We start from the raw sequence: 135,203 nt of genomic DNA on the forward strand, positions 1-135,203 counted from the left end.
AGATGCTGGGCCTGCTGGGCTCTTCGGGATGGGGCTTGGATAGGGAGGGGGGGCTTGATGCCAAAACATCTGGCCACCTTCTTACCTTCCTTATGGCCGTTTCTCAGTTTCTGTGTCCTCATTTGTAAAATGGGCACTATTTTATTCCTACCTGATAGGGTTGTTGTGAGACTCAAGTGAGGTCAGGAAGGCATTTTTCTAAGTGCTATTTCTGCTCATTATATACTATTTATAACTATTCCCACAGTCTCCCCTATTGGGGAGGCTTCCCAGCTCACCACCCGGAAGCACCTGGGTTCTTGCTCCCTGTGGGCTAGGGTGATACTCTAGGCTCATTGGCCTAGCTCAGAAGGGCCTGGGGACCTGTCCTAGATCCAGCAACCAGGACCGAGGACACTACTGGCTCTAGGTGCTGCTGGCCTTGGGGACCTGGTCCTAGGGAAGTAGACGACACCACTGTAGGTCAAATCCAGGTGTCCCCATTGCCCCCTCCCCTGCCCTGGACCTCACCATGCCAGCTGCTTGGGCAGGGCTCTGTGAATGGGAGGGGTGACCTGCCTCAGACTGGGACCCCCTCAGTTCCCCTGGCTCAGATGTTGAGCAGCCAGGCTAGGGGAGAAGAGGCAAGAGGAAGTGAGGACAGAGACAGGACACAAGGCAGATGTGGGGTTTGGATCCCAGCTTTCTGGCAATTTGCTGTGTAACTGCAGGCAGGTTACTTCATGTCTCTGAATCTTAAGTTTCTTGCTGTCAACCTCCCCACTTCCCCACCACCTGGGTGTTGTGAGGCACCGAGATACAGTATATATAAAAATGCCTGGCACATAGTCAGTGCCTGATAAGCACTGAGCTCCCAGAGGCAGGGTAGCCTCCTGTAAACCCCCAGGCACCAGGACAGTGTGTGTGTGTGTGTGTGTGTGTGTGTATCTGGGGTTATCTGGCCTGGCTGGGATAAGGTTGGCCAGGGAGACGGCTGCTGACCAGTCACTGTGGCCTGTCCTTAGCCTCACTGTCACCGTGGAAGCTTGGAGCATGGCAGGTACAGAGGAAGAGCCAGGAAGGAAATTGGTGGTAGGGGGGATGTCATCCCCAGACCACCACAGTACTATAGAGTGAATGGGCCAGAGAGCCCAGGTTTGGTTCTGTCTCTGCCACTCTGGGGATCTATTGCTGGACAAGACCAAATGGCCATCAGCCTGTGTGATGACATGTACACAAGGTAAACGACAGTATCCACCTCGAAAGAGCTGGAATAATAAATGAAGGGTGAGTGTGGAGTGCCTCCTGCACGGTGGGCACAAGAAGGCCCCTGGCCTGCTTCCCTTGGGGGCTCTGGTCAGCAGGAAAGGAGACAGCCCACTTTACTCCTAAGGGAGGAAGGAAGAACGAATGAAAACAAGAGCTATGAAGCAATCCAACAGCTGAGACACCATCTGTGTTTTCCTTTTTTTTCTTTCTCTTCGTTTTTAAAACAATATAGTGCAGACTGCACTTCTCACAGTAGAATATAATGGTCAATTTTAGTATAAAAAAAACATTCTCAGAGATTTGTAAATGCACTTAGTGCTTGAACAGGCCTTGGAGAGATACAGTACCGCTTCTGGAGCGCCAGAGGGGCCAGGACTTGGGGCTTCATGGAGGAGTGGCTCCAGCCTACCTTCCCCTCCTCAAAGGTGTGGGACAGGCCTTGGAGGGGGATCTGCAGGAAAGCAGTTAGACTGGGTCTTCCATTTAAAACTGGTAGGTTGCCTCCTCACTGGCTCTCAGTAGACCCCCCAAGGAAGGCAAGGTAGGGTCTCTCTGAATGGCATCTAAGATTGTAAGCCCATTGTTAGCCCCTATGGCGCCTTTGTGCGAATAGGAAAATGGTGCTCCTTCCTCAAAATGTGGAAAACTGTAATAAATATACAAGTTTAGGATGCAAGTGGCGTCTCCTTGAATGAAGTGCCCTTGTGCAGTGCACACCCTGCACAACTGTGCCCAGAAGCCCTGTAAAATCTATTGGAGGGAAGAGGCAAGATGATAGCCCAGGGTTGGAGAACAGGGATGGCTGCATGACTCAGTATTAGGAAGAAATGGTGGGGGTAGGAGGTGGGAAGAAAGTCTGAGGGAGTGGTTTTCACCTGGATTGTTTCATGGGTAGACACTCTGGGCCCAACGACTTCCTACAGGCCCCCTTTCTTTGCTCCTTTTCCAGGAGACTGGGGAGGTTGTTTGGGGGAAACACAGCTGCCTGACCCCTGGGGTCTGCTCTAACCCTCACCCTGACTCTGGAGTGTCTCACTTCCTCCTGCATCCTGCCTTGGCCTGAACCTCTCTCCCAGGAGACCTGGAATGAACTATTTGTTTTTGAGTGGTTTCTCTCTCCCTGTCTCTGCCAGCTTTGATGGAGGAAGGCGTGGACATCAGTGGCTGCCCCTGGGCGCTCCCCATTTCCTGGGGCAGCCAATGGTGGGGCAGGACCTCGGTGCTTGAGGTCACCCCGCCAACCCCCACCAATCTGGGGTGTTGAGGCAGCAGCCATCCTGGCTTCCCTGTGGGGATCAGCAGGCACAGGGCAGGGCTGGTTGGATACTCCTGAGAGCCACCCACCCCGTTCTGCAGCTTGACTCCCCCTGCAGTGCCCTGCCCATCTGTCCACATGTCCGCTGGGTAGGTCTTATCTGTAGACAGGCAGGCGGATGTGGGCGTGCTGGTGGTCAAGCAGCCGGGGCACAGCCACTGTCTCGTAGCCCTTGCCCAGCATCTGCTCCTTGATGCAGGGCGGCCGGATGTCATTGATGAGATACTCGAGGGACTGCAGGCTACTGCTCAGCACCGACGTGTTGCACACGCTCTTGCTGGGCAGGCCTGACAGGGCATCTGCAGGAGGCCCAGTCAGCTCCCGGGATGCCCCAGGCCCCAGATCAGTGACTGCCACTGCCGCTGCCGCTGGGTTGTAGCAGTCGCTGGTTGGGGTCACCAGCACGCTGTTCCAGGGCGCTGTGAAGTACTGGCCCACTGTGAAGCTGGCAGGCAGCCCCACACCACAGTTGAGGGGTGATCCACTGGCCCACTCGTATGCCCGGCCTCCGCAAGCCTCGGGGGACTTGCTGGCCACAGTGCTACTGCTGTAGGCACGCAGTGGCTGGGGCGGTGGTGGAGGTGGCTTCTGTGGCCACAGCAGGTAATCCAGGCTGCAGTCTGTGTACCCTGCAGGCTTGGTGGCCCCAGCGAGTGTCAAGGCTGGGGTGGCTCCCTGGCCAAGCTCAGTGCCTTTTCGGCAGTCGGGCAGGCCAGCAGCAGCCGAATAGGCCACGCTGGGGAAGCTGGGCATGGGGCCGTGCTTGGCTGGGCTGGGGTGGGGAATGGCCACACCTTGGCAGGCAGTGGGTGCGGTGCCCGGGGCCTGGCACTGCTGGTTGAGCTGGTAGAGGATGCTGTGGATGGAGGGCAGGTTGGAAGGCGGCAGGGGCAGGCCTCGGCCTGGCAGGGGGATGATGGAGGCAGCAGTGGCAGCTGCGGGCAGGCTGGGTGGGGGGGCAGGTGCCTCGGGTGGCTTAGGGTAGGCCAGGGGGCCTAGAGTGCTGGGCGCTGGGTAGGGTGCAATGCCCACCTGCACGGCAGCAGGCGACAGCTTGGTCCGCTTGCCCTCCACACTCTTGAGCACGCTTTTGGAGGGCCCAGTGGTTGTGGCCACACTGGAGGAGGATACAGCGGCCTTGACGATGGCTAACAGGCCCTGGTAACCAGCAGTGTGCTGCGGGTAGGGGCTATAGCGCTGGCCACTGGTGTCATAGCCGTTGACAGTGCGGCTGAGGTGCTTATGCTGGGGCACACGGATGTTGGTGGGGAAGATCTTGATGGACAGTGGGCTGTTGGCCACCTTCTCGGCGTAGGCATCCAACTCAGCCGGGCTTGGGTAGCGGGAGGAATGCATGGAGCTGGCCACTGCCTCACCTGCACAAGGACAAGAACACAGGTGAGAACTGACCAGAGGCCCCGAGGACACCCCTGCTGCTTCCCGCAGGGCCCACACTCTTCCTCCTTCCTGCATGTCTAATACATTTTTAAACCTTGGATTTATGGATAAAGCACAAAAAGGAAACTGCACACATCATAAGCTTAAGAAACTTTCACAGAAGGAATACACCTGTAAGGATAACATCCACGCCGAGAGACAGGATGTTACTGCAGGCTCCCCTGTACCCGCAGCCAGTCCCTAACCATGCCCTTGTTTACCATTATCCTGACTTTTGCCCATGTGGACTTGTTGTGCCTGATTTTTGTATGTGGTAGGATGGACTTCTACAACACATACCCACTGCATCTGGCCTCTGTCCTTAATGCTATGTGAGCTTCAGCCGGGTAGCTGTGTGTGGCAGAAGTCTGGTCTTTGTCATTACTGTGTGGTATCATTGTGTGATTGCACCTGGTTTATTCATTTTTCTACTCTTCATGGCATTTGGGTTGTTTGCAGCCAACACAAATGGCACATGCAGTTGAGTTCTGTTGAAGATACACTCTGGAGTGGAACTGCTGGGTCACAGGGGAGGCCTCTGCCTAGCTTTAGGAGAAAATGCCTAACAGTCTGCCCAAGAGGCCGTGACAGGCTATACTCTCACTTGCCGAGCACAGGTATTCTGGTGGCTCCACACCCTCAAAGATGCTCGGTGTTGTCTGTTGCTTGTTCACGGCTCTGGTGGGTGTTAGCTCCTTCTATCCCTTTCCTTATCCTTTGGTGCCTCCTTTCCTCACCTGTAAAATGGGGTGATGCCTGCCTGCTAATCTCCCCACCCCAGTCTGGCCAAGCCCAGCCCTGTGCCCAGCTTCCCCAGCATGGCCTACTCGACTGCTGCTGGTGAAGCATACTCCATGTGAACAGAGTGCGGCATGGGGCCTGGGGCCAGGGGAGGCCATGCTGCCGGGAGCTGCTGCTATTGGTTATCACCTCAGTCGGGAAGTACGTGAGGATAGGTTTACACTCCCTGCCCCTGCTTGCTCCAACGGCTCCTCCATGAGTCTATTGGGTACCTATAAGGCCACTGTCTTTTTAGTGAGCTGTCAGCATGGGGCTAAAGGGTGTGCACTGGATGACAGGCTGGCTCTCCCTACTGTTAGTGGGTAGAACTGGCCCTGCCAGGGGACGTGGGCCACTGGTGGGCAGACCCGCTGCTGTCATGCAAAGTCCCTCCCTGGTCCTAAAACATTCCCAGGTGTACCACGTGGGCTTCCCTGAGGCCATGGAGAGAGGAAGGTGGTGGGCGGCTCCATGAGCAGATGGAATGGCCCTGGGTAGGCTGTTCACCCAGCTGAGCCTATTTTCCCACCTGTGGAATGGGGGTGGTGATCGTGCCAGGTCTGTAGGGTGGTGTCAAGGAATGACAGTGCCAAGGGGCCCAGCAGTAGGTGCTGGGTGATTGTGACTCACAGGGGGACTTGGGAGGAGCTTCATCACTTCACCACTCTGAGCCTCCGTTTCCTCTTCTGTAAAATGGGGCTGCTGCTACCATCCCCTCCTACAGTCCTAGGAGGGTCTCATTAGTCATGTGTGGTGGATGGAGGTATCAGAAGCTGGTGCTCTGTGCATGGGGGTGGTGACACCCTCCCCATCTACCCAGGGCAAGGGCCCTCCTTGGAGGGAAGCCTGACCAGCACAGGTGGGTCTGGCATCGTGTCTGGGGGTGGAGTGCAGACCCTGATCCCTTCCCTAGGCCTCCCTGCTAATCACAAGGTCACACCACATGTCCCAGAGCCTCATCCTCAATCCCTTGAATGCTAAATTGACTAAAATACGTGTTGTGGGTGGGGTGGGGCACAGGCAGTGTGAGGACATAGGGAGACCCAGCCAGGGCTTCACAGACAGCTTTCTGGAAGGAAGAACATCCCAGTTAAGTCCTAAGGCATCAGTGAGAGGTAATGAGGAGGGAAACAGATTTTAGGGAGAGGGAACAGCCCAGGTAAAGGTGTGGAGGTGAGAAGTATGTCTGTGTGGGAACTGTAAATGTTTCAAGATTGAGTGAGCAGGAGCCCAGGACAGGCTTACCAAGGACAGGAGATTGAAACAGGTGGCCTGGGAGGTCCTTGGGCCAGAGCAAGGAAATCCTCTTCACTGCAGGACAGAGGTTCTCCCACAGTCACATTGGCTACATTTGGACCCGTGTTTGGCTGCCACCACTAGTGGTACTGGTGCTCCTGGCACCTACAGGGTAGGAGCCTAAGATGTGCCTGAACCTTCCACAATGCACAGGACAGTCCCCACCACAAAGGACTGTCTAGCCCAGATGTCAACAGGACTTGGGTAGAGGAGCCTTGCCTGCCCTTGGGCACTGGGCAGCCTTTGAAGGTTTTAAGCAGGGTGGGGTAGGCCAGGCCTGTGATTTAGAAAGCCCATTCCCCTCTGAAGGTTCACTCTGAGGTGGGCAGGAAGAAGTAGGTGGCACCAAGCACCCCAAGGAGGCTGGGACACTCAGGCCTGACCTAGGCTGGGCAGATGGAGCTGGCCACAACCCATCTTGAGTCTGCCTGGGGCAGCCCCCTTTTAAGTAGCCTAAAATAAACTCGGTGTAGAGAATGGAAATGTCACTTTGGCCAACGGGGGAATCTTTCTCTGAGATTGGATTTAAACTACATTATACAAGCAATTTCATGGGCACTTAGCGCCACTCGGAGAGTCCCGCAAAAAAGGGACCAGCTCTTCATTTACCAGCCATAAATCAGCAGTTGCTATAATGAGCACAAAAATGTCACTTTTATGCAATTTTACAGATGAACAAAACTGGTGAAATTAACTGTGGTAACCTACTAGAGTCAGCAAAAGCAGCTGCCGGGGAAAAAAATTATATCTGTATGTATTTTTGTTCCTCTTAAACTCTCTTTCCAAGAAAGTTTCTGCCATTGTGGTGTGAAAACTCATTTGTCCTCACCATTATACTTTCATTTGGAGTTTATCTTGAGTATCCAATGAGCCACCAACTGTGAAAATGATTAAATCTACAAAATCTATCTAATAGATGGAATAAATTAGGTGTTTAAAACCTTAAGAAGAAAAGAAAAAGGCATGCCTGTTCATAGTCCCAATTCACTGAAAGAAGGGGTGCTCGCTCCCATCTGGTCAACAGGGCTTATGGTGGGTGACGTGGTCCCTTCAGCTTCTGTTGGATCTGGCAGTATTGCTGTAACACAGAGGCTCATTTGGTGAGCTCAGTATAGCTTATATATAGCTTAGTATATGGTAGGCTCCATGCCCATGGCTTTTCTTGGTGATTCTTGTTTGGAGGACCCAGCAACCATGAGAGGTGGGATCCCTATTTTACAGATGAGGAAATAGACAAGTTTGACAGCCAGCCTCCAGTCATCCCCCAATGATTCTTACATCTCTTGGTGTTCACACCCTTGTACGGTCCCTGGGACCCATATCAAACAGGACTGACCTGTGTCACCAGCAAGATATAGTGGAAGTGAAAGAGTATGGCTTCCGGGGCTCAGGCATAAAAGACACTGCAGCTTCCTCCTCATGTTCTCTCCTGGACCACTTGCCCTGTGGGAGCCAATGCCATGTGGAGACACTAGAGCAGCCCGTGCAGGAGAACGCCCACGTGGAGATGAACTGCAGCTTCCAGCCCACAGTGGTGTAAGCCTTCTTGGAAGCTGATCTTCCAGCCTCAGCCAGGCCTTCAGATAAGACTGCAGCCCTAGCTGATATCCTTACTGCAACCTCCTGAGGGACCTGAGCAGAACCATCCAGCTAAGCTGCTCCTAAATGCTTATGGCACAGAAATCATAAGAGACACTCTAAATCAGTTGTTCTCAACCTTCCTAATGCCGCAACCCTTTAATACAGGTCTTCATGTTGTGGTGACCCCCAACCATAAAATTATTCTTGTTGCTACTTCATGAAGATGAGCAACTTCATGAAGTAGTGACAAAAAGAATTCTATGGCTGGGGGTCACCACAACATGAAGACCTGTATTAGGATTGTGCCTGTGGCTCAAAGGGGTAGGGCGCCAGTCCCATATGCTGGAGTTGGCGGGTTCAAACCCAGCCCCGGCCAAAAACTGCAAAAAAAAAAAAAAAAAAAGAACTGTAATAAAGTGTCACAGCATTAGGAAGGTTGAGAACCACTGCTCTAAATGATTACTGCAGTCTCAAGCCACTGGGTTTTGGAGTTTTGCTTGTTACAGAGCAGTAGCTAACTCAGGCTCTTGTTTCACAGATGAAATGGAAGCTCAGTTTCCTAAGAGCACACAACCAGCAGAAGGTGGAGCTGGGATTTGGACCCAGTCTGCCTTCTAGGTCTTTTTCACCCCACCCCAAGGTTCTCCCTCTTCTGTAGAATGAGGATGGTGCTGAGAAGAAACCATAGTCAGCCTCGAGCTGACTCATCAAAGGCACCCAGCTGGGCACTTCTCTCTCCTGCCCTTGGCTTCTCCCTTGCTCCTGGCAACTGCCAGATGGCAGCCGTGAGCCCAGCCTCTCCTAGAGACCTGTGTGGGTTCAGTGTTCTTCAGTGCCTTCAGGTGGATCATGGACCTCCAGGTTTCCAGAGGCCCTGATCTCAAGCCTTTGGTCATGGTGCCCTGGTGGCCCGTGGAAGCCTTTGGGTTTGCAGTACCCGCCTTACACCTTGTTCTGTGAAGGACTTTTCTCCTGAGCCCAGCTCTGGGTGCCTTAAATCTGACCTATTTTGCCAGAGTACAGTGGAGGTGGCTTGGGGTGCCACCTAGGCTCCTGACCCCAGCCTGGTAAAGGCTCCAGGATCTCCCTTGAAGTGGGCCCACCACAAGTATTGAGTATGATCGCACAGTCAGTCCTATTTTGGTAAATACAGTGACAGAGGAATAGGCCCCATGGGGGGATACTGGGTGAGCCAGCGGTCTGGGGCAGGGTGCTTAGCAGTGGTGAGGATGGGGTTAACGTGGAGCAAGGGAGGGGGCCTGTGGTTAGTGACTTGATTCTGTTGAATAAGATGTGGTGGAAGTGGTACTGTGACTCTCGCAGCTAGGTTGTCAAAGGCAAAGTGGCTTCCACCTGCAGTGTGCTCAGGTGAAAGTACAATGTGGACTCTGAGACCTAGTTCAAATCCCAGCTCTGGAACCGAGGAAGCTGGGGCCAGCATCAAGTGCCGGATGTGTGCGTGAGCACCCCCACACCCATGGAGCAGAGATGCACCATCCCCACTGTGCTCTGTCCCTCAGCATGATAAATGGCTCTTTGACACTGCAAAGTTTTGGGGTAGTTTGTTACAAACCTATAGGCAGTGAGCACCACAGCAGAGCATGGGGGGCTGTGAGGACGGGGTTCAGGGGTCAGTGGTGAAGTCTTCTCTGATAGACGGTTTCTGAGTACAGCTGGGAAGGAGGTGAGGGAACGAGGTTTGTGGATGCCTGATGAAAGAGGGCCTTGGTAGCAGGGACAGCAAAGACGCAGGGTCTGGCATACCTGGGGGTGGCAGGAGACAGGTGGGAGAGATGGGCACACCGTGCGGACCCATGCGTCTCGGGCCACTATTGGGACCTGGGTGTCTGCTCCACATTGGAGGGTTCAGAGCCAAGGGGAGACCCTTGGGCTGCTGGGTGGGAGGAAGCCCTGAGAGTACCCCAGAGGGCCTCAGTAGCAGCAGGACTTGCCAGATATTAAAGGTGAGGCTCGGGGAAACTCTGATGACATGTAGGACAAATATGGGACAGGCATATGGGAAGAGGGGCTCTGAAGCAGGCTGTCCAAGATTAGCCCTCTCAGGCCCTCTGCCTCCCTCTCCAAGGGAGTAGGGCCAAGACTTCGAGAAACAAGCCCTAAATGCTAACACTGGGCTGCCATAGGAAGATGGTGGTAGATTATGGAATGGTGAGGCTATTTTATTTCTTCTCTGTGCTTTTTTGTAATCGCTGGCCCTGACTGTGTATTGATTTAGGATGAGGAAGGGGTACACAGCTCCCTCCCCTCCCTGGTCCTGCCTCCAGCCTGGGACAGTGCCCTTAACATCTGCATCAAAGCATCCTCTTACTCCCTTGGCCTTGATCAGACTGCTGGCTCCTCAATCAACCTTGTGTGGCAGTGTCTGCTCCCAGGCAGAGCAGAAAGGCCAAGGTGGGCAGCCTTAGGGCCCCTGGGGAAGGGGTGGTGGAGGTGGAATGTGGGCTCTGAGACCTAGTTCAAATCCCAGTTCTGGCACACATTGGCTATGTGGTCTCAGGTTTGCAGCTGTCCCTCACTGAGCTTCAGTTTTCTCTTGTGTAAAATGGGTTAATGCTGCTGCTGACCTCGGAAGGTTTCTGTGAGGAGTGTGAAGGGCTGGCCTGAGTTGGTGCCTCCTCACTGTGGCTGCCATGTTGTTATGGGCGATTACGTTGATGCCCCTCTACTACCTCCAAGTTCCCAGCTGCCCCTCTCTGTAAAATTCTCCGCTGAGCTCCTACCTATGTGAAGTCTGAGCTGTTCAAGGGGGCATTTGAATCCCTGGCCACCTGCAGCCATCTGACCTCTCTCCGCAACCCTCCCTTTCCCCATGCCCCCTAGATGTACTCACAGGGTCCCTGGGGCCTCCTCTCACATGTCACTCTATTGAGTGTTCCCTCTGGGCCAGGCACTGGGCCAAATCTTCAGGGTCTGCAAATGCAAATCCCTACAGAGGACAGGTGGGCAGGGAGGGCAGTACTACTGAGAATATTCTTTTTTTTTTTTTTTTTTTTGAGACAGTTTTACTTTGTTGCTCCTGGTAGAGTGCCATGGCGTCATAGCTCACAGCAACCTCAAACTCTTGGGCTTAAGCCATTCTCTTGCCTCAGCCTCTCAAGTAGCTGGGACTACAGATGCCCACAATGCCTGGCTATTTTTAGAGACGAGGTCTCACTCTGGCTCAGGCTGGTTTTGAACTCCTGAGCCCAGACGATCCACCTGCCCTTGCCTGCTAGGATTATAGGTGTGAGCCTGGCCCAGAATGTTCATACTTAAAATAATGCTGGAACACTGAGCAGGCAAATCACACTGGATGGGCAGGATGTGGCCCAAACAGTCCACCAGTTTGAGACATTTGGTGGCAGAGAAGGGATCTGTGAGCCAGGATTGAAGTCCCGGTAATCCGCCTTCCCTGAGGTCCTGCCCTTAGTCACCATGCATTGTAGTAGACGCTGTTATTCATGCCTGCTCTGGCATGCAGACACGCCTTCTTCCCTTGATAAGCAAAATCTCACTGGTCCTTTAGAGGCCTAAGCACTGCATCCTGCTCACCTGGTCTACATCCATCTGTCTCCCTGATCCACGCCCCCATGGGAAGTGCCTCATCTTCCAGTCCTAGAACCCGATCCAAAGTGGCGAATCTGGGGATAGGGTGGGATCACCCATGAAGCAGGGGCAGCATGTTTGGCTTACCACAGGCCTGTGGACAGTAGGGGCGTGCACCAGGTGAAGGCAATGAGATGTGTTGTCACACACCCCTACCTACCTCTGTTCCTCCACATCTCAGCTGAGGGCCCTTCAGGACCCTTGTGCTGTAGCTGTCTGTGAACTTGTCTCCTGGGCTAGATGTGGAGACCTCTGAGAGCCAACACTGTTCTTTCTTACCACCCTGATATAAGTGTGCTCAGGGAAGTGAGTGGCAGTTCAAGGTCAGGGAAACCTGTTCAGAGGCCTTTGAGAGGCTGCAGGGCCGCTGGACAGTCCTGAGAATCTGGACTTAGGTGTGCAGAAACCACAGTGCCCTCCTCACTCTGTAGACTGGGCCGCCCTTTCCCCTGCTCTGCCCCTGCTGCCGTGGCCTCCATTAAAGGCTTGTCGGGAAATTTAAAAGCCTGGCTAGAAGTGCTGGGTGAGCTGTCGCTGCCATTAAGTTAATGTTATGGGCTTTTTACAGGTGTGTTAAATAGACGTGGTTATTAACGAGTATATTAAGCCAATTAAAACCAACCCTTTGAGTGGATTTAATGTTGCTACAGGGAGATTCCAGAGCGGGCCTCCGCTGCTCCACTGCCTTCCAGAAGCTGTGAGGAGGGGGTGATATGGGTGGGGCACCACAGGGACCAGTGAGAAGCTCAGCCTCAGGATGGAGTCAGGTCACAGGGGCTTGGAGCCCAGCTTTGCCACTTGCTGCAGGTGACCTTGGGTGGGCCATTGAACCTCAGTGCCCCATCTGTGTGGGAAGGAAGGGGTGGGCATGTCCTGGGGCTATTCAAGTCACTGCCGTACTCTCTGCACTATAAAACATGTGATGTACGTCATCAAAGGGGAGGCAGAGATGGAGCGGCAGCCCAGAAGTCCTGGTCCCATGCTGTCCTGGATTCTTGATTGAACCCCAGGCACCTACTGTAGTTATGAGCCAGCCCCTCTGGGAACTGCCCAGCAGGAACAGGCTGCATCCCGGAAGAGGCTCACTTTCTCTAGCCCTTACCACCCTGTAAGGAGCATTCTGGGGTTGTTGCCAGTAGTCAGATGAGCAGACTGAGGCTTAGAGAGAGAGTGGGCTACCTGTCCAAGGTCCCAGGCCCAGGAGTGATGAACAGCAGGCTTAGAACTGGGTTCTGCCAACACCAGAGGTACATTCTGCATTGCCCTTTGGTCCCACAACCCTGTTGACTCCCTGGACAGGCCCCTAAGTGGCAGCCCCCTTGGGGGACCTCAGTTTTTTGGACAGTTGAACGGAGCTATTATAACTGTTCTTCCCACAGAAGGGGGGGAGAAGGGGGGTGTTCAATCAACGTCATCTTTTTCATGCTGTGACAGACTCTGTCTACACAGGTTATTATCTGTGTTGAAATGGGGGGAGCAAGAGGTGCCCAAGGCCTCCCCAGGACAGAAGGGGTCCCCAGGGACAGGGTCTGGCCCCAGCCTGCAGGGAGGAGTTGTTCCCCATTTGCATTCCCCTTCTCTGTGACATTCTGCCCTTGGAGGTGGCAGCCTCCTGAATGCTCAATTAACATGACACTAATTAGCTGGTGGCACGGGCAGAATCCCTAATGAGGTCGACCAGGAGTGGGGGCAGGGAAGGTGGTTGGGCTGGGACAGATGTGGCTGTCCTCTGGCCTCCACTGGCAGAGATGTGGGGGGGGCAGGTGGAGGTGGCTGCTTAGTACCTTCCTGGCTATTTCTGAGCCCCAGTCTGGCCCACTGGCCAGGGGTGGCTTGGGGGTCAGACCTGGGGTGTATCCATGTACCCTAGATGTCAGCTGGGGGACTTTAGGGAAGTGCCTACAGTTCTTTGGCCTCTGTTTCTGGGGGGCAAGCAGGAGAGGGTAAGGATGATTAAATAAGAGAATGCATGTCAGATGGCTTGGGACACAGAAGGTGCTCAGGAAAAGCCAGCTGCCATCCTAGCCTTCTTGGATGGAACAGGCAGGGAGGGTAGGGGTTATTGTTGGGCATTGCACAAAGGGTCCTGCCTCTCTTGCTTTTTAACCCTGTGCGGGCATACATATGCTCAGACATCCAGGGACATCTCACACAAAGACAGGCTGGTGCTTCCAAGCACAGCTGAGCCCTGGCCCTAGAGTGGCTGAAGTGTACCTGTAGGTAACTTCCCATAGTGTACTTGTGGAGGGTAGTAATCCCTTCCCAACCTGGTTTCCCTTTCCCTCACTGGTGCCTCAGTTTCCCTTGCCTGCTCCCTATCTTTAGGAGACCACACCTCACTCTTTCCTTGCACCCTGGCTTGTTGTGGGTGCCTTGGTATTGCTTCCCGGCCTCATCCCTGCCTCCTTCTGGTCACATACCTACTCCTGTCTGTCTCCATCCACACCTGTGTGGGTCTGACACCTCTGCTGTCCCAGCCTGTCCCTCTCCATTTGTCCCTGAGTCTTGCCCCTCCTGCCCATCCCTCCTGTTTCTGTCTTTCTACATCCATATCCGAGGCTCTTTATTCTGGGTGTGGGTCCCTCATAAGAGCTGCAGAAACCCCCTCTCAATTTGTGGCTTGTCTTGACTTTTTTTTTTAATTAATGGTAAACCAATTTTAGTGTGATCCAACTTGTCTTTTCTCTCATTTTGTAGATGGTGTGAGGAAGGGCTCCAGTGTCTCAGTGCTACACGTGGATCCGCAGGGATCTGCAAGCCCCACTTTCTCCTACATTGAGCCCTAGGTGTGTGTGGATCCATTTTTAGGTTCTGCTTTGTCTCTTAGCTCCCTCTGTCAGCCCTCTTCTCACCTTTATGTTTCTTTGTCAAAGTGCCTTGGCCATTCTTGTCCTCTTTGTACTTATCAATTCAAAGTCAGCTTTTCAAGTTATACACACACAGTTGTGATGTAGAGACCAGAATGAATTATTTTCATTTGAACCTCTGTCTATACATCTGACATATTTCTAAGTTTATTCAGGTCTTTAAAAAATATCATTGAATAATCTTATATTTTTCACCATAAAAGCCATTTAGCTTTTTTGTCAATTTATTTTAGTCTCCTTAGTAAATTGTAATAGCATTATAACTTAGGTGAAATAGAAACAGAAAATCTGAATAGACCTATAACAAAGAGATTGAATCAGCAATCAAAACACTACTGTAGAGCCTAGACCTAAATGGCCTCACCAATGAATTCTACCAAGCATCTTTTTTAGCAACAGAGTCTCACTCTGTTGCCCAGGTTAGTGTGCATGGCATTGTCATAACTGCAACCTCAAAATCGTGGGCTCAAGCAATCTTCCTGCCTCAGCCTCCTAAGTAGCTGGGACTATAGGCACATACCCTGGCTCCTGGCTAATTTTTCTATTGTTAGTAGAGGCAGGGCCTCATTCTTGCTCAGGCTGGTCTCAAACTCCTGGCCTCAAGCAAACCTCCTGCCTCAGCCTCCCAGAGTCCTAGAATTACAGGTATTAGACATGGTCCCAGCCTCTACCAAGCATTTAAGTAAGAATTAATGCCAATTCTTCACAACTATACAAAAAAATAGGAGGAAATACTTGCAAGATAATTCTGTAAGGTCAGTATTACCCTGATACCAAAAACAGACAAAGATATCTATCACACACAGGCAAAACTACAGACCGTATGAATATAGATAAAAAAAAAAAAAAAAAATCAACAAAATACTAGTGAACCAAACCCAGCAACACAGAAAAACGATTACATACCATGACCAAGTGGGACTTATTCCAGGAATTGCAAAGCTGGTTCCCCAAATCAATTAATGTAATTAGTGATAGAATAAAGGACAACTATCACATCATCCCAACAGGCACTGAAAAAATACTGGCCAAATCAATATCCCTCATGATAAAAATTCTCAAAAAACAATGAAAAATCCACAGCTAACATCACATTTAGTGCTAAATGACAGGATGTTTTCCCTCTAAATTCAGGACTAAGACAAAGATGTCTGCTCTTGACACTTCTACCTACAGTGATTAGACAAGAAAAAGAAATAAAAAGAGTTTATTTTAGAAAGGAAGAAGTAAAACCATCTCCATTCACAGATGCCATGACCTTTTCTGTTTCTATTTTACCTAACTTATAATTTTTACATAGAAAATCCTAAGAAATTCACTAAAAAACTGTTAGAATGAGTAAATTCGGCAAGGTTGTCAGATACAAGATTAATATACAAAAATTAGGGCACTGCCTGTGGCTCAAGGAGTAGGGCGCCAGCCCCATACACCAGGGGTAGCAGGTTCAAGCCCGGCCCCAGCCAAAATTGCATATGTGTGTGTGTGTGTGTATTTATATATATAAATTGCATGTGTGTGTGTGTGTTAATTTATATATATATAAATTAACTATATTTCTATAGACTCACAAAGAATAATCCAAAATTAAATTAGGAAATTCCATCTACACAGCATCAAAAGAATAAAATACTTAGCAATAAATTTAACAAAGTAGAGCAAAACTTATGATCTGAAAATTGTAAAACATTGTTGAAAATTTATTTAAATAAATAGGATTAGAAGACTAAATATTACAATGGCAATACTCCCTAACTTGGTCTGCAGACACACTGCAAATCTTTATCAAAATTTCAGCTGGCTTGAGAGCCTGAGCCTACAAAAAATAAAATAAATAAGCCAGGTCTGGTGGCACATATCCATAGCCCCAGATACTGTAGAGGTTGAGGTGGGATAATCACTTGAGCCCAAGAGTTTGAGGCTTCAGTGAGCTATGATGATACTATCATACTCTAGCCTGGGTAACAGAGCAAGACCCTGTCTGCACCCCCCTCAAAAAAAAAAAAAAATCTCAGCTAGATGTTTTGCAGAAATTGGTAAGCTGATCCTGAAATTCCCAGAACCCAGAATAGCCAAAATAATCTTGAAAAAGAAGGATAAAGTTGGTGACTCATACTTTGATTTCAAAACATATTATAAGGCTACAATAATCATGACAGTGTGGCATAAGGCTAGACACACAGATGAGGATTAATAACACACCCAGAAATAAATCCTAAATTGATCTTCACTAAGGATTCCAAAATAACTCAATAGGGGAAAGATTAGCCTCAACAAATGGTGTTGGGGCAAATAGACCTCCACATGCAAAAGAATGAAGTTGAATCCTTTCTTCATACCACATATGAAAGTTAACTCAAAATGTCTAGACCTAAGTGGATGAACTAATACTATAAAGCTCTTAGAGCAAAAAACCCAACAGGAGTACATCTTCATAACCTAGGGCCATGCAAACCCTTCTTTTTAAAGCTCACCTATGTTGTAATATGTATTAGCATTTCATTTTTATTGCCAGATAAATAAAGCATGATATATCCTTATAATGGAATAATATCTGGCAATAAAAAATGAAATGCTAATACATATTACAACATAGGTGAGCTTTAAAAATGTTAAGTGAAAGAAGCCAGTTATAAGTGGCCATACATTCATGAGTACATTTGCATGAGATGTCCAAAATAGGCAACCCCAGAGGGTCTCTTGGGGCGGAGGGGACTGGGCAGAAATGAGAAGTGATTACCAATGGGTTTGTGGTTTCTTTTTTGGGGTTATGGAAATGTTTTTGAATTTCAGAGTGGTGATGGTTGCATGACTCCAAATATACTAAAAACTACTACATGGGTGAATGGTATGGTATATGAATTGTATCTCAATAAAACTGTTATAAAACATTGTGACAGTATCTGTGTAAAAATGTATTTTCAAACTCTGTGTTGTTAGTGGAGAGCAGCAGCCAGCAAACCACTGGCCTGCTGCTTGCTTTTGTAAATGGCTGTATTTGTGCAAAAGTGGGAGTGCTGGTAAGTTACAATGGAGACCATCACACAAGGCTGAAAGTATCTGCTGTTTACAGAAAAAGGGTGTCAACCTCTGTTGTAGAAGAACACAATTCAATTTTTGTACACTGATCTCATGTATATCCACTATCTTGCTAAAGTCTTATTCTTGCTCTAACTCAGGCTGGTCTCAAACTCCCGAGCTCAAGTGATCTTCCTGCCTCTGCCTCCGACAGTGCGAGGATTACAGGCATGAGCCACCATGCCCCATCAACTCTCAGGCTGTTGATAGCAGATCCAGGTTGGATGCTCTGTGATAGGTGAAGGAAGCAGCCAGCCTTCCTAGTTGGCTCAGAGCTTATTTTCATTTACCAAATCATACATGGGGGTTAAATCCATCTTACTCTCTTCTGGCCCTTCATCTCTGGGCCTCTGTCTTATCCTGGGCTCAGTTCCCACAGCAGGGGTAGCACCAGACCTTCCTTCCATCCCTCAGGCTGCACTCAGTAACAGCTTCATAATTGAATCTGCTGTGTGGCCCACAATTTGTTTTTAATTTCATTGGAATTTTAAATTGCTTTGTCTCTTCCGTATTTTATCCATGTTGGAGGAAGCAGTGGTACCTGCAGGAATGCTGGCAGGGCCATGGTTCAGTCAGGCAGTACCTCCAGCCTGTCAGGGTTGTGGGAGGCTGTAGGGAGGGACAGGATGGGAATTGGGGAAAAGCCACTATCTGATCTTGAGGGGTTACAAGCCCTCCAAAGCTGCTCACCAGTGAAGATGAGCCATCCGGATCAAGGAACTTCTTGTTTCCTTGTTGGTAAGGATGTTGGTGGGAAGGGGCTCCCACCCCCTGGGAATGGTCAGGCTATATGTTTAAATTGGCTGCCAAGCCCTGGGGGCTCTCTCCTTCTCTTATTCCTGTGTCATAGCAATGAAAACTGAGTTGCAGTCACTTACCTGCCTGAGACCATGCACACGCCCCATTTATGTCACAGCTAGAATTTGATCTGGACCCATCTCAACTCCTTACGAGGTCACAGGGAGAAGGGCCAGTGGGGCATGCTGTTCTCAGCCGCAGAGGTGCAATCTGAGGCAGGGAGATGCCACCTCACTTACCCAAGGTCCAGCAGAAGAGGGTGGGAGTTCACGTCTGCCTCCTGGATTAGCTGCCTCAACTCCACCCACTTTAGTCCCTTGGATACAGATAAGACTCAGTCCCTTACAACCCCACTGGGTCTGGTGGCTCTCTGGGGCTTCTGCACAGCCTATATTTGTCAAAAGTTTATATATTAACACCATGATTAGAAAGTCAAATATTTATTAGCAGGGAAGGTCCTGAGCAGGTGAGATAAACAGGCTTCAGTCCCAGGGGCTGCCAGGTCCTATATGGGACACCGGGACTCTGGCCAGCTGAGAGCAGCCTAAGGTCTGGTCTTACTTTCACCTGAGATAGGGGAGGAGGAATGGACTTTCCCTCTCCCCTCAGTTTTTCCCCTTTCTTTTTCTGCCATCACTTTCTCCAGTCACCTTTAGAGGCCACAACAGCTCACCTGAACACACACCCCTGGCTCTTCTGTCCAGCCTAACCTTGGATTCCAGAGAGGTGAACTGCAGCCATTTCTGGTTCACTGGTCACATTCTAGGCCACATGTGGTGACCAGATCCCATTACAGCCCTGTGCAGTCAGGCTACTCTGATCCCCACTTTATAGGAAAAAGAGGAGGGAGGTCCAGATTGGGCCACCTCTTCCCCCTCAAAACTGAGCTTTCGACATTATCATCATAGATGGTCAGAACTGGATGGCTTTCTAAGTTCACTTCATCTGACCCCCTGCTTTACAATGGGGGGAACACAAGCCCTGGGAGTGTGATCAACAGGTCCAAGGTCACGTTGCCCATGGCCTAACGCAGCACGTTTGTCTAAAAGATGCATTTAGTAATTAAAAAACAGAACGAAACAAAATGCAGCACAGTCCAAAGTCAGATCACAGAGCTCTGGGTCAGCCTTTTCTATCTCAGTTATGCCCAGGGGCAACAAAAGCAACAGGAGGGGACTAGGCTCTGATCTCACAAGAGTTGTGCCCACGAGGAAAGGGCAGGAACCTCCTTGGCCAATTGTCCAGGCACTGACTGGCAGCAGGGCCCCCAATTCGATTTGCTTATCTCCCTTCCTGCCTTCCTCTTTCCTGTGCTCTTCAATTACAGACAGCATCAGTGTCTTTTCCAATAAGCACACAGATGTCAAAGGATCTGAGTAGGCAGGGGAAGCAGGACATCCTTGGTTGTTCTCCATTCTCTCTCGTTCTAGCCTTAGAGCAGGAAGGAAGGACCAGCTCAGGTCAGCAGGCCTGGCTCCTGCCTCTGGCCAGTTGGCAGCAAAGGGCCAGGCAGAGAGCTGGATAGCAGCAATCAAAGGTTAAAATGAACTGACCTTTTTAACCAGGAGTCCAGCCTGGAAGAATTTTGATACAAATATGTTCATCACAGGAGTGCTTAAAATAATGAGAGACTAGAAACAACCTAAATGTTCATAAGCAAAAGGATGGTTAAATGTTGTCATTCTTTATCCACAAAATGAAATACAATGCCGCTGCAAAACCCCTCAACAAAAAAGTGGACTGCCAGTAGCTGCAGAGATCAGGTGGGGCTGAGGGAAGCAGAAAATAGGTGCCACAGCTGCAGCTTTCAGAAAGAGAAAGAGCCAGCAGAGTAGACCTCCCAAAAGTGAGGCACACCCTGAGGTACAAAATCTAGCCCCTTTATTTAAGGTGGTGAAAGCACAGGTATGTCACTGGTGACAGGACCTTTTCTTCTTAGACCAGTGACTTTCAACCAGTGTGCTGTAAGAGGATCTTAGATGTGCCGCAAAAATTTTTAAAGATCATTAATTAAATTATTTCTGAAAGAAGTTTAAAGCACAGTAAATATATCACTTTTTAACTCTTTTTAAAAATCAATATAATTTAAGTGTGCCACATAAGTTTAACTATAGATTCAAGTGTGCTGTGAGATAAAAAAGGTTGAAAAACACTTGGTTGAGAAGAGAAAGAAGGCGAGGCTACATAAGAAGTCACACGGACAAGCCATATTTGCAAGAACCTGCATGTTTCTGAGGCAACCAAGAGAATTAAAGGATAAATGAATTCACATATGAAACTCAGGGTCATGAGGAAAATTTGTTAGCCCAGGATGTGGCCCTGGCTATTCCCCAATCTGAGCCTCCTACAAATAGCTAGGCTGGGAAAAGTTCACTTCCTTGAACCAGCTTCAGACCTAATCAAAATACACTAAAAAATGAGGGCAAGGCAAAGCATTAGTAAAGTCATGGTGTTTTTGACCAAGTAGCCATAGAAGAGATGAAGATTTATAGCCAAGGATTTCATCAGGAAGGAAAAAACTTAGTAAGCAATTGTTTTTACAAAGCAAAACACAAAGAAGATATACAAGCATAGAAGGGCGGGGGGGGGGGGGAACATGTCCCCGAAAAGGGGGAAATAAAGTGAGCAGAAGGAGAAAAAAAAGGTGCTAAAAACACAGGAAGAAAGTGAGCAATATGAAAGGGACATAAGGTGTTAGAAAGGCTTAGTCAGAAATGGGTACACAGGGAAGACAGGTGAAAGACAGCCAACATATCCTCAACTGCAGTCCCCAAGGAAGGAGGCTTAAATAATACAAGCCTCGGATCTGATGCCGAAAGGGCACAGCACCATGTTCCAGGGAAAACCAACTGTTTTTTTTTTTTTTTTTTTTTTAAGACAGAACCTCACTATGTCACCCTGCCATGGCATCACAGCTCACAGCAACCTCAAATTCTTAGGCACAAGTGATCCTCTTGCCTTAGAAAACCAACTCTGAATAGTCAACTGCAAGACACATCCTACAAAGTAACGACATTAAAGATGGGAAGATAAAGCATAAGTGGGGGAAATTGCTCCATGGTAACACGCAACATTAGAAGACAGCAGAACAAATCCTAAAAAATCCTCAAGGAAACAAAATGACCCAGGAATTGTTTTTTCTTTTTTTTTTTTTTTTAAGACAGAGTTTTATTATGTCGCCCTCGGTAGAGTGCCGTGGTGTCATACCTCACAGCAACCTCAAACTCTTGGGCTTAAGCAATTCTCTTACCTCAGCCTCCCAAGTAGCTGGGACTATACGTGCCCGCCACAACGGGCAGGCATTGTTGCATTTGTCATTGTTGTTTAGTTGGCCCGGGTTGGGTTTGAACCCACCACCCTTGGTGCATGTGGCCAGCGCCGTAACCACTGTGCTATGGGTGCTGAGCCGGAATTTTTTTTTTTTTACTTAACCTATTCAAGTAAAAATGCAACAGATAGACCTTCTGAGTGTGAACTCCAGGAATACTGTTAACATGAGGCCTTCTTAAGCAACATATTGGAGGGATAACTTTGGATGATGGGAAAGTAAGGCAAAAGAATTGGTAGTGAGCACTGATCTGATTTACCGAAACAAATGTGGTAATCGTGGTGATGTAGCTAGATGCTAACATGACAAGTCCTAAGAATACAGGTATAGATACAGGTATGGAAAAAAGGGAAGAGTAGTATAAGTGGACTGATATCCTTGTCTTTGATAGCTGGAATCAAAAGATAATCATTTAAAGCTGATAGCAGGTCATAGAGGTTTAGTAAGAATTCCATGAAAAAGCTGGAACATATTCTTCTTAGTAAAGTATCTCAAGAATGGAAGAAAAAGTACCCAATGTACTCAGCCCTACTATGAAACTAATTTAGGGTTTTCACATGAAAGCTATAACCCAGTTACAACCTAAGAATAGGGGGCAGGGGGAGAGGGAGGGGAGGAGGGGGGGAAGTGGGTAGAAGGAAGGGGACTAGTGGGATTACACCAGCGGTGCATCTTACAAGGGTATATGTGAAACTTGGTAAATGGTCTGTGAAGCTAGTGAATGATGCCCCATGATTATATCAATGTACACAGCTATGATTTAATAAAAAAAAAAGAATTCCATGAAAAATGTTTCAGAGACAAAAAGGAAATGCACTAATTTCATCATTTTATTTCTCTTAGGGAAAGTAACATATTATTGTAAAGACACAGAGGATTAAGGAATTATTTACAGTTGTACCACTAGAACATCACCACCAACCTTCCTTATGATTAGTAGATACACAGACCACAAAAAGATTTTTTAAAGCAATTAAAGCACAAAAGATTGAACTAAGACTAGATATCTGTCATATCAATAAATGTAAATGGGCTAAACTCTATTAAAGGAGAAAAAAAGCATTCTGACTGGATCGCAAAGCTTAATCCAACTCTATAGTACAAGTCACATCTAAATAAAGTAATTCAGAAAGTCTGAATTAAAAGGATTGGCAAAGGTTTCAAGAAAAATGTGAATTAAAAAAACGCAGAGATTACCATCTTAATAGGTAAAGTTGAATACTGGCCTTTTTGGCCTGAATTCAATTTTATCTATTAGGATGTAATTTACTAAGAAGATTTAAGGTATAATCTTAGGTAATATCTGTGCACTAAATAACACTGCATCACCATTCATAAGGTCAAAGCTACAGGTGCTACAAGAATAGGAACATGTTAGCAATAAGTGTCTAATTCCTTTCTCTATCTCAGACAGGTAAGGTAAAGAAAATCTAACAACGTAATTAATGTGGTGGATATAATTGTTGGTATTCACTAAACTCTGAATCTTGAAAATAGAATCACTATCTTCAAGTCTCCATAAAAAAATCCACACAATTCTCACAATTATATCACTTAGAAAATTTTAATAAATTCCAAGAAAGTAGAAATAATAGATGAGTCCTGATCATAATGCAAACAAACAAACAAACAAACAAAAAACCTCTAAAAGTAATGAAACACAGAAGCACTTACTACTTGAGTTGATAGGTGGAATTCAAATGAGTATTAGGATAAAGAAGAAATCAAAACCAGATTATCGTATATCTAGGGAATGATAATGAAAATACTACATATTAGAAAATATAGCTCAGCAGTGCTCAGAAACTTCAAGGCCTTGATTTTTCCTTTTTCTTTTTTATTGGTATAAATATTTAAGTCTCTAACTCAAGAAATTAAAACCTAAGGAAAATAGAAAGAAGCCTTTAATAAAGATAAAGACATAACTTAATGAATTAGAAACCAGAAAATCCTAAAGATGGATCTTTGAGGAAGGGGGACAGATAATGTCATTAGCTAACTAACCCAATGAAGAAAAACAAAGAAAAGAGCACAAAATGTATAATGTAAGAAACAAGGCTGATTCACCACTTAAAAGAATTCTAAGCTCAGTGCCTGTAGCTCAAGCAGCTTGGGTACTAGCCACATACACCAGAGCTGGTGGGTTCGAATCCAGCCTGGGCCTGCCAAACAACAGTGACAACTCCAACCAAAAAATAGCCGGGCATTTTGGCAGGCGCCTGTAGTCCCGGCTACTTGGGAGGCTGAGGCAGGAGAACAGCTTAAGCCCAGGAGTTGGAGGTTGCTGTGAGCTGTGATGCTACGGCACTCTACCAAGGGTGACATGGTGAGACTCTGCCTCAAAAAAAAAAAAAAAAAAAAAAAAAAAAGAACTGTAAAAAATTATTTTGTTCAATATCCAAAATGGATAGTTTTCTAGAGAAACATAATTTACCAAACTCAATCAAGAAGTAGTAGAACAATTAAAGCAGACCAATTATTACACAAGAAATAGAGAACATTTCCAAAGAGCCACCCACCTTCCAAATAAATGTGTCCTGGTGGATCAATAAAACTTTAAAGAACAGATAACTCCATGTCTATTTAAATTGTTCTGAACCACACTGAAAGAAGCTCCATTTTATGAGCTGTAATATAGCAAAACCCAACCAAAACAGCCTCCCAAATTAGGAAACTAAAAATTAGAAAATAACCTCACAAATGAAATTGAGGGAAAAATCCTAAATATTATAAAACAAATCCAATCCAGCGGTATATTATAAAGAAATATTCACCATCACCAAGTGGGGTAGGGTTTAATCTAAAATGCAAGGATAGTTCAATATTAAGAAATCTCTTAATATCATTATTCATATTAATGAACTGAAGGAAAGAAAACATATGATCATCTGCATAAACACTGAAAAGTTATTTGGCAAAATTCAACTTCCATTCTTGATTTTAAAAATACTTAATGAAACAGGAATAGATGGACACTTATTTAAGCTGATAAAATATCTGCCCCTAAACCAGCATTAATTAGGAAATCTAAAAGCCATAAAGCAAGAATCTTATCACCACTATTATTTTTCCAGTTTCAGGGAAAGTAGCCAACTGTATTTAATAAGACAAAGAAATTAAAGTATAAAACAAAGTAGGAGGTAAAATTATCATTTGTAAATGATATGATAGTATAAATGGAGAACCCAAGAGCCTAAATTGAAAAACCATTATAAACAATAAAAGAATTCAGTGAGGTGGCTGAAGTTAATAGCCTTCATGTAAACAACCTCCATCTGTGGAAAAAAAAGACAAGCCAAAAAAGCTAAACTATCCAGAAGTAAACTTAATCAACAACGCACAAGATCTAAATGAAGCAAATGTTAAACCATTCCTGAGGGACACAAAAGAAAGGCTATCATGTTCTTAGAGGAAAGGGCAGCATCATAAAAAGGCCATTTCTTCATAAATCTAGAAATGTAACACAGCTGGGTGTGATGGTGTGCACCTGCAGTTCCAGCCACTTGGGAGGCTGAGACGGGAGGATCATTTTAGCCCAGGAGTTTGAGGCTGGAGACTGCCATGCTGGTGCCTGTGAATAGCCAGTGCACTCCAGCCTAGGCAACAGCATGAGGTCCTGTCTCAGGAAAAAAACAAAAAAGTAATGCAATCTCAGTAACAATAAGAACAGGGTTTTTGTTTTCACCTTAGGTAGGGATTCTATAGGTTAGACAGGAAAATAAATAAAACAGCCAAGGAAATTCAGGTGGAGGCTGATAACAAGGAGCAAAACAAGCTCTCTCAAATGTTAAGATGTAGTACAGGTGAGTATCCCAGTTCCAAAATGCTCCAAAAGCTAAAACTCTTTGAGCCCTGACATGTCACTCAAAGGAAATGCTTCTTGGAGCATTTTGGTTTTTCAGATTTGAGATGTTCAACTGGTAAGTATAATGCAAATATTCCAAAATCTGAAACACTTCTGGTTCCAAGCATTTTTAAATAAGGGACACTCAACTTGTGCATACATGCTATGATGTGTAATGGCCTCGCAAACATATGCTAAGTGGAAGTCAGTCACAAAAGACAACATATGGTATGATTCCATTCCTGTGGAATTCCAGAATAGGGAAATCTACAGAGAAAGAAGGGCGGCTGGAGACTAAGGAGGTGACTGTCCAACACAGAGGTTTCTTCTTCAGGTGATGAAAATATTCTAGAATTGATGGTGGTAATGGTTATACAATTCCGTGAACATACCAGAAATATCTGAATTGTGCACCTCAAAGGGGTGAATGGTATATGAATTATATCTCAAAGCCATAAAATTTTTTTTTTTTTTTTTTTTGTAGAGACAGAGTCTCACTTTACCACCCTTGGTAGAGTGATGTCACAGGACTCACAGCAACCTCCAACTCCTGGGCTTAGGCAATTCTCCTGCCTCAGCCTCCTGAGTAGCTGGGACTACAGGCGCCCGCCACAATGCCCGGCTATTTTTTTGTTGCAGTTTGGCCGGGGCTGGGTTTGTAACTGCCACCCTCGGTATATGGGGCCAGCGCCCTACTCACTGAGCCACAGGCACTGCCCAATAAAGCCATAAAAATTTAAAATATAATAATCAAAGCAGTATTGTACTGATACTTTAATACACTTGGATCCATATATCACACTTTATACCAGATAAATTACAAAACAATCAGTGGTCTATGAAACCAGGGTATGGTGCCCCATGATCACATTAATGTACACAGCTATGATTTAATAAAAAAAAAAAAAAAAGAAATCTATCATAAATGAACTAGAAGCAACCTTTTAAAACATATAGATCTGGCTCGGTGCCTGTAGCTCAAGTGGCTAAGGCGCCAGCCACATACACTAGAGCTGGAGGGTTGGAATCCAGCCCGACAGACAAATAATGGCCTGCCAAACAACAATGACAACTACAACCAAAAAATAGCCAGGCGTTGTGGCGGGTGCCTGTAGTCCCAGCTACTTGGGAAGCTGAGGCAAGAGAATCGCTTAAGCCCAGAATTGGAGTTTGCTTTGAGCTGTAATGCCACAGCACTCTACCCAGGGCCACAGCTTAAGGCTCCGTCTCCAAAAAACCAAAAAAAAAAAAAAAAAAACCCCAAAAAACCATATAGATCATACATACCTGTAGTTTTTTTGAAACTCTCTCACTCCACTGCCCAGACTAGAGTGCTGTGGCCTTAGCTTGGCTCACCGCAACCTCAAATGTCTGGGCTCAAATGATCTGCTGTCTTGGCCTCCAAGTAGCTGGGAGTACAGGCATGTCCCACAATGCCCAGTTAATTCTTGTAATTTTTTTTTTTTTTTTGCAGTTTTGGCCAGGGCCAGGTTTGAACCTGCCACCCCTGGTATATGGGGCTGGCACCCTACTCCTTGAGCCACAGGTGCTGCCCTAATTCTTCTATTTTTATTTATTTTTTTGGGACAGAGTCTCACTATGTCACCCTCGGTAGAGTGCCGTGGCATCACAGCTCACAGCAACCTCAAACTCTTGAGCTTAAGTGATTCTCTTGCCTCAGCCTCCCAAGTAGCTGGAACTATAGGCACCTTGCCATAATGCCAGTCTATTTTTTGGTTACAGTTGTCATTGTTGTTTAGCAGGCCCCGGGCCAGGTTCAAACCTGCCACCCTCCGTGCATGTGGCTGGTGCCGTAACCACTGTGCTACGGGCGCCAAGCCAGTTTTTCTATTTTTAGTAGAGATGGAGTCCCACCCTCGCTCAGGCTGGTCTCAAACTCCTGAGTTTGAGCTATCCTCCTGCCTTGGCCTCCTACAGTGCTAGGATTACAGGTGTGAGCCGCTGCGCCCAGCCTGCATATGTAGTATTTTTAAAATCATAATAGAAGAAACCTGGAGAAACTTAAAATAATAATTTCAGCCCATGGAAGAACTTTCTAAGTATGACACAAAATCCAAAGGCCATAAAAGGAAATACAAATTTCACTTCCCAAAGAAAATTCCTCCATGGCAGCACTGAAGATATATAAAGATTTCCTATAAACCAGGAAGGACAAAAACCACAACCCAATCAAACAAAAGGGCTCAGGAGATAAGTGGATTACGCAAAGGAAAAACAAACAGCTCAAACATGAAAGATGTTCAACATCGCTTATATTAAACGAAATTAAAACTACATCATGACTTATTTTCACCACTCAGGTGGGCAAAGCCTGAAAGTACCATGCATGTGAGGATGAGGGCAAACAGACCCTCTCACACAAGAGTGAAGACTCCATCTGGTCATCTTTGGTGCTGTGGGGTGTTAACACGTGCGCAATCTACAGACATCTGTCAGACGGCATCTATCAAAATTACAGACGCACATACCTTTGACTCAGTCAAGGTCAAAGCCCAATTGCTTCTTCCAGACATACACTCTGTAGGTTTATCCACACCCTAGTGACACAGAGTTTGTTGCTGCAGCATTGCTTGTCACAGCAACAGGTTGGGTATAAATAGGGGACTGGCTAAATACATTATGGTTCCTTCTTACTAGGGAGAGCTGTGTGGCAAAAGAATGAGGGAGTTCTTTATAAGCTAACATACAGGAGATGCTGCAAAGTGAAAAGGTGAGGTACAGAACAGTGTGTAAAACAGCTATGTACACATGTTATCTACTGATACATACACAAAACATCTCCTGGAAGGACCCACAGGAAACTAACATCTGCCTCTGGGGAGGAGAGTAGGTGAAGGCTTCAGACTATATACCCCTTCTTTATTGACACATTTTTTTGAGACAGAGTTTTACTCTGTCTCTCTGGGTAGAGTGCAGTGGTGTCATCTTAGCACACTGCAACCTCAAACTCCTGTGCTCAAGTGATACTCCTGCCTCAGCCTTCCCAGTAGCTGGGACTACCAGCACACACACTGCCACACCCAGCTAATTTTTCTATTTTTAGTAGAGATGGGGGTCTGTCTCACTATTGCTCAGCCTAGTCTTGAACTCCAGACCTTAGGTAATCCACCCCAATTGGCCTCCCAGAATGCCAGGGTTACAAGTGTGAGCCACTGCACCAGGACTCAAAATTTTGAGTTTTGGATCACACAAATGTGTTATCTTGTCACAAGATAAATATTTGGAAGATACTACACTACAGTGTAAGCATAAGGATGACAACTGATTTTGGGCTTCAGGACAGAGGCAATAGGGAGGGGTGGGGACTTTGGTAAATGGGAAAGGATATCCCCTTTATAGAGGCAACAGTTCAGCCCTAACCAATAGCTGTAGTATAGGAACAAAGGCCTGTGTCACCGGATCCTCTGATTTTTTTCCAAGAGATACTAGAAATCCAGATTTTTATGCAGATTTCCCTATTTTTAACTGTTTCTAGGCACTTCATTTTTTAAAAAAAACCTTGCAGTAACTAAAAATAATCAGATCAGAGGGTCTGGAACTCTGACCCTAGATGGTCAGGGAGGACAAACTCTAGGAAGTCACCAAGTCCAGCTCCCTAATTTGACATGGTAAAAAAACAAGGCCAGAGAGGGGAAGGATGTGCCCCAAATCACATAGCAAATGGGGCCTAGAGCTGGGATCCCATTCAGGACTATGATGGTGAGTTGGATAGTGTATTGTGCCACAGCATTTGGTGGGGTTGCAAAGGAGTGTGGTGCTGATGCGAGAAGGAGGTCATGCCAGACAAAGGGGTGGGTGTTGTTTTGGGGAATAAAGTCCAGGGAGGTGGCACAGCATGGGCAGAGGCCTAGAGGGTCAGTAGGGTTGCAGTGAGGGTACATGGTCAGAGGTGAGTGGCATTTCCTGCCCACAACCTGCTCTGCAAAGGCCCAAGGTGGTGTAAGCTTAGAGTGTCTAGCACAGAAAGCAAGCCCCAGAGGATTCAGAGTGGGCAAGGGAGAGGAAAGGTGGCCTGGGCAGGGGGAGGGTGTCCCACTCACACTTGCGCAGCTCCAGGCTCTTGCTCGGGCAGGCCAGGTGCTGGCCTGGAGGGTTCTGGGTCCTTTGCAGACAGGCCAGCATGGCGGAGCTGGAGGCCCCCGGGGGGGCACACTCTCCAACAGGGTCCCTGTGAGGAGGGAGAGGAGATGACTGTCACTTGGGAGTGTTCTGTGCCCACCTCCTGCCACCCTCCCCAGCACCCCACAGAACATGAGAAACTTTCTGAACAGACACCCCTTTCTCCTTATTTGACAGATGAGGGGACCAAGGCCCAGAGACATCAAGAGGCTCATCTGTGGCCTCATAGGAAGGGACAGAATCCAGGGCTCTGGAGTGGTGGACTTCCACCATGACAGGGCCGGAACCAACGAGTCAGACGTGGCCCGGGCCCCGCCTAGTGTGTGGTCACCTGCTGCAGGGGGCTGCCCTGATGTCTCCAGGCTGGGTCAGACCTCACCCTCTGTGTCCCACAGCAGGCTGTCCTTTAGGCTAGTGGCAGGCCTCTGTGAGCAGGCCAGCCTTGAGCTGGACAAAGGTGAAGATCCTACTTGGTCATCTTGGCTACCTGGAAGGGTACCCAGGAAATGCTAATGGGCACACAGATGTCCCCATCAACTGAAGTACTGGTCTGCTTGGTGTATTCACAAGGGGAGATACGAGGATGGCTCATCCCTGGAAGAACAAGTGGCCGCCAATCCTGACCCACGCTAGGCCCAACCCACGTGGGCCACCAAGGCTCTCCTGAGCCAGGATTCTCACTCCAAATAGGGACAGGCCCAGGTGTGAACTCAACCCTGGACACCCTTTGATATCCACCCACCCAGGCACCTCAGCCCCACCACTTCCTGTCCTTCTCCCCAAGTCCTGAGCAGCCAAGCTGGGTCACCTCAACCCTCCTGTTGGTTCATAAAAAGGAGAAGAAAAAAGAGGGGGGTGTGTGTTGAAGGGGAAGAAAGGGAAGTTATTTAATACTAAACAGGTGTCTGGAGCCCTAAATTCTGCTGCTTTCTTCTAATAATGAAGTATTCATGAGGAAAAGCCTTTTTTCACTACTTTCTTAAGATACTAATTTCACAACAAGCTCCTTGTTACCGCGCAATTATTCCAATCTTGTATTTCTCCGAGACGGTTGCAGCCTCCCGTCTGTCCTGGCCTCTTGGTAAATGAAAGACAATCACGTAACCACCTTTCATTATGCTCTATTTTACTTTCAGCAAAGGTACCCTGAAAGAAATGATTTCCTCTGAAAGGGACTTTTATTCAGTTTCAAAACCAATTTTCTCCTATTACTGTCTCAGAAAAAAAAAAAAAAGAGAAAGAGAGAGAGAGAGGAAGTGGGGGATGGATGGATATGAAGGGAGGGGAGGTGATTCTCACCACCTCCCAATCGCCAGCCTTAACACAGCAACGCAATAAAAGCTGTGGTATCCACTTCCCGGCTTTGATTTCTGGTAATTTTAAAATAGGCCATTACAATCAGGCAGAAATTATACAGTTTAAAAAGGGAATGAAGTGGGGCTTATTGCAAGGATGGAAGTCCTTGACTGCAGGAACGCAGTCCTGCTCTCTCCTCAGGGACTTGGGACGTGAGCAAATGGCAGGCATAGGCCTGGCCAGGGCCATAACCGCCACAGCCTTGGACAGCCCTGGAGGACATGCCATGCACACAGGCAGGCTGTGTCCTGGAGGATACACCGTGCTGGGCACCCACACACACTCACACTGGTGCACGCTCATGTACACACATATATGTATAGCGTGTGACATGCCCCTCTCATGCCTAATGGCACTCTCTGGCACCCTCTCATACACAGGCAGTCTAAGGGGACACACCATCATGTGCCAGGGCCACCTTGCAGGTAGTGGCTGGAAGCCCTGCAACCTCCCCCACTCTCAGCACATGCTGTGAGATCCCAGGTGGGCTACTGACCCTCTCTGGTCTGTTAATGTGGCTCCATGGTCCCTGTGGTCCCTCTCGTGTCATTTTCTTCCAGAGCCTTGGCCATACCCAGCCCTACCTCTAGTCTTTTACCAGGTGCCAGGGGTCTAGAAGCCCAGCCCTTGACAATTCCCCATGAGCCATACATCCCAGAATGCTTTAAAGGCAAAAATGGGCAGGCTGGTGGGAGGAAGGGGGTATCGCAGTTGAGGGGGTACCAGCAGGTCGCCTATTCTGGAGCCTCTCCTGACCTCATCAGCTGCCCTCCCAGAGGGGCTTTTGTTTTCAGAGTACTCTGATGGTGGGTGCCCAGGCAGTTAAAGGAGCCAAGAGGGGCCATCCAACTGAGCTCAGGGGGCCACAGAGGATTTGCAGGGAAAAAAGTATCCAAGTAAAGGCCTTGACTCAGCTTCTCCTCAGTGACTGCCTGGATCATTCTGTTCCTCACTTCTGGAGGGCCAGGAGGTGAGACCCTGCAGCCTACAAGGGGTTCTCAGTACTCCTAATTTTCCCAATGCACTGCCCATTCTCTCAGGATCCCTATGCCCTGATGGCATGGGCAGGTGGGAAGATCTAAGAGACGGCAGGGGCCAGCCAAACACGACAAGGATAAGTGGGCTTGGGGATGACTTCCCCTGTCATCCCCAGCAACTGTAACCAAGACCCACCCTCCAACCTGGCTGCCTCACACCTCTCTAACCTCTTGCCCCTGCCGGTCCCTCTGCCTACAGCATGGCCAGCCTGATCTGTTTTAGCTCAGGTTTGTCTTATAGACTCTGCCTCAGCTGTCCCCTCCTCTCGATAGCCCTTAATCACACAGAGTTGTAACTGGACTACTGAATTTTTGTAGGAACAAAGACTGTGTCTTATTTGCTTCTCTCTCTCCAGTACCTGGCAAAGAGTCATCATTTAATAGATGTTGAATGAATGACCAAATCAATGAATAGGTTATTGTCAGATGAAGTGACCAAGGCCCAGAGAAACCGAGTGTTGTACACAAGGTCACACAGCAAGGCAGGGACATGATCTTCCTGTGACGCTACCCTGCCTCCACCTTGCAGAAGATCCAGCTCTCAGAACCCCCATACTGGACTCATCACTCCCCTGGCCAAGGACCATCCAGAGAATGCTGCTCATTTTGAAGCCCTATCAGCAAATCAGACTGTTTATAAGCTCAAGGTCTTTTGTGACTTTAATAATAAAAAAAAAGAGGTGGCAGGGAGGGAGGGGGAAAATGTCGAAAGCCTCAATGATTAGAATGCTTTGGCACCTTCCCTGACATGGCGGATGATAAGACGCCTTATCTCAGAGACACCCGTGGAAAAGGTCCGTCCACCAGATAACACCCCCACCCCTCAGCTGTCGATATGCCCTTTCATAGCAGAGGATTTAGATAAAGGAAATGTGACAGGGGAGGGGAAAGAAAGGAAGGAACTTTCCAAGTCTGAGGAGGAATTGAGTCTGTGTGGCTGGCCTTGGCAGAACAATGAATCAGAGGGGGATGGCTAACAGCTGTCTTTATTTTTATTAAAGGAACAGGGAATTGGGGCCTTTGGCCCTGGCCTGCCTTTTGTCATATGGCCCTTGCCTGTCTGGCTGCAGGGGGCATCAGGGAGCCCACAGGCCAGTGTGAGGGGGGAGCTCAGAAACGGAGACGAGGACTTCATACTAATAACAGCTGTGAGCATTTATTGACTGTTCCTGCGCTGAGCCCATGTGCATCTGTCTGTTCTACCTCCTTGCCTCCTCCCTGCAGCCTTTGTGGTCCCATTTCCCAGATTAGGAAACAGGCACAGAGAAGGGAAGCAATCAAACCAAGGTCCCACAGCATTTAGGTGGCAGAACCTAAAGATGTCAACTCTGACCAGACTTGGAAACTTCCGCCCCACACTGTAGGGCAACTCCATTGTCGCTGGGTGGGAGGGTCAGCCCCCAGCTCCCAGTCAGCTTGGCAGAGAGGAACAGAAGTCATGGCCTGCTTTTCCTCAGCACCCAAATCCACTTCTAGAAATTCCCAGAGGGGCTAGAATCCAGAGAGATAGGAAGGGAGGGGAGTGGAGGGGAGCAGAGGGGAAGGGAGAAAGGAAAGGGAGAGGGGGGAGGGGAGGAGAGGAAGGGGCTCCCGGAGGGCCACATACTCAAACATTCACAGAGCCCGAATCCTGAGGCCTGAGGTGGGCAGAACAATACTGCAATGAGTAAAGCCCAGGCCGTGCCTCTTGCCCACCCATTCATTCACTCACTCACCTATTCATCCGGGCAGTGAATGCCTCCCCAGCATTCTGGGAGGCCAGCCATGCACCACGTGCTGGGAACAGTTCTAGAAGTATGGCAATTGGCAAGAACGTCCTGCCAGAAAGGACCATGAGCCAGAAATGACCTCCCACTGACTTTCCACTTCCAAATCCAGTAAGTTATAAACGAACTTTCCTGGCCTCTGCTTCCTACCTCCTACATTTCCCTGAAGTGGCAGGTGAATGGAACTTTCCTTCACGCATCTGGAGGTCAGTAGTCTGCCCCTGCTTGGCTAGGCTGGTCCTGGGGCAAGGGAGAACATGAAGACATACTTGGGCTCCACAGCACAGCCCAGAGGTTGTGACCCTGTGAGGGCCACAGGCTCCTGACCTCTACCCCAAGCCCTGCCCCTACTGCCTACTCTGGCCTCTGTGGCTCCATTCAAGGCTAATGACTGGTTGTGATAGGGAGGGAAAGGTCATGCCAGGAATTTCCTAGTGTGTAATGGCCTCAGGGTGGCACCTGCCAGGTAAAGGCCAGGCACTGGGGTTCTGATAGGCAGAGTGACCTTGAGGCAGTCACAGCACCTTGCTGAATGTCAGTTTCCCAAGTGAACTGTGACAGAAGCCAGGCTAGCCAGGTTGCATGAGGGCCATAAGAGGTGTCACAGTTTGGTTCTCAAACATATGCCAGCACAGGGCTAGGTCCTTGGCCTACTGGCACACGAAGGGGGCTCTGGACACAGTCCTTGTCCTTAAGGGATTTAGAATCTCAAATGCAGACAAGATGGGAAGCTGGAAAAAACCCAGCAGTTTATGCAAAGAGCTAAGTATGTAGTTCCACTTACTATTCCCTCTTAGGAGCAGAAGGCAATCCCTACCTCTCCTCAGGGATGTAGAGCAGTGGGAGCCTCACCATGGTCACACCTTCACCCTCCTGGCTGCTATTGAAGTCTCTTCATGCTGCCTGGCCACATGAAGAGACATCAGCAGTGCTGGTGTGACTTGAAGAATCCCCGGCTCAAGAGATCAGGAGAGGGGTTAAAGAAAATTACCAATGCAGGGAGGAGTCTGGAGTCATGGTAGGAGGCCCAGGGACTGGGGAGAATGAACCCTGGATTGGGGACACTGGGGTCAGACCCCGGATGTGTGGCCCTGAGTGGGTCACTTCTCCATGGTGGTTCCCCCCTCCCAGCACCACAAGCTGAGCCAACACAAAGCCCAGAAAGCTTAATACTCTCTTAACAGCAAGGGCAGGAACCACCGGCTCTGGTCTTGGCCAGGACAGAAAGGTAGAGGGCCCCTTGTCCAGGAGTGTCCTAGGGACCCCCCACCCTTACGGCTCCAGCAGGAGGATACACTGTCTATACTTCTGTCTCCACACTTATCCTTAACTCCATCTGCCTCTCTGTCCTGGTATCTGCCTTTTTTTCATTCCCTGCCCATTTCTCCTTTCCTGACCCTCTCCCCTACCCACTCCTCTCCCTGTCACTCCCCCAACCTCTGTCTCTGCTAGGCAGCCAGAGCAGAAGCCCACCCCCACCTCCCTCCTGCTACTCCCTCCCCTATCCCTGAGCCTGAGGCCTTCCAAGGGACCCTGTTAATAATTAAATGTTAATCTAAAAAGCAATTTGAGCTGTGGCTAGGCAGATCTGGTTAGAGATTACATTAGCATGGAGGAGGCGAGGGTAATTTTCTTTAACCCCTCTCCTGATCTCTCAAGCCGGGGATTCTTCAAGTCACACCAGCACTGCTGATTCAACTGGCACAGGACTTGGCTGTGGATAAGGGGCCTGTGAAAAGTGATTATTTCCCACTGCCATTTGGACTGAAGCACCAGAAGGGGATTTTCACTCTTTTTTTAAGGTTGGGGGTTGGGCAGGGCACTGTCCCTTTTAACAGGAGGCCTCATCTTCTGTCAGGATTACTGCTACACTCTTCTCTACGCCCACAGGCTCAGGGTCTCTAAAAAACAAATCAGAGAGCATACCAGGCTCCCTCGGTTCCCAGGACTGAGATGCCAGCCCTCTGCCTGGCCCCAACCCCTCTGTTCAGTCATCACTTGCTGTTTCTAGCACATCTGTGCCTGGTTCTGGGCTAGGCGCTGGAGGCAGAGATGCTGGTAGATCTAGGCAAAAGGGGAGACCAAAAAGTAAAGTGAAAACTATCAATTTTGGGTGGCACCAGAGTTCTGAGGTGGGCATCCCTCAGCATGCAGACCTGTGCCCATTCAGTCTCTTCTGTTCACAGGCCCTGCCTGGGTCTCTACTCCTTAAAATTCTACTTGACCCTCAACTAAAGCCCAGGTTCCTGAGAGCTTCTCCAAGGTACACAAGGAGCATGGTAAATGTTTGATGACAGAATGACTGGATCCCCCTGAGGTAGCTCTCCCTGAGCCCTCCTCTGTAGGTTCACAGGGTCGTTACCATGCCTGGGTTCAGGAGGCCCTCAGGAGAATGTCTCCTGAAGGAATGATGGGCAAGAGGATGGCCTGGGGAGTCAGGGTTCAGCAGTGTCCCGCTGGGACACAGGGGTGAGCATCTATCCACTGGACCACTGGGGTCTGGGGGTGAGCATCTATCCCTGGACCCTTCAGCACCACGGCCAGCTCCCAGAACATATGCCCTGGAGAACGGGGTGGGGCCAAGCCTGGGAGCCTAGAAATGACACTGGCCATGTGAACTGCCAACTACAATGCTACCTGATGGGGACAGCAGGGCAAATTAAGAGCCTACTGTGTGCCAGTTACTGTGCTAGAGGCTGGGGCAATGACAGATCCTGAAGGGTTAGGAGACATCAGAGGGGAATTACAAGGCAGGGAGATCAGTGGTAGTCATAATGGGGCCACTTTACTTGGCCTGAGGGTGTCCAGATAGGACACCCCAGCTGCTTCATAAAGAGAGTGACAGTATTGTGTCCTGGGCTTCAAAGTCAGATGCCTGAGCTTTATCCCTTAACTCTCTAGCCTTGGGCAAATCTCTCCATCTGAGTCTCTGTATCTTCATCTGGAGAAAGGGTTAATTCCTTACCATGAACTTGCACAAATAAAGTACCAGGGTCATTGTGATAGCAGCCTAAGTGGCAGGCATGATTAGTATTGTTTATGACCATAATCAACAAATAAGCAGGAAAGAGTTAAGTTGAAGGAGGCAGGAGAATGAGGTCCCAAGTGAGGGACTGCACAGGCAAGACGGGGGAACTTGACAGAAAGGAGCAAGTGTGGAGAACCACAGTAGCTTCAGGTTGCTGGAGAACCAACCCTCTTGGCTAGTAATGGAGGGTACCCTAAGGTGGGTAGATTCTCTTCCTGTGGACAACAAGGAAAGACTCAGAGAAGGTGCTGTGTGTGTGTGTGGGGTCCTCCTATGAAGGCTCAAAAAGGCACCCTCTCCTGATGATGAGTGACGTACAGACCTGGCTGGCCCTCTACCAGGGCCAGGGGCCCATGAGGAACAGTTCCTGAGAAGTGGATGTGTGGATCTCATTTTCCTGCCCATGAGCCTTTGGGAGGCTCTGGCTAGAGGTTCAGGACCCCAGACTTTCCTACCCAGCTCCTAACTCCTAAAGAGCCAGATCCCAAGGAGAAGAGTTTAAGGAGTGGCTGAGCCTCCCCTCTCCTAGTTCCAGCCTTGGCTCTTTCATGAAAAGTGGCAGTCAAGTCTCCTTCATCACCTCCCAGCAAAGGGGCCTTGGGGAGACCTGGGAATCGATACTGAACAGCATCGGTACTATAATGCTATAATGGGTACTGGGGAGCTCAGTAGAGGCTCCCAACTAAGGTTTTTTTGGAGGTGGTCACAGAATCTTTCTAGAGGAGCAACACATAAGTGCAGACCAAAGTGGGGGTGTCACAAGATGACACTGGAGATCCTAGAATAGGGAACACTGTGTGCAAAAGGCAAAGGTAAATCTCACAGGGAGCTGTGAGGGGCTCAGTATTCCCAGCCATCCTCCCACCTATTCCCCTACTCCCTATACCCACAGTTCAGGGTTAAACAAGGCAACAGGGAAGAAGAAAAAAATCTAATAGTAAGAGCAATAATAAGAGCTAGTTTTACTTTTAGTGTTCCCCATGGGCTCAGCACTTTACAGACATCACCTCATGTAACCTGCACTGCAACTGGGAAAGACACCACTGCTGTTGTACCTCTGAGGACAGAGGAGGGAAAGGCCATCCAAGCCCAGTGGGCTGATGGAGCAAGGCAGAAAAGCTCTGTGGAAGAGGTGAGCCTGGGCCAGATGGGTCTTGAGGATCCGGACCCAAAGGGGAGATGAGAAGATGACTGGGTCCTTGGGCAAGAATGGTCCTGGAGCATTCGGAAGATGGAAAGGCCCAGGTGGGAGGGGAGTGGGTTAAAGTGGCTGGTGAGGGCTACTCTTGACTTTTCGCCTGATGCCAAGAATGACAGATGCTTCTGGAGGTCAGATTGGGGCAGAAATGAATGGTACCTTCAGGGCAGGAGCTAGGAAACAGAACAGAACACTCCGACCCACTACAGCACCAACATCTGGCCCAGCAATTCCATATCCTTAAGTTCACGAGCTCTCACGACTTTTGTTTTTGGGGTTTTTAACCTTTGAGAGCCAAACACCACTCATCACTCATGTGTGGGCCAGTCTCTAGCTTTCCTCCTTTGTTGTGAGCTGGGGTGCAGGCTGTGGTGTCTCTGTCCACCCTTATGGTTGAGGAGTGCTCTCCATGTCATCCGGCTCCAGGGCACTATGATTTGGGTTCAGAACGACTGGGTTTAAATCGGGGCTCTGCTCACCACCTAGCCCATGACTGTGTTTAACTCTGGGCAGTTGTATTTTTCTTGTGATTTTCTGTATTTCTAATTTTTCTACAATGAACATTCATCATACTTCTGGCCTTTTTCTTTGAGACAGAGCCTCAAGCTGTCGCCCTGGGCAGAGTGCTGTGGCGTCACAGCTCACAGCAACCTCCAACTCTTGGGCTTAAGCCATTCTCTTGCCTCAGCCTCCCAAGTAGCTGGGACTACAGGCGCATGCCACAACACCCAGCTATTTTTTGGTTTTAGTTGTCATTGTTTGGCAGGCCTGGGCTGGATTCAAGCCTGCCAGCTCTGTGGTGTATGTGGCTGGCGCCTTAGCCGCCTGAGCTACAGGCACCGAGCCTGGCCTTTTGAAAAGGGAAAAGAACTTTTCAAAAGAGATTTCGCCCTCTTCTGACCACCTGCATACAGGAGGTTGCTGCTCATTGTAAATTCACTGACATGACAGGGAACAGGTGCTGGAGAGGAGGCGGGGCAGAGATAGGAAACCCCAGAGGCTTTGAAATCCAGGAGGATAGGAAGCAGTGTGCCAAGTCTAGCCGAAGTCTTGGCAATGAATCTTCGACAGCAGAGCCCTGCTCTGTCCGTGCATGTATTGCTTCCATGCCCCCATGCCATCCTCTAGTCCATGCTTCTCTCCCCACTCAAAAACCCTCTCCTGGCTTCGAGATATTTCTAACAGCATCCTAGGAAGCCCTGCATGAACCCTGTCCTCATTCCCTACTTGCACTGTCCCTGATCCCTGCTAACCCTAGTCAGCCACACTGGCTTTCTTTTTGTTCCTCTAATTGGCCAACAACAACCCTCATCCTACCCCACGGCCTTTTCACTTACATTTGTGTCTCTACCTAAATATTCTATACTAGTCCTGTCCAATAGAAATATGTAATAATATGAGACCCATATGTAATTGAAAATTTCCAGCAGCCATGGAGGAAATTAAGCCTTTTTTTTTTTCTTTAGACAGAGCTTCTCACTTAGTTGCACCTAGCAGAGTGCCATGGCATCACAGCTCACAGCAACCTCAAACTTTTGGGCTTGAGCGATTCTCTTGTCTCAGCCTCCCAAGTAGCTGGGACTACAGGCACCTGCCACAATGCCCGGCTATTTGTAGGGACGAAGTCTCGCTCTGGCTCAGGTTGGTCTCGAACTTATTAGCTCAAACAATCCACTTGCCTCAGCCTCCTAGAGTGCTAGGATTACAAATGTGAGCCACCGCATCCAGGCCAGAAATTTTAAGTCTTAATCATTTATTTTATTTCATCCAACAGATCCAAAATATTATCATTATCCCTTCAATATGTAATCAATATTCAGAAACTACTAATGAGAAATTTTATGTTCTCATTTTCATACTGAGTCTCTGAAACCCATAATGGATTGTGCACCTATTAGGAGATTTCAGTTTAGATTTGCCTCACTGTGAGTGTTCAATGCCACCTGTGGGCAGGGCACTGCTACACTGTCTCCAACACTCCCCCCCACAGGGGCATTCTCAATGTCCCTCTACCTCCTCCAAGAGGCCTTGACTGCCTGGCTGAGTTGTCCCGTCATCTCTGATCTGCCTTTGCTGTCATTACTGCTCTGAAATCACGTCGTTGATGAATGGTTTAGTGCCTGTGTTCTCCACCAGGCCGCAGACTCTGCTGTTTGTACGCTGGGGCACAAAGTAGGCACTCAGGGTGGACAGGTGTTAGGGGATGGGGATGTTGGGTCTGGGGCTCTTGTCTATCTACCTCATTCCAAATTCTACTTGTGGTGATGAGAGGCAGTGGTGGAATGCGGGTAAGCACACGTGTGGGGGACATGTATGCATGCACACACACACAGATCTCCCCTAGCCCCTTCCCCCACTTCTGAAAAGCAGGCCCAGAAGATGGGCCTCCTTTCAAAATCAGCCCGGCGCAGAAAAACGGCTGTGACAGCACAAAGCCGAGATTGAATCAGCGGCGGGCCCGATTGCCTGGTGACGGTTACAAATGATCTGATGTGGAAAAGACGGGATCAGATGTGTGCAGAACGACGGCTGCTCTGCGCCCCACATGCCAGACAATGGGCTGCTGGGCAGGCAGGCAGGCAGGCGGGTGTGCAGGTGGCTCCCAGGAGCACAGGCTCAGCACAGAGTGGGTCCTTCCTGGGGACTGGACTCTAGGCTTGACTATCCCCATGCACCCACTCATTGAGCTCTGCTCTGGCAAGGAGGTCATTTATGAAAGGCAAAACCAAATGCTGCCCAAATGCCCAACACCTGGGCAGAATGTCCCCAATAAGAGACAAAAGCTGCCCAGTCAGCTCTGGGCAGTCAGAAGGTGGTTGAACTTGATTTTCTTCATTGGATTTGTTATTTCCAAATATTAAAAGATGTGTATTTTGTTCTCAAGTGAAAACCTCCCTACTTCTTGCCCCTTAACCAGCCCCCAGTCTCTGTGCTCAGAACCTCACAAGGGCAGATAGGAGGGGGTTGTACACAACTTCATGATGGTCAAGGGGTGGGGTGATTCTAGACCTGGGCTCCTAACCACCAAGTAATAAATGCAGTTTTACTGTGACCTACTCCACAGCCCTGTAGGGGAAGTCTGGGTCCAGAGGGATTGTGTGGGTTGTCCAGGGTGCAGAGCAGTGACATAGTCAAGCCACACACCCCTCTCTTGTCTCTTCCTACCCCAAGGCCAGATACATAACAGATGCTTAATAAATCCCACAGTTGCACAGAGGGATGGATTGGAGCCTTTATTGCCCACTGCTTCCTAACCTAAATGGCCCAGGGCTCACATATTCCTCTGGTCATTTGCCCTGGCCCTTGGGGTCTCTCCCCACTTTGTTTCACTGCAACATATCACCTCAACCTGAGAAACCCCTCTGCAGATCTCAGACATCCGTGCCTTAGAGACCAGGGTGCTCCTCAACGTGCATAGGCAATGCATGCCCCCCTCCTAGCCTGCAGGGTGGAGGCTCAAGGCCTGGGAAGCTTCTGGAGGAGGTCTGGGCAGGGGGTCAAAGGAACAGCAGCTCTGTGCTGGGTGTCACACCACAGCTCACATGGAGCCTTAAGTCTGCCCTGAGGTGTGGCTATCCTCACTCCTCCCATTCTCCCAGGGCAGCCAAGGCTCAGAGAGGAAAAGGACTTGTCTAAGGCCACCAAGTCTACCAGACTCTAGAGGCCATGGCATGGCCATGCTGAGCAAGTACTGGGGTTTCCAAGTGTCTCACAGGACTGGCTGTTTTTGGGATGGGAATAGGGTCATCTTCCTGGCCACGGTCCTGAGAGGTTGGCATGACTATAGACCAAGGGGGCCACCCTGTGGTCAGGCAAGTTACTCTTTGTGTCACCGCCACCACCACCGCCACGATGGCATTCTGCCAGTCCTCAATCTCCAGACCCACTTTGGCCCCAACAGGGCAAAACAACACCCTGACTAAAGCACAAACCCAGAACTCAGTTGGCACCCCAGCTCAGCCACTCACTAGCAAGACCATCTTGAGTAAGTCCCTTGAAGCCTCAGTTTCTCTATCTGAAAAATGGAATTAGAAATCATGCCTTCCTTGTCAGCCTGAGAACTAAGCTGGATGAGGCATCTATTGCATATACCATCTTTGAACTGCCCACCCTCAGCTCTCACCATTATGACACAACAGCATGGGGCTTAGAGAGGTGAAAGGATTTGTCCTTCATCACACAGCAGTCAAGGGGAAGAGGCTGGTGCCCCTGAGCTCCAGGATCTAACCAACTCCTTCCAGCAGTTTATCCTCTAACTCTCAGGGACAAAGCCCTGGACTCACCTGGGTTACAGTTGAGTGGAGGTGGCTGCAACGAGTGCACTCACCAAACCCTGCTTGAGCACCTGCGGAGTACAGGGCCGCAGGGACCCAGAGGAGCGGCAGGCACAGCAGAAGTGACTAAGACACGTGCCTGGCAACCGCAACCCCAACCCCAGATGGGGTTTCAGGGAGAACAGAGTGGAGGGGTCCTTCACAGGCCAGCAGGCAGCTTTCTGGAAAAGGAAACATCTGAGTGCCCCAAAGGCAAGGGTACCACCAGGGCTTCAGTGAGCCTGACAAGCCAGGCCTCCTGGAGCTAGATGATCTGGTGTGGGGGTGGAGGAATACCCCATGGGCAGATGCCACAGATAGTACTTTTTGGTCAGTCACTTGCCCACTGAATCATCCTAACCTTCTTGGGGTAGGGACTATTATCTCAATCTTGCAAGAGGACAAACTGAGGTGCAGGGAGGGGAAGCCCCTTGCCTAAAGCCATCTGGTAAGGGACTGGTGGAGCAGGCATTTGAGCTACATCTAGCTCCCTGATTGTTAACTAAGTACCCACAGCCACTGGGAGGAGAGTTGGGCAGGGGCAGGCCGGCTGCATGGTGTAGGTGAGGGAGGGGTCAGGAGAGGCCTCAAAAGCCCGGATGAGGCCTTGGCACATCATCCAGACAAGAGGGAGCCAAGGAAAAGGTGTGGTGGTTACAGCACAGACAGCCCGTCTGGGTTCAAGCCCCAGCCAGCTCCTCTGTGTGCCACCTGTGCAGCCTTGGACAAGTCACCTAATCTCTTCATGCTTCAGCTTCCCCATCTATAGAAAGCAGCTGATAATATACCTACCCCACAGACCAGTGAGGTGGATTTTTATGTATTTATTACATTAAAACAACAAAAAAATTAAAAACTGAAAGCTGGTAGACTGAGGTAGTACCCAGTCATGTTTGGGGACAATCATGACCACTGGGCCTGCTCCCACCTTTTGGCCCAGGTGGGTGCCAGGCCGGGGGTGGGGGGTAGCAGCGGTGTCTCCTAGGCTTGCCAGGGCACGTGCCAGCATGTGCATGCGTGTGCGCGTCTGTGTGTGTTGCTGCAGCAGCTTCTATGCAAACATGTTAATTTGTTTTCATTTTGTGTTTTTTTTCCCTCGCAGGATAATTGGGTGAGTTTGAAGTCTTGGCGAGGCTGCTGATTATAGCTATTTGGGTGGTGCCCTCGTGGGGCCTGGGCCTGCCTCCTGCCTCTGGAAGTGAAGGCAGTGGCTGTAAGTGTCTTGAGGGTTTCAAGAGAAGCCACTGGGTTCTAAGGGCTCTTGCTGGCTGGAGATGGTTGAGGCGTGCTGGGCCCCCAACATTTCCCTCACCCAGATGGCACTACATGACTGCAGGGTGCAAATCCTGCCCACAAACAGCTTTTCTTTGCCCTGTTTTCTGTGTTAAAAAAATCTGTGACATGGTTGCCAATGTTCAAAAGGAAAAAAAAAAACATACTAGATAGAATTCCACCTAAAATTCTTATTGTCTGCTTTCTCTTGAGGTAAAAAATAAAAAAAAAAAGCCCAAACCTGACAGCTCTCTGGAACCACTGAGCCCATCCCCAAGGCCAGCTGGCAGCTGCTCTGCTCCTCAAGTTACCTGCCTGACTTCCACAGGCACCTGAGTTTTCTACCTGGAGAAGGGTGTGGGCTCTGGAGTTAGGCAGTTCAAAGTGTCCTTGGCAGCCATTTGACCTTGGCCAATATGAGGCTCTGTAACCCACTGCCTGGCCTTTGGAGGATTCAAAGGAGATGGAGTTTTCAGGAGAACAGTAGGGGCTTGGTAAGTGTTTGAGTTGCAACAGGAGCTCTCTGCTCTGCAGCATCTGGATGTGACTTCATCCTTGCACATGCAGCCTTGTCATTGACCTGTTTGTGCCTATTTCACCCTGGGAACTGGGTCTTTGAGGGCTGAGCCTGTGACTCTGGTTCAGACATCACTAAACACCTACCATGCACCACACCATACTCCAAGAGGTGGGAGAGAGGTAGAAAGGGCTTGGGGGGAGCTCTGGAGATGAGCAGGGTATAAGACTCTTAGCCCTGCAGAGAAGGCACCTGTGTGCATGAAAAGGGGATGGTTAAAGCACACCTGGTAGAAGCCACAGCCTAAACAAAGGCACAGAGGAAGGAATGGCCTGGCAGATGGAAGCTCACCCCAGGTTGCTGGATTATGCTGTGGGAAGCCAAGTGGCCTTTGGGGGATTCCTGTGTGTGGTTTTGGGTCTCCCACAGGGCCAGGCTCACAAAGGGGACTTAGTGTCTATAGTGGACAGCTGCCTGTCCCTGGAAATCACCCTCCCTGTGTTCCTGGTCTTCTTGGGACCCTGGGACTCTTGATAAATCACTTTAGCTATCTAATCCTTGGACTGCTTGCCTGTGAAATGGGGCTGTAGCAGGGATCTAATGAGACAATCTCTGAACATATTTATGTTTCTGAGAATCCCTGCCACCCCCTACTGCCTCAGCTTGTCCTTTTACCTCTCCCAGAAGGCAGAAGGAATGCTGGGAAACCCAGCACTTTTGCGTGCTCTGTGTTTGTGCAGACACTGAGCTCAGCACTACTGAGTCCCAGCACGACAGCACTCCCCAATGCCTCTGGAGGTGGGTTCTAGTTCATTCCCATTTTCAACTATGCAGACTGAGGCTCAGAGATGGTTTAATGAGAAGAGCAGCCCTCAACCGGGTCCTGTGCTTGACTTCCACCAAGGTTGCAGCCTCTAGCTTGGAGGTTGGCCAGATGGAAGGATGGGATGGGATGGATGCTCAGTGCCCACTCAGGGATAGAGACCACCAGCTGCCTTCCTGATGGCCTTCCTCTACCTAGGGCTTTAGTGACAGAGCAGACCTGGAAGCCTGGCCCCTAGCACCTCTCTGTGCTCTCCCTCCAGTCCATCCCAGGGAACAGGCACCTTGAATCGCAATCCTGGGCCCCAAGGGTGTAGTGCAAAGAGCAACTCCATGGAGAGAAAAGGCTTCGAGGTTGGAAAAATTCCTGCCCCATTACTGGCTGCATGGTCATGGAGAGTCACTTGTCCTTTCTCAGCCTCAGTGTCTTCATTGGTAATAAGGGACTACTTCCTGCAGGGTGAGTGCAGGGTCTGCCACATATTAGGCCCACAGCAAACCAGGTTAATGGTTGCCCATGGTTCCTCTAACAGCTAGAGGCCACCAGGAAACAAGAGGAGGAGGCAGGGGAAATGATGACAGGTTCCCTGGCCTGTTCCCTGGGGTTATCGGGCAACCCTCACTGGAGGGCTTGGGCCTCCCTGGTCACACGGGGTGGCAGCTGGCAGAACCTCCTCCCCCACTGACAGTCATACAAAGGGGCCTCTATTCCAGCTTTAAGCATTTGTCCCCGGCCAGCCAGGCCACACCTCCCTCTCCCCACTCTTCTGGCTGCCCGGCCTGGCCCAAGCCTACACAAAGCCCAGCGTGTCTGTGCCAAGTCAGCCTGCCCTCAGAAGACCCTGCCAACAGAGAGCTCAGGAACTCAAAAGGGTCCTGGGAGGGGTGTGTGATATGTGGCAGGGCCTCATTCATGCCCAGGTCACTATGAGAGGCGCTAGGAAGATTTCGGAGTGATGAACCTGGGTACCAATCTGCTTCCAGCTTCCCTACTCCTAGCTGTGTAACCTCAGGTTAGTTCCAACCTCCGTTTCCTCATTTGTCAAGGGGAACCATATTGTCAAGAGGGACTATGACAATAACATGCCCACCTTCCAGGAATGTCAGAAGGTTCAGGGAGGTGACTTGGAGCCTGGTACATAGTCAGCACCCATCACCTCAGAGCCAGATAAGAAGCTGTGAAGGGTGGGCAGGCAGGAACAGGACCAAGCATGTTCAGCATTCCTCTCCTCAGTCCTGCCTTGGAAGCCTGCTAGGACCAGGCCCCTGATGGGGTGGCACTCCCCTCTAGACCACGCCATGCCTACTCTCTACCCAGTAAGGTTTCCAGTCTGTGGATGCTGATCCCCCAGGCTAGGTCTCAGCCCATAATGCCCTTGGCCCATCTCTAGGAGCAGGGAAAACAGCAGTTACTGTTTGTTAAACATCTACGGTATTTGAGGACTTGCAGGTACACCATCTCCTTTCAACCCTGCAGTTATCCTGAGGGAGTGCAGCAGGATGGCACAATGGTTACAGGCTGTGCAGCCCCAGCAACCTGGGTCTATTTCCCATCCCCACCCTTTTAGACTCACTTAGGACTCAAGCCTCATACTCTCCCTGTTGATAAGAGAAGAGAGGCAATTCACCCTCAAAGGCTGTGTGCAAAAAAACAAATGAGATAAAAACAGCATGATGTCCCCAGAACCCAGCAAGCTTGAAATCCTGACCACTGGGCTATTACCCCCACTCAAAGGAGGAGGAAACTGAGGCCCAGTGCTTGGCTTGCAGGAGGCGGGCAGTAAACCCTGAGAATCATTTTAGGAGATGCAATAGGGATTCAAAACCAAGTCTGGTGGATGCTGAACCCCTCTTTTCTACTTGAAGATTTTGTGAACAGTTTTTAGCATTTTTTCCCCCCTCTTTCTCAAAGGTCTTCAGCTCTGTGGGCTGTATATCTTATGAACGACAGGGCAGGAGGCCCGGGCCAGCAGCCCGACCCCCAGGAACGCTTGCCCTGCCACACAAAGTCCCCCTTTCTCCCTCCCACCCGCTCAGGGCAGCCAAGTGAACAGCAGAATACTAAGTAATTAAGCTGGTGCACACCATCCGGGTGCCCGGGAACACTGTGGAGTTTCCCTTTTATGTTTATAGCAATTGTATGAAAATGTGCAACATGGAGCGGCACCAGCTGACAAATGAGACGAAACAGACAGGATTCCGGGCCGGCTTTTTTCTGGGCCTGATTGGCATTAATTGTGAGCGTTTACAAAGCACAACTCCTCGCCTGACATTTGCTTCAAGCGAACGTTTCCTTCTAATAGTTTTAATGATTACAAAGGGAGCTGGTGATCACTACCCGGTGGGGAATAGGCTGTCTAGTGCCTGGGCTGGGATCACCTGTGTCCCGGGGATGGTCCCAAGTCCCATACTCTCCTGCTATGGCAGGGCTGCGCCAAGGGCCAGGCCTCAGGCACCAGAACCTCCATTTGAGGCCTGGCTGCTGGCACATCCCAACTGCCAATTTGTAAAGCTGATGAGGAAACCCACAGGCACAGACCCAGGAGTGAGAGAGAGGAGCAGAAGAGCAGGACTGGGCTATCCTGGCTCTGAGGCTAGGAAGCCTCAGTTTCCTCATCTGGCCATGGGGGTAGGAAGATGTCCACAAATGCTGGCTGCTCTTTTCTTGCTGTGTGTCCTTGGTCAAGTTCCTTCCCAGCTCTGGGCCTCACCCTCCTCACTTAGAACATGAAGGGCAGGGACTTGTTCAGCTGGAGCCACTCAGACCAGGGTTCCAGGACCGGCTCTGGCCTCTTTTCAGCTGCACAACCTGGGGAGAGCCCCTTAATCTGTCTGAGCCTCAGTTTCTCTCACCTGCAGAATGGAGTTCAATGGAGTTCACAGGCACCCTAGATTGCAGGGTGGTTTCTAGACTTCAATGAGAAAGAATAAAAACCCTAAATTCTTGGCAAGCCAAGTCTGTGTCCCATTCCCTCCCTGGAGAATCTTACAAATACCTCCCTCATGTATTCATTCATTCAGTAGACATTAAATATCCCGGTTAGGATCTTGGGAAGATATCAATGAACAAAGCAAAGACACTCAAGCAAAGATGCTCTCTTAGGAGGCTCCCAACCTCACAGCAGGAGAAAGAGGACAGACACACAGACACACTTCACATGCAGTATCCCACTGACTTTTCATCCCCATTTAAAAGAGGAAGAAACTGAGGCACACAGAAGGAGAAATGACAGTCTGAAGATACCCAGCTGGGATGAGGCAGCATGGGACTCAAACCCTAGCAGGTTGCCACAGGTAAGTAACTCAGAAGCCCCCAACAAGACCAGCCTACTCTGGCCCTGGGAAGAAGGCCCTCTGAGGACTGGAGAGCTGACCACTGGCCTCAGTGGCCTTTCCAATCTTGGGTGGGGCTCATCTGCAGAGCCAGGCTGGGCACCAGGGCAAGAAAGGCATCATCTGTGAGCCTTGGGCAGCCCTATCCTCCTGGGGTTCCATTTCTTGGGTAGAAATGAGTTAGGACATGCCTTGTCCTTGGTGCCCCACAACCCTGCTCACTCACATACTCCCATGAACATACTGTGCAGTGCCTAGTCCATGCCAAGGCCTGATTCAGAGGCCATGCAAACAGCATCAGCCAGGTGGCTGGGAAAAGCAGAGGCAAGGTACTTTAACCATGGTGCAGTGCACGCAAGGGCCTATAGGTGCAAGAGAATCCAATGGGTTCAGGAACTGCCAGCACTTTGTTGAGGCTGTAGCATCCTCCAGCAACCAGGCCCAACTTCTAGGTGGGCCCCATGAGGTCCTCTCACCCTCACTCTACCTGGCCTCTGGCTTTGGCAGGCCCACCCTGCAGGAAGCCCCCAGAATGCGTCCCAACTCTGTGCTTGGCTCCTGCCAGAAAAGCCTTGGCAATTATTTCTTTTAGAATTCGGTTGGGGCGGGGGGCGAGGGGGTGGAGAGAAAAACAAAAAAAAGGGGGGGGAAGATTTTTTTCCCTTTTGCATATGGTGGCACAGATGGTCCCATGATCCATAAAAACTGTTTGCAATTAAACTCCCACTTTGCATGGCTGGATTTGTCAGTTGTCTAAACCACAAGTGTGGGGCTCCACACTGACAGGGAGACAGGATGTGGGACAGGGTAGGGCGGGGCGGGATTTGGCAGGATGGGTGGAGGCCCTGAAGTTTGTGCTGGGCTTAGGGCCTGAGCTGATGGGGTGTTGCAGCCGCCATGCCAGCTCCCTCTCTAGGCGTCCCCCAACCTTCGCCAGGAGTCGGAGCAAAGCCAGGCAGCTGGGGTGGGGTTTGGCAGGGTTTCCCTGCTCAGCAGAGACTTGGCCAGTGCTGGGTGTCCCGGCTGTGGGGGTAATGAGGGTAGAAAGAATGGAGCTAATCACCACTTGGTCCCTGCCAGAGAGGACCCAGGATAGGCAGGAGGGTGGTTAGGTAGTAAGAGTCGTAACGGGGGTCCAATATGCAGGTTCAAGATAGAACCTCTGGCCTACTTGGCAGAAGGGATCTACAGTGATGCCAGGAAGGGATGCCAAGGGCCAAAACTGGCTTCTTTCTCATCCCCAGACAAAGTGGCCCAGCCTCCTTATATTCCTTTGGAAGCGGGTAGGGAAATCAAGGTAGGCACTAAGAATATCTCAAGGGCCTGAGCTCCCCCTGCCAAACCAATGGGCTCTCTGCATTTAGGAGTCTTTTCAGAGGGCTTCCAGAATGGAGGGCCACCCCCCCACCCCCACTACCCCTGGGCTCAAAAGTGCTAGCTTGCCACCGCAGCTGCTGCCCCAGGACACTTGCTTGTTTGGGTTAACAAATGCATCATTTGGCTTTGGGAAATCCTGATATTGCTAATAATTGTTCCCTGATGAAAAGAAATAAGGCCTTGATACCCCCTTACCCCCACCCCCTCCAAGCTGGGAAAGAAAAGTCATAAAAATAGCTTGTTATCTCACCTATTGAGGCTCCGACTGGATGTTACTGCTAATTGGGTATAACATCCTTGTCTTGTTCTCTCAGAAGCTAAATCAAGAAAGCGCCACTGCTGCGAACTAATTATATCTCCGGCCTGCAGCCTGCAGCTTGTCTCTCCCTTTATTGAGTTAAAAAATGGTCACGAACCTTCATCTTTCATCCCCCCAAGCACTGGGCCAACACTGCCCGCCAGGCATGGCTGGCAAGGCACAGACAGCCCAGCAGGAAGGTATAGGAGGACTCCTGGGGACAGGCAACAGGATGAGGAAGTGCTGGGAGGGAAGCTCTTACCCCAGGTAACTGCCTGGCCCCCTCCCCTGCCCCTCACTGCCAGGTCTGGAGTTCAACTTTCTCTGGGGAGAGGGACTCTGGCCTCTCTCCTCCATGTAGCTGGGTCCCTGGGGAGGTCAGCAGGGTTTAAGTCCCAGGAGGATTCACTCATTTATTCATTCAACAAACATTTCTTGGATGCCTACTCTTGTGCACTAGTCTGTTCTAAGCTAAAGCTTCCAGTAGACCAGAGGTAGCCCCAAGCACCCTCAGCCTGGGTTCATAAAGGTGTTTTTTTTTTCTTCTTATTTTTTTTTTTATTGTTGGGGATTCATTGAGGGTACAATAAGCCAGGTTACACTGATTGCAATTGTTAGGTAAAGTCCCTCTTGCAATCATGTCTTGCCCCCATAAAGTGTGACACACACCAAGGCCCCACCCACCTCCCTCCGTCCCTCTTTCTGCTTATAAAGGTGTTTAATATGTACTTATCTGCTATAAGTTTCATTGTGGGAAGATAAAGTCCAAATGCTAAGGCCAGCCCTGGTCCTTCTACAGTCCCCTCTCTCTCTCCACATGCTGATGCCTCAATCTAAACACTCCAGCCTGCCTGCCTCTGGGCTACCTCTCATACTATACCCTTTGCCCAGAAAGTCATTCTCAGATCTGCTTGTCAGAAGTTCACCAGCCTTTAAGGCCTCAGAATAAATGGCACCTTTTCCAGAAAGGCTGTCCTGCCTGCCTGCCACCCCCAGCCCTACCCCAGGCTATGAATTTTCAGACTTGGGTTTGCATGCCAGTTCAGCAGCCACTCAGCAAGTGCATAATCCTACTCTGCTTGCCCAGGCTGAGCCTCAGTTTCCTTATCTCTAAAATGGGCCAAGAATTCCTCCTTGAGGTGCTGAGAAGCATGCTCCAAGTGCTCTGCAGAATGCTGAATGAGAGCAGGCCCGCGAAGGACTTAGCTCTCAGGAAGAGCTCAATAAATGCTAACTCTTATTATCATCCAGACTGTAATTTGGAATCTGCAGGATGAACATGAGTCTCTGTGTGAGTTGGAGGAAGGTAACATACTTCCACACCTAAAAGGCTCTTGTGGCTGAAGAACCACCCAGATTCTCCCAAATCTCTTGTTCTGGCACCCTGGTCCTTTGAACCATACAGAGCCACGCCAGAGGCACCCCTGAGCTCATCAAGGCAGGCAACCAGTTTCAGCTCCTAGGCCCTGCTGATTGATTGGCACTGCCTGCCCAGAACCCTGGAAAGAACCCAAGGTCAAAAGAAAAGCTCAGCAGGGGAAGAGGGCAGCAATTGATTGGCAATGTCTGCCAAGGACACAGCGGTATAAGGCAACGAGGCCTGCCACAGATTTGCCATCCTTGACATTTATGAAGGACGTGGCTGAGTCTGGGTTAGGAGGGGTCGGAGTTGTGGGGGGTGACCTGCTCAAAGTCATGCAGCTCAGAAAACAGCTGGCCCAGAACAGGTTCCTTTTAGGCCCCTGCCTAAGTATCCTCCCACACCCAGTACCGGCACAGGTAGAGGAAGAGGCCAAAGCTTGTGCAGATAATGAAGGATATTCTCGTGACCTGCCACATGGCCCTGGGCTATTGCTTCACCTTGCTGAGCCTCATTCCTTGATTGACACAACAGAGATTAAAAACACTCTTCATAGAGTGATTAAATGCAAGAATTAAATACTGAAGTAGGAAGCTAAGTCTGGCACACAGCAGATACCAACAGTACCCTGTGATTCTCGTAAAAGGCAAAAGTGTTTAAAAGAAGTCTTAAAAAAAGAACCCAGCAATTACAAGTGCCGCTTCCTCCAGGGAGCCCTCCCCAGATACCCTAACCATAACTAAGAATTTCTAGCTCTAGTTTCCTCTAAAAGACAAGAGGCAGAGAAGGGTAGGGCCCACCCAGCTTGTTCACTGCTGTGTCCCCCTGCTCATGGCATAGCACCTGCACATTGTGAATTTCTCTATGGTAGTGATTAACCCACTGCACTGTGATGGTATGTCTGTGGCCTCTCCCTTGGTATACATCACCCTTAAGACACATCTTTGTGTCCCCAGCAGCTGGCAGGGAGCCTGGCACAGAGCAGTGAATTTCTCTGAATGAATAGATGAATAAAGAGCAAAAATAGCAGTTCCTGTTTACTGCCTGTTTGCTATCGCTAACTGCCAAGCCTTGCAGCTGCCCTCTAAGGTGGTCCCTTGGCCCATCACAGATGAGGAGACTGAGGTCATGCAGACGCTAAGGAGCAGAGCCAAACCTCAAATTCAGGCCTGGGGATTGCATACAAGCCGAGGCCCTGCCACCTCACCTTTGCCTACCCGCCCCTCATGCCAAGCTCAGACCTGAACTCTGCGCCACCCTTGCTCTAGCAGTGAGTCCTGGAGCAGAGTGCTTGTAGCTGGATCTCCCTCCTCCTCCTCCTCTAAGGAGGCCCCCTCCCCACAGACTCCGGGTCATTAAGTTCTGCATCATTAAGTCCCTGTCCCCTGAAGCCTGTTCACAGCCAGTCTCACCCTCACCCCCTGACCTCCCAGGCCTTTGTCCCCGGTGCCCTCTGCACAATAGCAGGGGCTTCCAGGGCCCCAAACAGCTGCTATAGCTGGGACACTGACTTGCTGTGGGGCCAGGGGGGCTGGCTGGGGACTGTGCCTGACCCCAAATCACTCAGCTCTGAGGGGCTCAGCCAAGACTATCCTCAGAGCTCCCCCAAGCACCCTGCACACTCAAGCTCATTCCACTCAAGCCCCTGAATAAACAGCAATTACTCTCTTGACCAAATAAAGAAACCGATGCCCAGAGAGATAAAGCAACTTGTTTGAGGACACACAGCCTGTAAGAGTACAGAAGCTGAAGTTCTACCCCAGTTTGTGACTCCCAAGCTCCCTGCTAGCCTCTAAGGTTCCCAAATCACATCTTTTCCCATCCCAAGACACCTTCATCAGCTTCACGCTTCCTCTGGACCCCATCAGGGCCTTAGCTTGGCACTCAAAGCCCCTGCCAACACCATCCTAGTTGATCTCCCTTTTACCTCTGCCCTTTTATAAGCTCCCCCTGTCCTTCCTGGTCATACCCTTTGGGTTCTCAAATTCCTTTTGACAATGACCCCCTCATTCACTTCACGCTGGACAGATCCACTCAGTCTTCAGGGCCCAGAGCAAAACTTCCTCTCTATCTGGATGCCCTCCACAACCAACTGTGATTTTTCCCCTTCTCTGTCTCTTCTCTCCCCTGCTCCAGCTCTGTACAGAATTCAAGTTAGTTGCAGACTCATCTTACCCCCTAGCAAGGCTGTGGGCTGTCTGCTTCCTTTGCCACCAGGACAGTGACTGGTAGGTTGCCCTCCTCCAGTCTGATGCCTCATGTTACCCAATGGAACCTTCTTACCTCTGACCAACAAATCTCATACTTCGACACTCCCTGGCTTTGTGACCTTGGGCAGCCAGGTACCTCCTGTTTCCTCTCCAACAAAATGAAGGTAATTATCAGCACCTGCATTTCTTAGGGTTATGACATAAACTCTAGAAGGTTCCAGGCTGGTGACCTCTAACCAGGTATGATTACCATTACAGCACATGAGTTTGGCTATGTGGCTCTCCTTCTCAGGGCCTCCATTTCCCCATCTGTGCAGTGGTACTAACCCCACCCACAGGAATGCAAGCTCCCCATCACAGGGACCCTGTCTTTTGTTTGAAGCACCCAGTAGGCACTCAGATATTTCTCAATTAAGGGATGGGTGGTCCAGGTGGAAGGAATCTCTCTCCCTTCCCAGCCTCCACCTCCTCCCCAGAATCTCCCTCCCCACCCCCAGCCCATGCAGACTAAAATAGTCATTAGGCAGATTTCAAAAGATGTCAGTAGCTTATAATTATAGTAGACATCCTTCTGAGATAAAAGTGATTACCTTGGATGCAAATCACTTAGCAACCAATCAGGGCAGCAGGCGGTGCCCGTGGAGGTGACCGGCCGGCAGCACAGCCCTCCTCCTGTGGCCCGCACCGCACAGGCAGAGAAAGCGCACAATAGCTCTTGACACGCAAATGGGTTAACACAATAAAGGCGGCTCCAACCGCTGCTGGGGGAGAGCTGCAATTCCTGGCCCGCAGGAGGTAATAAAGCGGCCCTTTTGTGAGCGCCTCCTCGTTCTCACCCCCGCCCCAAGCCCAGAGGAATCGCCGCCTGATTGAATTACGGTTCATGAATATGAGCTGCTTCGCTGGCTTCCTCCGGTTTGTGAGGAATGGGAAAGGCAGAGGGGGCAGCAGGAAGATCAGGAAGGGGCCCCCTGGCCGAATCCCAGCTCCACCGCTGGAGCTCAGATGGGAGCCACATGTGCTTGTCATGCAGGTGGGGTGGGGGGAGGGCGCCAGTGGACAGAGATGTCCCTGGCAGGGGCAGCGGAAAGATCCAGGCACCTGCCCTGCAACTAACTAGGTTCCTTCCATCCTTGGCTCCAAGAGACTGGAAAAGCTCTTCAAGGCTCTGTTCTGAGTATGAAGCTAATAGTAGCCATGAGAATGTGCATTTACTGAGTGCTTACTATATGCCAATGGCTGTGCTAGGCCCTCACTGAATTCTCACCAGACCCTAGGACTGAGTGCTTACTATACGCCAATGGCTGTGCTAGGCCCTCACTGAATTCTCACCAGACCCTAGGAAGTCAGTGCTATTATCAGATGAAAAATAGAGACTTAGAGATGGTAACGTACTCACTCAAGGTCACATAACTTGCAAGCAGTAAGGTTGGGAGTAGGACCCAGGGCCAACCCACTCCAGATCCTGGCTCTTAACCTCAAGCCACTGTCATCCCTGGGGAGCCTCAAGTTTCTCACCAGGGTGTTAAGCAGCCAGCTCTGCCTCTAACCAGGCTCTAACCAGCTCTAACCGGGTCTGGTCCAGGCTCAGAAGGGATAGGGGATGGATGAGCTTACATGGAATTAGACAAGTGAGAAGGATTACTGGGGTTAGAGGGTAGGAGGGGCGCCAACCTTGAGAGAGGAGACTGCCTTGAGACCTGAGAAGGCTTCCCACATGGCATAGGAAGGGATGTCCAGATGTCCAGGGAACCCTCACTGAAGCCTCTCCCCTGTTTAAACCCTCCCCATCCACCTGAGGCTCTAGGAAATGGCTGTCTCTTCCCCCATTAAACATATCCTGGCACAAGGGCCCACAGACATCACTGGCCAGCTCCAGGGCCAGTGGCACCAGCCAGAACGCCCCTTATTCCTCTGCCTTTTCATGATGATTCACATGGCACCCCTCCTCAGGGCCCTTCCCAACCCTTTGGCTGGGTCAGGAGCACATCTAGCAAAGTTGCCCCTGCCACCTACATCTTAGGAAGGTCCCTAGGCTGCCAGGAAGGTGGGGGGAGATGGCCTCACCACCCTCTGCCATCTAAGCAAGCCCAGAGGGGCAGATGACAAAGAGGCTGGGTGGCCCTTCCTGGCAGGTGGGTTTCATGCCACATCTTCCCTGCCTCAGTGCTAGAGAAGGGGGTCCTGGGGATTGAGGGGAACAGGCTGACCACAAGGTCAGGGCAGAAGTTGCTACTCTGTTCTTTTGGCAATGAGAAACAAGGATTCTCATTTTGGTCTGGGCAAAGAATCTGTTGGGCCACACTCCATAGCTGACAGCCCAACCCTGACTAACAAGTAGGGATGTCTCCCCTCTACCCATGGGAAGGGGTGGTGAGGCCCAGGGATTCTGGAGCCCATTACTTCCTCTGTGTGAGTCTTAATCTCTTGACCTATAACATGGGCTATGGCACATGTGCCTCTCCAGGGAGTAAGAGAGTATGTGAAGTGCCTGGCACATAGGGAGACGCCAGGAAAGCTGGCACTCCCTCCTGCTCATCGTCTGGCATGCTGAGTGCCAAGCCCAGGGAGCTGAGAGAAAGGAACAGAAGGAATTGCCCAATTCTGACAGCCTTTCCCTCTGCCTTGGCTGAGGAAGTGTAAATACTCCACGGAGGGCCTCCAACTGCCTATGTTTGTGAATCTCTGGCGCGCACTCTTGAGTTTGTTTCTAAACTGGGAAGCTTCGAGAGGCAGAGCAAACAGCCCTTCTGCCCACCTCTCCCAGATCTTCCCCAATCTGCTGTTGCTCCTCTGTCCTCAGAAGCCTGTGTATTTAACGACACCATTTCAGCTGGAAATATCATCTCCCTGCCAAGCCCCCAAAACCAGCTCTGCTGACATTTACTGACCAGTTAATCTAGCTAGAAAGCATGGCAGGAGAACAAAAAATGCTACATTCACTGAGGCCTGATGTCTCCTAATGACCCAACACACACTCCCCTGCTCTCATTCAATGATACTGAAGCAATGACACAGATTCGAACCTTTTCTCTAGAAATGTGATCACAGCAGTTTCACCCATATCCGACACTGGTAGTAATTGTTGGAAGGGACTTAGAAGAAGAATCACAGAGCTAGCAGCACAATGCTGGCTGGCGGGGGGTTCTCTCGGCCTTTGCAGGGAATAGGGCCAGTGCTGGGGGGTGTGGGAGAGGGAGGCCTAGTGGCTGATGCCCATCAAAGCTGGCCCCTGGCAGAAACACACTTTATTCAGACCTTGGCACTGACGGACCTGTCTTGCCCAATGTGCATCACCCTGTGCTTGTCAAAGTCATCTTAAACATCAAAAAAAGAAGGGGGCAGTCAGGAGTTTCGCTTGGCCAAGGCCCCTCACCTTGGGGTTGACCAGCAGGGGATCCCCTGGAGTCTGCACTTTCCCTGGCTAAGGGTAGGGCACATTTTCCTGAGCAGAAGTAGCCTGTTTGAAGGCTGGAAGTGCACATCTCTCTATGCACCCTTGGAACTTCAGGCTGACTGCTGGCTGAGTATATGGTGGGGTTCAAGAAGTTCTCCTTTTTAGCATCCCTTTGGAAGCAGAAACTCTTTCTGGGAGGCCTGAGCCCCCAGGCACTGCCAGGATACGTGGGCAAAGCTCTGAACACCTGTCCCGGGGGGAGGGGCACCAGCAGGGACAGCTGGCACTGCCTCCCTCCCCCGTTTCATGAGGCACCGAGGATTTAGGTCAAAGGGCTACAGCGGGGGTGGGGGGAGTCAGCTTTCACTCTTCCACTACCTAAAGGCATCCAGCCCTGCCCCTGCTCACTGTGATCCCGCCCCCTCTGGTCTTGGGTCAAGACAAGTCACGTCGCCAAGGCAACCCCGGTGACATCAGAGGCTGGGCAGTGACGTCACACCACGACCCCCACTGGGGATGCCACCATCTCTTGGAGTTATTTGTGGGAACACGGTTGGGATGAGGGACCCTGAAGGAGGGCCAATCTTGAAACGCGTGGCCAGGACCTCACATCCCCCTCTCAATCCTTTAAGATCTCTGGGGCTGCTGGGGAGACCCTCAACGCTGTGGCCCCAGAGATCCTGAGTGCCCTCACCCCCTGGCAGACGCTAGAGTTCCCCAGCAATTTTCGGATGATGGAGCTTCTACCTTTGTCTATTAGCTTTACGGTGCAGTGACCTTTACTCTCTGGCATCCGCCCCGCCCAAGGCCCCGCGGAATCCCCAGAACGGGCCCCCAACCTCCACCCAGGCCAGCTGGCCAGTACGAAGTTGTTTGTGGGAGGGAAAGGGGCAGACAAGGGTACCGCTGCTTTAGGACCTCCAACAGCCTAGACCCCCTTTATATCCAACCTGGACTGCTCGGACGCCAGGGAATGCCCCCATTTACAGCCTAAACCCTCCGCCCCGTGCAACTCACGGGATCAGACAAGCAGTCCAAGGGCACCAGGTCTCAGCGTCCACGACGCTCCACTCGGTGGGTCGCAGCCATGCAAAAATGGCAGAGGCTGCCTTAGGAAGCCCCCCCAGGGGGCCAAGGCCTCTCTCTGAGTGGGAAGAAGCAACGTCGGTCAGAGGTATCCGGATGGCAGCCAGCGCCGTCAGAAGTCGGGGTGGGGATTCCTCTGCTTAGCGGGGGTTGCGCCCGTCCAGAACTGAGGCCATACCGGCGCTCAGGCGACTCATCCTCTCCAGGGTCTGTGCTTGCCGCGTCCGGCGGGCGGCGCTGCGCCTTCCCTCGGGGCCTGGATCACGGCTGCAGCTCAGCCGGCGCCGCTCCCTGGGCGCCCTCTCCGCTTGTTCTGGGAGCCCAGCGGCCGTGGCCCCTCTCGCCAGCCCCAGCTGCAGCTTGTCTTTGTTGCTTCCTCTCGTTCACTCGCCCGCCTGCGGCTTCAGCCCCCGGGTTCACCCGGAGGTGGGGGGGGGATCGTCTCCGCTGGGGGTTGCACACACCTGCAGCCGCCCCAGCTCCTCTCCGGGCATGCACTGTCCCCCGCAGGTTGCAAAGAGCAGTGGTGAGAATGCACCGGCCCCTCCTCCAGCTCCAAGCCACGGGTGTGGGGGGAGGGGAAACCGGCGAGCGGCTGTGGCGGCGGCGGCGGTGGGCGGCGGAACCTCGGTTGCAGTCTCGGGGGCCTCAGCGCCGAGAAATAGCAGGTCTCAGTGGCGCAGGGCGAAGGCGGGGACGGCTCGGGGGACAGTGTAGAGGGCGTGCGAGCTCCCGAGCTGCAGCAGGGGCCGCGCGCGCTGGGCTCTCACGCGCCCATAGCCCCGAGCGACGCGAGGTGGCTCCAGGGGCCGCAGCCTTGTGCCGCCTGACGCGCGCCGACGCCTAACCTAACCTCAGGCCCGGGTGTCGCGCGCCGCGCCCCTCAGGCGGCGGGCCCGGCTGTCCGCCTCCCCCGGCCGGCGTGCGCAACCTCTCGGCAAAGTCACCAGCCCAGTCGTCCTGTCCGCTGCTCTGCTCCGACTCGACTGACAAGCGTTAGCGCCCGCAGCAGCAGCTGCGTCTCATCCCCCGCCCGCCCCCTGCCGCCCAGCCCAATCAGCGGCGGCCGAGAGGAGGTTACCAGGGTGACGCGGCGTCGCGTCCTGCGGGGGGCGGGGCCGGGGGCTGCCACGCGCGGTTTTCGCGGCAAAATTCAAAGGACGGTAGGGCGGCTCTCCAAACCTCCTCCCCCCAAGCTGGGACTAGGCAGGACCTGCGTCGTGAGGACTGCAGCTCCCGGCATGCTGCGCCCCGACACCGGGCGGAGGGGCCCTGACTGGGAGCGCAGAGCCTGCTGGTACTTGTAGTCCTTTTGTTGAGGAACCAGATGTGGAAAAACTAGTCTCACTTACTGAGCGGGCATATATTTGGGGCAAGGCACTGTACTTAGTGCATTATCTGCATTGTTTAATTTTATCTTTGGAACAACCCTATGAGTAACTTGTTAATAGTAATAACAAAAATAATATCAGTAGCTGACACCCAGCATAATACTTTACCTAATTTTCACAGCAACAGTGTGAGATAGGTATTATTACCACGCCTCTTTTACAGATGAAAAACTGATAAGTATGGTAGATACTAATATTATACTCCCAACTTACAGGAGAAACTGAGGTTAAGAGATCTGTCCTGAATATTTTGTCCCAAGGCATATTTTGGATAATGATAGGTGTTCAGCATCACAGCTGAGATCCATGGGGCACTAACTATATACCCGACACTTTGCAAGCTACGTCTCATGGATGTACACTACATCCAGGAGAGGCAGGCACCATCATTCTCCCCCTACTTAATAGATGAGAAAACTGAGGCACACTATCATATCAATCTGGGGGCCAAATATGCATCTATCAAACTGTACTGAAGCTTGCCTTTTACTTACTAAGAAGTACTTACTTGTCTCTTATTTTCTAAGAAATTTCATAGATTCATAGCCTATGGGTGGCCCAGTTAACAGTCCCATTTACAAATAGGGAAATTTAGTCCCAAGCGGGACAGTTTCCTTGGTTGCTATGTGTCTATCACACAGCAAGTTGGAAAGCCAGTTTCCAATATAAACTTCAATATCCCTACAGAAATACAAAGCAGTAGCCAGATCCCCGACACCTCTAAGGTTGTTCCGTGTGTGCTACCTGGAGTCCCAGAAACCAGAATAGTATTCCAGTCCAGCCCTTGCTGGCTGTTCATCTTGGCCATTTACTTTTTTTTTTTTTTTTTGTAGAGACAGAGTCTCACTTTATCGCCCTCGGTAGAGTGCCATGGCATCACACAGCTCACAGCAACCTCCAACTCCTGGGCTGAAGCGATTCTCTTGCCTCAGCCTCCCGAGTAGCTGGGACTACACACGCCTGCCACAACGCCCAGCTATTTTTTGGTTTGCAGTTCAGCCGGGGCTGGGTTTGAACCCGCCACCCTCGGTATATGGGGCCGGCGCCTTACCGAGTGAGCCACAGGCGCCGCCCATTGGCCATTTACTTTTGTGGCTCTATGCCTCAGTTTCTTGTCTGTGAAAGGGAGGGTATCATAATTCTTATCTTCCAGGGTTGTTGTGAGGGTGAAATGAATCATTGTGTGAAAAGGAGTCAACACACAGTAAGTGCTCACCAAATGCCAGCTGTAATCATCCAGATTTCAGGCCTTTGGAGACCCTAGGGTATCCAGGTGGATGGGCTGATTATAGTCCAGCCCTAGCCTACTTTCAGGAGCTAACCCACCGGCTGGGAGAGGTTCCTGCAGGGCACCTCCAGGGCCAGCCCAAGTAGGCCACCCGCTGCCTTGTCTAGGGCAGGAGCTGGCCCTGTTTTAGGCCTCTGAGCAGCTGCAGCACAAGTGGTTCCCAGCAGCTCGAGGCCTCTGTGCTCTGCTCTATTTCTCTGCAGTGGCCCCCACCCCCATCCCTGTTCTCCCTCCTTCCCTTCCCAGCTTGAAGGTGAGGGTGGGGATTTACCTGGAAACATGATCCAGCTGCCAGGTGCTTCCAACTCTGGGCCAGCCCCCAGAACGTTGACATCAAGGATTGTTGCCAGGGCAACTCACTATATGGATTGAGGGTGTGGACCAGCGGGGAAACTGGAACTTAAGCCAAGGACAGGGCCAGAGACACCAACAGCCAAACTCTGTGAAGAAAGGGAGAGAATGGGGAAGAGGGAAGAAGGCAGTGGGCCACCACAGCTTTTGCAAAGTTTGGGAGTTTTCCACTGTGGGTCACCAAGACTTGACACCTACTCTGTGCTGAGCACATGCTCAGTGCTGTTTATATCACCTATTTCTGTCTCCTTTTACCCCCACCGAAATCCTGTAAGGTATATACAATAATTGTCCACATCTTGCAGCAGGGGAAGGCCATGTGATTTGCCCAAAGTCACACCATGACAGAACTGGGTCCCAAAGGCCAGAACCCCTGACCTCGATTTATTGTACCCTGTACCAGCCTGTGTTTATATGTTCAGTTATGTATTTTAAGATCACACACACTAATTAAATGTGTGTGATCTTTAGGGAAAGTTTCTTCTCCTCTCTGGACCTCAGTTTCCTTTGCTATCGGGTAGAGAGCAGGGCCCAAAGCCCAGCCCTACCGATCATACTCTTCCAGGTGGGCTGGCATTTTTCAAAGACCCCACATAATTCCCGTGTACAACTAGGGCTGACAATGCAGAGTCTAGATCTTGAAAGGTCCCAGAATCTCTGAAATTCTGTGCCAATATTGGGATTTCAGGCAGCAACACACTTGCACACAGCTGACTCTGTAGGCAGAGAGGTTAGAGTCTTTCAGGTGCCTCTCATGTCCCTCCAGGCTAGTAAGCGCCCCATAAGATGTTCTGCCTGGGCTGTCACTTATGCCTCCTCCCCCATAGACCCGCCTCCCTGAGGTCAGACCCTTGTGCCTTTGCTCTTAGTCGAGTCCAATAGCTCTGCATTATGTGATTGGAGACAATGTCAAGATGAATTTGCCATGGTCGACAGAAGCACCAGGCAGGCCAGCCCCTGAACACTGGATCCAGCCAGGGGTCCAAGATGCCCTGAGGGGATGGGGGCAGAGGGCACCTCTTTCCTGACTGTTCCTGTTTGCCCCTCTCCACACCAACCTTGCTGAAATACCTGCACATCCTTCCACATGCCTCTCTCATCTGCAGGCCTTCCCATGGGCTGTCTCCTCCAGCTGGAATGCCCTTCCTCCACGTTGTTGGTTCTTGCTCTTCTTTTGGATTTCAGCCAGGGTGCTACCTCCTCTGAGGCGCCTTCCCTGACTACCTCCTTCCAAGCTGGACCATTTCTCCCTTTGTAGTTTGTGCCCAGTGTGTGTTATAATGGCCCACTTATTTGTCAGGGTTCCCACCAGTCCGAAGGCTCTTCGAGGGCACTGCTTTATCCCTAGCATGGGCCTGGAATAAAAGTTTGTTGAATTAATTCTCTGAATCAATGAATGTGGCCCAGGTTTGTTTTTTTTTCTTGTAGAGAGGGAGCTTGAAGAAGAGGAGGAAGTGCCTCTCTATGCCTCAGTTTCTCTCATCTGTGAAATGGGGTAATTGCCACATAGACACCAGTAGAGGTGGGGCTGGAGCCTAGAACTTTTGTTGCCACCCTCCCACGTGAGTAAGGTTATTCCTGCCCTTCTCTGGTCTCACTCATTCCTCCTTTAATTCTGCTAACTCCTTTATCCATTCATTCAACATTTCCTAAGTTCCTGGGCTTGGCCTGACACTAGGGATTCAGAGTTACCTAGACTGAAACATAGGTCTTGTGGAACTCAGGTTTCCTATGAGGCACAGACAAGGCAACCAACAGGTATCATCCATGGAAAGGGGACAGTCCTGAGCAGACACCTAACCTAGTAGAGGGCCAGTGATGGTGAAAAGGCTGAGCAGCTGCCTTGTCAAAAGGAGACAGGAGGTAGCTGAGGGGAGAGGTGCGGGAAGAGTGCTACTGCCAGATGGAACTGCCAGTGCAAAGGCCTAGAGTTCAGAGTGAGGGAGGTATGAATGTCCCAAGAACAGAGGTGGATCAGAGACTGAGCTGGAGCTGGGGAGGGGCGAGGACACACAGAACAGACATTTATCCTGGCATGGGGGTCAGGGGAACAGCCTGCCCCAGGCTCCTGCCCCACCTCCAATTGCCTCACCTGCCCTCATTGCTGTAATCTAGGCCAGGGCCTGGAGGGAGCCGAGCCCCCATTGGCGCACACCATGTAGGTTTTTCAGAGATAATTTAATCAGAGCTATTAATAAGCAGAAAAGAAAGAGCTCTTTATGCTCCTTCTGGAGAAAAGGGAAAAGAAGCACGTGTAACCTTGTTCTTCACCCAGCCCCGCCTCTCAGTACCTGCAGTCTCTCTCCGGGGTGGGCCTAGCGGGACAGGGCAAGAGGGCCAGGAAAGGGGCCCCTGCCAAGCTCCCCACCATATGCCATGCATATGTCCTTCTAGCCACTTTGGCCTCCTCTTGGTTGCTAGAAGCTGCCAAACTCTTTGCTACTTCAATGCCTTGACACAAGCTGTTCTTTTTGCCCAGAACATTCTTCCTTTTGATTTTTGCACAGCTGGTTTGTTCTTATACTTCAGGTCTCAGCTTGAATGTTACCTCCTCAGGAAAGCCCTCTCTGAACACCCTGTCTGCACTTATTTTCCCCAGAACACCTCCCTTTTGTTTTGCTTTTCCTTCCACCTCTATCCCTACCCGTGCTCCCAGCACTTACTGCTGTTGGCAAGTTCCTGAGTGTTTATAAGTTCAGTTACTTATTTTCTGTCTGCCTGTCTAGACTGTCAGGCAGGACTCGTCATTTCTTCACCTCTGTGTTCCCAGCACGTCCCACAGTCACTGGCATATGGTGGGATCTAGATCAGTATTTGTCAATGGAGTTGGAGAAGGTTCAGGAGGCTTGGTGGGGGGAGTTGGGACAGGAACCAAGAGATGGTAGGGGTCTCTGAAAGAATCAGGGACCATTAAATGCCCTGATTCTCACCATTGAGAATCAGGACCCCAGAGAGGGGAAGACTCTTGCCCAAGGTCATGCAGTAAGTTTGGGCTAGAGTTGGAACTTGAACCCAGAGCCCTTTTGGGACATATGGTTCCACATGAGCCTCATCTCAAATACCTGCTCCAGGTTGAGGAGGATTCTGAGACCTCAGCCAGACTCAGAAGGAAAAGAGTGCTAGGCTGCCATGTCAGTGATATCTGCCATAAGTCCAGGCTTGGATGTTAAGCTATTCCTAATAGTACTGGGCTAGGACCCAGGAGGCTTGATTTCTTTTGTCAGCACCACCATCTTATCACAGGACTCCTGGACAGGACAGTCAACTCTCTTGGGGCTCAGTTTCCTCATCTCAAGGGCCATAAATGAGAAAATGGGTCTAACATTTTCCCAAGCCTAATGGATTCTACAAATTTAACCAATGATGATTATTATAGAGATTATCATTAACAATAACAACATCCATCTAGTGACACCTCACTGTGGACTAGGCACCATGCCAGGCATTTCACATACATGATCTGTAAACCTCGCCACACACTTGTGGAAGGGAATTGCCGGCTTGTGTTGCAGGTATGGACTCTGAGGCTGCTGAAGGTCACACAGAGCTCCTGAGTGGGTAAAGCCAAGATTTGCCATGGAGGGTTTCTGGCTGAGCTGGAGGACTTGACAAACAGGCAACAGTGACTGAAGGTGGGGGTAGCACCTCCAATCCCCAAGGTCCTCTCTGTCTCTGTCCTCTGGCCAGCTGGGTCTGGTTTTCCCAGGCTCTGAGTGGCAGAAAGATTTCCATGAGATTAAACCCAGTCGGCCCCACCTCCCCCTCTGACCTGGAAAGGCCAGAAAGCCTCCCAGGTCCTCATAAGCCCTCCTGGCAGATCTCCTTTTGTACAAAAAGTTATTGACTTATCAAGGTTAAAATACATTCAGTGCAGGCCAATAAAACAGGGATACGGCCGCATCCTGGCTGTCATGTGCAGGCTGGTTTTCATGGCAACAGGCCCTCTTCTGCACATTAAACGGTTCAGTTGTGCAAAGTTCAGGCGTTACATAAACAGGGAGTTAACAACAGCAGTAGAAATCAATGTCTGGCCAGGCATGGCCTGGGGAGATAGCATTGATTGGGACCTTCCTCATAGACAGGCCGTGTCCCTGCTTCCTGCCCAGCTGCTCTGGACTCCCTAACACAGCCTGGGCTCAGACCCAGAGGGCTCCTGGAGCCCTGTCCCAGAGTCCCTTTCTGGCTGGGAGCCAGCAGTGGGGGATCTGCTAAACTGTCTGGTGTCATTTTATAAACCATTATGTCTTAGAGATGCCATGCCGTTACTATAAAATATGTTCACACCATTGTTAAAGGAGAAAGTATCCCATCGCCTTTTAAACTATCCTGTGACAAGGAACAATCCTACTGCCTTTTTGTTTATCCATAAAAATCACTGATACATCAAAATGTGCTCCAAAGAAGTCAGATAGATGAGGATATGAAATCAAATTGGCTGTGTAGCCTTGGGTGAGTTGCTTCACCTCTCTGAGCCTTGCCTCCTGTTCTCTAAAATGGCAAGAATAACAGTATCAACGTCATGGGGCTGTAAGGGAGGAGAAAATGAGAGGACATGTGTGGAGTCCCTAGCTTAGGGCCTGACAAAGAATGGTTTGTTTCAGGAAGCTCATCCTTTGTGAGCTTCATGCTGGTTCCAGCATGGAGGAACAGAAAAGAGCAGAGAACCAGGAAGTGATACTTGGGTTCAAATCCTAGCTCTACCACTAGCTATGTGACCTTGGGCAAGTCATATCACCACTTTGAAGAATCTTGGCATCCATTTCCTCATGTAAAATGGGGGAAACACTCTTGCAAAGGTGAAAGAAAAATTGAATGAGCTAATTCAATTTTTGAATGTCTAGGCACACAGAAGGTGCATAATAAAGATTTATCAAATCAGATCCTTCGTCCAACATCAGACCTGCCCACCCTTGCAAAATGGAAAGTCTCCTGGTTTTTTTCCCTCAGGAAAAGGAGGGTTAAGAGCAAAGATTTGTCTGTTCCATTCATTGGAAGACTCTTAGGGTCAGGGGCTCAGTCTTGTTCATCTGTGTGGTCAAGGGTTAGCGCCAAGCCCAGGTATACAGTAAGAGCTTGATATTTGTTTATCAAACAAAGTTAAACTCCTCTAAAGAGATGTCTAGGCCCCTTCTTATCTAGTATGGGATAGTATGAAGACAGGATACCTGGGGTAATCCAGGATGGTTGAGGGGGCTTCGAGACACACTAGGATGCTGTGAAAGCCATGCCACCTTACATGGGATAAAATGGATGCTGGGAAGCAGTGCCCACTGGGACTATATTTCCAGGTGTGGCTCTGTGAACTGCTCTTGCTAATGAAATGTGAGCAAGTGGGGCATAAGAAGGGGTTGTGCTTCTTATCTACCACCTTTCTCTTCTGCCCCAAGGCAGAGGATCAACCCTTCTAGTACAGGGCAGGCTGAAAGATAGATGGAACCTGGATCTCTGAATCACTTGTGGAAGAAAGCTGCCCACAAGTTAACTAATGGCTTTGAAACCGTTGCATGAGATAAAATGCTGTTGAGTTAAACCACTAAATGTCAGGGTCTCTTTGTTATAACAGCTGATGTTGCCATCACGGATTCATAGCATTTATCCAAAAGGGCTCAGAACCTGTAGCACAGCCCTCTCTGAGTCATGAAATTTTGCAGAGCTGAGAATAAAGCGGATATAGTAAAGTATTAATGGTAGACTCCACGTGGTAAGTATTTAAGTGTTCGTTATAAATGTCTTCCAACTTTGCCATATGTTTGAACTTTTTCATAATAAAAAGCTTGACAAAAATCTATTCTTGCATTTTCAAAATCTTTCTAGGAAACTTAGGGTTTTAGGAAGATGACTCAGGGACCTCTAGTTAGTGGCAGAGATGGGCAGAAGGTGTTGGAAAAGATAGAGCTCTGGGGTCCTCACTTCACCCCTTGCCCTCCTTTCTTTTTTTCCTTTTTCTTTTGTTTTTAGAGACAAGATCGTGCTGTCACCCAGACTGGAGTGCAGTAGCTTAATCACAGCTCACTGTAGCCTCAAACTCCATGGCTCAAGCAATTCTTCTGCCTCAGCCTCCTGAGTAGCTGGAACTTAAGGCATGCATAACCATGCTCAGCATTTTTTTTTTTTTTTAGAGATGAAATCTCACTTTTTGCCCAGGCTGGTCTTGAATTACTGGCCCCAAGTGATCCTCCTGCCTTGCCCTCCCAAAGTGCTGGGATTATAGGCATGAACCACTGTGCCCTGCTGTGTGATTTTGTTTGAACAACAACAAAAAAAAGGTTTCTACTATTCTGACAATAAAGGTTTGAAAACTATTGGGTTTAACTCTGTCATGTTGTCAGTGGGGAACCTGAGGCCCTGAGGGGGAGAGACCTGCTCCAGGTCACATAATGAGGCTGGTCAGGAATTCAGGCTTTTTGGAGGTTCTCTGGGAGACCACTCTGGGGGCTGCCAACAGGGAAGGAGGGTGGGTCAGGCACCAGTTTGAATTTCCCCAAACCCATACCTGCCAGCCAGGGCCTCCTGCTTTTGGCTATCTTATATGTTGGGTACTGTGATTTTTGACCAAAGGGTCCTACCCATGGGGAATGGCTCTTTAGGAGGTGACAAGAAGGACTCCATAGGCTGAGTCTTCTGGAGCGGGACTCTCCCCCTCCATCCCAGTACCATCCACTTCTCTGTGGCTACAGTGGGACAGAGCACTGTGGCTGGGAGAGACCACTTTGGAATGATGGATTTGGACCCTGATTGGAAGCCCATAGAGTCATCTGGGACCATGAGCAGAGGTGAGAGGTCACCCAGCCAGGAGAGGTGGGTCAGCAAGGGACAGGAATGAGGAGTCAGCTCAGGGGTCTGAGGGCTGGCAATGAAAGGGGTGATGTGTACCCTAAGCCCAGAGCTCTTCCATGACAACTCTGATGTGTCAGGCTCTGGATGGGAGATGCCAGGATAAATGGACACTGTTCCTGCCTTGAGGGGCTCCCCGAGCAGGCAGGGAGAGGGCAGATGGAAAATGAAGAAAGAGTACCATCCCCTCACCCCTAGTAAACAACCACACAACCTTGGGCAGGTCTCATCACCCCTCTGAGCCTCAGTTTTCCCATCTAGAAAATGAGGGTAAGTACAGTTCCAAACTGACAATGTGTCAGTTGAATTTGGCACAGAGCTTGGCTTGGAGAAAGGATAGTTCTCTTGCCCAGACTTCCAACTACAAGAAAGGAAAATGGTTTTCTTACCCCATCAGGACTGTTTGAGGTAAGACATGGATTTGAATCCTGGTTCCATCACTTATCAACTGTGCGATCTTGGGCCAATCACTTCCCTTTTCTGGACCTAGGTTTCCTCCTATAAAATAAAATTAAAAAAATAATAATAGAAAGTGTCTTGTCTGATGGTTGTGATGTTGCAGTGAATTTCACCTAAATATGAAAGCATTTAGAATACTGCCTGACCACCAGCTAGCTCTCAGTGATTGCTAACCTTTGCTGTTAGTGCTATGATGGATTATTGATTCTGCAAGACCAGTAATTATAACACTAACGAATATTGGCCTACTGCTAGACAAGGACTTGGAGACATCTAAAGCTAGTCTGGTGCCTGGGTGTCAAGTCTGACCCATCAGGAGAAACAGCCTGGAGCATTGGCTTGGATTGGTTTGGCTATCCCATCTGGGTTTAGTAGGAACTGTGCTGCATCTGATTAGCAATGCCTGTCATGGCAAAGGAGGGGAGAGCAATAGAAGGTATGCCATTGATTTGCCATTCCTGTTGCTGGTCCAAGCTCTTTTGTTGTGCAGATGGAAAAACTAAGGCTCAGAGAAGAACTAAGACTTGCCCAAGGCCACACAGGCAGTCAGAGACAAAGCTCCCAAGGCAGTCAGAGACAAGGCTCCCTGCCTCCCTTGTTCCTCAATGGTGTCCTGGTCTATGTCATTTAGTCCTGTGGAGAAAAGTGATTATTTCTCCATTACATTTGCCAGCCTGTTTTCTGGAAGGGAGTTAATTGATTTAAACTTTTCCAGGATGATTCTCCCTGCTCTTGCCCTCCCTGGGGCCCCCGATTCTATTATCGCTCTGCCTCGCGGAAATGAGTAGGTAGCATCTGTGAAAGTGAGCACAGAGGTCTCTAGGCAGGGCCTCTGAGTGGGTGTGGAGAGTGTAGCCCTTGCCTGAGGCCGGGTCTCCTGAGGACCTCCACATCTAATGAAGATAACTGCCAGGACTCGAGTGTGTGGTGTTGCTTACCACCAACAGTGGGTACTACCTAGCTCAGAGGGTTCATTGGCTTTCCACATCACCCACTTTATAGAAGGGGAAATTGAGGCATAGAGAGGGATCCAGAGCTGGGATTCAAACCCAAGACTGACTGGCTCATGATCACTGCCTTCTCCACTTTATCAAAATCCTATCACCCCAAATGCCCTTTCCAGATTCTCACCTCAGACCTGTGAGTTTGGATGAAGGGTGGTCATTTATATCAAGAAACTGAGGCCCAGAAAGGGGGAGTGACTGATCCTGCGCCACACAGCAAGTTACCCCAAAGCCCTGTCCTTTGCTCCTATAAGGAAGAAAAAGAGCAACAGTAGATCAGAGCAGGGCTGGCCACAGCGGCCCTCATGGCCTATTCATCTTCTGAGATGAAATATTTATTTACGCACCCCATTTAATCAGGATATGCCGTAATTAGCAGCAGATTTGTGCCTCCTGCCCATAGTGTTATTTATTTTGGGTTCCAGGCAGCCACTTCCTTTGCCAAGTGCATGCTGGGCCTGGATTTCAATCAGACAGGGCCATAGCAGAGCTGTCCCCAGGGACCTCATGGAGGCGATAGCCCCCCTTGAATGATAAATGAACCCACAGACAGCAGAAATGCTGCCCAGCTGCTCTGGGGGGCTGGCGTGCATGGGGCGGGGAAGGGGACGTTTTTGCCAATCCTGGGACCTTGTCACTGAGGAACTCCCCCTACCCCAGTGCCAGACAATAGCACGGCATCCCCCAACCCCAGGATGAAACATGTAAGAGAAATGGCATCATGCCAGCCATACTGCAATTCTGCTTCCAAAACCCTAAGGCTGGAAGGAACTTGGGTAGGACTCCTTATTTCTATTTCTGTCTTGGGATAGGTTAATATTTCACCATCTCCTGGCCTAGACCATGGAGGATACACTTCTCCTCACAATCTTCATGGCTAGGAAGTTCCTTTTGTGTCTAATATTAAGTTAAAAAGCTTTGCTACTGCATCCTCCAGGTGATCCCCCAGATGACACCCTCTGTTGTTTTCCAGAAGGAGGCAGGGTTTGCTGGAAGGGCAGACAGTGTGGGTAAGGGGTTGTATTTGAGTATTGGAACAAATGAAGCAGAAATCAAAGCTAACCTTTTATGGAGGCCTCCTTTATATGTATTTGGGTTTCTCAGCCTGTTGATGTCTCCGCTCAAATATAAAATGGGGATAACAACAGGAGCTACCTCCTGAGATTGCCATAGGGAATGGATGAGAAGAGTGAATACACACAGAGCCCCTGAAAAGTAATTGACACATAGTAAGTGATCAATAATTGCGCACTATTATTATTCGGTGATAAATTTTTATGCTAAGCTACCAAGTCAGAACCACACACCATTTTACAGATGAGGAAATGAGGCTCAAAGAGGGCCAGTCCTTGTCTATGAGGTGGGTCTCATAATCCTCATTTTCCAGTAAGGGAAGTAAAGCCTGGGGGCATCAGAGAGACCCTCAAGGGCTGCCTCTAGCATGCGGAGGGCTCTTCAGGTAGCCCTCCCTCCTCCCCAGAAAGATAGCTCTGCGAAGTGGGCACGTAGGTCCTGACCTCACAAGGTACCTTGTGAAACAAGACAGAGCATCTCTGAGCAGCACCCAGTGTGCACCTGGCAGGAAGAGGTGCTTGGTCAGGTGTCTGAAACCTTTCCTCTGGCCACAGAGGAGCTGGGTCTGGGGGTTGCCTGGGAGGAGCTCCCAATGTGTGTTTCCTGAGTCGTGAAATGATCCTAACAAAGCAGCAACAGCTCCCTGGGGTCTTCTGCCAATTAGGGCAGACACCCACAGGGGGATCTCATTGTTCCTGCCCTAGTTGGGACAAGGTTTGAGGCTGTGCCTCCCCTAGGGACCACCTGCCCTAATAAGGTCAGTGGGAGATGTGGCTGTAACAGACGGGGGAGGGGAGATTGTCTAGGGATGAGTCAGCCACCTGGGTCTCATTTTGCAAATGAGGAAACTGAGGTTCAGTGAGGAGAGGTGATTTGCCAATGGTACAGATAGTAAGCCCTGGAAGCTCTAAGAGGACCCCAGATAATCAGCTCCCGACATCCACATCCATCAGGCCCCGATCCTGTGTGTCCTTGAGCCACTTATTCAACCTCTCTGAGCCTCCTTTGCCTCAGGTGCCATAATGGGAATAATAATATCTAGGTGGGCATGGAGGGTCAGGGATCACAGAATACCAGACACACCAGTCACTCGGAGGAGTCTTGAAACAGGACAAAGGAGTGTTGGGGAAAGGGCCCTTCTGTGTCTACATTCCATGCCTTCTCAGCTTTGCCCAGGCTGTTCCCTCAGCCTGAAATGCACTTTCCTGGTCCTCTTTCCCCGGCTACCTTCTACTTACTGTTTGGTCCCAGCTCAACTGTCACCTCCACCAGGAAGCTCTCACTGATGCTCCCACACAATGCGCTGACTTCTGCCTCCTTGCTTCCCAGCCTCACCCTGTGAATCTGCATCCTATCACCTGTTTACCCTCCATGGGCTCTGGGGCTCACATAGCACCATGCTCAGCTGGTGTGCACCACTGCCCTAGAGTCCACCACAGGCCTGGCACGTGGTAGGTACAAATAATGATTAACTCCCTCACTGAGTGAGTGAATGGCTGCACCAAAGAATGGAATTCACTGACGTTCTCACCTCTCTTGACCCTCATCCCTCATTGCAGAGAACCAGGATGCTAGCGACTTGCAGGATGCAGCTGAATTTGAATCCCCTGATATAGGACCTTCCTAGATGTAAAGGCAGCTCTCAATGCTAATTTGCTTTCTTTGGAATGGCCTGGTCAGATAGATGCTGCCAGGGAGATGCTGACACTGGGCTACCCACCTTTGGGGCTACAGGAACGCAGAAAAGGCTGATCTGTAATCAGCCAGGCCTGGATTTGAATCCGAATCCAAATGCCTTCACTGTCTTGAGCCATGGTTTTTCTCATCTGTGAAATGGGCTTGCTGGTATGTGGAATTAGGGAAGGTCTTTTGATGAGGGGGCAACACACAGGCACAGTCTGTTCCACCTCCTGGCCTCCTCATACAAGTTTGGCCCAAGTCCCAGCTCCCCATGTGACAGGCTTGAGAGACCCTCCTTATTGCTAATTCCCTCCACACTGATGCTAAGTGGTCTCTTGGGAAATTTCCATTTACTGAGGGCCTACTATGTGCCAAGCACTGGCTATTCCTGCCCTCACCGTATTCTCTCCATTATTCACATTTAGCAGATGAGGAAACTGAGGCTCAGAAAGAGAAAACAGGGTCCAAGGGTATACAGGTGGGAAGTGCTGGACATGAGACATGAATGTATGTCTCCCATGCCCAGCTCTGAAACAGCCTCTTCTTGGATTACAGGTCCCTGTGATTCACAGAAAACACAAACCAAAACCCACCTCCCAGTTTGGGACCCACAGATGGGAGAAGTTATTTTGAGGGCAGTGGGAGCGAGGCAAAGAAACCCCCTGTAGATACCACCATTGACTACCACTTGTCGGGTGATCACTACCAGTAATAGTAATCCACATCTTGAGCCTTTACCACATGCCCTGCCTATTGAGGCCCCTTCTTAGGACAGATTCAAAATGTATCTCCATATTAAAGATTAGGAAACTGGGCTCCCTGTCTGTGGCTCAAGCGGCTAATGCGCCAGCCACATACACCTGAGCTGGCGGGTTCTAATCCAGCCCGGGCCCGCCAAACAACAATGACGGCTGCAACCAAAAATAGCCAAGCGTTGTGGTGGGTGCCTGTAGTCCCAGCTACTTGGGAGGCGGAGGCAGGAGAATCGCTTGAGCCCAGGAGTTGGAGGTTACTATGAGCTGTGATGCTACAGCACTCTACCCAGGGTGACAGCTTGAGCCTCTGTCTCAAAAAAAAAAAAAAAGAAGAAGAAGAAGAGGAAACTGAGGCTCAGAGAGATGAGGTGATTTGCTGGAAGTCACTCAGCTGGGGAAAGACAGTGCAGTGATTTGAACCCTGGTAACACCAAAGCTCATGCTCCCTGGCCAAGGGCTTTGCTCAAGAATAGCACCAGGATATGTTTGTTGATTGACTGACTGAAAGAATGAATGAGTGAAGGGATAATTTCATGAAGGAATGGCCAGCCCTAGGATGCCTATGGGGGGGTGGTGAAAAGCCTCCAAGAACAAATCCCCCCCCATCTGCCTCCTGGCCTCCTCCCATGGGGAATTCTATCTCTTGGCTCATGCAGTTGTGTGGGTGAGCAGATATCCGGTGGAGGCAGAGCAGGGATAGGGGCTGGACTCCCTGGTCTCTCTCCTGCCCTCAAATGCTCACACTCTTCGTGACTTATTGTTTAACTTTACAAGCCCTTTGGCTTTTATGAGGGTTATTTATAAACCTCTAGGCTTTGATCCGCAGCATAAAAAAAGCAAACTCCTGTGTCTGAAAATGTCACGGGGATTAGGGGAGCCTTTGAAGTCCCCTCTTGGCAGGCGGCGCCCGCCCAGCTTCCCCTGCAAAGGGCCTCCAAGCTCCAAGCGGTAGAAGTGGCCCCCTTCCCAGTGAGTGACAGATGGGGGCCTCCCCCTGGAATACTCCGCCCAGCCAGGCACTCTTCCCCCAGCCCCAGACACAAACTAGGCCTCCTTGGTCTCCAGATGTTGACAACATCTGTCTCTAGTGTTTATGGACAGCCAGAGGCTGCTATCTCGTGTCCCTGAGCCCTTCAGTAGGGACTGCGGGGGTTCTAAAAAATGGATTATAATTGCTGTTTTATTGGTTGGGAGGGAGACAGGGAATGTACATAGGAAAATATAAAGAATAGTTTTTAGAGAGCTAAGTGGCTGGATCTGAGCTGGTCTCCTCCAGTCCTCCAAGCTCTAGGGTTTAACCTCCCACCCCGCTGGTAAGGAGGGACCCCTCCTTTGTTTCTTCCCCTGTTGTCAGTGGGGCACAGCTGGAGGGGTTTGGGCTAGCTCACAGAGGCAGTGGAGAGATAGTCCCAAGTAGACAGTCCAGAGAAGCAGCAGCGTCTCCCTGCAGTAATGCCCCAGTGGCATGAGGCCAGAGGGGCAGATGCAGTGACCTTGCTCAACTCCCTCAGTACAACAGTGCCCTCAGTGCTTCTGGGTTGTTTCCTTCTTTGTTTCCTCTGGATCTTGAAGGACCTCCAAGCATCACAGTAGCTGAACACAGGGGAGGAGAAGTCCCAGCTAGCCCTCTCTGTGCTCTGTGATCTTGGGCAAGCCCCTCCCTCTCTGAGCTGCCTTTCCGCTATTTCCAAAATGCAGAGCCTCCTAACCTGTAAGGTTGTGTGAGGATTAAATGAGGTCATTCCAGGGAGCATGGGGGCTGCTTGGTAGCCCTAGAAGAAGCCAGAGGTCCCTTCTCCCTTCTCCCTAAGCCCAGCTTCCTGTCTCAGAAGCCGGTGCCCCAGGGAAAAGGAAATTTTTTGTGGATGTATGGGGGAAGGGGAGTCGGGAATATTCTGTACGTTATAACTTGATTGTGTTGTTGTTGATCTGACTATAAACATTTGTGAAAGCTTATCCAAATACACACTTAAAATTAGTGAATCTGTTATATATAAATTTACTTCATAAAACTAAATATGAAAAACCACATGCATATAGAAAATAATCTCAGGGAAGCATATAAGATTAAAAACTAAACAAATAAAACTCTCTACAGGCTTCATTTCTGCTTGTCAAAGGTAAGGAGGCATTCACTGACTCAGTCAGTCACTCACTCAACTAACACTTACTGACTCTTCACAATGTGCCATACTCCATGTAGCTACTTTTTTTTTTTTTTTTTTTTGAGACAGAGTCTCACTATGTTGCCCTGGGTAGAGTGATGTGGCCACAGCTCACAGCAACCTCAAACTCTTGGGCTTAAGTGATTCTCTTGCCTCAACCTCCCAAGTAGCTGGGACTACAGGCGCCCGCCACAACGCCCAGCTATTTTTTTGTTGTTGTTACAGTTGTCGTTGTTTTTAGCAGGCCCAGACCGGGATCGAACTCGACAGCCCTGGTGTATGTGGCTGGCGCCCTAAGCTCTGTGCTACGGGCACCGAGCCCCATGTAGCTACTTTTAACAATTGTGTGTAGGGGTGAATATATAAGGGCATCTCTATAAACATTTTCTGAATATACCTTCAAGAGTCTAATTTGCACTGGCAACTCAGCTTAGAAACAGTTATGTGTGAGCACGTTCACAAGTCTCTCATACTTTTTTCTTTTTTGAGACAGAGTCTCACTTTGTTGCCCTCTGTAGAATGCCATGGTGTCATAGCTCACAGCAATCTCAAACTCTTGGACTCAAGTGATCCTCTTGCCTCACCTCCCAAGAAGTTGAGATTATAGGCATGGGCCAATGCCAGACTGTTTTTAGAAACCCGGTCTCGCTCTTGCTCAGGCTGATCTCAAACTCATGAGCTCAAGCCATCCACCCGCCTCAGCTTCCCTGAGTGCTACTACAGGCATGAGTCATCACACCCAGCCATACTTTTTTTTTTTTTTTTTTGGCATTTTGGCCAGGGCTGGGTTTGAACCCACCACCTCCAGTGTATGGGGCCAGCGCCCTACTCCTTTGAGCCACAGGCACCGCCCACCCAGCCATACTTTTTATTTTTATTTATTTTTTATTAAATCATAGTTATGTATGATTTAATAAAATCTCTAGAATGGGGATGATAACAGCCCTTCCATCCCAGGAGCCATCCCCTTAATATAGTCATGGGGTACGATGTGCTGGTTTTATATACAATTTGAAATATTTTCTTCAAAACATCCAGCCACACTTTTTAAAGACTGTAGAGTTCAAAAAATGGATAACCAAATTTATTAAATCTGATTAAACCTGTCTTTTCTTTTCTTTTCTTTTTTGAGACAGGGCCTCACTCTATTGCCCAGAGTGGTGGTAGTGCAATCATATCTCACTGCAACTGTGAACTCCTGGGCTCAACTCTTCCTCTTACCTCAGCCTCCCGAGTAGCTCGGACTACAGGTTTGTGCCACTATGCTGGATTAATTTTTCTTTTCTTTCTTTCTTCTTTTTTTTTTTTTTTTTTTTTAGAGGTGGAGTCTTTCTGTGTTGCCCAGGCTGGTCTTAAACACCTGGGTTCAAATGATCTTCCCACTTCAGTCCCCTCAAAGGGCTGGGAATACAGGCATCAGCCACTGTGCCCAGCCTTACTTTTTAAAATTAAATTATATTAATAAGGTTTATAATAAACTTATGTACACATGCATACATATAACACATACATTTTCCTCCAAAGAGCTGAGACCAAGCCACTGCAATTGGGCGATATGGATGGAGCAGGAGGAATAGGTACCTGAGGAACTGAAGCTGGAAATGAGACTCAGAGGTGGAATGCCAGGCTCAGAGAGGGAGACAAGTTGCTCTAAGACACACAGCCAGGAAGTGACAGAATTGAAGTAATTCAAGGGTTGCTGATTCTGTCCCGTGTCCTCTGCTTCCCTCTCTCTACCAGGGCTCCAGTCCACTTGTCTTAGGGGCAAAGCTGGGGTTATTTGGGTCTAGGAAGTTAACCCAGCCCAGCCCTAGAATCCCAGAAACAGAGCCATTTGTCAGGCCTCCAAGTGCCAATTAGTAGGGCACGAGCCTGATTAGTCATTGTGGCATGGCAGATTTGGGAGAATTAATCAGGCCAGAGGCGGTAGAAGGAAGGAGAAAGAAGAGAGGGGGAGGAGAAAGGAGAGTGTGAGTGCTGGGGGGAGGAGGATGTGGGTGGCCAATCCTCATAAGTAGGTGACCGTGCCTCCTGCCTGGGGAGATGTCCTTGGGAGATGCCAGTGGTGGGGGGATCCTCTGGGGGCCAGGAGGGCCTGCCCACTCTTCCCTGGAAACACAGCACCAGTTTGTAGATCACTTTAGCTGGGAAAATAAACACAGGCTTGAGGGCTCCATGAATGGGGCCCTGACTCTCATGCTTGGTAGTCAGAGGTTAGAAGGAGGTGGGAGTTGGGGCCCAGGCGAGGGAGGAAGGGGCACTCCAGGGACAGTAAGCAGAATCAAAAATGTCAGGAACTGTCTCCCACCTGCTGAGGTTGGGCTGGCTCTTCCAGGCAGGTAGGTCCCACAGGACCCCACCTTGAAGATGGCCATCTTAAAAGCTGGGCAGAGTTTTTCGGCTCATGCCAACATGCTCACCTTTTAAAATATGTTGCCACCAGGATTTCAGGGAGCCTTTCCAGGGTCATTGTTGGAATTAAAAAAAGGCACCCTCTCTCTGGGCAGACCATGTAGGAAAAAGTACCCCTGTGGGTGCAATAATTATCAAGAGGCAACACTTTCTCCAGGCCATTAAAGGCTCTTAGTACAAGTCTCAGTTAGTGGATCTGGAACTAAATTTTAGGTGCATTTTACTCTGAGCCCCACTGTCTCAACCAGGTGCCCCTGGGGAGGGCACAATGTGAACAACTGGACCCTTCAGGCCTGTTCCCATCTTCAGACCCCAAGACCTTCCTGGGTCTCATGTGACACCATGGGAAGAGCAGAGGCTCTGGAATCAGCTAGCACTGGATCTAAATCCCAGCACTGCTTCCAGCACTGAAGGTACCTTATCACTCCCTTTGCTGGGCCTCATTTTTCTCATCTCTAGAATGGGGAATAACAGCCCTTCCATCCCAGGGCTAATGGCTAATAAAAGAAGACCACACGTACAGGTATGTGTAGTGTGTTACACACTCCTAGGCACATTTTTATGCCTTCTTTTCCTGGTACCAGCACAGATCCAAGGCTGAGCCCTCCTAAGAACCACGTGTGCTCATGTCCCTGGAGCCCAAGGATGAGTGAGGCTGGCGAGTGACTGAGGACTGAGCCTGGAGTCTGGGGTTAGGGAGGCCAGATCTAGACCTCAGAGCAGTGGCTGTTGGCTTACTGGGGTCAGGGACCCCTTTGGGCATTTGACAGAAGCTAGTGACTCTATACCCAGAAAAATGCATCTGCACACATAATATTGCGTATTATTTCAGGAATTCATGGACACAATAAGACCTACCAATGGACCCCAGAGAACCCCCTCTCTGAAGCATCAGGCTCTGCTCCCTCAGGGAGGCCATCAGGGATCTAGATTCCTCTACAAGGGGAAGAAAGAGAGAAGAAGAAAGGAAGGACTGACAACTACTATGGGGACTTCACATGTATCCCCTCTTCTAAGGCTCTCAGCAATCCTGGGGAGCAGTAACTATTTCCACATTATAGATGAGGATGCTGAGACTCCAAGAGGTGAAGAGACTTGTCCAAGGTCACACAGTGAGCTAGTGACAGAGCCAGGACTTGAATCTTGATATTCAGCTGAGGCCTTTTCCTGATGAGCAAATGCCCAGGGAGAGGAAGGCCTTGTTTCTCTGGTCTGATCCTGAATGCTAGGGAATGTCAACTGCTCTATGTCCAACTCCACCCACACCCTCCTGTCACTCCCAGGGTGGCTAGAGCCTTACTTGCTGCTGCTGCCAAAAGACATCCATGCTCCATTCTCCAGATTATCCTGGCTTGGTCCCTGGATCAAGTCAGATCAAAGTACTCTTCCTGCAGAACTGCCCACCCAGTGCCAAACACCGATGGTGCCCTTGGCAGCCACAGAGCGTTGACATGAGAAAGAATCACATGTGAAGTGCAAAACTGCTATCAAGAAACTGATCCATGCTGTTGTCCAGGATCGTCATAGAGAGTCTCAAATAACCCAGGGGAAACATCCCTCTCAGGATTCAGCACCCAAAAAAGTATCTCCCTCTCCAAAAATCCTATAGTTTTATTATATATACTTCCCTTAAATTTTGCTTTTGGTGGACCAGGAGAACTAGGAAAACTAACTTGTTTGCCTTTTTTGCCATGGCTGCTTGGAAACTCAGGATTATGTTTAGACATCAATTGTTTTACTTTAACCTAGATTTTTCGGATACCATTTCTCTCCTCATATACCATCAGGAAAAAAAAAACATATTCTTCCCCCCCAAAATGTGCCTTTTAAACAATTTCTAGGGGAATGTGTTGACCTTGCAACATTATGAAAAGCAGAGAGAGAGAGTAGTCAGAGAATCAAGCTTGTGTGTGTGTGTGTGTGAGCGCATCTCTCTGATTCCCCCATCCAATAGCATCACAGGCCTTTCCCCGGCTCACTTCATCTGATTTGAGATCCTTTTTGCACCCACCCCTCTTTATACTTGACTCTTGTATTTTATTTCTAATTTTAATGGTATGACTAGGCAGGAATTTTATTTTAATGTTAATTACTGCAAGCCATTTTGGAAGTAACACAGCTATACAAAACATTATTTGCCTTTCAATGTACACATGCACACACACTTAAAAACACACATGCACCCTGGTCTGAAGTCCCCTTGGCTCTTTGCTTTCTGGGATTCTGCCCTAGCCTTCTGGAGCTGGGGCTGGAGGACAAGATATGGCAAGTCCTGTAATGTTGCTTCTCTCTTCCCAAGGTTCCTGAAGATCTTTATCACTTTCATATTGACCTGGTGGGGACTACCAAAGGGAATTAGAAATGAGGCTGGGCCTGCAGACCCAGGGCCATGGTGGGAAATCCAGGGAGTTGAAGAGATTCAGATCTCAGCTGCAATCCCAGTTCCATCAATTTTTCCTGCTAGTAAACTTTGTCCAAGTTTCTGTGCTTGGATCCTTAGTTTCTTTCTCTGAGTAATGAGGAGAAATTATAATACTTGCTGCACAGGTCGTTGTGAGGATGGCACAGCATGCAAAGTGCGCGGCACACGGTCAAGGCATAATAAATGGTCTCTGTTTCACTGCCTCCTGTGAGCAATGACCAATTACCTCAAGCCCTAACTCTGAGAGCCCTGATAACTGAGAGGTGAGGGATATCCTTAGTAGTAACAAAAGGAACTAACTAAAAACCAGAAGTCACCATCTACGAACCCATTCACTTACCAACTTACCAGTCCATCCATCCATCCATTTATCCACCTACTAGCCCATCTATATGTCCATCTATCTGCATATCAACCCATTTATCCATCCATTCATCCATCTACCAACCCAACCATGTATTTTATTCAATCATCCACTTACTAACCTACCCATTCATCCATCCATCAACTAACCACAAATCCTTCTGTCTGTCCATCTTTCCATGTAACCATTAATATAACTATCCATTTATCCATCCATCCAAGCATCCACTCATTCATCCATCTATCAGCTCACACTTTCACTCACCTATCCATCCATCTACCCATCCTTCCACCTATTTAACTATTTTCCCTTAGCACCTTCCTAGTACTAACTGCTGGAAAGAAGGAGAAGAATAACTGCAATCTTTGCTTCTGGTTTCCAGGGGAAGACGAGACACATAGTGTCATATGTGTCCTCCACCCCACCACCCACCAGATCTGGGTTTCAAAATAAGAAATGTGGGAACTGTGACTTGGCTCATTTATATAGCACCAGCCATATATACTGAGGCTGGAGGGTTCGAACCCAGCGCGGGCCAGCTAAACAACAATGACAACTGCAATAAAAAAAAAATAGTGGGGCATTGTGGCGGGAGCCTGTTGTCCCAGCTACTTGGGAGGCTGATGCAAGAAAATGGCTTAAGCCCAAGAGTTTGAGGTTGCTGTGAGCTGTGACACTACGGCACTCTACTGAGGGCGATCTAGTGAGACTCTGACTCAAAAAAAAAGAAAGAAATGTGGGAAATGTTGAAGATTAGGTCCTCTTCTGAGTGATTCACTACTCACATTATCAGCACATTAAGAGAGATCTGAGAAGTCCTGCAATCAAAATTGCTTTCTAGCCCTTTTCAACTGTTATTACCCCAAATGACTTGTCTCTGGAATCTATTTTAAAGGGCTTGTCCGTTAAAACTCCACGGAATGAGTTTGCCTTAGAACGGATTTTGGGAAACTGCTGATAAATCAAGGAAAAAAGAACCAAGGGTCATTTACAAATCACAGAGTGGTATTGGATTATAACTCAAAGTATAAAACAAATATCTGAGTTCATACTGATACAAATAAATGATTGAATAAATAAACAAAGAGGAGAACATATAAATCTCCTGTGCAGAGTAATTCTGAATAATTTATGTAAATATTCTGCCCTCAAGGAGGTATAGCATAAACTCCACTCCTTAAGTTTGGGATGTAAGTAATGACTTCCTTCTAAAGAATAAAATATAGACAGATGCCGTGGCTCACACTGTAATCCTAGCACTCTGGGAGGTCCAGGTGGGAGGATCGCTTGAGGTCAGGAGTTTGTGACCAGCTTGAGCAGGAGTGAAACCCCTGTCTCTACTAAAAATAGAAAAAAAACATTTGGGAGTTGGGGTGGGCGCCTGTAGTCTCAGCTACTCAGGAGGTTGAGACACTTGACTGTAAGAAGTTTGAGGTTGCTGTGAACTAGTCTGAGACATGGTACTCCAGCCTTGGTGACAGAGCGAGACTGTGTCTCAAAAAAAAAAAAAACCAGAGAGGAGGAAGAAAGAGTAAGATTACAGTGGAGAAGGCTGACAAACACCATCTGCCCTCACGATAATAGTTGGATCAGTGATGATATGCCATGTTGATAGTCTGTGCCTGGGATGTCATGATATGATGAGAAAGGTACTTTACATATGTGATCTTCCTCCCAAAACCCACTTTAATTTAAGAAAAGTATCAGACAAACCCCAATCTTACAAACTACCAGTCCAGTACTCAGTAGAAGCTCAAAGTTCGTCTGAACAAGGAAAGTTTGAAAAACTTTCCCAGCTAGGAAGAGCCAGAGAAAAAGTGACCACTATAGGTATAGGGTAGCCTGGGTGGGAAAAGTCAAGGCAATCAGAATAAAAATCTGACTTTGGTTAATAATAACAGATTAATATAAGTTCATTAACCACAACAAATGTACCATCCTAAAATAAAATGTTAATACTGGTGGAAACTGGGTGTGGGACATATGAGAACCCTATACTATCTGCATAATTTTTCTATAAGTCTAAAATATAATGTTTCTAAAATAATATAAATCTTTTTTTCTATAAATATGAAATTTATAAATTATTTAAAAATAAGTAAGGTAAGTAAAAAATAGCAAGGAAATACGGCTTTGAAAAAGCAAAGTATAGAGTTCAGAGAACAGCCTGGAAAGGGCAGAATGTCCTGCTTAGGAGAGAGATCTGAAATCAAGGAAGCCTGGATTCTACCTTTCCCCAAGGTGTGACCTCGGGCAAGTTGCTTAATCTCTCTGAGCTTGTTTCTGCATAGGTAAAATGGGGATTTGCAAATGCCTACTATCTACTGGTTTGGATCTACTAATAACAAAGTAATATATATAAAGTACTGGGTACTAATAAGCACTCTGGCCTGTTAGATTTACTATATCATTATTTTTTGTAAAGTTAGAGGGAGATCCTGGGAGACTGCAGAGAACAGGGATATTGGCACCAGGCCTTGGAAAACAGGTAGAATTTGGATGGGGCACAGAGTTGGGAATCAGCTTCCCTCAAAGCAGGGAGATCCCTCCATATGTACTTGCCTCCTACTCTTTGAGTCCAGAACAGAGACAAGGGGCTGAGAGGAGATAGAGACCTCACAGGCAGGCTCCTGGCTTCCCACTGCACTGTTAGCCCTGGGCTGCTCTCTGTCTGCTCAGGTCTCTGGGCTAAGTAATCGCTAATTCCTCCCTGATGAAGCACCTGTATCTGTAAGCAAATGAGCTGGCAGGTGGCTGCCCGGATAAAATATGACCTGCTCAGCGGGGGATTTGCTTACCAGTCAGGAAGCAACCCATGCTGCTGCCTACAGCCCGGAGGCCTCCCAGATAAAGCATAAATCACCAGTGCCCACAGGGCAGGTGGGAGGGCAGTAAGCAACCAGAAGAGTGAATGCCCTCCTGCTCAGTCTCAGATGAAGGCCTACAGACACTTTTCTCAGTGGCTTGTGGAAAAGAACCATGGACTGGGAATTACGAGATAAGGACAGTTCATTCTAGCTCCAACACAGACTTGCTGTGGAGTCTTGAAAGTAAGCCCCCCACCCCCTTAGTTGAGAACTAAGTCTTAAATAGGACTATTTGTTCCTTTTTCCTTATGTTACCATTGACATAGGAGAAACTGTAAGGAAACATACAACATGTCTTGTATTTCTTATGCTCAATCATCACCATTCCTATGTAGGTACTATGTTGCCCTCCTGGAAGCCCCACTAAGCAGAGCTCCAGGGCTGGTAACTTTCTGGTGGGCTGGTAGTTTTAGTGAATTACCTTCAGGGCTATAGTATAATATCTTACTGGATAAAATTGATCAAATAATTTTCCAAAGAGGCAACACTACATATAGAAAAGCCCAGGTCAGGTTCTAGAGGCACCAAACCTTGGGTTTGAATCTTACATTTGCCACTCATTAGCTGAAGGGATATGGGCAAGTCACTTTTCCCCTCTGAGCCTCAATAAAACAGAATGAACATAATATTTTAGTTGTGGTTATGAGATTTAAATAAGATTATGTTCTAGAGCACCTGGCACATAAATAGCTGCCTGGTTAGTTGGTCCCCGTCCCCTCCCATCCAGAAAGTTTGATGCTGGACTGTTTACAAATCAGATTTACTAACTTTCTACTTAGCTCTTTGCTGAGACCTCAGAAAGCCTTGGGGAACCTCCATGAGCTGAATCACTGCTTTTACCTTCGTCCCCCACTAGGAGACTTACTGGACCTGGAAGAAGACCGCTTGGGAAGTGCTCCATCCAGTGGGCTGCAGAGACTGCATTATGAAGACAGAGCCATTTGCTAATACCATGTGGCTGCTGTGACAGTTTGTTAATGCCATTTACAACGTGCTGTAATTATGTCTCACACATGCTGGAGGCCCAGCCAGCAGCAACCTTCCTTGGGAGGGGCTTAGGAAAGATTCCTTTAGCAGGGTGGGGGACTGGGCTTCTGAGGAAGCCACTGTGAAGCAGAAAAAAAAAAAACTTCCCTTAATCTAGCAGAACCCACAGAAAGAGGGTGGATGCACATCATTGTCCTCATGAATGGCCCTTTGGAGTTGTGTACTGCCCAGCCTGCCCAACTCTACTTGGCTGCCCTGAGTATCCAAGAAAGAGTTCATCCTTGCTCAGACCTGTGGTTCCTACCCTGAAAAGCTGTGGAATTTTCAGCAAGTCATGGCTCCTTTCTGGGCCTTACTATTCCCTTCTGTGAAATAAGTATGTGGGGCAAGATGAGAGAAATGTACCAGAACAGTAGTTCTTAACATTTTTTTGTAGCATCTCAGAAAAATGCATGCACATTCTATCAAAATGTAGCCTGCATTTTCAGGGGGCTCAGGGATCACTGAAGTCCATCATGAAGCTCAAAGGACCCCAGGCCAAGACTTTCAGTCTCCATCTGGATTCTGAGGTTGCTGTCTGCCAGATGTCATTGCCATGTTGTTTGGGGCATAGGTGTTCATAACAGTTAGCTGCTCACCCTGTGTTGAACTTCTTATCATAAAATGCTCAAGTTTGTCTCTTATTGCTTTTTCCCCTGAATTTAATGGCCCAGCTAATCACTATAAGGAGGCCCAAACTCTGGCTTTAAAGGATTCTTGATATTTGGTGATGGTCAAGATTCTTAAGGTCTGGTAAAAAGAGCCTGGCTTTGAAGTCAGATAGATCTGAGTATACTGTCTATACTTTTGCTGGCAAACCACTCAGGTTTCCCAAACCTCAGTTTCCCCTTCCAGGAAGTGTACTGTCATAGGGGCTAAATGCATTAATATCCCATAGGTGCCTAGCACAGGGCAAGTACTCAAAAGTGCCCAGTTTTTACTAGCCTCACCCCCCCACCCTGCCACCATGCCCTGAGCTTAGGTCCTCCTCTTTCCTGGAGGGAGGTGGAAAGAGGTCTTGGGGAAAAGCTCTCAGGAATGGGGAAGCCTATTTCCAAGTCATTAGTCCCCCAGTGTTGAGCTGCAGGATGGATTTTGATCAAGAGCGGGGTGACATTTGGCAAAAGTTGCTGATTAGGGATTGAATGATTAATCGTCATGACAACCGGGCTGGAGTAATGACAGGGATGCAATGGCGCCCTAGTTAAACACAAAGCAGCCCGTGAGCCGGGGCGGTAAATTACTAGGCATGTCACTGCTGTGCTTTTGGAGAAAGCGGCCGTGCGTTCCTAATGAGAGGTTAACTGTGTCCCCAAAGTAATTACAGCCGATTGAAGAGGTGGCTGGTAATTAGAGGATTAGCAGTGATGAGGCTCACCTGCATGGTTACCATAGTGATGGAGGGTGGGTGGGGTGGAGAGGCGAAGAGGGTCCAGACCCTTCCCCAAGGCAGGTGGCAGAGGCCTCTCTGATTGCATTAGCCTTGGTGTCCACCACTGATGGGACAGTCCTTGGGGAATTGGCCCGCAAGCTTTAAGGTTCTGCCTCTGTGGCTGGGCCTCAGTCTTCACATCTGCAAAATGAGGGCTTGAGCCTATTCAAGAATATGGAATACGAAAGCTGGAATTCTGGAACATGTTGGCAGAATCCAAATAGTCTTAAATTGCCACCCTCCCCCAAGCCCGACATTTCTGGGACCCAGGAAATCACACACAAATTCCTCTTCTTGTCTAAGTGACTCAGGTAGAGGGTCTAAGCATGGCCCTCCATTTCCTCACCTCTCTAATTTCTACTTATACGAGTAGGAATTATAATGGTTCCTACTTTTGAGGGTTGTTGGACACAGTGAAATCATAAGGGCAGAACACTAGGACAATATTTGGCCCACTGCAAGAGCTCTACAAATATGAGTGGTTCCGATCGGCTCTTCAAAGTCCTCTCCTCTCCATTGATCTGGGGTGGCTCGGAGCAGGGAGGGGACAGGGCCTCAGCCTTTTTCCGGGTAATGGACTGAGCCTCCCATAAGTGATAGTGGAGCACTACACGCCTGACTCTCACTAGGTACTTTATAGCTATTATTTCATTTGATCCATAAAACATTATTTTGTCCTATTTTGAAAGGAGAAAAACCAAGGCTCCGAGAAGTGAAATACTAGCCCAGAGGCACACAGCCAGAGCCTAAGAAAGTCAAGATTTGAATCTAGGCCAGTCCAAATATCTCCAGCTTTGTATCTTGTCACAGGCCCTCACATGGGCGGAGCCTCGGAGAGGAGTCTCCCTGAGATTGGCCAGAGCTTTGATGACATCATGGGGGCGGGTCGTCGATGTTGACTACCCTTTGAGTCTCAAACTGTCCCAGGGTCCGATGTGAGACGCTGGGGATTGAGGGGCTACAGTGAAGCCCCCAAACTGGTCCCTGGCTCAGCTGCTGGCGATGCCTGGCGTCCGGGCTGCAGACCTCCGAGATCCCGCCGAGAGCAATGGCTTAATTATTCCATCCATAAATGATAAGGCCCGTTCATTTCTAGACTTTCATGACAAATTTATGGCCTTATTTAATGTGCTCGCTGCTCGACCTTCCCTGGCATTTCAGGGAAACCGGGGGCCCTTTCTGCAGGGCGCAGCCAGCGATTCTTGCTAGGTGGCCTCTGGGCCACGCCTCACACCACTTCTCATCGCCCCTTCCCCCCAAAGCAATCGAGGCCTCTGCTCCCAGGTCTGGCCAGCCTGCTGCAGTTTGTAAGCCCATTTTTAATCTGCTCTCCTTTACTGCAGAGGCACTGGAGTATAAAAGATAAGGGCAGGTACTCTAATCAAAAATACCTGGGTATGAATCCCGACTCTGCTACTTCTGAGCTACATGACCTTGAGCACCTATTTGACTCTGCTTCCTGCTTATGAGGGAGGAGGACATGAGATAAAGCAAATGGGAAGGCTTGTGTGTAGTTAGTCCTCAATACTGCGTGGGGCCTGCTCCTGTCTGGGGGTTTTCACATACAATTTTATTTGAGTTAATGATTTGGGGAGGCACTGCTTGGGGCCTGGAGACACTGAAGTGAATCATATCTTGAAGTAGACGGGGCCACCATGCTCTATTTCCGGTCTGAACAGAAGAGACTGCAAAAAACGCTGGCTGCAGGAGCCCAGCTGGAGTGACCAGGAGTCTGGGTTCAAGTGTCAGTCCCACCTCCAGCTCTGGTCTGGCCCATGCCTCACCCTGGGGCCTCAGTTTCCTAATCTGTCACTGGCCCCACCAAGATAGCACTCACAGAGGTTCCAGCACAGGTGAGGAATGGCAGAATCACCTTTTTTTTTTTTTTTGACCAATTTCTGGAACCCAAACAAGGGCCCTCCAGTCCAGATGGCTGATAAACTCTGAAGTTGGGGATGAATGAAAGTCATAAGAACCACAGGACCTTGGAGCTGGCAGGTATTTCAGCCTTGAACTTCACAGGTGAAGACACTCCTAACACAGCTGCCATGTATTAAGTGCTTTACTGTATATCAGTCTTGCCCTTCACTCTCTTATTCAGTCCTTACGGCAAGCAAATATGGGCCAGGTGCAGCTCATCCCATTTTACAAAGAAAGAAAACAAAGTCTCAGAGAGGTACAGAGACTTGGACAAGGCTACACAGCATCACCTTTCCAAGTCCTGGCTCTTTCCACATGGTTGCACCATGTGTGTTTGTGTGTTCACATGCATTCCCATGTATGTGCATGTTTGTGTGAAAGTGCCCATATAAGGATGTGTGTACACATAGGCATGTGTGCACGCATGCAACATGCATGCCTTTGCCTATCATCCATGAAACACATCTGACTCCCTGACCAGTGAGTACTCTTTTGCCTCATGCTTTTCAGCAAAATGCTGGTTGGAGAGGGGAGCCTTTCAGCTTGGAGAGTATCTGCATTCCCAAGTCTTTAGAAATTAACTTTAATTTTGCATGCTCATTTGCATCAGAGAGCAGTCATTTCCCCTTCACAACCAGCCCCTAGCAGAGCCCAGTCTGGTCAGGGAACACCCATGCTAATCCCCTACACTGCCCATAACACCACCATTAGTCATCCACTGGAGGTTTAGTTTGTGCAAAGTAGTTTCTATCATTACCCCCATTGTGTAGAACATGAAACTGAAGCTTAGGATTGCTTGGCCAGGATCACGCTACCAGCATGTGGCAGAGCCAAGATCTGATTTTTAATACCAAAGGACTCCAAATTCAGTGCTCTTTCCACACTTTCATCTTGCCTCCAGCCTCAAGGTAGACACAGAGGCATCGGCAAGTCAGGAGGGGGTTTGGAGAAGAGGAGATGGAGCAGGTAGAGAGGGGGACTGTATGTGTGCATGTGTGTACGTTACAAGTGCATGGGTGTGTTTAATCCCTTCAACAAAATAACTCAGAGCCTTCTATGTTTCAGTCACATAAACAATGACAATAATAATGACAGCAAATTTGTATCCAGTATTTGCACCAGACAAGTGCATTCAATCAACTCATTTAATCCTCACAACAATCCTATGAGATGGGGAAGGTTAGCATCTCATTTTACATAGAGGACAAAGAGATGAAGTAACTAGCTCAAGGTCACCCAGCTGGTACGTAACAGAGTCAAGATTCAAACTCCAGCCATCTAGGCCCAGAGTTCATGGACTCAACCTTTACCACTCTTTGGTTGGGAGACCTTGGTAAGGTATTGTGAGGCTTCCAGCCTGATAAGCACACATGATGGCATGTGTGCATGTTGTACATGTGTGTTTGCATGCACATGCATATGTGTTTCATATGTGTATATGTTTGCATGAAGGTGCCTATGAGTATTTCAGGTTGCGGTGTATACCTATGTGTGAGTGTGCACATATGTATATCTGAGTGTGTATGCACGGGTCTATAAGAGGCTGGGAAATCTCAAGTTAGTTCCACTCCACTACCAGTTGGTCCAAGAGAGCCCTATGAAGGCCAGGGTTACACAAGGAGGAGATGGGGTGGACTTTGAGTAGTCAGAACTTAAGAGTAGTGTTTCCTGAATCAGGGAGCAAGGGACTCTCCAGCTGTACATACTTGTCACCCTGGCCTCCAGGAGATATTAATGGATCAGCAAATTCCAAATGTAAATAGGGCAATCAGGCCCAAAAACACAGACATTCATCACTCAGATACAAATTACACTGCTGGCCTTGATGTAATTACTGGAGTTTAGCTCAATGCATTGAACCCCTCCCACCCTGCACCCCTGCACGTTGTTTTGTGCTGGTGTCCTCCCCTAAGAAGTCCCCACCATCCAACCCCACAGGATCTCTCTGGCCACAGTCAAGGGTCTCCAGCAGTCTTAAATAGCTACTAAAACAAAAGGCACCTGGAAACCTTGTGCTTTGATGGCCGAATTCCAAAGGTCACTGAGCAGATATTCCAGCTTTGTGGTGACCTGCTGCTGGGTGACCCTGTGCAAGTCACTCACCCTTTCTGAGTTTCAATTTCCTCTTCTATCCAGAAGAAATAACAAAACTATATTGTGTTAGAGTCTTTGAGCTTTGTAATCAGAAGGACTTGGGTTTGAATCACAACCTGACCACTTGAGAGTTGGGAGACCTTGGGAAACTTTCTTTCCCATTCTTAATCTCAATTTTTCACCTGTAAAGTTAGTGTAATATTGGCTATCTAATGGGGTTATTGTGAGGAAAGAATGAAATAATATTTTTTCTTTTTATTGATGAATTTAACTCATTCACATTTATTGTGATTACATTATTATATCATATATATATAAATATATATAATCTATGTCATCAATATATCAAAAATATATATCCATATACAGGGTGGCAATAAAGTGGCCAGCTATATCTTGATCTTTTATATATATTTATTATAGAATTATGTGACTATGTGGTTAGATTCTTTCTTGCCACATTTTGTTTCCTAGTTATCAGGGTTCTTTATGTTTCCTTCTTTCCCATGGCTGTTGTATTAGTCATCTATTATTCCAAAACTTAGTGACTTAACTAAAAATGATTTTCGTATCTCAGTTTTCATGGGTCAGGAACCTGGGAGTAACTTAGCTGAGTGGCTTTGGCATGATGTCGCTCATGAGTTTGCAACTATGATGCTGGCCAGGGCTACAGCCATGTGAAGGCTTGACTGGGCCTGGAGGATTTGCTCTTCCAGGTGGCTTCTTAGTTTCTACCCAAGTGGATCTCTCCATAGGGCTGCTGAAGTGTCCTCATGATGTGATGGCTGGCTTTGTCTGGAGAAAGTGATCTAAGAGAATAAGGCAGAGGCTGCAGCATCTTTAATGACCGAGCCTTGGAAGTCACAGCTATCACTTTTTTTGAGATAGTCTCATTTTGTCATCCTGGGTAGAGTGCTGTGACATCATAGCTCTTAGCCACCTGAAACTCCTGGGTTCAAGTGATCCTCTTGCCTCAGGTTACTCAGTAGCTGGGACTACAGGTACCCACCACAACTCAGCTAATTTTTCTATTTTTAGTAGAGACAAGATCTTGGGACTTGCTCAGGTTATTTACTTGCTTCAGCCTCCCAAAGTACTAGGAGAAAATCATTAATTCCTGTGACCCCAGTGCATAGCACAGTACCTGGAACAAAATAGGTATCAACAATAACGGAATGGCAAGAAGAGAAACAGTAAAATCTGGTCTCCTCTCCCCAGTGCCATTTCCTAGAGACCAGTGGCCCAGTAGCTATTTACACACCCACTTCATTCATCAACTCAGGCCTCAGCTCAGGATGAGCTGAGCCATAGAGGACCAGGAGCCCTCATCTTCTTTGAGGCAAAGAGGAAAGTCTAGATCAAAGGCATTTTCCAGGCCTGTCTTTTCCTAACTCCACATTGATCAGTAATTAAACGCAGCCTCCAATTACTATAACGTTTGGCGAGACACCAAGCTCGTGTAAAACCTTGTAGTAAACATCTGCTTTATAAATTGCCTCTCTCGGTGCAGTGCTCCAGCGGAGTTCTTGGGGGTTGGGAAAGAGAGAGAAGCAGACAGCCTGGTAAAGGGGGAGAGATTAGGGAGGGAGACAGACAAAGTGGGAGACGCAGGGGTTTTTCTTTCAAGAAGTAGTGATATGCGAAGGGCCTATTCCCTCTTTGGGGAGTCCTCACCACCCTCCAAAGTAGAAGACCAGAACTAAAAATAGCGCTGAAGAATTCTTGTCTCTTTGGGGATTGTGCCAAAAGCTGCACCCATATCTAACACAAATTACTTTTGTATTGCTTTTTATTTTTCCAAAACCTATAATATCCCACCTGCTTGCCATTTATATTAAGAGAGAAATATAAAGATTGATTTGCTGGGGCACCCGTAGCTCAGTGGCTAGGGTGCCGACCACATACACCCAGGGTGGCGGGTTTGAACCTGGCCAGGGCCTGCTAAGCAACAACGACAACTGCAACCAAAAAAATAGCTGGGTGTTGTGGCAGGGCCTGTAGTCCCAGCTACTTGGGAGTCTGAAGCAAGAGAATCACTTAAGCCCAAGAGTTTGAGGTTGCTGTGAGCTGTGACCCAATGGCACTCTATCCAGGGTGACAACTTGAGACTCTGTCTCAAAAAAAAAAAAAAAAGATTGATTTGCTATAACAGTAACCCCATAAAGACTGAGCTATCCTCCAGACTGCAGAAGAAGGGGGAGGGTCTATGGTTTCCATCTCCACTATACACACTGTCCCCTGAGCCAGAAATGAGCCCAGTACCCACTCTATCTCCCTCAGTGTCTTGCTCAGGGAGGCCACAGGAAAGGGACACCCCTGGGACTGGAGTTCAAATGGAACTGGGCCAAAGCCTGGCTCAGCTCACATGACACTTTGGGCAGGTGACTTTGCCTTTCTTGGCCTCTGTTTTCTGTACCTGTGAGATGGGAATAAAACTAAACTACACTTGGAGGTTTGGGAAGGATTATTGGAGTCACAGAAGGTAGGGCAGGAACTCTGAAGCTAGACAGGCCTGCTGCTTGGGCAAAACGATTTGTCTCTCTAGTCCTGAGGTTTCTCTCCTGAAAGCGGAAAGGTAAGGATATTACCTCGAAGAATTTCTTTCTTTCTTTTTTTTTTTTTTGTAGAGACAGAGTCTCACTTTATGGCCCTGGGTAGAGTGCCATGGCATCACACAGCTCATAGCAACCTCCAACTCCTGGGCTTAAATGATTCTTTTGCCTCAGTCTCCCAAGTAGCTGGGACTACAGGCACCCGCCACAACGCCCGGCTATTTTTTTGGTTGCAATTCAGCCGGGGCCGGGTTTGAACCCGCCACCCTCGGTATATGGGGCCCGCGCCTTACTGACTGAGCCACAGGCGCCGCCCCCTCGAAGAAGTTCTATGAGGCTTAAATCGAACGCACTGCATTGTGGGCACTGAATAAATGCTAGGTATTGTTGTCATTGTTACTAGGCACACAGAAAATGCTCAATAGATAAAGTTTTTTCTTCTGTTCCAGGGAACTAGGATCTTCCAGGGCCTGCTGGGTACTCACCCCGGGAGGGCAGGGCTCTACCCCTTAATCGATACATTCTTCCTGGGCACATGACTGGACTTGATTGATCTTCCATTCCCACAGCTGGTATCACTGTTTGCTCTCCAGCCTGTTTGTTCACCCAGGGTTGGAGGAGATTGAGGTTATAGTGAGCTCTGATTGAGCCACTGTACTCTAACCTGAGTGACGGAGTGAGACCTTGTTTCTAAATAAATAATTTTTAAAGAGCTTGAATGTTTGTCAATAACAGTGGCATACCAGGTGAAGTTTTATTCCTGTGAACCTGTCAGCTCAAGGCAACACACAGGTGCTCCAATGAGTCAAAATGTGGTAGAATGAGAACAATCGCTCATCTGTACCAGGTGTCAGGCACTACCTAAATGTTTTCCCATGTATCGGGTATTGACTTATGTGCTGTTCCCAGCCTCCAGTGAGGTGGGTGCTAGGAAACTGAGCCTCAGAGAGGTCAAATGGGCTCCACAGTTGCTGAGTCTTTGAATTCAGACTGCCTTGTTCCTGCATCTGGGCCCCTAAGTCTGACATTAAACTGCAAACAAGCCATTGTTTTTATTAATAACCACTAACCTGTGAATCAGGGTTTTCTTGACCCTGGACAACCAAACTCATATCGAGAAAGAAACTGGACGCAAAATGATAAATGTTTGAGATGATGGATATGCTAATTACCCTGATCTGATTGCTATACATTATATGTATGGAAACATCACTATGTATCTCTTAAAAATGTAGAATTATCATGTGTCAATTAAAAAATAAAATAAAATAAAAAATAAGTCAATACCAAGAAAAAGAAGGAAATTAGATGAGAGATGATAAAAGACAGCAGCTGTCGTCCCTAACTCCTGATTTTAAATGTTAATGTCTGTCAAAGCACCTTCATTGTTTTTCCTAAGTGACTTTATGAATAAATGTATTATATCATTTAGCTTTCCTTTGGTTGCAAGTGACAGAAAACCCAACTGACTGGAGCAAAATGGTTTCTGCAACAACAACAACAAAAAACTCCAGAGAGTGGTTCTGGCTTCAGGTACAGTGTCCCCAGGGTTCAAGTTTTCACCATCAGATGGCCCACCTTTCACAGTATTGGTTTCATTCTTAGGCTCTGAAGGTGTCCTCTGGGCACTCTGGGCTTACCCTCCTCCTCTTCCCTCCTTCCAGGATCAAATACAGGGGAAAGGGAACTTCTTTCTCTCCACACTTTTCAGGGAAGTGTCAAGATTGACTGGTCCCCACTGGTCGCAATCTGGATGTTTACCTGTGGCCAGAGGATGCCGTAGGCATTAGGTTCAAAGGATGCTTTAGGCTTTGGGTCCGTGCCACCTCTGGTGCTGGGGGGGAGGATGAGAGCGGGGACAGTGATGATTCCCCCTGATGGAAGGTCAGGGTGTTGTTGCCACAAAAAGGGGAGAGGATGCAGGACGGACAGACAGAGGACTGAGAATATCTGCTGGGTATAAATGTCCACCCTGAATGCTAATACAATGTTCCTGTTGCTATCCTACACATACTGGGCTTCACCCTGAGATTTCATTTGTAACTGAATTGCACTCCTAAAATCCATTTGAGGACCACTGGTCTACAACATTTTAAATAGCTTCATAGACCCTGGTCCAGGGACAGGCATTAACTCACCAACTGGGACAGCATATGAAGGTTTGTCTGGACAGATAATAATAATCTATAATGATAAAGCTAGTATTTGCTGCAAGCTTGCTCTGTATATTCTATTAACACCCAATTTTGCTGCAGAGGAAATTGATACTCAGAGAGGTTAAGCGACTTGCCTAATGTCACCCAGCTGGTCAAGGAAAACTTGGTAACAAAAACCATATCTGCCTGACACCAAGACCAATATATGTTTGTTAAAAGAAATGTGTATTATATTTTTATATTTACAGACATAATGGTTATTGTAGAAAAAATCTGAACAATAGAGAAGGATATAAAACCTTAAAGCACCTCCCTCAGGTTCACATTTTAAGAGACTTAAATTTCTAAATTATAATAGTAAAACTGCCCACGGTAAAAAGTAAAACTAGCACAAAAGTAAAACTAGTGAATGAAGAGTGAAAATCTCCTGTTCTGCGATTTCCCTGGAGAGGACCTATGTGAACAGATTTTTGTGCAACTCTGTCCACATACATTCATTCATATACGAGGTTGGATGATTCAATCCATGAACTCGTACTAGAAAAAGTGCTGCATACCTCGTTGCTGAATACTACTACAGTCAACTCTGAAGTACTCCCCTTGGGAAGCCATGTACCAACACCAGCACCTAGCCTATCCTTCAAAGCAATTTTGAAACTCGTTCTCTGGAATGGCCATCAGAGCTGTCATCATACGAGGGCTGACATTCCTGAACTCATCCTAGAAAAAGAGCTAGCATGAATATCATTATAGTCACCAGAAGGCCAAGGGGAGTACTTTGAAGGTGACCATTCAAGTACCATTCAAGCCAGTGATATTCAGCAATGAGGTACTTTTTATAGGATGAGTTTGCAAAGTTAATCATCTGACCTGCAATGTATATGCTTTCTTTTACCTAACTGGTAGCACACTACAAATTGTCCTACAACTTGCTATATCCACTCAGTAATAGCTCATGTATTAATACTTTCTTTTCTATTGGTCCACCCAGGATGACCTTATTCTTTTTCCTACTGGCATAGTACTCCACTCAAAAGCCATATTATCATTTATATTTTTAAAATGTTAAAAAACATGGTCAAGCTCTGTCACCCAGGCCGGACTGCAGTAGTGTGATCATAACTCACTGTAGCCTCAAACTCCTGGGTTCAATCAATCCTCTCACTTCAGCCTCCGGAGTAAGGGGGGCTACTGGTGAGCACCACGACACCCAGCTAATTTTTTACACTTTTTGGTAGTGATGTGGTCTTACTATGTTGCCCAGGTTGGTCTCAAACTGCTGGCTTCAAGTTCCCAAGTGCTGGGACTATAGGCAGGAGACACTGTGTCCAGTCCTATGCTTTTTTTTTTGTTTTAAAGCTGCCATAAACATCCTTGCACCTTTCCGTTTGCCCATTTAGATGGACAGCCAGTGTCTATGCTCTAACCACCTGCTACACTGCCCTCGCCTGCTAGTTTGGCTTTCGCACCAATCCCTGCTTTGGGAAGGTTCCCTGGGGCTAGCCCTGACCACTGGTGAGGGGTGGGGCACAAAGTGGACCTCCCCTCCTCACGCTCTGGCAACTTGTGCTCTGGCTCAGAGCTCTCAGCATCTCTCCAGATGAGATAATTTACATTTTCTGTTATTTTTCTTTTTTTTCTTTTTCAGCAGAAAGGGGATACTTAAAGTGAAATATCTCCTGCTGCACCGTTAATAAGGATTCATAAAAGTGAACTGTTCACCTTGTCTGTTGGCAGGCAGTTATGAAAAATCAATAGCACACGGAGGAACACTGCTCCTCACATCTAATGTTGTCTGGTGGTGTGGACAGGGCGGGAGTTACCTGGCCTCCTCGACCGTGCCACTGGGAGCCTGAAGGGCTGCAGAAGTGGGTTCCCCATACCCAGGTGAGAGACCAGGTCAAAGTCAATGTAGAAGACCTATCCCTTAGTGCAGAAAAAGCTGCCTTACCTTATTTATTTATTTATTTATTTAGAATCTTGCTTGGTCACACTGAGTAGAGTGTCATGGCATCATCACAGCTCACAGCAACCTCAAACTCTTGAGGTCAAGTGATTCTCTTGCCTCAGCCTCCCGAGTACCTGAGACTACAGATGGCTACAATGACGCCTGGCTAGTTTTTCTATGTTTAGTGGAGATGGGGTCTTGTTCTTGCTTAGGCTGATCTGAAACTTCAGATCTCAAAAACTCCACCAGCCTAAGCCTCCCTGAGTGCTGGGAATACAGCCATGAGCCACTATGCTCAGCCTTTAAAACAAATTTTTAAGAAATTACCTAGGTGCAGTGGCACACACCTATAGTCCTAGCTACTTGGGAGGTTGAGGCAGGAGGATCGCTTGAGCCCAGAAGTTGGAGGTTGTAGTGACCTGTGATCACACTACTGCATTTGAACTTGGGTGACAGAGCAAGACCCTATCGCAGAAGAAACAAACATACACCATCTTTGAGAGCATGGCTTGAATGCCACCTCTTCTAAGAAACACTCCCAAACCAAGGTCTTCACTCAATCATTCAACAAACACATACAGAGTCTCTTACTATATGGCAAGCCTATAAAAGGCACACAGAGGTGACCTAGTCATGGCCCCTGCATTCTATATTGGAAAAGATAGACAGGCAAACAGGAACCTACACTCAGGGCAAGGTATGCTCCAATAGGAGATGCTTGAGGACTGTGGGGGCCGAGAGGCAGTCCACCAGCCCAGCCTAAGCAGTGTGGCTTCTCAGAGATGGCTCCCTGGAGGGCCTGATGCCTGTGCTTGGAGCCCAGGGAGCACAGGGTGAGACAGATGGAGTCCAGGAAGAAGGTCATGTCACACCAAAGGAACAGCATGTGCAAAGGCCCAGAGGCAAGGAGAGAGCAGCCTGGGGGAGGGGGGTCTAGGCATGTCAGAGGACCACATGGAGCCCATGGTCAGAGAGGTGGGAAGCTGAATGGTGGCTGGCCATGGAGGGCCCTGCAGGCCCTGCTCAGGAATAGGAGCTCCACGGAGGCTGACAACTCTGGATGGTGGTATTTGGTGGTGAGTTTTACTTTCTTCTTTGAAATTCTCTCTAATTTCTTAATTTTCCTATAGTGAATTATAAAATAATTCACTTTGTAATAAAAATTTTTAAATAACAATAAAAATTACTGCAGAAGAAAAGGATATAATGGTGGTATCAATAGCAGTGGTAGTATTAGTAGTATTGGTAACAGTGGTGGTAGAAAATGACAATAATAGTAACAGTGGTAAAAGTGGTAGTGATAGTAGCAATAGTGGTGGTAGAGACAGTAGTAACAGTGGAAGTAATAGTGATGGTAGTAATTGCACCAATTGTGGTAGTAATAGCAATAATGGGAATAATGAGGATAGTAATAGTGATGGTAGGGATAGAATAGTGGCAGTAATAGTGGTGGTGATAATAATAGTAATCGTGGTAGCAATAGCAATAATGGGAGTATGCCAAGCACAATGGCTCTCGCCTGTGATCTCAGCTCTTTAAGAGGCTGAAATGGTAACATTGCTTGAGGCCAGGAGCTCTGGACCAGCCTGGACAACAAACAGAGAACTCGTCTCTTAAAAAAAAAAAATCAGCCCGGCGGCGCCTGTGGCTCAGTGAGTAGGGCGCCGGCCCCATATGCCGAGGGTGGCGGGTTCAAACCCAGCCCCGGCCAAACTGCAACAAAAAAATAGCCGGGCATTGTGGCGGGCGCCTGTAGTCCCAGCTGCTCGGGAGGCTGAGGCAGGAGAATCGCGTAAGCCCAAGAGTTAGAGGTTGCTGTGAGCTGTGTGATGCCACGGCACTCTACCCGAGGGTGGTACAGTGATACTCCGTCTCTACAAAAAAAAAATGAAATAAAAAAAAAAATCAGCCAGGCATGGTGGTGTGTATCTGTAGTTCCAGCTACTTGGGAGGCTGAGCCTGGAGGATTGCTTAAGCCATCAGTCCCAACCCCCCCCCCTTTTTTTTTAGACAGAGTCTCACTATGTCACTCTCTGTAGAGTACTGTGGTGTCACGATTCACAGCAACCTCAAACTCTTGGGTTCAAGCGAGTCTCTTGCCTTAGCCTCCTGAGTAACTGGGACTACAGGCGCCCGCCACATGCCTGGCTATTGTTTTTTGGTTGCAGTTGTTGATTAGCAAGCTCAGGCAGGGATCGAACCCACCAGCCTCGGTGTATGTGGCCAGTGCCCTACTCACTGAGCTACGGGCGCTGAGCCAGTCCCCAACCTTTTTGATACCAGGGACCAATTTCATGGAAGATAATTTTTCTACAGACTAGACAGTAAGGGTGCAGGGGGATGGTTTCAGGATCATTCAAATGCATTACATTTGTTAAGCACTTTATTTCTATTATTATTACATTGTATGAAATAATTATACAACTCACCATAAGCAGAATCAGTGGCAACCCTGAGCTTGTTTTCCTGCAACTACACAGTCCCTTCTGGGGATGATGGGAGATAGTGACAGATGAAGCTTCATTCGCTTGCCTGCTGCTCACCTCCTGCTGTGCAGCCTGGTTCTTAACATGTGATGGACTGGTACCCGTACATGGTCTGGGGGTTGGGGACCCAAAGCTTAAGCCTAGGAGTTGGAGGTTGCAGTAAGCTATGCTTACACCACTGCACTCTAGCTCTAGCAACAGACTGAGACCCTGTCTCAAAAAAATAAAGAGTGGGAGTAATTGTGGTGATAGTAACAGGGGTGGTAATAGTAGTAACAGAGGCAGTGATAGTGTGATGATAATAGTACTAACAGCAGAGGTAGTAATAGCAAATGTGATAGTAATAGCAACAGTGGGAGTAACAGCAGTGGCAATAGTGTTAGTAATAGTGGTGGTAATAGAAGTAATAATAACAGTTTGGGCTCTACCTAGTAGGCAGAGAGAGTCACTGAGGGGCAGGAAAGGATGAGAGGTTGAGTTCCAGGAAGACGCAGGCAGGTGGCTAGTGTGGAGGCCACATTGAGAGTAACCTGTTCCGGCTCTGTGAGGTGCTGGGTACCAGTGCAGGAGATTGTCTCCTCTGAGATATTTCACCTCAGGAAGGAAGTAGTCTAATTTTGAAATGTTCTACCTTCCCGTTGGGCACAGGACTGTTAGAAGGTCAGCTTGAGGCTCGGTGCCCATAGTTCAGTGATTAGGGTGAGGCTGGCAGGTTAGAGCCTGGCCTGGGCCTGCTAAAAAACAATGATAACTGCAACCACAAAATAGCTGAGCGTTGTGGCGGGTGCTTGTAGCCCCAGCTACTTGGGAGGCTGAGGGAAGAGAATTGCTTAAGCCCAAGAGTTTGAGGTTGCTGTGAGCTGTGACGCTGCAGCACTCTACCCAGGGCAATAGCTTGAGACTCTGTTTCAAAAAAAAAAAAAAAAAAAAGAAGAAAGGTCAGCTTCAGGCTAACGAGTGGATGGAGTGAGGGTCTAGTGAGACAGGCCTCTTCCATCATTTTCCACAACATGCATATACCCTTAATTGTCCTTTCCTCAGGTCTTAGAATCATCAACAATGAGAATTATTTTCTTCTTTCTATCTTTTGTTCTTTTCCTCTACTCATGTACCACCCTTCTACCCAACCACCCGTCTGTCCATCCACCCATTCATCCACTGTAACTCACCCATTCATCCATCCATCCAGCCTTCAATTTTTAATTTTGTTGTAGGACTCTTTGACTGAGGTTCACCAAATGTTAATTTCTGGCAGAATTTTGATTGGATATTTTTGTCTAATCTTTGCACTTTTCCATACTGTTTGAATTTTTACATGACACATGCATCATTTGTATTTTTCTTAAAACAACATATTCATAAAAACAGGCTAGGTACAGCAGCTCACACCTGTAATCCTAGCACTTTGGGAGGTTGAGGATCCTTAAGGAGGATCACTCAGGGTCGGGAGCTCAAGACCAGCCTGGGCAACCCCATGTAGCGAGACCCCATCTCTACAAAAAATAAAATAATTAGCTGCGTATAGTGGCGTGCACCTATAGTCCTACCTACTCAGGAAGTTGAACTAGGAGGGTCACTTGAGCCCAGGAGTTTGAGGTTGCAGTGAGCTATGATCTTGCTACTGTACCCTATCCTGGGCAACACCTGTCTAAAACCAAACCAAATCAAACTAAATAAGCATACCATAATAGAAAAGACATCTAAGATCTCGGAATGTTTCCTCTGATGGAAGCCAGCAGGCACCATTTAAGAAGTCTTACTACTCTGAAACCACCACATTGTGAAGAAGCCCAGAGCTAGCTAAGTGGAGAAGCCACGTGGAGAGGAGGGACAAGTTCAGCCAGGTCTAGATGCCCCAGACCTTGAACCAGGCCAAGTGTCAGATATGTGAGTGAAGGAGCCATCTTGGACATTTCAACCCCAGCATATGCCACATGGAGAAGAACCAAGAAACTCATCTGACAGACAGAACTGGGGCCCTAGACATATTTCTAGCCATTCAAACCACTCCAAACTGGGGCCCAGTCATCATGAAACAAATGCAAGCTGAATCTGCTGTACTTTGACTAAATTCCCAGACATAAAATGATGATCATAATAAAAGAGTTGGTGGGGCGCCGGCCCCATATACCAAGGGTGGCAGGTTCAAACCTGGCCCGGGCTGAACTGCCACCAAAAAAATAGCTGGGCGTTGTGGCGTGCGCCTGTAGTCCCAGCTACTCGGGAGGCTGAGGCAAGAGAATCACTTAAGCCTGGGAATTGGAGGTTGCTGTGAGCTGTGTGATGCCATGGCACTCTACCGAGGGCCATAAAGTGAGACTCTGTCTCTACAAAAAAAAATAAAATAAAAAAATAAAAATAAAAATAAAAAAATAAAAGAGTTATTGTTTGAACAAAAACACATACACTTAAGACATGAATTTGAATGGTTTTGTGTATAACCACTGGCAAGTCATTTCACTTTTCTGGTCTCAGTTTCTTTATCAGTGGAGCAGGAGTTGGAGGACAGCAGGTGAACAAACTGATGGTTTCTCTCAGATTTCTTTCTCATCATAATAGTAAGGATACGGTATGAAGAGATAGTACTAACCCAGGCTTTGCAGTCAGAGTCACAAGTTCAAGTCTCAGCTCTGGCATGTATGAGCATGTGAACTTGGTTCTGTACCCAGTGCTTGGCTGGTGTTTTGTTTTTTCCTTAGAGTGCTGCTTTTCTTTTTTTCCTTCTTTTTTCTTTTGAGACAGAGTCTCATATGTCGCCCTGGGTAGAGTGCCATGGCATCACAGCAACCTCAAACTCTTGGGCTTAAGCAATTCTCTTGCCTCAGTCTCCCAAGTAGCTGGGACTACAGGTACCCACCGTAATGCCTAGCTATTTTTTTTCTTTTGGTAGTTGTCGTTGTTCGGCAGGCCCTGGGCTGGGTTCGAACCCGCCAGCCCTGGTGCATGTGGCTGGTGCCCTAGCTGCTGAGCTACAGGCTCCTAGCCCACTACTGCTTTTCTATCGTGCTGATAAATGTGTAATATTAGATGTTGCTGCAAACAGAACTGCAGCTAACACTGCACAATTCGTAGCACTGGTTCCAAGTACTTTTGATGGTTCAGACATATTTTGGCAATGTTAAAAACATTTGCTACTGTAGAGTTGTTGGTGGGAGACAATGCCCTCCTTCTATATCTTAAGTCTAGATTTTCCTGCTACCCCTCAAAGAGCCCCCAGGATGAGCCCGAAGAGTCAGGACCCCTTTTGACATTTCATGCCCCAACCATCAGCCCTCTCCAGGGTGAGATAAAGGTCTTGGCAGGGGCATTCCCCTGCAGCCTGTGCATGCACACACGTGCACACGCACACACAGAGCCACTAAGAGACCTGGTCTGATTAAGAGTCAAAAGGGCAAATAAGAGGCAGATTAAATACATGTTGATTATGCGAGCTTGTGCTCCTGTTTGTTTCTCATAAATAAGACATGAGCCCTGTTTTCTAACCCCCAACATACATGCACACACTTCCTGGGGGCAGTATTTATTATATGCAAATCAGAAACTAAACTAGGGGAAGAAGTAATCACCTGTTTATCAGATGGCATGTGGATCAGGCAGAAAATAACCCACAGTAATGGTGGCCTATTTATTTGGAGGGAGATGACACCAGCCTGCATCTGGATTTATAATCCCCTGGGCCAATCAAGGGCTTGGGGCAGTGTGGACCAGTAAGGGGGCTTACTGACCCCCTGTCTAGTCAGGTCAGATGCTCAGAGTGGCCTTTTCAGGGGTAACTGGGGAAGGACAATACACTGTCCAGGCAGCAGCTAGGGAAGGGCTATTATCTTCTGCCTGCCTGAGCTTGGACAGCGGTTGGCAACCTGGTTCAAATACGGGACCTGACGCTCGCTCCCAGCTGTGTGACCTTGAGCACACTGTTGCACTTCTCTGCGCCTCCATTTCTTCTTCTGTAAAATGAAGACAAGCCATAATTCCAGTCTTGGAAGTGTTGGGGACACAAGTAGCTCAGATGTATCTGGAGCAAGGGACTTGGAGCCTCCTAGACTCTTCACTCTTCCTTACCCCCCACGTGTGATGGGGGACCAAGATCTGCCTCCCCAACTTTTCTTTTTTTCTTTTTTTTGAGACAGAGTCTCACTCTGTCACCCTGGGTAGAGTGCTGTGGCATCAGCATAGCTCACAGCAACCTCAGCCTCTTGAGCTGAAGTGACCCTCTCGCCTCAGCCTCCTGAGAGGCTGAGACTACAGGTGCCAGCCACAATGCCCAGCTAGTTGTTCTATTTTTAGTAGAGACAGGGTCTCACTCTTGCTCAGGCTGGTCTGGAACTCTTGAGCTCAAACAATCCTCCTGCCTCAGCCTCCCAGAGTGCTAGGATTACAGACATGACTCTCTCCATTTCTTTTTTTTTTTAATTTTTTTAATTAAGTCTTTTGTACATAGATCATAAATACATTTATGCCCATTTCAGTATGTTAATTATTTATACAGATTGGAGTGCTTAGTATGATACTAATCAGCATATCTTTCATCTCATTTACCCATTTAGAGCATTAGGACATTTGTGTTCTACACATGATAGAACCAACTTGCACTTGCAATGTGCTCCATAGTTGTGGTCCCCCCACTATCCCCTACTATCCCTCCCACCCCCTCCACTTTCCCACACTCCATTTCTTAAATGGGAACCCAACCTGGCTCCCAGTAAGTGCCTAATAAACACTCAGTAATTGCAAAGCTGTTGCTAGAGTCTTACCAACCCTCGACTATGTTGTGGCCAATCTATTCCTCACCCGGAAAAGAAAAGGGTCTTCCTAACATGGAAATCCCTTTATCACATTGATCCCTGGCTCAGAAATCTACATTGGCTTCTGCCCATTCCCCTCAAGGACCTTCATCTGGGCCCAGCCAACCTGCCAACTGGTGACTGCCTCCTTTACCATGCTGGAGCCATGTGGATCTTTTTTCAGTTCTTTAAGCACCAGGCTCATTCCTGCCCTGAGGCCTTTGCCCGTGTTGTCCCCTCTGCCTGAAACCTTCTGCCTCTGGCTCCTTTTTTATGACTCCACTTAAATGTCACCTCCCTGGGGAAACCGCTCCATCTAAATTAGGTCTCCTTCCCGCTCTGTGCCCTCTCTCTTGGAACCTTGTCAGTTTCCTTCATGACACAGATCACAATTTGTCATAATGTTATTTATTTGGGTCTACTGGATTGTGGCTGTCTCTCTGGCAGACTGTGAGCTCCGCAGGGCAGGGCTGTCTGTTTTGCTCACCAAGGTGGCCTCGGTGGACGCACAAGTAGCTATTTCAAGGACCTTCTTCCAAGGACCAAATATCTGGCTGCCCTTGAACACTGCCAGGGAGGCATGGGGGTGACCAGGGCAGACGGGTGCTCCAGGCTAAGAGCTGGGTGCCCCAGATGGGAGGGTACCGGACTCTTGGCTTCCTGCCTCCCTCCCCGGCTCCCTGCCAATTCCAGGGGCCCCCAAGGGATGTTTTCCTGCCTCTCCTGACATACAAGGTCCCAATGACAAACCTCCTTCTGATAAAAGATGCAAAACTAACATCTGGCAGTTAATTAATAAAGAGCAGCAGTGTCTGGCTGGGGCACGTAGTCTGCTGATGCTGGCATTTTCTTCACCCACCCCAAGAGATGCTGACGCCGCCTACAAAAATGGGGGAAAAAAGATCGATTTGGAGCAGGTCAAGGTTCCTGAGAGGCAAGATACCCCCCCCATTCCCTCTTTGGGGGGCTATGCTCGCTCTTCCACCAAAGGGGTATGGGTGGCTGAAAGGGGAATCTCATCTGTTGAGCACCTACTATGTTCCATGCCTGTATCTCATTCATTCATCCCAGGAACCCTGGAGTGAATATCCCTGTTCCCATTTACATACAAGAAAACGCAGGCTTAGCGGCCTGCCCCAAAGCCAGGTTCCTCCCACATCACCAGGAAGCAGGGGTGCTGGGCAGTGCCAGCTGGGGAGTCACTGGGTGCATTTGCTACAAAGACAGACTCCAGGCTCCAGTACCACAAGTTCTGCTGTTCCGGGTGGGGCCCAGGAACCTGTATTTGTTACAAGTGTTCCATGTGACTCTGGAGCAGGTAGAGAACAGGTATCTTACCTTGGAAAACACAGGTTTTATAAATACCATCAAACATTTGTTTGGTACCTACCATGTGCCAGGTCCCAGGTGAATTTCAATCCTACTATGAGGCAGGCAGGAGTGATGTTTCCATTCTACAGACAAGGCCCAGAGAGGGGAAGGGACTCAAGCAAGGCCACACGGTGATGCAGGCAGGGTCCAATCTGGAGCCTCTAGCTGGCCCTGGTCCCAGTGCTTCCCAGCAGTACCCATATGGCCCTGGGAAGGTAGAGGGCCCTGCCTCATTGCTGCAGGAGCTGCCTTCCAGGATGGGGCCCTGGAAGGCAGCTGATAGAGCAAATGCTTTAATTACTACCTAGGGTGCCTTGCCTGGTCTGGCCCCAACTGCAGCTGACTGTGAGGTCCAGGGTGATCTTCATCAAGCAAATCTGGGTTCTGGGACTAGATGAGTGGCTGTCTAAAGTCTTATATGAAGGAATGGGGGAATTAGCACCCAGGCAGCTCTCTGTAGTGAACAGGAGGCCACAGGGTGGGACAGGTGGGGTGTGAGAGGGTCTGAGGCTCCAGAGAGAGGCAGACAAAGGGATGTATGAAATTGAGACTTAGATCAACCTATGTCTAAATCTCAGCTCCTTCCCCATCTTTCTGCGAGGCTGTGCGGGGTCTCATCTGCAAACAGGGCACCCAGAGGACCTCCCTGAGCCACAGTGAAGAGCTTGACCGAGGCTTGGGTGCCGCCCACAGCTGAGAGTCTCATTTTGCAGACAGATTTGGGTTCAGACCTTCACCTCACAGCTTTTGTACTGTATGAACTAATCACCTGAGTCTTTGGGCCTCAGTTTCCCCATTATTGCTGCTCATGGGGTTGTGCTAACAATCAAATGATATAAAATGCTCAGCACAGGGCCTGACCAGAATAAAAGCCAACAGGACACTATTGAGCTAACACACATGCAGTTGTCTTATTACTACTCTTAGGATTGTTACCCTGAGAGCTCATAAGCACGGTTGCTTTCTTGTTTTGGGGGGTTTTCTGTCCCAATTGAGCCTAGCCAGCGCTTTCTGCTCCCCGACTTCACTTACTATGTCTGAGGGGCAGCCTGGCCATCTGCCAGGGGAGGGGGCGCCAGCCAGTCCGGAATCCCTCGGCATAATCAAATTGTTACTGACTTGCCCTTGTGACTGTCATCCTTAGACTTGCTAACTCACACTCCCAGTGGCTGGGCTGGCGCCCACCTCAGAGACCTCCAGGATCCTCCAAGGCCACTAGAGCAGGCCAGGAGTGGGGGCCTTGTAGGGCATAATAGGATGTGTGTGTATTTTGGGTCCCTGGCTCTGCCACTGGCTTGCTGTGTCATCTTAGCCAAGTCCCTTCCACTCTCTGGGACTCAGTTTCCCTTCTCTTAAGTGGGCCCCCATGGTGGGGAAGAAATGAGGAGAAATGGGCTCAACTTGGGGCTCATTTGAGACTTCTCTCCCACTCCCCTAAACTCCAGCTACCTTCCTCCATGACCCATTCTTAGTTCTGCTTCCCAAGATCCTTCCCTAACAATAGCAGATAACATTCACTGCCTACAGAGTAGATCCTTGCATTAACCCCATTTTTCAGCTGGACAAACTAAGGCTCAGAGAAGAAAGGCAACGTGCCTGACGGCCACAGCCAGGCTGTGTCAGCTCTTGGACTTGAAAACTCAAGTCTGACTTTTGCACCGACCCTCCTACCCTCCCTACTCTCCTGCCTTCCTTCCTACCTCATCTTCCCCTGGGCCTCGGACCAGAAAGAAGTTGGGGAGAGCCTCCCTGATTTCTTGCTTCCCCAGCTACTTCCCTCCTCCTCCACCTCCTTCTCAGCCCTGCCCCAGGCAATCAGTTTCTTCAGAAATGATTTGGGATTCTAATGAACGGAATGATTTGGCATTTAAATAATTATCCACTCTCTAACTGTTAGCGCTGCTGAGTCGGGAGAAATTTCTGCATCTTATTTATGAATATAGTTTCCCCCCTCATTGAGTGGAGATTTCCCAGCCCACCTTCCACCGCTGGCGCCTCCTCTCTTAAATGCTTTCTCAGTGGAGCTCCCCAACCCCCAGCCCCTAAGTGCCTATTAACAACTTTCCCTTCCGCTATCAGCGCCCGTTCACGCCCCTTTTTATCTTTACATTTCAATATCATTACAAATCCTAGTGTTATTCAAATTGCATCAATTATTCAATTTCTCCTTCCCGAGTGGAGGCAGCAGCTTCCCAGTGGCTGAACAGGAAAAAGCAAAGGCTTTTCAAGAAGGGTCTGAAATTCACAGGGGATTCAGCTCTGTTCCATTAACCTGGGCTTACTGGCTCTCACAAACCATGGAATTGATTAAAACACACACACACAGACATACGCGTGCAGTTTCTATTCAGTTTGGGGAGAAAGCCTGCTACCGAGAAACACTGAAGGGATGGCTTGGGAGATAAGATGCTTTTACCGTCCTGTGATACTCATTCACCGCATAGGCATCAAACTCCCTAAGAGTAGCAGCTTCCATTTGTTGTGCACTTACTGTGTGCTGTAAGCTCTTTACGGAAAATACCTCCTTGAGTTTTCAATGAGGTAATCATTAGAACTCCTCCCTCTCCATTTTACAGATGAGGAAACTAGGCTCGAGAGGGGAGGTCTCTAGCCCAAGGCTACACAGTAGTGGAGCCTGGTTTTGCCTTCAGGGCCTGGGCTCTTAGCCAGTTTGCCTCCAGCTATGGTTGTAGGTTTTGGGGGACTCTATGGGGTAGCTAGAGAAGAGATTGTGTGGACAGGAAAGAGAACTAACACTTCCCACAGAGCTCATTTTTGAAGACTCACATGAGATATTATTTGATCACATTTCCTTACCAAGAAAAGCCATTTTTTCCCCTCTAAGCAACTGGTAGTTTATGGACTCCAGGAGTCATGTAATGGTCACATTTCTCTCTTTGCTTTGGCTGCCTGGAAACTCTGAGCCCACGTGCAGCCTGCTGCTTGAAAACTTACCCCACCATCTTGTCCTCCTGTTCCCCTTAGTCAGGGCATTTCCTGCTTTGGCATCACAGTATATACTTATAAGCCACTTCCACTTGGCTTTTTTGAAAAGAGACCAGACTTAAGTACCTTTTGAAAAAGAATTTTAAGCATCCATTATGAACCAAGCATTTCATACAAATTCTCATTTAACTTTAGCAAAAGTTGTATTTCAACTTTATAGATGATAGAACTTGAGACCCCAGAGAGGTTAAGGAACTTGCCCAAGGACACACAGGAAGTGACAAAACCAGGACCAGAATGGGAACATAGTCCATAGGCTTCAGTACCATCTTTTTTTCATGACTCAGGTGACATGGAAGACCAGGGAATATATTCCTGCCCCAGGCTCCAATATCCCTCCTCTAGACAATGGTCTGGCAGAAAGGTGTCATGGAAAGAGCATGCCATCTCAAGTCAGCAGACATGGATCCAATGCCCTGTTGTGTGACTTTCTTTTCTCTGGGCCTCAGTTTCTCCACTAAATACTATTGGACTGTCCTCCAAGGCCTCATCCAAGTCTGACCTCATGCACTCCTTTTCTGCCTGCTTTACTGGAGCATCCACCATCATCTGAGCCTGGTCCCACCTCTGAGTCACAGCCATCATCCCCGAGGCAGGTGCAGCCCCTGGGGAGCTGTGTCACCTGCTTCCTAGGGTTTTCTGATGTCACAGACAGGAGCTGGGAGAAGCAGCAGCAGTGGTGACAAGGCTGTGACATGTGCCTTCCGTACCAGCCACCTGCCTGCTTCGTGATCCTGGGTTCCCAGGCAGGCAGGAGGAGAGGTGGGAATGAGAAGAGCCCCAGAGCTGAGGGGGACTCAGCCCCATCTTGAACTGGAGAGTTCCGGATCTTGGGTCAAGGTCCCAACATGACCTAGAAAGGTCTAAACTCCAAGCAGGGCTTACTGTGCACTTTATGAGAGAGGGAGAGAGAGAGAGCGCGCGCGGGGCAGAGCGCTCTGGAAACTGGGGCCAGACAGCAACTCCCAAGGAAAAGGGACTTCATTTATTGAGCACTTACTGAATGTATTACCTTCCACCAGAGACTGTAATCAGGCAGTCCCACAGATCAAATTTAAGTCACAAACATGATTTCTCCTACTCTGTGCTTTTTGGTTTTTTTTTTTTTTTTTTTGCAGTTTTTGGCGGGGGCCAGGTTTGAACCCACCACTTCCAGTATATGGGGCTGGCACCCTACTCCTTGAGCCACAAGCACTGCCCCACCTACTCTGTGTTTTTAAAAAGCTTGAATTCATTTCAAACACTTACAAAAGGGAAAAATCCTACATGCAATCAGAATTTAGGGTTCTTTTGAGATGTCAGACTGCCAAGCAATGCTAAGCACCCTTTCCCACAGCAAGAGTGGTCACCCCTTTAGTTGAGCACAGGCCTTAGCCACCCCTGCCAGAGTGTCTCCCCACAGGAGCTTCCCCCAACTCCCACCTGACTCTTAAGTTAGGGCTGAATTCTCCTGCCTCCTGCACCTCTGTCCCCAGTGTCCCCAGCCAAGAGGAAGGGGCCGGCAGCACCTGGACAGCTCCTCACTGAGCCTTACAGCAGGCCTCTCCCCATCCCCCACACAAAGTCTGGGGCTGTGGACCGGCCTCTGAGAAATCCCCAAGGAGCCTCCTCCCAGCCTCCTTGCCCCCGGCTGCCTCCTCCTCACCGCCCTCCCTGGAGGCAGTTTACTGCCAATGACATTCAGATAAATGGCTGCTGTCAGCCTGGCTGGTCCCACGGAAAAGCGTGTCGAGTGATGTATGGCACCATCTTCTAGAACCACAGGACTCACTGCTCAGGAGCTGGGGGGTGCTTCCCAACGCGTCAGCCTCTGACCCTGGGCCACATCTGGGCTTTGGGATCCCCCTCCTGTCCAGCCCTAGGGATGAGTCCCCATCAGACACAATTATCGGGGTCTTTAATCACAAGCTGTTAAAAGCCTGGTGCACTTCTCTATTCTCTGGGTCTCCATGCAACCCCAAACCCAACCTCCAACCCTGGGTGCTCTAAGTGAGCCCTCCTGGGTTAACTGTGGGCTCAGGGAGCTAAGTGGGCCGTGGCCATCTGACTCTCAGCTTCTGGGCTCAGAGGGAAGACACCCAGCCCAGCCCAGCAGGGCAGCTAAGGAAGTCTTGGTTTACTACAGTGTTTTCTCGTCATGCAACTTGGCTGATGTGAGGGGGTTGGGGCTTGTAATGAAGCTGCTGCCCCTCGGGACTTGCCAACAGCCCTGGGGAGGGCTGACGTGTCCTCTTACATCAGGGGTAACCAAAATGCCCTCGCCTGCACTTGGGCTTCTACCAGCTGCCAGCTCTGGCACTGGCTTTGTCATCTCTAAAATGAGATGAACAGTCATAATAGCTACCACTTACAGCACTGTTCAAGTGCTTTATATGCAGTAAAACCCCTGCCATAATATTAAAGACAGGGCCCAAAGAATTCAATTACATATAGCACAAAGTCACACATGTTAACAGAATGACTGGGAGTTCTGGGGAACCAATTCTATTATGTTCAAACTCACACCATCAGGTTTTACATTTGGTCTTGTAACAACCATCTGAAGTGGTTACCATTACCCCACTTCACAGACAAAGTAGACTGAGGCCCAAAGAATCTGATACACTTGCCTAAAGACACACAGCCCATAAGTTATTGGGCTGGGATTTGAATCCAGAGGAACAGGGCTCTGGAGTTCCCATTTTTCATGACTGCAGGTTGCCTCACAGAGCTGGGGTGAAGATTCAGTGAAATAATTCGAAAAAGCACTTAGTGTGGGCCCTGGAACTAGCAGGCACAGAGGTCTCCTTCCTTGCTCATCCTGAGCACTCAGGGCACCAAGCCCTACCCCCCACCTTGGGGGCATCACTAGAATCTCCCAGTCTTCATTGTGGTCCTCAAAGACTTGAAAATAATCTGACTAATTATTTTTCTACCCCTAACTCCTTTGGCGGGATCCACTTGCCTTTTGTACTTTCTGGCTTTGAACAATGGGGGATCTGTTCCCTCACCTCTTGGGCACATCCATGGCTTTAAACTTTCTAAGTAAAAAATAAAGGAAACTCCACAGGCGCATGCAGACAAATAAAGGAAAATGCCCCCAGAGACCTTGTTCTTTCTGTTTAATGATTTATTCAGCATCTACTATGTGCCCATACTGTGCTGAAGGGAAGAAGGAAATGCAAACAGCTTTGAAATGCTCTCAAGAGCTTGTCGGTGCCTGGGAGATAAAATTTTCCCCCAGGGAATTGGAGGGTCTGGCTCCACTTCTGAAGGGTCAATCCACTCATGGTTTGCTGAGCTCCCACTATAAAGGAGGCACCATTCTGAGCACTGTGGCCACAGGAGTGAACAAGACACACAAGGCTCATGTGGTCATGAAACTGCATTTCAGTGGAAGAAAACGCCAATAAATGAACAAAAAAGAAAGGGCAGTGCAAGGCTCAGAAGAAAATTAAATAGGCTAATGTGAAAGAGAATGATAAAGGGTCAGCGAGGACTTCTGCATAGAGAGGATCAGAGAGCTGACACAGGGAGGATGAGGACATGAAGGTCCCGGGTTATAGCATGCCAGGTCAGGGGAGGAGCAAAGGCAAAGATCTTAAGGCAGAAGGAACTGGGCAAGTTTAGGGCATGCAGAGGCAGAGAAGGCTGGGGTGGCTGGATCAAGAACAGAGGGTGACTCATGGCCAGTGAAGAGGGTGGGAATGAGAGCGCGGAGGGCGTGGTTGGTGTGGGACACTGTCCATCAGTGTCGGTGTTAGTTTGCCTGGGCTGCCATAGTTTAAGCAGTAAGTGCTCAAACAACAAGAAAAGCATGTTCTCACAGCTCAAGAGGTTGGAAGGCTGAAACTGAGGTGCCAGCAGGGATAATGTCTTCTGAGGTCTCCCTGTTGGGCTTGCAGGTGGCCTCTTTCTGCTGCCTTTGATTGGCCTTTCCCTCTGCGCGTGTCTGTGTCCTAATCCCCTGTTCTCATGAGGACACATCACTCATATTAGATTAGGGCTCACCCAGTGACCTCATTTAACCCCATTTCCCTCTCTAAAGACCCTGTCTCTAAGTATAGTCACTGGGGGTCACTGAGGTACTGGGGGTCTAGGATGTCATTATATGAATTTGGGGAGACACAATTCAGCCTTTAAAGTGCCCTACCATGTCCCTTCATCCCCACTGCACAGGTGCACATTACTCAGCCTCTAGCTACCAGCACCGACATTTCATTTCTCTGTCCAAGGACTCTCTCTAATGCCTGCTTTGCCACCTGCACACCAAGCTGGAAGTGCCTGGGAGATGCTGTCTCCCAAGGAGCAGCCTCAGTGGAGGTGGGAGTGATCTATCAGCCCTCCAGCTGCTTGCAGTGTGTGTTCCTTGCTGTGGCCCAGAGCTCCTGGTGTGGCTACACCGGGGTGGTCCACGGTCCACAGCGATGGTTTGTATCCTTTCTGCCTCACTTTCCCCTCTCCCACTAGTGTGAACTTCATCTCAGAAATAAATGACTTGCTCTCAAATCCTCATCTCTAGCCACTTTTACAACAGGGGAAAACAAGGCTCAGAGAGGTTGAGCCTTTCTGGGGGATGCAGAGTAAGGCTTCCCACCAGCACGCTATCTACCACCCTACAAGGTCAGAGCCTCGGACAACCCATGTCCTGACTGCCTGGGGTGGAGCTGCCTAAGGCCCCCTTGGTGTTCAGTGGGGTCCATGATGACTCCCCAGCCCACGTTCCCCTGCACAGGCAGGACCTGTTATCTGTTCTGCGCACGGCCTGCGCCCGTCAGAGTAATGGACTGTGCTTGTCCTAGTGGAGGTGGCCTCTGGCAGGGATGATGTATGAGGCACTATTGTTTGATATGAATGCATTAGGCGACATTCCCGATAAAGACTTTACCAGCAGAGCCACACTCACTGGCAGCAGCCCCCGCAGAGGAAGGGGGGACAGAGGCAGGAGCCTGAGCCCCTGTCGAACAGGACACCTTCAGGAAGCAGACATGGGTCTATCCTGCATTCAAAACTCTTGAGTTCCAAGCCTCACCTCTCACAGCCTTACAAGCAGCAGAGTGTGTAGACCAGGGGTCTCACAGATCAGAAAGCGTCAAAATCAGCTGGTGCTCGCTGCAAAGGCAGAGTCCAGAGCCCTAATCCAGACCCACTGAAACAGAATTTTCCAGATGGGGCCTGGGATTCTGCCTTTTCAAACCAAATTCCCTTGATGAAACTAATATAAGCAGACCAGGGCCCAAACATGGTCTAAAAAATAGTGAGGGATGAAGAGAGTGGGGCTTGAAGTCAGAAACTCCTGGGTTTGAGTCTGGGCTTCTCTATGGCAAGTCACCAAGTTGCAACCCTGCTTGACAAATAAGCCTCAGTTTTCCAATCTGTAACATGGGCACAATAGCAATGCCTACCTTGGCTGCCTCCTGGGGGTGGGCTGGGAGCTGGGGACAAGAGCCTGCCTGTGCTCTGCCCATATATTCACAGCTCCCAGGGGCCAGGCAAGGTGGTCCCTCCATGTCTTCCTGGAGGGGCCTTTTGGGAGCTCACACTTACCTATAGGCTGACACTGCAGGGGATCCTAGGACCCACAGGAGGGAAGGGAAGGTTTTTAGGGCTAGAAGATCCTTCAAAGCACCCACTCCACATATCCATTTTTTTTTTTTGAGTTATCTACCATTTATATTCTGACACATTCAGGTTGCAAAGGTGAACAGAATTCAGATGCTGCCACCAAGGTAGCCTAATAGGGACCTGTGGGGTGGCAATCATGGGGACAACACAGAGGGTCCCTACAGAGACAAAGTGACCCTGGGCTCTGGGAGGTCCAAAGAGCCTCTGAGTCCACTGAGGAGGGAAAGATTCAGGGAGAACACACGCAGGGAAGCCCTGAGAGAAAGTCACACCTCTCCAATCCCATTGTCCATTCATTCATTCCACCATTGTACACTATGCCCTTACTTAGTATTAGATGCTGTCTTGGGTGTGGAAGACCAGTGAGCCTTCCAGCCACTGGCATTCTAGAGGAGAGGGACAGACGTGAAGCAAATAAAGATAGAAAATGTTGGCTATGCTTGTAGCTCAGTGGGTAGGTCGTTGGCCATATATGCCAAGGTTGGCGGGTTCAAACCCAGCCGGGGCCTGCCAAACAACAATGACAACTGCAACAAAAAAATAGTCGGGTGTTGTGGTGGGCACCTGTAGTCCCAGCTACTTGGGAGGCTAAGGCAAGAGAATCGCTTAAGACCAAGAGTTTGAAGTTGCTGTAAGCTGTGATGCTACAGCACTCTACCAGGGCAACATAGTGAGAGTCTATCACAAAAAAAAAAAAGAAAGAAAGAAATGTCACAGGTTGATATGGACAAACCTTGAAAACATTATGCTAAGTGAAGGAAGCCAGACAAGAAAGGACACATACTGTGGGAGTCCATTTATATAAAATGTCCAGAATAGGCACATTCATAGAGACAGAAAGTAGATAAGTGAGTCCTTGGGATGGGGGTGGGTTTGGGGAGTGACTACTAAGGGATCCGAGGTTTCTTTCTGAGGTGATGAAAATATTCTGGAATTAGATAGTGGTGGTGGTTTTACCACTTTGTGAATATAATAAGAGGCACTGAATTGCCCACTTATATGGCATGTGACTTATATCTTAAGCTAAAAAAAATTGTTCAAGGCCGCAGATTATGAGGGAACAAGATGGAAAGTGAACAAGTGAAAGGACAGTGGGCAAGGGTGGATGGGTGGATGTATCCTCAGGGGACCAGGGACCAGGGCCGGTGGATTCTCAGGGCTTTTCACTGAGGGAGCTGAGAGCCATGGTGAGTTTTTGAGCAGAGAAGTGACATGCTTTCCCATCTCCGAAAAGGTTCCATCTTCCAGTTGTATTGAGAATAGGCTGAGGGGAATTAGCGTGGAGGCAGGACAGCCAGTGAGCAGGATCAAGAGAGTGGTGGCTTAGCCCAGGACAGACAGCAGCAACAGACGTGGTGAGGCATAGCTGGATTTTGGATGTGGTCAGGAGGTGACGCTGACAGATTTGCTGATGGACTGGCCATTCAGAGTGGGAGCAAGAGTGGAGTCAAGGATGGCCTCAGAGGATGGGTGCTGCCTGAAAGGAAGAAGCTGCTGTTGAGAAGAGGAAGATGCAAGAGGAAACAGATCAGGGCTGGTGGTGTCAAGGGGTCAGTCAGTTTGGGGCATGTTAAGTTAACAGTGAACAGTTGTACACGTGATTCAGGAGCTTGAGGGTAAGGTCTGAGTGGTGATAGGAACTGGGGTGTTCCTTATACACGGATAGTAGTTAAAGCACGGCCATAGGAGGAGATCTCAGGGACCTACTAGAGCAGAGAAGGGCAGAGGCCCAGCCCCAGGGACTTCCATATGGCCAGTGACCTTGTATGTCTAGAAAGAGAGGACCCGGATCTTTTAAAAATGAAAACCTGGTAGGCAGGGTGCAGTGGCTCACACATGTAAACCCAGGACTTCAAGAGGCCAAGGTGAGTGGTTTTCCTGAGCTCATGAGTTTGAGACCAGCCTGAACTAGAGCAAGACCCTGTCTAAAAAATAGCCAGGTATTGTGGCAGGTGCCTGTAGTCTCAGCTACTTGGGAGGCTGAGGCAAGAGGATCTCTTGAGCTCAAGAGTTTGAGGTTGCTGTGAGCCATGACACCATGGCACTGTACCCAGGGTTACCAAGTGAGACTCTGTCTCAGAAAATAAATAAATAAATAAATAAATAGAAAAAAAAAGCTGCTCGTTGTGGTGGGCATTTGTAATCCCAGCTACTTGGGAGGCTGAGGCAGGGGTGTCACTGGAGCCTAGGATTTTTTTTTTTTTTTTTGTAGAGACAGAGTCTCACTGTACCACCCTCGGTAGAGTGCCGTGGTGTCACACGGCTCACAGCAAGCTCTAACTCCTGGGCTTACGCGATTCTCTTGCCTCAGCCTCCCGAGCAGCTGGGACTACAGGCGCCCGCCACAACGCCCGGCTATTTTTTTCTTGCAGTTTGGCCGGGGCTGGGTTTGAACCCGCCACCCTCGGCATATGGGGCCAGCGCCCTACTCACTGAGCCACAGGCGCCGCCCGGAGCCTAGGATTTTGAGGTTGCTGTGAGCTAGGCTGATACCACAGCACTCTAGCCTGGGAGAGAAAGCAAGATCTTGTTTTTTGTTTTGTTTTTTATTAATTAATTAATTAATTAATTAATTTTTTTTGAGACAGAGTCTCATCAAGTCGCCCTCAGTTGAGTGCTGTGGCATCACAGCTCACAGGAACCTCAAACTCTTGGGCTTAAGCGATTCTCTTGCCTGAGCCTGCCAAGTAGCTGAGACTACAGGTGCCCGCTACAATACCCATCTATTTTTTTTGTTTTTGGTTGTAGTTGTCATTGTTGTTTGGTAGTCCCAGGATGGATTCGAACCAGCCAGCTCCTGTGTATGTGGCTGGTGCCCTGAACGCTGAGCTACCAGCTCCAAGCCTGTTTTGTTTTTTTAAAGTAATAGAAAAAAAGAGAACTTGAGCTCACTGTCTGTGTGAGGCTCCTATGGCTGCTATCACCAAGGACCAGACGTGGTGACATACAACAGCACATATTTGTTATCTCACAGTTCTAGAGGTTAGAAATTCAAAATGGGTTTTCAGGGGCTAACATCAAGGTGCAGTGCTTCATTCCTTTCCAAAGGCTCTGGAGAAGATTTTCTTCCATGCTGTGTTAAACTTTTGGACCCTGCCTACATGTCCTGGCTTTCGGTCCCACATCACTGACCTCCATGTCTGTGTTCACATCTACCCTGATTCTGACCCCTGTCCCCCTCTTATAAGGACACTTGTAATGACCTTGGGTCCATTCAGATAATCCAGGATAATCCTTAATTTAATTACATCAGCAAAATCCTTTTGCCAGATAAGATAGCATATTCATAGGTTTGGGGGATCAGGGTGTGGATACCTTCAGGGGACCATGATCTCATCTTTCAATCTATAGTCATTTAGTCATTCAACAAACGCATAGGGGCAACTATGGCATTCCTAACATTGAGCTGGGAGATGGGGTTCAGCATGAAACAGACACTGTCCTTGCCCTCAAAGGCTCAAATGTCACTTACCCCCAGTAATGATTCTTTGACTTCAACGTCCCCCTACCCAAAGGCTTGTGCTGCTGTGAGGAAGATGTCAAAGTCCTTGTCTTGGCCTCCTAGGCCCAGCGAAGTCTCCCTTGCCATCCTGGCCATCCCAGCCATCCCCAACACTGTGCACATGTGCTCCTCTGATCCACATCCTGTTCCCTGAACCTAAAGGTCACCTCCTGACCTTTCCTCTGCCTGGAGCATTCATTCTTTCTGCATGCAAATTAGAGTTTAGCACAAACCACCTGCTCTCTGATGCTTCCCTAATGCACCTAAGCAGGTGTCTCTGCATACCCAGCATGGGTGCTTTTTTGTTAGAGACCAGGTCTCACTTTATCACCCAGGCTACAGCACAGTGGTGTAGTCATTGCTCACTGCAACCTCAAACTCCTGAGGTCAAGTGCTCCTCCTTCCTCAGCCTCCTAAGTAACTGGGACTATAGGTGTGCACCACCACATCCAGATAAATGTTTTTATTTTTAGTAGAGACAAGGTCTCACTCTTACTCAGGCTGGTCTCAAAATCCTGGCCTCAAGCGATCCTCCTGCCTCAGCCTCCCAGAGTGCTAGGATTACAGGCATGAGCCACTGCGCCCGGCCCCCGAGGGTGCTTTTGAATAATCCTGCAAGGGGTTATTCTCTGTTTCTGTTTTGGTTGTGGGAAGAAGCTTGAAAACACCAAATGAAACAACTCACAAGCACTGAGTGAGGAAAATCCTGACCTTGCTTAGTTACTAACTACACATTTCAAGTACAGTATAGCCAGGCCTTGCTGCTGCTGTATTTGATCAATGCCAAGAGTCCAATTTTGGCATCTCTGAAGTTGGGGTGCAGTAATGGAGGCCTCTAGTTCCTTCCAGACAGGTGGTGGTTATGCTGGTGTTATGATTGTCCTGTGACGGAGCTACTCTGATTGCCTTCACTCTGAGTTTAATGACTGTTTTAAATATCTTTAAAGTAGAATGGCAAAATGTTAGTAATTGTTGAAGCTAGATGGCAGGTTTCTGGGAATTTGTGATTTGATTCTTTCTATTTTTTTGCTTATTTAAGTTTCCATAATAAAAAAGCAAAAAGCCCCTTGAGATGAAAAAAACAAGCAAATATAGATGACTTGAGGCTTCACTTTGGAGATGAGAAAGCAGAGGACCAGAGAGGTTAAGAAACTTGCCAAGAGTCACCCAGAAAAAGCACATAAGTGCTGGGACCCGGATGCCCATAGACCTGTCTGATTCTGAGAGATGTGCTCTTTCTTATAGTTGAGGTGTCATAAAAAGCTGTTTCTCCAGTGTTTACCCACCTTGATGTTTCTGAGCCCTCAACCAGGTTGACCACCCCAACTCCCAACTTTGTCCATTGAGAACCTGCCCATCTTTCAATCTACAGTCATTTAGTCATTCAATAAACACATGGGGCAACTATGGTGTTCCTAACATTGAGCTGGGTGATGGAGTTCAGCATGAAACAGACACTGTCCCTGCCCTCAAAGGCTCAAATGTCACTTCCCCCAGGAAGCCCGCCTTCTAGTGCTGTGCATGCTGTGATTTTTTTTTTTTTTTGAGAAGGAAAGAGAAGTTTAAATTTGTTGGCTAATGAGGAAGTTGTCAGTCTCCCATCTCAAAGTACCATTGTCCTACTTCTGAGCAGAAGTACTGTAATCTTAATTTCTTAGAATACCTGCAACAGTCTGCTGCCAAGTTCATCTGTTCCACAGCTGCCTCCCCCACCAGACAGTATGCAGTTCTCACTGGTCTCCTAATCCCCAATGCCTGGTGTAGGACTCAGCACATAGTAGGCACTCAAGAAATAACCTGTTAAATTGAATGAATGAGTGAATGGGTAGGTAGATACAAGGGTGAATGTTCTGGTCCTGTATACAGTAGGCACTCAATTCTGGGCAACACCAGTCAGTGGCAGCCCGGCTGGTTGGGTCAGGTGAAGAGGAGGAGACCTTGCTTCCCACACTCTGATCCCAGGTAGGGGAAGAGACTGTCCCCCCCACACCCTATACATACACATTCACACACACACACTGACACACCTACACTCATGTTCTGTGCCTTTACACGCTTATTCACACACAGATGCTCCCACATGCATGCACACACACAGGCACATCCTCTTTCAATAGGCACAGGGTGCAACAGTGAGGAAGAGGGGTTTATGTACCTACTTTGGATCCTGGCTCAGAAACCTCTGAATGGGTTGGTCTTAGCCCCTCAGTTTCTTCATCTGCAAAATGGGGGATGACACAAACTATCCCCACAAGGGCATCAGCGAAATGAGCAGAAGCAAAGTAAGTTCATTTATGTAAAGGTCTGGGTCACCGAGAAGGGTCCTTCTTGCCTCCTCTGCCCGGCTCCAGGTCTCCGACCTTGGAAGGACAGTGAAGGTGCTGTAGCCATACCCAGCTCACTTGTGCCTCTCCCTCACACCCTCTGAGCACCAAAATGCTTGGTCCTATCCTGTTTCCTTTACCCCCAGGAGGTGCCCCCTCACCTGCTCCTCCACTTTCCAAATCTTGCCCCTCCCATGTCCTGTCTCTTAGCATCCAGATTCTACAATCTAGGAAAGGAATCCTGGAATCAGTGTCCTGTGTGCCATGAGCACAGACACATTTTCTTTCAGCAGAAGCTTCTAGAGACAAAGTGATGTTCATAGAGAGGATTTGGGGGCATGATTAGACCTCCTTCTGCCCTGCCACCCACCGCAACCGCAACCCCACCCAGGTTTCGGCAGGAAACAGACTGCCGTGTGGCAGCTCCAGATGTGATTGTTAGAGCTAATTTATGCTCCGTTTGCACAGGCTCCAGATGTCACAGGCTTCTCTGTGGATTTATCCAAATGCCAGGGAAGGATAGGAAGGACCATGGGCAGAGCTACCCCCTCCCCCAGACTACTCCCTTTTCTCAGGCCAGCTCCTGGGACAATGCTCCACGGGGTGGCCCTGGGCACTCCCTGGCTTTGCTGGGCCCCGGCCCTGTTCCTCCAAACTTCTGCTCCATGTTTGGATCGTGGACTGTAAACTGCCAGAGGAGGATGGGCCAGCTCCAGGGCCAGTTAGGTGCTAATTAAGTACCTCTAGTAATGGGATGACAGCTAGTGTGACAGTGGCTGCAGTGGTTTGAAATGTGTCCCTCCAAAAGATACACTGAAGCCCTAATCCCTGGTACCTGTGAATGTGACTTTATCTGGAAATAGAGTCTTTGCAGGTGTAATCAAGTTATAGTGAGGTCACACTGGATTAAGGTGACCCCTAACACAATGACTTACAAGAAGGAGAAATTTGGAGATAAACACAGAGAGGAAAACAGAGACTGAAGATGCCTCCACAATCCAAGGAATGCCAGGGATCAGCGGCAGCCATCAGAAACTCGTAGAAAAGCGTGGCATGGTTTGAATCTCAGAACCCACCCTGTCGACATCTCGATTTCCAGAACTGTGAGAGGATAAATCTCTGTTGTTTCAAACCACTCAGGTTGTGGTACTTTGTTACAGCAGCCATGATTAACAGGGTGGTAATGAGGATGAGCTGTTCAGCTGGCCACCAAGGCCAAAGCCATCTCCTTTGAGGCTCTCTAGACTCCTCGCCCTTGGCCTCTTCCCTAGGTAGGGATGGCACTGTCCCCCTGACAGAGGATGGTACCACCCCCTCCCTCAACTCCCTGCCCCAGGCTTGTCCCTCCATCTGTTCTCCCAGCAACCAAGGGAATCTTTCCAACTACCAACCTGGTGCTTCATGCCACTTCTCCACCCACTGCAACCAGCTCTGGACATCTGTCCCCTGAGTCCGCTCTCCCCAGCCCCTGGACGTGCATCAGCCCCGCCTCACAGACATCCCTGGTGCTTGATCACTGTTTTGTAACTCCCTCTTTGCAACTCTCTTCTCCTTTGTGTTGAGACGCCTTCTCTCCTGTCCTCCTTTTACCTCTATCCTACAGGTGTGTGTGTGCGTGCGTGCGTGCAGCCTGCTCCTTTTCTGCTATATCTTAAGTGCGGGTATTCCCTAGGGCTCTGCCCTTCTCCCCTCTGCTTCTCCTTCTCTTAACATTACCATGGTCATCATGGTAATGGTGGTGGTGTTGGTCAAGAGGGTTTCGACGGTGGTGGTGATGGTGATGGCGGCAGGGATGGTGATTGTGATGGTGCCTCTAGTGTTGATCTTGATGGTAGTGCTGGTGTTGGTCATGAAGGTGATGGTGGTGCTGATAGCAGCGATGGTGGTGGAAAGGTGTACTTCCGTTAAGAGCCTCAGCACAGAAAGTGTACTTGGCCAGGCTATACTGAAGCCTCAGATTTATTAGGCACTAAGTCCTCCTGCCTCAGGCTTCCAAGTAGCCATAAGCACACACACCCTCATCCCTGGCTCCTTTCTTCTTTCTCTCTTGGACCCTTTAAGCATTTATGGGGCTTTGCTCTCTGCCAAGCTCTGAGGAGCTGGAGACTGAGGTGAAGGGGACACCCATGGCCCTGTCTTCAAGGAGTTGACTGGCTATAAGGAGTGTGAGTCCTGCACAGTCATTGGGAAAGCAGCCACCTGTGGGCTGTAATGGGGGGTTCCAGTGGTTGTAGGGCAACCTGTCCTTGGTCTTCTCTGCCCCTCTCCAGCTCACACGCCATCTCCTCTCCTGCCCACCTCCATATCATGACCCCCAAGCCTGCTCAGATGTCCACTGCCCACTGGATGTGTCTATCCCTTGGAGGAATGGTTCCAGAGGGGATATGCACCCCCATCTGGTGCATGTGCACCAGCCTCCCACCCTCCCATTCTCTCTGCCCTTCTCTCATTAAAAGGGCTGAAGATTGCCCGGCCTGTCTCCGGGCTCTGCACTGAACGGGCTAAATGATATGCTGACACCTTAATTACGGCCCATTGTCATGGAGCGCTGGGGAAATCCTCTGAGTGATCCATGGAGAATGGGCACTAACAGGCCTGTCAGAGCTTTGATTCCTGTGGCAGACTGGAAAGTGACACAAACGTTGACTTGCTCCAAGTGCAGCCCCTGGGTGACACCTGAAGACCACCCACTTGCATGTCCACCTGTGTGGTTGCCCCAGGCAAGGGGTCCTTCAGGCAAGGAGTCCTGGCATGGCCTCATCTTGGGGACCAGGGGTCTATCTGGAGTCTTATTCCTGGTTTACCCTGGAGGAGATGGAGAAAGAAATAAGAAAATGCTGGTCCCATTCCTTCTCTCTCTGTCCACTGCAAGGTCATTCCCCAAACACCCCTCCATCCATCACTTTCCCAGGTCCCCACAGGTGTGAAGACTGGCCATGTTTGCTAATGTTTATTTCTTTCTTTTTTTTTTTTTTGTAGAGACAGCGTCTCACTTTATGGCCCTCGGTAGAGTGCCGTGGCCTCACACAGCTCACAGCAACCTCCAACTCTTGGGCTTAAGCGATTCTCTTGCCTCAGCCTCCCGAGTAGCTACAGGCACCCGCCACAATGCCCGGCTATTTTTTGGTTGCAGTTTGGCTGGGGGCCGGGTTTGAACCCGCCACCCTCGGTATATGGGGCCGGCGCCTTACCGACTGAGCCACAGGCGCCGCCCTTGCTAATATTTATTGAGCCAGGGATTGTACCATACTGTTTCCAAGACGCAGATCTTTACCACAACCAGGCAAGCTGTAGACTATTACTCTCCCATTTCACAGATGGGGAAACAGAGGCTCAAAGGGTTCCAATTACTTGCCCGTGAAGGTCAGAGCTAGTAGCTCTATAAGACAGCAGCACCATTATCTCCACTGTACAGATGGCAACTCAAGGTTTGAAGGGGTGGCATTTGCTAAGGTCACTCAGGGTCCCTGCAGCAGACAGGGGAGCAGACCCAGACCCTGTGCTCCTACTCCCCAGGTTTTTCCACCAGGACAGCACTTGGAAAAGTGTATATGTGGAGGATGTTGACAATAATAATAACACAATAATAGCAATGACCTGTTACGGAGGTTGACAAAGCACAGGCTCTATGTTTGGCAGACCCAGGGGGACTGCAGCTCTACAATCAACTATATCGCCTTTGTGAGGACTGAGTGAGTTAGTGCAAGGATGGCCAAGTGCTCCAGAGTGGAGGAGGCCTCGGCTCCCCTCCCATCCCTGCCAGCCCACAACCCAGAGGGCAGAGGCCCCTGACACCAGTAGCCAGTGCTTTAAGTTGTGGTAGGAGAGGCCCTGCCCCCTCAAGTGTCCCAGGTCTCTGATCACCGCCTACCCTATGGACACCTCCCCTCTGCCATCATCGCTGGGCAAGAGAGGGGAGAGGTGGTACTGGGCACCTGATAATTCCAGACTTGTTAATATCTTCTCTGGGCAGTGTCCTCCCATCTGGCTGTCATAACACAATCACAGGTGAGAGGACCTCTTGACACTACTAATTGGCCACATCATCTGAAAAATGAGCAAAGGCACCTCTGCACACAGGAGACATTCATTTGGTGCCCCCAAGATGGGCAGAACTGAGGCCGTGACCCAAGACAGGTGTCAAGAGCTGACTGACAGCACCCAGACCAGGCAGAGCGGCACAACAGCTGCACTTGACATTTGGTGCAGTGATGCCTGGGCCCTTCCCACCCCTGAGAGAGGGGAGTGGCTCCCAGTGAGATTTGCCATTCCCTCTGTTCCCCAGCAACACTGGCAGGCTCCTTGGTCATTCCTGTTTGGCAGCTAGGGGAAGCTGAGGCTCGGGGATGGTGTGACTTTCCCAGAGTAGTTTTGTGCATTCCCCACCTCCCGCCCCCATCTCCCAGCATACAGCCTCTCTCATCACCCAAGAACTGCTGGAAAGCTTCAAAGTCGCCAAAATACCATCATAAAGCCCAGGCAAGGCCAGGTGTGATGGTGCATACCTGTAGCCTCAGGTACTCTAGAGCAGTGATTTTCAACTGGTGTGCCATGGCAGGTGTACTGTGAGAGGATCTTGGGCATGCTGCGAAAATTTGTAAAGATCATTAATTAAATTATTTTCAAGAGACATTCAAAGTGCAGAAGTTATGTTCTTTTTTTTTTTTTTAACTCTTTTTTAATCAACATAATTTAAGTGTGCTGCAGAAGTTCAACTATAGGTTCAAGTGGACCATGAGATTTAAAAAAGGGTGAAAAATACTGCTGTAGAAGCTGAGGTGGGAGGATTGCTTGAGCCAGAGTTCTGGGCTGTAGTGCACTGTGTGAATAGACACTGCACTCCAGGACAACACAGTGAGAACTTGACTCTAAAACAACTGCAACAATTCCAAGCATAAGACCTAACAATTCCACTGCTTGGTATCTCCCCAAGAGCAATGAAGGCCTGTGTCCACACTAAAGCTTGTGCACACTTGCTCACAGCAGCTTTACTCATAATAGCCAAGAAGTGGTAACAGTCCACATACCCATCGACGGAGGATTGGATAAACAAAATGTGGTCTGTCCATCCAATGGAATATTATTCAGCAGTAAAAAGGAATGAAGTCTGATCCATGCCAAGACATGGCTGATTCTCGAATACATCATGCCCAGTAAAAGAAGCCAGTCACAAATGACCACATGTTATATAGGAATCATTGATAAGCAAAGCCGAGAACAGGCAAATCCACAGAGATTAGTGGTTGCCATGGACTCTCATGTATGTGACTGTTAATGAGGAAGGGGTTTCCTTTCAGGGGAAATGAAGCAAATGTTCTAAAATTGACAGTGGTGCTGGTTGCAAAACTCTGTGAATATACTGAAAATCATTGAATTATGTACCTCAAATGTGTGCATTATGTGGGATGCAAACAACAAACCATCATCCTCCAGTGGGTAGAGCCCCATGCAGAGTCTCTGTGATCAATGCCCTGGACCTGTCTGTGGTGAGGGGACAGCCCACCTCGAGCCACCCCAGGCCTTCAGCCCTCTCACCAGAGCAGGGCAGGGCCACGTGGCACAACCCAGGAAGGGCCATAGAGAACCTGCCACTGGAGACCCTCTGTGCAAATTCCTACACCTCATCTCTCATTCAACACTGCTTCAGGTTCGGCGCCTGTAGCACAGTGGTTACGGTGTCAGCCACATACACGCAGGTTGGCGGGTTCAAACAACAATGACAACTGCAGCTATTTGGGAGGCTGAGGCAAGAGAATCACTTAAGCCCAGGAGTTTGAGGTTGTTGTAAGTTGTGATGCCACAGCACTCTACCAAGGGCGACATAGTGAGACTCTGTCTCAAAAACAATCAAACAAACAACAACAACAAAACAACACTGCTTCAGTGTCCTCTTGCTGAGGGCTGGTGCTGGGGACGCTCCAGAGAGAAAGAAATATTCTCTATCTCCAAGAAAGGAAACATTCTCTACCTCCAAGATGTGACACATGGGGGTAGGGGCCGAGGGAGGGCAGAGAAGTGAGCAGAAAATGACAGCCCAATGTGACATTGCTGTACTCAAGGCAAGCACAGCAGGAAGGGCCCCAACCCAGGCCAAATCCAAGGAACAGACAAGCAGGCAGAGACCCAGGGGAACTGGGAAAAGCATTTCAGCATTCCAGGCAGGTGGGAAGGCTCAGACGCTCAAGAGATGGTGGGAAACTCAGAGGAAGAAAGGGAAGAAGGGCATGAGTTAGGAAGACCCCTAGGCCTGCCCAGCCAATACTGCAGGTGCTCTGGCATCACCTGTCCCGAGGAAGAGGTGGCGCTGGCCACCTCCTGCCCTCTCAGCCCCTCTCTGGGCTGAGGCTCTGGAGATCCCATGAGGGTGTCCTGGCCCACACAAAGAGGGTTCCCTGATCTGGTCCCTACCACTTCCCTGTCCCCATCCCCACCACCTATCCCATACCCTGTAAGCACTAATCACAGCATGGGGAAAGACAAAACTAAATTTTAATGAGACATCTGTGGGATGTTGTAAGCTGCATTTAAAAGCCCCTAAGCTCTCTGAGACAGGGGACCCTGCCACAGGAAGGGTAAATATTTACAGCTCCGCCTGCAAAACCGGCCTGTTTTTCATGCAGGATTTTAACAATATAGATCATGCCGAGGGAAAGACATAAATAGGGGGAAATGAAACCAAGGGTGGCTGCAGCACCAGGGCCCTGAATTATGGATATGAACCTGTCCCCAACTTCTTGTTTTTAATTAAAAAGCCCTTTCCAGTAATTCCATTAAGAGGTGGTTGTGGTTTAAGAGTCTCTCACTCGCTCTCTTTAAATTATAAAATGCCCCATCTAGTGATGAGGGACGGAGGATGGGCGTTTCATGGCCGTCATACTCTCCTTGCACTCCAGCCAGACTCAGCACTGTGCACCTACTGTGCGGCAGGGTCTTCCATCTCCATCACCTCTCACTGCCACAAGACTGGAAAACCCCAGGAGGTAATCAGCACAGACCTGGGATCCAGGGAGAGAGGTCCTGCTGGTGGCATGCCACAGATTCAGTCAAGAAAAGATCTCTGAGCAACTGTTCTAGGACCCAGGCCAAGAGCTGGGGCTTGGAGCTGCCCTTGGGGGAGCATACCTTTCTCTCTGCTTATCTGCACCTTGCCTCCGTGGAAGCCTGCCCTGACCACCCCACCCTCTGTCCCATCTGTCACTGTTCCTTATACTTGCTACCCAGACCCTCACCTCAAACTCACACACCCATTCCTCACTCCATCCACCCCCTCAGTCAATCCATCCCTCACTCTATCCACCAATTCATGGGTCCATTTATCCATCTATCCATCCATCCTTTCTTCCACTCATCCATGCTCTCATCTACTCACCAATCCTTCCAACTACCCATTCATCTGTTCATCCATCCATCCGTCCATCCATCCATCCTGAAAAGGGACTAATACATCTCAAACCATTACTCTGTCACTCAACGTGTCTTTCCCATCAAGTTCTCATAGCACCTCTGCCACCTGAGGTCCATTTCACAGATGAAGAAACTGAGGCTCTGAGATGTTTTAGTTTCTTGCCCAAAGGCAAGAGCTAGTTGCACGCTTTTAGACTTGCTGACAGGCCACAGCTCGTGGGGTATTTGGGCCAGGAAAGACAGACTTTCCAAATAGGCCATGGTGGTGGGCCTCCCATGCCCCTCTCCCAGCACCACCATGTGTGGCTCCCTCCCCCTTACTCCAAAACTGGCATCTTCCGCCCCTGGAGTGGTGGGGGCAGGCAGGCCCCCAAAACAGGGTGTCTATTGTGCCCCTCCCAGGAGCACAGCCTCTCCATTGTGTGGAAGGAGCTGCAGGTGGGCTCCAAGCTGCTTCTTAGCCCAGTGCCTGTCATCTGGCTTTGATTGTCACTATTGTGTGGCTACAGGGGCCCTTTGTCCCCAATAGTCTCTCTTTGCCTGTCCGCCCAACTCTCCTCTCAATCCAGTCATGGTGATTTGCACTCAGGGTGGTAGAGAGATGAGGGGGGCATAGGCCTGGGGGTTCAGAGACCCAAACATCACATCTCCTCCCTGAGCATCAGTTTCCCCATCCGTAGAAGGGAAGAGTAAGTCCCACCATGCCTCATCTGTGTCGCAGACAATGGTAGGGAAAGTAGAGGTTATTCTGAGTGTGGGTTTCGTCCCAGTTCTTTTAGTCTCTTACTGTGTGGCCTTAGTGCAAACCACTTGCCCTCTCTGAATCTGTAAAATAGAAATAAGAGAAAGAGCTGTGGCCAGGAGTGTTGGCTCACGCCTATAATCCCAGCACTCTGGGAGGCTGAGGCAGGACAATCACTTGAGCTCAGGAGTTTAGACCAGCCTGAGCAAGAGGGAGACCCCATTTCTACAAAAGATAGAAAAAATTAACAAGGTGTAGTGGTGCATAACTGTAGCCCCAGCTACTTGGGAGGCTGAGGCAGGAGGATTGCTTGAGCCCAGGAGTTTGAGGTTCCTGTGACTATGCACTCTAGCCTAGGTGACAGAGTAAAGCCCTGTGTTTAAAAAAAAAAAAAAGGACTGTCTCAGAGGAGATATAGCATGCAAAGGGCTCAGCTAAGAGACAGCAATTGTCATTCCTGTCACCATCAGCAGTGGGAGAAGCAGCAGCCCTCTGCACACTGAGGAGCTCTATACCATTCTGCTTTTTCTGCTGTACTTCCCAGCAGAAAAAGAAGGTCTTTTAAGGTCATCTCAGGTCTCAGCCCAGAGAAGTTAAGTAATTTATCTAAGGTCACAGAGCAACGTGCTTATCAGCCAGGGTCACAGACTCCTGTCCTGGGTTCTTTTTCCTCCAGAGGCTTGCAGCTGTGCTATGTGCATCCTAGGGATGGGGGCTGGACAGGACTTTGTATCTGAGGGTGGCCTGAGTAGGGTGCTCCAAGCCTAAGTGCATCATTCCATGGTGTCCCCCAAGTGCCTGCACAGGCTTGGGCTCGACCTATTGTAAAAGGTAAGGGGGTAAGTGGACAGATGGAGAGCCTTGGGAGCCCTGGAGAGGCACCAGGTTTAGAAATGGCTGGGGAGGGGTCTAGCCCAGGATTGAGGGTCCTGCCACTACCACTCCTGAGGGTGAGGGTGAGAGATGTCCTCCTTTGTGCAGCCAAGAGGACAGACAAGAGGACTGGGGTTGGATCTGCCTGGCAGTGGGCACCCTGGTCTGTGGTCACTGAGGACTGGTATCTCCTTGGTGGCTTCCCATGGTTGGGCGGCCCTGCTCTCAGAGTCTGAGGCACAGCCAGGTAGATAGGCAGAGTGGCCTAGATGACTCAGAGATTCAGAGATAGTTGGTCCAGTGGTCACCAGCCTCTGCCACCACGCGGAGTCTAGCTGGGACTCCCAAGCCTGAGACACACAGTTATAGTCTAGAAGGGGACAGCACTATATGGACACAGCAAGGTCACCTGGATAGTGTCATGGAGACAGATAAACAGTGTCACACTGACCATCTAGGTTCACAGGGAAATTGTGTTATACAGAGCCTGATTGACAGTGTCCTGGGACAATGTCTGTCTGCTGACAGGGTCACCTGGATAGCTCCTTGCAGACAGAGATCAGCAATGCCTCACAGATACACACCAAGGCCCACACAAATGGAGATCAACAAGGCCATGGACAGGGTCATGCAGACACAGTTAAACAATGCCCCATCCACCAGCTAGGGTCAGCTAGACAGTGTCACTCTGATACAGATAAACTGTGTCATACAGACAAGAGAGTCACCTGGCAGTGTCCTCGAGACATGAATAAACACAGTGTAACTAGGACAGCCATCCCAGCACACACGCTGTCCTGAGGCATCCACTGGCGTGACATCCCAGACGTGATGGGATACAGAATGTGGGACACTCCCTAGCTAACACACGTACGCATGTGCACAAATGCTCCCTCAAGCCAGAGGTCCAGAACAGAGGACCACAACCTCCCGAGAACACAGACCTTAAATCCTGGCCCCATTTCCCCTTCTGTGTCCTTGCCTCCACGCCCTGAGACTTGCCCTCCTTGATAAAGGGAGTGGGAATGGCTACTCGCCAGGTAGCAGAGGCTTCCATGAGATAACAAGCACGCAGGGCTGCGATGCCGTTGATGGTGTGATCACCACAACGGAAGGCCCAGTCCTGGGTGAGGTGTGAAGGTCTCCGGTTCTCCATGGCCTTGGACATGTGGCACGGCTAAGGTCACCGTGGTATGGAAGCCTCTTGGGGACTTCATGGGCTGGCCTCAGGTGGGAAGCCCTCTGTGAGCAAGGGTGTCTATGGGAAGCCCCATCTTGGTCTGGGGTCTCCTGCATCTCAGAGAGCATGGCCCAGGCCCCTTTTCACAGGCTGGGGAGTCTCTAGGGCTCAGGGGACATGGTGGCTGGGAACCTGTATCTCCCCTGGCCATACCCCCAGAAGCTGGGATCCTGGAACCTTCTTCCCTAACAGCCTTGAGCCCACTCCCACGGCCTGAGGATGGGAGCTTTTCCTGAGATCCATCCAAAGTTTGTCCCTCCTCTCAGGACAAATCTGCTACCAATATGAGTACCCCCAGGCCCCAGGGGTGGGTCTGGAACAACCTTGCCGGGTGGGCTGATGTCCGCATGTGTGCAGGAGGCCTTTCCAGGCCTGGATGTAGCCTGTGTTAGGACGGGTGGCTGGGGCCAAGGCCTCTGTGCAGATCCCAGTGCAGACCCTGCAAGGGGCAGAGGCAGGCCTGGCAGGAGACTGGGCCCAGGGCTGGAGCCTCCAATCCCATTAGGCTCTCAGCACCTCAGCCTTGCCATGGGGCCCACATTTTACCCAGGGATTCCAAGCTGGAGTCTTCTGGTTGGCCCAAACGTGGGTGCACAGGGAATGCACGTCTAGCATTCCTCCAAGGCTATTGTTGGACTGAGCATACGACCCAGCCCAGGCCAGTGCTTGAGATGGTAGAACTGAGGCCACTAGGAATAACCTGAGACTCAAAAACCCCATCAGGCCTAATTTCACATCCCTACCCTGTCTCTTATCAGCTATGTGACCTCGGGAAAGCTACTGAGCCTGTCTGAGCCTTAGTTTCCATTCTCCGGGAAACTGGAGCTAAAATCTCCAAATGTAAGTAAGCATGGCTTTGGATTCTCCCCGGCCAGGCCCAGGGAAGAGTTTGTTGAATGAATGATTTTAAAAGACAATCTGAAAAGTGGAGTCAAAGGAATCCCTTGATGTCAGTCTGGCCCCCAGCTTCTGAAGCCCTTCCTCTGCACAGCCTGGGTCTGGGTGTGACAGCAGCTGTGGTCCCCTCCTGGGGCAGAGACCCTCATACCCTGCTCTGAGCCCCTCCCTGAGCCATAAGAGGCACAGACACATGTTTGGAGGGGGCATTATCTGTGCTCAGTTGACTGTAAACGTTTAAGCGGAATTGACTGTGTACTCAGCCACTTTCAAACACAACTAATCTTCATCGGGGCGACGGGAAGTGAAATATGTTATTGTCGGTGGCAGTAAATTACCCGTGCCAGACCTGGTGTGTGAGGCATTACGGGCCGTGGCCGGCTCACTCCTTCACCCGGCCGCCACCCGCCCACAATCCATTACCGTAAATGGCCCTGGTCATTCCCTCGCCAGGCCCAGGGACATGCGGCCGGCTGCCAGCCTCCCAGCCTCCCAGCCTCCCAGGGCCTGGTCCCCACCCACCCTGGGCAGCAGGAGGGGAAGAGAGCCAACAGATCAGGGTCTGGCTTTGTGCCTGCCCCCTCCCATGCCTGGGCAGGAGACCTGAGAAGACATTTGCCCCTAGAAGGTCAGTGACTAGGTGGGTAGAGTGAGCCCAGCAGGTACAGAGATTTGATCCAAGGGCCAGCTCTGCTACCTTCTAAGCCTCGTTTCTGCACATGTAAAATGGGGGTTCATTCACTGTTTGACATTTTTGCAAATCTGTTTACTGTCTGCCTTTGTAGAACATGGCTGGATTCTCCTATATGCGTCTGCATTCAATTTATTGCAACAAGCTGTTTTGGTTGAAGTAGAGGAAGAATATCTTGTCCGAAAAAAAAAAGGTATGTAGCTTGAAAAGGAAAGAATATTCTAATAGGCTTCTTGGATAAATTTGTGAATATTCTTCTTTGACACTAAATCAAATCTCCACAAGTGGTAGCTTTCGCAATGGTTAGTCACAACACAATATCTGAAACCACGTCAATAAACTTTTTGTACTTTGTTAAATTAAAACCCATAGGTCTGTTGTGCACTTTGAATCAATCTTTGACTCATTTTGTAACATTATGCATTGGTCATTGGAGAATTATTGGTATACGGAGTTATGCAGCTCGTCCAGATGTCACATTTCATAATGCAATATCAAAAAGAGTCACAGTCACTAATAATACCACCAATCTCTTCAGGAAAGTATTTAAGTAGGAAGCTGTCAAACCCACAGTGGCAGATACAAGTTCTCCAAAATTCTAATTTTCACTCGAAAGTCAGATTTCATCATTGGCAACAAATACTGCCAGTTGACAGGCACCTTTTTCATTTTTGAGAAAATAGATGCCAAATATCCAAGTCTGAAAGGCTATTGCTTGTTTGTCAGCTGTTTTTCTGAGTAAAAATGGTGTTCCATGAAGAGGGACTAGTTCCATGCACATTGGAGGGGCTTTTTGTGTATAGTGCCCATTTCGTCACTCAGGATATTTAGAAGCTGGTTACTCAAAGGCTGAGATTTTTTACTTTTCATCAAGGGCACTCTTAAGTGGAAGTGGCTTTTTAGCTGAGAGTGTTTGGGATGAAGAAGATGGGCTATATCAGTTTGGTACCAGTGCCTTGGTTGATGCTACAGAGCCAGCTGTTCTAGCCACTCATTACTTTTGCACCATTCATGTAAATATCAATTCAGTGAAAAAGGCAAGTAATGTCCTTGCATTGTTAGGAAAACAGTTTTGACCTCCCAGGCACCCTGAAAGGGTTTGGGGGACCCCCAGATGTCAGTGGACTATACTCAGAGAACTGTTGATCTGGGGTGGCCCTCCTAGGGGTGCCAGGGATGCTGGAAGTTGTGGGCGAAATTTGCTAGGTGCAAGGACCTTAATAAACTGCTTGATGTCATCAGGTACCACCCCACTACCACATCATCCCAGGCTCCTCCCCATTTGGGGCCAAACGTCTACTATTCACATGTCTGTGTCCTTCTCCAATCCCAACTCTGGCTAAGGCTGGCTCCCTGCACCACCTCTGCAAATATCAACTTCTTCCTCGAGGCTCCGGGAGCATAAGCCTCAGTAAAGATCTGTCTCCCTCCTCTGAACCTCTGTTATTGCCCTTACGGCCTCACCTCACTCTTAGCACTTTCCTTCAGGCATAAGAAGCCCTCAGCAGACTCTGGCTGATTGAAAGAAATGAGGATATTGAAAATTCTGGGACCGATTAGTGACCAGCTAACCCAGGGTTGCACACCAGAGGATTCCGAGAGATCCTGCTATAAATCTCAAAACACAGGCTAGCTCCAAGAACTTAGTACCAGGGACCAGCACTCTGGGGTGCCTGGGACAGAAGGGGCTGGTGAAGAGGAAGGGTCACAAGTTCTCTGAGGGCTGACCTAAACTAAACTGTGACCTTGATGAAGCTTACAGTGAGGATCCTTCTTGCTGTGCAACCTTGAGAAAACCACTTGACTTCACTGGGCCTCTGTATTCCTCATCTGTTAAATGTGAAATTTGGACCAATCCTTAAGACTCCTTGTATTAATGGCTCCCAAATTCTGCAAGTCAATGATACGCATTTGCTAACAGTCCATAACACTCTAATTTCATATAAGAGGGACATTCAAGTTTTCTGGGCTAATGACATTTGACATAGCAAGGTGTTGACATTCAAATGTTCTGTGACATCATCTGATGCTATTCACACATGCAATACTGCTAACTCGTGAAAAGGCCCATCGTGCTGACATTCAAATGTGCTATTGCTGACACTGAATGTTCAATGATGCAGTGGGAGTGCCAGCTATGTGCCCATCACACCAACAGCGGGGAAGCCTACGTGCCCCTAGACAGACCCTTCTCAGAACTTTCCTCTCCAGGGACTTAGACCCTCATAGCAGCACCAAGGAGTGGCTTGGGGGTTGAGGGGCCCATAGTACATTCTCTCATATGCAGAATTGATTGTGTCTCAACATAATGCAAGTGCAACTTTAATACAAGGCCTAGGAGCCCTCGTCCAACCAGATACTACCCCACAAAGATCGGATTCCTTGCTGTCTGTTTTCCACCCAGGGCCTTCCCAGCTGGAACATGCTGGTGGGGAGCATCTGAGGAGAAATCAAAGTTCAAGGGCAGGACCCACAAAGGACCCCAGAAGGAATGTCCTGGGACTGTGGCTTAGCCCCTCTTCCTGCCCCCCTCTGGCTGAGGCTGGGCAGGGGAGGTGGTCCATATACTGGTGCCCACTCTCCACAGCCCATGCTGCTGCCCAGGCAAAGGTTTAAGCCCCGGATTGGCCTTGCCTTGCCTTCCTCTGTTTAAGAAAAAAAAAAAAAAAAGAAAAGGAAAGAAATTCCTGCAACTTGAACAATCATTGTGTTGGATTTGGGAGATGTTATTCCTAGTGACAGACAAGGGCAATTATCTGCAATCCGCCAGCAGTTTTAGCCTAATTTCATTACTGCTGTGCAATTCTCCCTGAGCTGCTAGTCTATCAATGTCTTGCAGAACGGATTAGCGGGCACTTTCTTCATCTTCAAATGAATTTTAGCTGTCATGCCCTTGATGAATAGAGCAGGGGCAGACGGCTGACCTGAACCAGGAGTGGCCAGGGGGCGGCAGGCAGGCGGCCTCTGGTCCTGGTGGGAGGTGAGGCGGTGGTGGTGGGGTCCTGACGGGTATGTGGAGGGGAAGGTATCTGAGTGGTCCAGCCTTCTCAGACCCCTTCATGCCTGGGACTAAGAGGGGCTGCTTGGCCCTGTCTATTGGGGTCTTGCACCCTGAGCCCCCAACCCTCTGCAGCTTCCCTGGTCCTGGCTGAGAACACAGGAAGGGCTCGTTCCCTGATGGGCGCAGCTGACTCCAGCTTCAAGCCCAGCTCCAAGCTTCCTGAAGACACTGTGGACCCCAGAGTCTGGCTTATAGGAGCCTCAATGATCAGTGTTTGTTGCAGGAAAAATGATTCTCAGTTTCGCTGCCACCTGGGCCAGGGCCCAGTCCAGGCCTGGCACATGGCAGGAGCCCAATCACCATTAGACAAATGGCCCATGCCACGGTGGCTTCTTCAAAAGAGAGTAGAGGCTGAGTATGGTGGCTCACTCTTGTAATTCTAGCATTTGGGGAGGCTGATGTGGGAGAATCAGGAGTAAGACCAGTCTGGGCAACAGAGCAAGACCCTGTCTCATAAAAAAAAAAAAAAAGGAAGAAAGGAAGGAAATGAGAGAGGGAGAGAGGAGAGAAGGGAGTGAGCAGGGGAGAGAGAAGAAAGGAAAGAGGAGGGAATGGATGTTTCATGAGCGCCTACTACACCAAGCACTGTGCTAGGGACTTTGCTGGTGTGGGCTCATTTAATCTCAGAGAGGTGAAACCCAGCCTCTAAATCCAGGGCAGAAGCAAATATGTTGGCAATTGACAGACCCAGGGTGGTCTGACCATCCTTTGCAAATGTGCAAGGAGCACTGTTTTGAGAGTGCTGGATGTGAAGTGCGATTCTTCTCGTGGGCTGGGTGGAGAGGAGGCAGCAGAGGAGCCCTGGGGAGATCCCTTGGGATCATGCCTGCTTAGGACCCCTCTTGCCCACTCCTACCCAGAAGCCTGCCCTCATGAAATACTTATCCAAATTCCTGGGAAAAGGGGCTGCGACAGGTCTTTCCTTTTTCCCACCTGTCCATTCCCCCTTTCCTCATCCAGCTCTATGCCAGGGTGCTGATCTTCACAGGCTGCATCTGGGGGCTCCCTATCCTCTGACTTACAGGAAGGCTGATTCAATGGGAGGCTGGGGGGTGTGAGCTCGGAGACTTTGGGGTCTCTCTGCCTGGCTTTGTCAGTTTCAACTCTGCATTCCTGGCAGTAGGACGGCAGCTCTTGCCTGCCTGGTGGCACTTCCTCCATGGCTCTAGCTCCTAGCAGGCTCTGGAACTCCATTTTTGCTCTGTCTACAGAAAGGGGGTCCTTCTGTTTCCAGGCTGTGAGGGTCTCCCCAGCCCAGGGTGTTTTGGACCTCTGTACATGGAACTCTAGTGGAGTGCTGTTTCCCCGCAGGATGGTGCTTGGGTCAGGGGGAATCTGG

At 49.0% G+C, this 135,203-nt stretch overlaps 1 protein-coding gene across 2 annotated transcripts; it reads right to left on the bottom strand.

Moving 5' to 3' along the window:
* Positions 1 to 1,422: 1,422 nt before the first annotated feature.
* FAM222A (family with sequence similarity 222 member A) lies at positions 1,423 to 58,655 on the bottom strand. Of its 2 annotated transcripts, XM_053589837.1 has the most exons (3): positions 57,617 to 58,655; positions 29,237 to 29,364; positions 1,423 to 3,939 (listed from the first exon to the last, which is right to left on the bottom strand). In XM_053589837.1, the coding sequence occupies exons 2-3, from the start codon at positions 29,316 to 29,318 to the stop codon at positions 2,660 to 2,662; spliced, it is 1,362 nt and encodes a 453-aa protein (XP_053445812.1). In that variant the 5' UTR covers positions 29,319 to 29,364; positions 57,617 to 58,655; the 3' UTR covers positions 1,423 to 2,659. The 2 variants fall into 2 exon arrangements, with proteins under 2 accessions (XP_053445812.1, XP_053445813.1); XM_053589838.1 differs by lacking the exons at positions 29,237 to 29,364; positions 57,617 to 58,655 and adding an exon at positions 9,231 to 9,390.
* Between the last annotated feature and the right edge of the window lie 76,548 nt (positions 58,656 to 135,203).

The sequence above is a fragment of the Nycticebus coucang genome, chromosome 4 (assembly GCF_027406575.1).
Source record: "Nycticebus coucang isolate mNycCou1 chromosome 4, mNycCou1.pri, whole genome shotgun sequence".
In the NCBI taxonomy this organism is placed as follows: domain Eukaryota; kingdom Metazoa; phylum Chordata; class Mammalia; order Primates; family Lorisidae; genus Nycticebus; species Nycticebus coucang.

Coding starts and splice junctions, on each gene's coding strand:
- FAM222A (XM_053589837.1), bottom strand. CDS start 29,318: ATGCTGGCCTGTCTGCAAAGGACCCAGAACCCTCCAGGCCAGCACCTG. Junction 3,940..29,236: donor GAGCCTGGAGCTGCGCAAGT/GTGAGTGGGACA, acceptor GTCCTTGTGCAG/GTGAGGCAGTGGCCAGCTCC.